This window comes from Bufo bufo, chromosome 2 (genome assembly GCF_905171765.1).
Source record: "Bufo bufo chromosome 2, aBufBuf1.1, whole genome shotgun sequence".
In the NCBI taxonomy this organism is placed as follows: Eukaryota; Metazoa; Chordata; class Amphibia; order Anura; family Bufonidae; genus Bufo; species Bufo bufo.
In genome coordinates, this window is record NC_053390.1 from 641,417,632 (window position 1) to 641,561,810 (window position 144,179).

Sequence of the window (144,179 nt, forward strand, 5' to 3'; positions counted from 1 at the left end):
CTTTGAGCCTAGAATATTGAACCTTTTCACAAAATTCTAATTTTAAGCTGCATTAATGCAATTCCTTTTAATTTGCATTACTGAAATAAATGGACTTTTGCACGATATTCTAACTTTTCGAGTTTCACCTGTATATGGACAGGTTTGGAGAGACAGCCGTTGGCCGAGTGATCATTTGGACAAGAGCTATCTAATGTATATGGCTGACTTTAGAGTCACCTTGCTGGAGGGTTTGTTACCTGTCACCCCCTTCAAAACCACAAGTTCCCCTTGGAAAAATCTCATGCTGTCAAACTAAAGTAAACCATATTAGTATTTTTTTTATAAAAAGAATAGGGGTTCGGCCATACAACATACCAAGTAATATATTCAATATTAGAAATAACACAGAAGGGATATTATGTTATTGTCGAATGGGAATGAATCATTTTGCTTGTGGCAAAATATTCTGTGAGGGCTCATTTATTGCAATTAAAACATGACCTGTGTTGTACACATACTACTCAGTATCTCCAAAATGTTGTAATTAGAGAGAAACTGAAGGTTTGGGAACCTGGCTTGCGTAAACCAAATATCAGGATGTGGTATTTAAAAGCAGCTTTTGTGGCAGCCCAACAGAATAAAAGAAGAATATGATTTTATTTGTGAAATCCCCAAGGGTGACACAATTCAGCCGCTGGTAATTTAGACACTTTTACATGTTCCCACTCATTTTGTAATGTAACTATGATACAACTCTGAGATTTACTGGCTCAGGGGGCATAATTTGCGGACCATAAATGTGTATACACATGACTATATTTCCAGTTTACTTTACCTCTGAGGATTGTCAGCCAAATAGGAGAGAGTATCCCATCAGCTGAAAGTACCGTATTTTTTGCCCCATAAGACGCACTTTTTCCCCCCAAAAGTGGGGGGGAAATGCCCCTGCGTCTTATGGGGTGAATGCTGCCTTTTTACATCGCATGTCTCCCTGGGGAGGGAGGAGGGGCTGGTGTCATGCAAATGCGGTGGGGCTGGTGCGGTCACTGTACTCCGGCCCCACCGCTCACTCACTTCCTTAATGCCTAAACCTTTTATAATAATAGCTTTCATTGAAGTTCCGATCCCCAGCCCCATCTGTACTACTTACTAAATGTCTTGTAGCAGGTAGAGCAGGGTGGGTGGCCGGCCGTAACTCACTGACGTCACATGCCTGCGCCGCCTACTTCATTCATAAAGTAGGCGGCGCAGGCACGTGACGTCTGTGAGTTACGGCCGGCCACCCGCCCTGCTCTGCCTGCTACAGGACATTTAGTAAGTAGTACAGATGGGGCTGGGGATCGGAACTTTAATGAAAGCTATTATTATAAAAGGTTTAGGCAATAAAGCAGTGAGTGAGCGGTGGGGCCGGAGTACAGTGACCGCACCAGCCCCACCGCATTTGCATGACACCGGCCCCTTGGTATATTAGGGCATCTGTGGATGCCACTATTGTGGGGTGGGGGATATGTGGATGGCACTGTTATGGTGGGGGGAGAGATTTGTGGATGGCACTGTTATGGGGGGGTGATCTGTGGATGGCACTGTTATAGGGGGGTGATCTGTGGATGGCACTGTTATGGGGTGGGGAGAGATTTGTGGATGACACTGTTATGGGGGGGTGATCTGTGGATGGCACTGTTATGGGGGGGTGATCTGTGGATGGCACTGTTATGGGGTGGGGGATCTGTGGGTGACACATATATATCAGTGCCATCCACAGATCCACCCCCCATAACAGTGCCATCCACAGATCCCCCTCCATAACAGTGCCATCCACAGATCATCGCCCCATAACAGTGCCATCCACAGATGCCCCCCATAACAGTGCCATCCACAGACCCCCCCCATAACAGTGCCCCCCATAACAGTGCCATTCACAGATCCCCCCCATAACAGTGCCATCCACAGATCCCCCATAGTAGTGTCATGCACAGACCACCATTAGCTCAAAACCCACCAAAAGCACACCTTTTGGTTAAAAAATTTTTTTTTCTTATTTTCCTCCTCAAAAACCTAGGTGCGTCTTATGGGCCGATGCGTCTTATAGGGCGAAAACTATGGTACTTAAAGGGAACCTGTCACCTCTACTATGCTACCCTCACTGAGCGTTTCTAAATGTTCATTGTGTTACCCTAAACATATAAATGACACTTTTAATTTCATTTGCAGGCGAATTCAATAAGTATTATGCATTTGTATACTTCCCGCCTTTTAAGAAAATTAACATAAAAGAGTCATATCTTACTTGTGTGACCAGAGAAGAGTCATATTTTCAAGCTCTGACTCATCTCAGGTTAATTTGCATATGTATCAAATTGGGTTTTTTTACACAATAAAAGCACACAGAGCTATGGGGACTGGGTATTGCGGATGTGCTAGCGGCCATCTAGCAACCCATGTCCTCAGCTCTATATCCAAAATCCAGGTGACAGGTTCTCTTAGTGGTTGTCTGGGATCTAGATATAGGTGACCTGTCCTCAGGTCAAGTGAATGGGAGATGACCTGCAATAACACAGTAACAGAGCTTTCTGCTTCCAGCTCCATCCAGCGTACTCTTCTCCAATGTCAGTGGCAGCTGACAAAAACAGGTGCACACTGCGGTCTTACTAACCCTCGTACTGGTGTAAAATTGAGAGATTAGCCAACATATCCTGCTTGGAGGAGGATATGTTGGCTAATCTCTAAATTTTACACCAGTACGAGGGTTAGTAAGACTGCAGTGTGCACCTGTTTTTGTTTTTGCTATATTATTTTTACTGTTTATTACATCCACACATTAGCTATCCTGTGTAGGATGTCCATTGTGGTACTTGTGGTCCGCTGCAGGCATCCTCCATTGTATGCATTTTTGCTGGGGATTGCCTCCCCTTGTATAGATGCACCACTGCATATGGGGTTGAGCACTTCCTGCTTTCTAATACCACGCCAATCTGTAGTTTGTATATTTAATTTTTTGGAGGTGTATAAACTCCTAGTCTGAATGCGCCTTTATTTCCATCCACAGGCAACATTCTGGTGCATATGTGAGGCCTGGGCTATATCAGCCAGTCTTGGGTGGGGCTCAGAGATCTCTCCCTCCTCCCACTGTAAGCATGGCTGCATGCTGGAGGTAACTGGGAGATTGACTGTGAGTCGGACCTTGCGCTCCTGTAATTTGCCCACTGGCTCCTGGTATTGCCCATACGGCCCAGGTAGGTTTAGCGTTAGGTCCCGAGCTACTTGAGAAACCTTGGAGCGGTGCTCGGGCTCAGACATGTCCTCCAAGCAGGATATGTTGGCTAATCTCTCGATTTTACACCAGTACGAGGGTTAGTAAGGCCGCAGTGTGCACCTGTTTTTGTTTTGGTTATATTATTTTTACTGTTTATTACATCCACACATTTGCTATCCTGTGCAGGATGTCCATTGTGGTACTTGTGGTCCGCTGCAGGCATCCTCCATTGTATGCATTTTTGCGGGGGATTGCTATTAGCAGCGGACCACAAGTGCAGGATCTGATCCCCCTGTATAGATGCACCACTGCATATGGGGTTGAGCACTTCCTGCTTTCTAATACCACGCCAATCTGTAGTTTGAAGTAGTTAATAAGCCAAGATGTCTCTTCAAATTTCCCTCAGTTTTCTAGCTGACTTAGGCACAAGCATCCGGAAATAGGGGTGCAACACTTCTCTTTTACAATGCAACCATGGGTGACATCCAATGTCAGACTAAGTTGCGTACCTTTTTCACAGGTTTCTGTGAAGGAGCCCAGCACCGCCTGCGTCCTCCGAATCTCCTCCTTTCTTCACAGTTAGATTGCCGTAATCTCGCGATGCGCGAGCTCATGCATGCGCAGTTCCTTCCCTGAGGCTGATGCCAGCACAGGATAGAAACACTATACCGGCACTGCGCATCTAACTGTGAAGAAAGGAGGAGATTCGGAGGAAACAGGCGGCGCTGGGCTCCTTCACAGGGGGGCGTGGCTGGGCACCAAGAAGGTTAGTACAGCCCTTTGGGCACCTTACCAGGCTCATTTACATATCTCTAAAATCATTTTTTAAACACAATAAAAGGACACCGCTTTATGGGACAGGTATATTGCGGACATGCTAGCGGCGATCTAGTCGTGCATGTCCGCAGCTCTATGAGCTAAAACGAGGTGACAGAATCCCTTTAAATATCTTTTACTCTTTTTGCCACTTTATTATTTTTTTTTTTTCGTTTTTATTGAATATTTTCCAACAAAATCGCATCACAAATAACATCTGTTCCATTGTAAGTGATCAATAGTTTGCATAGATAGTTACAGATGGCGGTACAATGAGTGTAGTGTTATTTATACAAACACACAAAAAATAACAACTTAACACAAAGTGAGATGTTGCCTTAAAGGGGTTATCCCACTTAGCAGTTTCATACTTACCTGCTGCCACCGCGCGTTCACTTCCTGGATTCTGGCTGGGGGCGGGCTTCATCTTGATTGAAGTCTTCTCCCGGCCGGGCCGCGCGCTGGACTGAACGCGCACGCTGCCGCGCATGCGCAATGTGACTTATTTCTGGCCAGTATAGTACAGAGCCGGCGTGCGCGTTCGCAGCTCTGTACTATTCTGGCCGGGAAGAAGTCACCGTCGCGCATGCGCGGCAGCGTGCGCGTTCAGGACAGCGAGTGGCCCGGCCGGGAGAAAAGAAGAAGTCTTCTGGGCAAGCGCGACCATCGGGATTTTGCGGAAGAGCGGTGGTCGTAACCAGGGGAGACCGAGTCACAACAATGAGGTAAGTGGGGATGAATTTTCTCCTAATCGGTGGGAATTTGTTAATAAAGTATATTTACAAAAATGATCACTGTCAAATCATTAACAGATTTAACAGTGATCATTATGATGGGATAACCCCTTTAAATCTTAGAGGGTGTTCAGATAGTTCTACAATGATAGGTCATATGGTTGACTCGAGGTCTGGGGCATGGACAATAGCCACGACCCCCTTTGGTGGTTAAACTTATCCACTCTATGATCCTTGTATGCCATCACTTTTTCATAAGTACAATTATTGTGAACCCTGGCTAATATTTCGGCTTTAGAAGGGGTATTGGCAGTTTTCCAGTATTTAGTAATTGCTAATTTTGTTGCCAGTAACAGATGAGCAACTTGGGTTCTGTTACTAGTCGGAATGGCTTGGATACCCTTGAAAAAGCGAGCTACATGTACAGTTTTGTTAATAGTGATTCCACAGAATCTGGAAGCTACCTCAAATATGTCTGACCATATTTGCAATACCAGGGGGCATGTCCAGAGGATATGTAGTAAGGTGCCAATGTTTCCACACCCGCGCCAACAGAGATGTGACGTACCGGGATAGATTCTGCTCAGTCTATCAGGGGTATAGTACCACCTCAGGCATGTCTTAATAGCAGCTTCGTATAGAGATGTGCTGTGAAATGTTATGGAAATGAACTTAAATGTTGCCAGCCAATCTGCCTCCGATGTACTCTCCTGTAGTTCTCTATCCCATGCCAGGAGTGGGGTAGTTTTGGAGAAAATGGATTTCGAGCCTAAGGCTTGGTATAGTGGTCTGACGCCCACTTTACGATCAGACCGCACATAATTCAAAGATTTCTTTATGTGGAATTACGTGGTGAGGCGATTTAGATTGCAAAAGGTGCCGAATCTGCAGGTACTTAAAGAAATCTCCTCTGGGCACTATGAATTCTGCTTGGAGTTCACTAAAGGATTTCAAAACATCTTTGTTATAGAGCTGGCTCAGAGTTTTGATGCCTAAGGAGCGCCAGGAGGATAGATCAATGTCAGGTATATGTAATTCAACCAACTGTAATGGAAATACTTCTAGCAAAGAGAAGGATTGATGGATGCATCTCTGGTGGAACAGACGCCAGTGATAAACTGAGGTCTGTAGCACAGTTGGTAAGGGTAGTACTTTGAGCTGGGAGACACTCAAACTGTTTATAAGGAGAGTTTTGAGATGTCTAGTAGGAGCTAATGCAGACTCAATTTGTACCCAGGGAGTATGAACGTCTGAAGTCCACAATTTCTTCAGCACCTGAGTCTGAGTGGCCAGAAAGTAATCCCATAGATCTGGAAGACCAAGTCCTCCTTTGGATTTATCTTTTATGAGAGTACCTGTGGTGATCCGGGGCTTACTCCCTGACCACACAAAGTTGTTGATTAGGCCCTGTGCTTTCTTGAAAAAATGATTGGGGACTATAATGGGGACCATTCTAAAAATAAATAATAGCTTTGGCAAAATTAACATTTGAAAGGTCGCAATGCGGCCTACCCAGGAGATTTCATATTTGCTGTATGAGGCAATGTCTTGTTTAATAACATCTAATAGGGGGAGATAGTTTAGGCGGAATAAACTGGAATAAGTCGGTGGTATAGAAACTCCTAGGTATTTTATACTATCCTGTCTCCAATCAAAAGGAAAATCACGCTTTAGGGAATCTAGTAGGCTGTCTGGTATATTCAGAGGGAGGATTTGATATTTGGACTCATTGACCTTGTAATATGACAAGCGTCTGTATTCTTTAATGAGGGAGAGTGCTGCTGGAAGGGCAATTTGAGGAGACGAAAGTGTCAAAAGCACATCATCTGCATACATAGATATGCAATGTTGAGTTTTCCCAATTTGGATGCCAGAAATGTCAGAGTTAAGTCTAATGGCCTGGGCCAGGGGTTCCATTGCTAGGATAAAGATCAAGGGTGAGAGAGGGCACCCTTGTCGAGTGCCATTTGTTAAAGGGAATGATGGTGACAGAGCTCCATTAATGAACACTCTTGCTGAAGGTTTAGAGTAAAGGGCTCGTATTGCCTTAATAAAAGCCTCTCCAGTTCAGTTGGTCGAACGCCTTCTCTGCAGATTAGAAATAACAATATAAAAAGAACAAGAACCACAGCAAATAGTGGGACTAACATCCCTTTAAAATCAATAAAACATATTTTACCTGTTATTATTTAATATATAAAACCAAGCACACTAAAAACAATAGCCTTAGAAAAAGGAATGATCATAACTAAATAAGAGGTAAAGATAACTCCACTACATACAGTACAGACCAAAAGTTTGGACACACCTTTCTTTATTTTCATGACTATGAAAATTGTAGATTCACACTGAAGGCACTAAAACTATGAATTAACACATGTGGAATTATATACATAACAAACAAGTGTGAAACAACTGAAAATATGTCATATTCTAGGTTCTTCAAAGTAGCCACCTTTTGCTTTGATTACTGCTTTGCACACTCTTGGCATTCTCTTGATGAACTTCAAGAGGTAGTCCCCTGAAATGGTTTTCACTTCACAGGTGTGCCCTGTCAGGTTTAATAAGTGGGATTTCTTGCCTTATAAATGGGGTTGGGACCATCAGTTGCGTTGAGGAAAAGTCAGGTGGATACACAGCTGATAGTCCTACTGAATAGACTGTTAGAATTTGTATTATGGCAAGAAAAAAGCAGCTAAGTAAAGAAAAACGAGTGGCCATCATTACTTTAAGAAATGAAGGTCAGTCAGTCAGCCGAAAAATTGGGATGACCAATTGGGATGATTGGGAATTTGACCATGAAGGAGAGTGATGGGGTGCTGCGCCAGATGACCTGGCCTCCACAGTCACCGGACCTGAACCCAATCGAGATGGTTTGGGGTGAGCTGGACCGCAGAGTGAAGGCAAAAGGGCCAACAAGTGCTAAGCATCTCTGGGAACTCCTTCAAGACTGTTGGAAGACCATTTCAGGGGACTACCTCTTGAAGCTCATCAAGAGAATGCCAAGAGTGTGCAAAGCAGTAATCAAAGCAAAAGGTGGCTACTTTGAAGAACCTAGAATATGACAGTTGTTTCACACTTGTTTGTTATGTATATAATTCCACATGTATTAATTCATAGTTTTGATGCCTTCATAGTCATGAAAATAAAGAAAACTCTTTGAATGAGAAGGTGTGTCCAAACTTTTGGTCTGTACTGTATATGTCATATAAAAATGACAAATTACAAAAATGGTGAAAAACTTAAGTTCTCATTCAAGCCGTATGGAGTAACTGTGTCCAACTTGAAAATCCACCTTACTTCCTTCTGTGTCAACAACCGTTTCCAGTTGCCACCTCTCTTCCCCACCAAAACCCTGTCTATACCCCTTACCTTTAAGTGGGATACAATACTCTCGTGGATTTAAAGTGGCGAGGAATAGTCTTCAGTTTCGTAAGGTCCTTTTCTTCTTTTTCTGCTTCAATTCCTAGGACATGTTCCCTTACCCGTCTCTTCAGTTCTCTAGAGGTTAAACAAACATATAACAACTTACACGGGCAACTGGTTACATACATAACCCCATATGTGTTACACAAAATCGTGTGTGTAATTTGATATGTTACACAGCCAGTTCTATCAGTAAACAATGTTTCTCTCTCGACGTTGGGGCACGCAACACAGTCCCCACAGGGGCGACAGCCCCATTTGGGACCCTTTGATCCAAATGCTCTATTTGGCCAATACCCTCATAATGGCTGTGTACCAGAATGTCCTGCAAATTCCTCTCTCTTCTATAGGTAATAGATGGACCGGGAGGTAAGTGGTTCTTCGAAGTTCTATCCATTAGCAATATACTCCAATGTTTCTGTAAGATACTCGCCACTTCCCTATGAGATGAATTGAAGGTAATGATAAATCTTACCAAATTCCCTTACCTTCTGTTCCTCAGTGGGTGATATTATAACAGTGTATCCCTTTTGGAAGTTTTGGACCGCATGTAACCCTTTCTTAGAGATACATTGGTATACCCTCTGGCCCGGAAGCGGTCACTTAACTCCCTTGCACGTACCTCAAAGGTATCCTCACGGGAGCACAATCTTCGCAATCTGAGGAATTGGCCTGTTGGAATACCCTCAATGAGTTTTTTGGGGTGTGAAGAACTTGCATGGAGCAGGCTGTTTACCGCCGTTGATTTCCGGAAGATGTCAGTATATATGAAACCTCTTTCGTCAACCTGTATAAGGATGTTCAAGAAATCCATGTTATTCCTACCTACTTTGTAGGTCAATTTGATTTTCATATCATTGTTATTCAATAACTCCATGAAGTGGCCCAGCTCTTCCATCGTCCTCTGCCATATCATCAGAACATCGTCGATGTCCCGCCTCCACATATGTACCTTCTCGACATAATTACATGGCTCAGTGAGAAAGATCCTCCTCTCCCATAGCCCCAGAAACAGATTGGTGTAAGCCGGCGCGCACGCCGCCCCCATAGCTGTTCCCTGGGGCTGCAGGTAAAAGAAGTTCTTAAAAGAGAAAAAATTATGGCGCAAAGCGAAATCCAACACATTAAGTATAAAAGTCCCATACTCACTATCGACGTAGGCCATCCTTATGTTGTATTGAAGTATATAACGATTCCACATTGCACGTTACGATGACCATATCTTCCTCCAGTTATAACCCTTCAACCTTCAGTAGAACAGCACCTGTGTCCTTAAAATACGAGGGGAGGCTTTCAATAGATGGTCTCAGGACATAATCAATAAGTTTACAAATCGTCTCACAAAAATTGTTTGTACCTGATACAATGTGGCATCCAGGTGGATTCTTTTCATTTTTGTGGACTTTTGGCAGCATATAGAAAGTCGCTATGGTCGGATTGTCAACTACTAGGCACTTTAGTAACTTTGAAGAAATCACACCTTCATCACAGGCTTTTGTAGGATTCTCAACAGTTCACTCTGAAAGTTCACCAATGGATTATATGTCAACTTCTTATAACACTTCTGATCCTTTAGTTGTCGGAAGACTTCCTTTTCATATAATGATGTGGGCCAGATAACAATAATCCCACCTTTGTCGGAGAGTTTGATAACCACCCCTGACAGCTGACTTAATTCCCTCAGGGTCTTCCGTTGTTTCCTATTCAAATTATCTTTTGTAATTCCTCCAGAGATCTTCCTCATATCTTCTGTTACTAATTTAACAAAGATATCAATATTAGGGTATGGTGTCGTAGGAGGAAATTTCTTGGATCCAGGTATCAGTGTGGATGGTATTCGGCTTACCTCAGTACTTTGTTCCTGCTAATCCAGAAGATCACATAGTATTCTTATTGCAGTGTATTCATCGTCTGTGTGTGTCTCCAAAACCCCTTCATCCTTATGATAAAATGTCTTAAAAATCAGATTACATGCAAATAAGTTTAGGTCTTTGACCGCTGTAAAAAAATCAAACTTATCTTCAGTAACAAAACTCAGATCTAGACTGAGAACATCCAATTGTGTTTGCGTCAATTTTACATCTGATACATTGATTACCTGTAGTTGCTGATTTTGAGCCTCCCCTGTTGAAAATTTATTTTGTTTGTAGATTGATACGGGGTATCCTCCTTTCGTTTTTTACCCAATTGAGTGGAATATGGTCTAACATTACCTTCTTGACTCCCTTCTTCAGTGTCAGTAGACACATATGAGGAATTTGACACACTCCTGGCTCGTGATTCCCTGGGGCCTCGCTTCCATCTGTATAGCCGATTTTTCTCAAAATCATTTAAATCCCTCTGAAATTTCTTGACTTTACGTTCTTTAATCTGTCTTTCCCATATACTACATGAATCATCAATGTCCTTTTTGAAATTTTCAACTTCATTGGCCTCTAATGTCTGATTTAGTTGTACCTCCATAGATGTTATTTCCTTATCTACTTGATCAAGTGTGCTCTCGTTTGCCATTATGAGAAGTTTCATAAAGTTGACTGAGCAGTTGTTACATGTTTCCTCCCACTTAGTATTAAATTGGTCACTTTCTAGACCAAATGACGGGAAGACTTGAATCCTCAACCCCCGAGAGATTAGATTTTTCAAGATGAATTGTTCCATAGAAGTTTTATTCCACCATATACGTAAAGGTTTATGTAGAAGAGATTTCAAAGTACCTTTTAATTCCTTTACATTCCTATTTTCCATACACTGTACATGACTATTACCACCGTTAAAAACTTCTTCAGCCTGTGCTTTCCATGCTGCTTCGCGGGCCCAAAAATCCATCTTTTCTGGATAAACAAACTTATGCAACAAACAAACAACGTCTTTGCAGGTATAATAACTCCAATAAACTATAGGGATCCTAGGAAATTATTGCACTCCGTATTCTAAATACCAATTATAATACATACAGAAAAACATAACGCAGTGCTACACCAATACAAAAGTATATAATCTTTATTAGTTATAAATATTAAAATAGTAAATAGCGGGGGTAAACATACACAGACAGATAGAACACACTGTTAGCAAGTAAATTACTTGTGCACGCTAGCCAAAAAGCTTTGCTATTGTTATCCCAATAGGGCTATATTTCCCTCCTCACTGTGTAGCTGCGTTATCGCAGCAGAACCGCAACATAACTGCCCCACTAGAGTAAACAATAGAACAGAAAATGACGATGATACCGCGCTATATCTATATGTATATATAGACGGTGGCTGCAATAAAAACCTCCCCCACCCTCTAGTTAGAGAACTCCCCACAGGGCTAAGATCAAGCTTAGTTACTTTGTGGGTCGACTGCACATTCCGCGGGGTCCTGAGACTTTCGTGGGGTGTTGTTTAGGTTACTGCAGGCACAGGTCAGAGCGTCCGGTGTTGCGGCTCCTTTGATTCAATGTTGTGGTTTGCGTTCGCACGGAATGGGAGTGAAATGACTACTATGACTACTAGTGATGAGCGGCACGGGTCATATTCGAATTTGCAATATTTTGTGAATATTTTGTAGAATATTCGTGAATTTGAATATTCGTGAATTCGAATATTCGTTATATTCTAAAATTTTTTTTACTCGAAAAATCGGCACGGTAATGATCGAGTAATATGCGAGTTTTCGTAATGCAAATTTTTATTGCGAATTTTTAAATTGCCGAGTAAAAACATGATTCCTCCCTGCTTCTTGCTTGTGGGCCAATGAGTCATAGCACTATATCGAATATATTAGTTTTTTTCGAATAATCGTAATATTCTAAAACAAGAAAATATAGCAATATAGCGAATATTCCAAAAAAACGAATGTAGAGCAATTTAGCTAATATAGTGCTATAATCTTTTTTTTTTAATAGTTATATTTTTTTTCCAATCTGAGCTTCAGATGAGAAAAAAATTACAACTATTAGACAAAGAAGATTATAGCACTATATTAGCTAAATTGCGCTATATTCGTTTTTGTTTTTTTTTATATTCGCTATATTGCTATATATTCTTGTTTTAGAATATTAAGAAGGAAGCACATTATGGGTAATGGATACTTTGTCATTGTTTGAATATTATTGCAGTTTGCACTTTATTGTTGTTTGTTTTGTGAGAACCATCACCCTTTGTGTCTTCCTCTTGTGGATGCCGCCTTTTCCCTGCACTTTCATGTATGTACTATACTTTTTATATTGTGTCAATAAACTGTATTTATATTTATGTGGTCTGGTATTTCTTTATTAAGTTTTTCAGTATAGTTATCTTACCATAGGCATACTTGTTACCTTCTACATGGTATTTACACATGCAATTTTGCATGATATCTGTATACATGAGTAACTGTTATTGTGTATTGTATTGGCTCATATTTATTGAAAGGTACTAAAAATGTTTGTTTCGTCTGGCTAATAGAAGTGATGACCATGAATTCTTCGTATTATTTCATTGCTCCTATTAGCTAAATAGCAAACTCTTTTTTGTGCCATTTTGGCCAGTAGGAGTATTTACCTCTAACTTACATAAGCGTTCATATTCAGCTGGCAGATCAGCTATAAATAAAAGGTCATTTTCTGATTATACATTTTCTTTAAAGGTTCACTGAGTTTTTATAAAACTTTTGACATGTCATAGAGACATATCAAACATTCTGGTCAGTGGGGATCTGAGTCCTGAGACCCCCACCGACCGCTAGAACAAGGAGAGAGAATCGCTTGCATATCGTGCTCTCTCTTCTTGCTGCAGGGGACAAAATCGAGACAGGCCCATGGAGTTTCTATTAACCACTTCCCATCTGGGCCATTTGCCCCTTTCCTGACCAGGCCTAATTTTGCAAATCTGACATATCTCACTTTATGTGGTAATAACTTTGGAACGCCTTTACTTATCCAAGTCATTCAGAGACAGTTTTCTCGTGACACATTGTACTTCATGATAGTCATAAATTTGAGTCAATATATTTCACCTTTATTTATGAAAAAAAAAGAAAAATTAGCAATTTTCTATATTTCAATTTCTCTGCTTTTAAAACAGAAAGTGATACCTCATATAATATTTATTCCTTAACATTCCCCATATGTCTACTTTATGTTGGCATCATTTTGGAAATGTCATTTAATTTTTTTAGGACATTAGAAGGCTTAGAAGTTTAGAAGCAATTCTTCAAATTTTTTATAAAATTGCCAAAACCCACTTTTTAAGGACCAGTTCAGGTCTGAAGTCACTTTGTGGTGCCTACATAGTGGATACCCCCATAAATGACCCCATTGTAGAAACTACACCCCTCAAGTTACTTAAAACCGATTTTACAAACTTTGTTTACCCTTTAGGCGTTCCACAAGAATTAAAGGAAAATGGAGATCAAATTTTTAAATTTCACTTTTTTGGCAGATTTTCAATTTTAATCAAATTTTTTCTTTAACACATCGATGGTTAACAGCCAAACAAAACTCAATATTTATTACCCAGATTCAGCGGTTTACAGAAACACCCCACAAGTGGTCATAAAATGCTGTATGGGCACACGGCAGGGCGCAGAAGAAAAGAAACTCCACAAGGTTTTTAGATGCCATGTCCCATTTGAAGCGCCCCTGATGCACCCTTACAGTAGAAACTCCCAAGAAGTGACCCCATTTTGGAAACTAGGGGATAAGGTGCCAGTTTTATTGGTACTATTTTTGGGTACATATGATTTTTTGATCATTCATTATAACACTTTATGGGGCATGTTTATATTTACAGTGTTCACCTGAGGGGTTCGGTCAAGTGACATTTTTATAGAGCAGATCATTACGGATGTGGCGATACCTAATATGTATACTTTTTCTTATTTATTTAAGTTTTACACAATAATAGCATTTTTGAAACAATGTCCATGTTCTGAGAGCTATAGTTTTTTTTTTGAGAGATTTTCTTATGTAGGGGCTCATTTTTTGCAGGATGAGGTGACGGTTTTATTGGTACCATTTTGTGGGACATACGCCTTTTTGATCACTTGGTGTTGCACTTTTTGTGATGTAAGGTGACAAAAATTGCTTGTTTTGACAGTTTCTTTTTTTTTTTTTTCACGGTGTTCACCCAAGGGCTTAGGTCATGTGATATTTTTATAGAGCTGGTTGTTACGGACGCGGAAATACCTAATATGTAGACTTTTTTTTATTTATTTTACTTTAACACAATAATAGCATTTTTGAAACCCAAAAAATTATGTTTTAATGTGTCCATGTTCTGAGAGCTTTGAGAGATTTTCTTATGTAGGGGGCTCATTTTTTGCGGGATGAGGTGACGGTTTTGTTGGTACCATTTTGTGGGACATATGCCTTTTTGATCACTTAGTGTTGCACTTTTTGTGATGTAAGGTGACAAAAATGGCTTTTTTTAAAAGTTATATACACTGCTCAAAAAAATAAAGGGAACACAAAAATAACACATCCTAGATCTGAATTAATTAAATATTCTTCTGAAATACTTTGTTCTTTACATAGTTGAATGTGCTGACAACAAAATCACACAAAAATAAAAAAATGGAAATCAAATTTTTCAACCCATGGAGATCTGGATTTGGAGTCACACTCAAAATTAAAGTGGAAAAACACACTACAGGCTGATCCAACTTTGATGTAATGTCCTTAAAACAAGTCAAAATGAGGCTCAGTAGTGTGTGTGGCCTCCACGTGCCTGTATGACCTCCCTACAACGCCTGTGCATGCTCCTGATGAGGTGGCGGACGGTCTCCTGAGGGATCTCCTCCCAGACCTGGACTAAAGCATCTGCCAACTCCTGGACAGTCTGTGGTGCAACGTGACGTTGGTGGATAGAGCGAGACATGATGTCCCAGATGTGCTCAATTGGATTCAGGTCTGGAGAACGGGCGGGCCAGTCCATATCATCAATGCCTTCGTCTTGCAGGAACTGCTGACACACTCCAGCCACATGAGGTCTAGCATTGTCTTGCATTAGGAGGAACCCAGGGCCAACCGCACCAGCATATGGTCTCACAAGGGGTCTGAGGATCTCATCTCGGTACCTAATGGCAGTTAGGCTACCTCTGGCGAGTACATGGAGGGCTGTGCGGCCCTCCAAAGAAATGCCACCCCACACCATTACTGACCCAATGCCAAACCGGTCATGCTGGAGGATGTTGCAGGCAGAAGAACGTTCTCCACGGCGTCTCCAGACTCTGTCACGTCTGTCACATGTGCTCAGTGTGAACCTGCTTTCATCTGTGAAGAGCACAGGGCGCCAGTGGCGAATTTGCCAATCTTGGTGTTCTCTGGCAAATGCCAAACGTCCTGCACGGTGTTGGGCTGTAAGCACAACCCCCACCTGTGGACGTCGGGCCCTCATATCACCTTCATGGAGTCTGTTTCTGACCGTTTGAGCAGACACATGCACATTTGTGGCCTGCTGGAGGTCATTTTACAGGGCTCTGGCAGTGCTCCTCCTGTTCCTCCTTGCACGAAGGCGGAGGTAGCGGTCCTGCTGCTGGGTTGTTGCCCTCCTTCGGCCTCCTCCACGTCTCCTGATGTACTGGCCTGTCTCCTGGTAGCGCCTCCATGCTCTGGACACTACGCTGACAGACACAGCAAACCTTCTTGCCACAGCTCGCATTGATGTGCCATCCTGGATAAGCTGCACTACCTGAGCCACTTGTGTGGGTTGTAGACTCCGTCTCATGCTACCACTAGAGTGAAAGCACCGCCAGCATTCAAAAGTGACCAAAACATCAGCCAGGAAGCATAGGAACTGAGAAGTGTCTGTGGTCACCACCTGCAGAACCACTCCTTTATTGGGGGTGTCTTGCTAATTGCCTATAATTTCCACCTGTTGTCTATCCCATTTGCACAACAGCATGTGAAATTGATTGTCACTCAGTGTTGCTTCGTAAGTGGACAGTTTGATTTCACAGAAGTGTGATTGACTTGGAGTTACATTGTGTTGTTTAAGTGTTCCCTTTATTTTTTTGAGCAGTGTATATTATTTTTTTATGGTGTTTATCGGACTGGGTTGATCATGTGATATATTTATAGAGCCGACCGTCACGGACGCGGCAATAGGAAATATGTCTTTTTTATAAAAAAATTTCTATTTTTAAAAATTTTTTTTTTCCTTACTTGGGGAATTATTTTTTTTACATGTGAAACTTTTTTTTTTTTTTTTTTAACACTTTATTTTTTTATTATACACTTTTCGTCCCCCATAAGGTCATACAAGACCTCTGGGGAACATTTACTTCACTTTTTTTTTTTTTGCTATTGATTTCTCCTGTAACTGTGGCTGACATGGTAGCCCCAGTTACAGGAGAAATGCACCCCCCAGAGAGGCTGTACAGCCTCAGTGCAGGGCTGATATAGGTCTCTGAAAGACCTCACACAGCTCCTGCACTCTTCGGTCCCGGCGATCACATGACCGCCGGGCCGGAACAGGAAGCGTATAGCGCTTCCTGCTCTGTATACACAGCGCTCTGTGAGCGCTGTGTATACAGCGATCTGGAAGGCAGGGACACCTGGGCACTGTCCCTGCCTTCTCTAAGGGTTGCCCTGCTGTCACTGACAGCGGGCAACCCGATCAGCAGCTGCACGATTAGCGTGCAGCTGCAGTATCTGAATGGACGTTCAGGAACGTCCATTCAGAAATATAGAACTACCTCCCGGACGTTTTTAGTCTATGGGCGGACGGGAGGTGGTTAAGTTCATCTTGCTTCCTCACAAGCAGTGAGGAGAGAAAATGTGATATGCGAGTGCTTCTTTCTCCTTGTACTAGTGATTGGTGGGGTCTCAGCACTCAGACCCCCACCGATCAAAACTTTTGAACTGTTTCAATGACATCTCAAAACATTTATGGAAACTCAGTGACCCTTTAAGTAACTTGTGGCAGCAACTGAATTTTGCAGGGGTAGGTCGCCATCAGTTTTTTTTCACATGTGGAAACTTCCCTTTATTCCCAATCTTTGGAAAAACTTAGGGTATAACCACATAGCACGACGGGTGTGGTGCGGCTAGAACCGCGTGACCCTGCAAGCTGCACCAGTATTCAAGGAACTCATTAAAAACTGATGGCTTTTCAATGTGCCTTTTTAATGGCTGAATGATAACATACAAAACCGTGGCACCAATAAGAATGCACTGTGAAATAAACAATCAGTTTTTAATTAGTAAGGCCTCTTGCAAATGACCGTATGTATGACGATGACGATTACGTCCATGTGCATTCCGTATTTTGCGGAACGGAACAGCTGGCCCCTAATAGAACAGTACTATCCTTGTCCGATATGCGGACAATAATAAGACAAGTTCTATCTTTTAGCGGAATGGATATACGGAAATACGGAAATGAAATGCACACGGAGTACCTTCTGTTTTTTTGCGGGCCCATTGAAATGAATGATTCCGCATACGGTCCGCAAAAAAAACTGAACGGACACAATAAGAAAATACGTTAGTGTGCAAGAGGCCTAAGGCTACATTCACACAACAGTGAAAAACGGATGTAAATATGTAAAAATATAAAAATTAAAATCACCCCCTGTTCCCAAAATAAAAATACATAAACAATGAAAAAAAAAATCATGGGCCTCGCTGTGCGTGAAAATGCCCGTACTATTAAAATATTAAAATATTTATCCCATACAGCAAATGGCAAAATGGAAAAAAGTCAAAATGACCGATTTGCAGTTTTTTTGGTCCCTTCACCCCCCACAAAAAAAATTAATAAAAAGTGATCAAAAAGTCATATACACCCCAAAATGTTATAAATATAAAAAAACAGATAGCCCAGCAAAAAAAAGGTGCCTAGGAAAGCTCAGTACACATAACTACAAAGAAGTTATACGGTAGGAGTCAGAATAGTGATGAAAAGAAAAAACTAATTTTTTCAAGTTTATAATTTTTTTCAGTATTGAAATGTAAGAAAAACAAAACAAATGTGGTATCACTGTAATCATACTGACCAGGAGAATGAAAGTAACAGGTCAGTTTTACCGCATAGGGAACACAGTAAAACAAAACCCATAAAATTATGGCGGAGTTGCATTTTTTTTCCAATTCCATCCCATTTATAATTTTTTCCAGCTCCCCACTACATCGTATGCAATATTAAATGGTGCCATTAGAAAGTACAACTTTTTCCGCAAAAAACAAGCCCTCATAGGGCTATTTGAATGGACAAATAAAAAAGTTATGGCCCTGGAAAGGCAGGGAAAAACAAAAACGCAAAAATGAAAAACCCTCCAGGGAGAAAGGGTTAAAACAATTCTAAGTTCTTGCAGTTCTCACAAGGGACCAATTCGATAGGAACCTGTTGAAACCATCATACGCACCTTCTGCCCGCCACTCCAGATTTCTGAGTCCCTGGCTCCCTTCAATGGTAAACCAAGTTCTGTAAAATTCTGGAAGAATTGGGTCAGATGCGTCGCTGCAGCCAAAGACTGGTGTCAGTGGTGACATATTCCCAAGCAACAAGTGACCCAGCAGTAATGTGCTGCTTGGGGACACCGCTGAGGCAGTCACTGGCTGAACAAGTGCACTTGACCTGTCTACAGGACGGGGATCAGAAGACTGCTCAGGATTTAGGGAGCCAGAACAGATCCGGAGCAGTAGAGTATGATTTGTCACCAGGCTTCTAGCAAAAGTTTTTTAAAAAAAAGTCTAGAAGGCTGGACAACCCCTTTAATGAGACTCTATCTGACTGCACTGTAAAATGGTGACTTGTAGTGATCCCATAGTTTTCTTTAAATCAGTATGGAGCAGCTCCACAGCAAGCCTAGCGCCGGAGTCTGCTGAATAAGGTGCACTAGCTCAGGAGTCTTCCCAGCTCTCGTCACCTCCAGCCAAACCACCAACACCGGTGGCAGCTTTCTTCCTATACACAGTGACCCAGCATTTTCATCAGAGTCTCTATCACAAGTTTACGCTGCATTAAATAGGGAAGTATAAACTGGTGACAGATTGTCTTTAATACGCTGACACCTCCAGTTCTGTGTAGTCATATTGCTGACATCACAGGCTGAATTGTTAGGAAAGATACCATCTATATATAGATAATACAAGATCCAATAGGTGATGGTTAGTGTTGGGCGCGAATATTTGAATGGCAAATTTTAATCGCGAATATCGCCACTTCAAGAATTTGCGAAGATTTAGAATATAGTGCTATGTACTCGTATTCGCGAATATTCTAGATTTTGTTTTCATTAGTAATCTCCTTTCTTGCTTGTGGGCCAATGAGAAGGCTGCAATGTCTTTGTCAGAGCTTAGCAACATCCCTAGCAACCAATAGGAAAGTTGCCTACCCCTTACTATGTAAGAACCTGACCAGCAGCCATTTTCTGCAGAGAGAGAGAGCAGTGCCATTGCTGTGTCATTACATTAGATAGTTAGTTAGCTCATATATATATAATACAGATAGTTAGTGGGAGATAGTCAGTGTAGGTTAGATAGTGATATAGTGTAGCTGTTGCAGTGAAGGGTGTTAGGTAATGTGATAGGTTCTGCTGTCGATACATACATGCTACAGACATAGTGCTGTGATGTCACAAGTTCACTACAATGCTTAGTGCACCAATCAGTAATATGTAGTCAGACCTGCTAAAATGTGAAGTTTCATGTATTGAGCAAATATATGCGCATCATTAATTGCCAATTTGCACAATCATGAATATATTGGAGCACTCTATCTGCATATAAAGCTATTGTAATGTTTTGTCGTGCCAACCATTTTCTCTAGCCTCAGGAAACTTCTAGCAGCTTGAAAAATGTAGCTATAGTGACCCACGCCTGTATTGGGCGCGCAATACGAGCATATTACATTGCCGATTTTCCTAATCGAGTATTTTGAATATTGCCCCTGCCGCTCATCACTAGTGATGCTCACAGCCTGTATATTCCCCCTCCCTGCACAATGACCTCTGCACAGGTCAAAGAAAACGCCCCGAACACTCCCTGTTAGAGTCCAGTCCTCTGGCCCACGTGGCTGCTGAAATGCAAAACTCTAAACTGTGTTAACACCTGGTCATGCAAAATGGCTGCCCCCATAATCAGAACACATAAAAAAAATCTACAATCAGAAAACAAAAACAGATTCGAAGAAAGTGGTTATTAGAGATGAGCGAATTTCATATTTTCAAATTCCTTCACACTTCGTCTGTTGGTAAAAGGTGAATTGCGTTATGGATTCCGTTACCACGGACCATAACGCAATTCTATGATGGAATGCATAACGCAAGGCCATTAGAGGCATTCCGTTATTCATTCTGTCATAATAGAAGTCTATGGGCTGCAAAACGGATCCGTCCCGTTTCCATTATGCAGGGGAGTCCTCTCGGATCCAGGTCCCACAAATAGATGATTTTTCTGGAGGAAGCCACAGTCAGCCAGGCACTGTTGTAGAAAAATACCAGAAATCGACATGGCCGCCATTAAGACGACTAGCTGTCTATGTTATATAAGGATGTCTTGAGTCTGCCAGAAAACTAAAACAGGAGACCAGACGAAGCGCAATCTAGCGCGAAATGGCCGTCGCCGCTTATCTTTGCTGTGAACACTGCAACCATATGCTCCTGCCCTGATGTTTTAACCGGATGAATAAAGGACTTTTTTTTTAACCAGCATTGGTGAGTGAATGTCTACCCTTGCATTTGTAACAACTAGATTCGTTCGTAGTCCACAATCTGCTCCATTGACATCAAAATAATTTGTCTTTAAAATGAAAGATTCATCTATCAGTATAAGGCCGCATGCACACGACCGTGGTGTGTTTTGCGGTCCGCAAATCGCGGATCTGCAAAACAAGGATTTGCGGAACGGCACGGACAGCCTTTACAGATAACTGCCTATTCTTGTCTGCAAAGCGCGAACAAGAATAGGACAGGTTATATTTGTTTGGGCGGGGCCACGGAATGGAGCAACGGATGCGGACAGCACACGGAGTGCTGTCCGCATCTTTTGCGGCCCCATTGAAGTGAATGGGTCCGCATCCGAGCTGTTTTGGTGCAGACCAAACCAACGGCCGTGTGCATGAGGCCTATCAAATATAAAATTATCCACTCTGCACTATGGTATTCAGTAAGGCTTCATGCACACGACCATATCTATTTTGCGGTCCGTAAACTGTGGATCCGCAAAATACAGACAGCAGGAGTGGGCATGCCTTTAAATTTCAGGGCCACAGCACGGCCACGGGGCGCACACGTTCATGTGCAGGAGGCCTAAGTGAAAAGTAACGTTTTGAAAGGTGCTCTCCGAGGTCTGTTGTGTTTGTCAGGGTTGTTTTGGAGGGTATGCGTCCTCTTTTGGGGGCAGGATTCTCCTAGAAGCTGTGATGGCTAACCTCCAGCTGTGATAAAACTACGACTCCCAGCATGCACCATTCATTTCAGTGGAGGTCTGAGAACAGCCAACCAAGGGGCATCTTGGGAGTCGTGGTTTTACCACAGCTGGAGTGTCCGAGGTTAGCCATCACAGGTAGAGCCTTCGGCACTCGAGCTGTTGTAAAACTACAAATCCCAGCATGCAAACATGCTCTGTTGTTCTTCGAACTCCCATAGAAGTGAATGAAGCATTCTGGGAGCAGTAGTCTCCGAACATCTGGCACAGCGGAGGTTGTCCTACTGGAAAGGTCCTGAAGATGAGAACCTCCACTCCCACCTTCCTAATAAAAGGACCCATAAATTCCTTCAAATCTGCGGGTTCCACCATTTGGAAATCCCTTCTTCCCCATTGACCTGTGAGGGTTTCTTTCACTTGAACCCCTGTGTAATTACATGTATTTCTACTTTACACATGGCTGAACCATTCCTTTTCGGAAAATGGCGGGAATGGTACGTGATGAGAGGCAATGAAGCGTCCCTAGACCCGCAGAGCACAGCAGGTAGTTCACACATAGAGGCTGCTGCGGCTCCTGAGGGAAGGAGGCGGGCCAGGACACTGGGAGGGATGGAGGGACGACGCTGACAGCGAGGGGCGGAGGAGGAGCAGGAGGAGGGGGAAAGAAAAGGGAAAGAGGGAGAAGAAGGAGGAGGGAGAAAGAGATTCACAGTTGGGGAAGAAAAAAAAAATGTGTATCTCCCATAATCTATCCCGTGCGAGGTGTGAAGAGGGGACATAGCGCGGCTCCCCCCCGTCCAGGACAATTGCACGGCCCTTCTTCCATAGAGCAGCCAAGGGGAGAGACCCGTCTACTGTTATTCAGAAGGGGGAAACTTGTGGCCGAAGGAAGAAGACAAGGCGGAAGAGACCGCCCGCCCAGCGACTCCTGTCAGGGAAAGGGGCGCTGGAGAGGAGGGAGGGGAGCGAACGACCCCCGGACCCTGGAAAAATAAGAGCGGGGCTAAAAGTTTTCCTGAAGTTCCCCCGTGTACCGCGGTGAGCGGGGCGGGAGGCTGCCGGAGCCCGGGGCCATCAGGAGGGGACACCCTGAGGAGAGCCAGGATGATGAGCTCCGGAGGAGCGGGCGGCGGCGGGGAGGTGGTGTGCTCCGGCTGGCTCCGGAAATCTCCTCCTGAGAAAAAGTTAAAGCGCTTCGTAAGTATGAAGGAGGGAGTGGGCCTCACTGTGCCGGCTGGAGGCTACCTCTGTTTGCTGGGCTGGAACTACAACTCCCAGCTGTTCAGAGGCTGGGCTGGAACTACAACTCCCAGCTGTTCAGAGGCTGGGCTGGAACTACAACTCCCAGCGTGGCCGGAGGTTCGCAGCAGACGGGAGCTGTACTTCTGTGCACAGTGGCACTGGACCTGGGTGAGGGTGGTGGTTATACAAACTCCTGGCTCGCAGTCCGGTGTGTCTAAACATTGGTGAACTTGTGGGTTATCGAAGAATCGCGTTATGGATTCCGCTACCACGGACCACAACGGCATTTAGAATCCCTAACGCGATTCTTCGATAACCCGAACTTAAAACACAAGTTCGCTCAACACAAATCATTCGTCTACGGTAATCCCAGCGGATAACCGGCCATGTAGGATTGTGCGTGGCCGCGGTATATGTTGACGCCATGTAGAGATGGTGGTTTGCCCTCAGACAAGAGGTCTCGTCCATGGCCAAAGTTGGCTTCCTGTGCTGATTGTTGATTTCACTTTGTGTTGTGTTTGTTTCCAGCTTGTATATTAAAGGGGTTAACCTATGGGGTCCTGTTACCAGTCGCTTTACGTCCATGCAGGACCAGGAGGCGGCTTCGTCCTGTCACGGGCTTCAGTGGTGACAGCAGCTTGAACGGTACCTCGCTGCTGTGACCTAGCGTTCAAGCCACCGAGACCTGTGATTGACTGCAGTTGTCCCAGGACCAAGCGGCTCTCTGGTCCTGGGAGCCCCGCTGGCACCACCGACGGGAGAGGATGCCATGGCTTGTTGGCTCCAAGGCTGGACAACCCCTTTAAAACCGTTTTCTAGCAGAATAGTGTAGCAAGCTGTCTACTCTTTCCAGGGAAAAAAGTTAAACCCGATGAACCCATAACGAGTAAGAAGGGGGCTGATCATGAGGGATCGCTCCGTCATCCATCATGCATGACGCCAGTGTGAACTCAGCCTTACTTCCTTGTGCGTGCGTGTTTATTAGGGTTGGTATGTTATTATGCTGGTATCTATCATTATCATTCCATGATTATAGTACTGTGTATATGTGGCCCAGTTCCCGCTTTGCATTTGGATGTCGTATTTATATTGTGCACCGGTCTCCCACCCAGTGTAGCGTAGTAATTCGGGGGGGGGGGGGGGGGGGGTGGTCAGAGTCATGGACTTGTCAGAGTCATGGAGTCAGGGTATATATCAGTGTAATATATATATATATATATATATATATGGACTTGAAAGGGCACTATGAAAACAGTGCTGCAGACCCCCCCCCCCCCCCCAACCACACTATGAAAACAGTGCTGCAGACCCCCCCCCCCCCCCAACCATGGCCAGACCCGCAGTGGGAATCGCACGTACCTGATCCCTGCTGTTGGGTTCCGGCTCCATCTCTTCCCCTTGCTTGTTGTTGGTCTCCCTGCATGCACATCCAGTTTGACACTGGCTGCAGTGTCACCCATGTGTCACATGACCTAATGACACGACATAGGGATCACGCATCACCTGCAGCGGCCACGTGACCCGCATCAAACTGGATGTTGACGCGGGGAGATCTGAGACCTGCAGTGTCCGAGGGGGAATGATGGAGCCGGAACCCAGCAGCAGGGATCAGGGAAGTATGATTTCCAACAGGGGGGGGGGGGTCCGGTCAGGTCATATTGGTGGAGGGGTCTGCAGAAGAGGTCACCAGGGGTGATTGTGTTTTTCTTTTGACTCCCTCTCAGAATGTCCAATATGTCCAGTGCTGGTGAGATGCTTCTAGCTCTTAATCACTCCACCCACCCTCCCCCCCTCCCCATATACAAGTGGATCTGGACGGCTCTGAGCGTGTGTGACCACTGATGCTGGAAGGATGTTCTGAGAGGAAGTAAAAACACCAGGGGGCGCCATGACACAAGTATGGAACAGCAATATCTGGACACAGCAGCATATTTTTACATGAAAAAAGTTCTGTTTTGTGTGATCTAACAGAGTAAAGTAATAGGGGATGTGACATCAGAACACGACCTATTGTATAAATGTACAATCGTTCGGCGGACCGCTATTGCATGTGTATTGGGGACTTAATAATAGGCACCACTTAGTCCGTACAGAGCATAGAATGAAGGAAAACGCACTCAATTCAGGTAACACAGGATCCCCCATTCACAGTAGGTGATATCACAGCTTATCTACTCCCTCCTGACCCCTGCACAGGGCACACACCATGTCTAGAGAACTCTCCCATAGAAGCCTGTGAGGTCCCCTCCAGACCATTGTGTCTATGGCCCAGGGTGGCTGCTGTAAAGCCAACGCTTGGGCAAGATGGCAGTGCCCATAATCGTGTTCAGGCAATAGAATAAAACAAATCTGCAATCAGAAAATAAAAACATTGTCATGATCTGGTTTTAACCGGCAGAAAAAATGGTAGGTGCCACATTCCCTTTAATTGTGGTCCAGGCTCTGTAATGTGTATTGCACACGTGGTTTTCTGTTGATTGCACAGAGTGCCCCAAATAGAACAGCGAGCCATGTATTGCACATTCCTTTCTAAACTCCAGGCGGGATACATGCCACCTCTGCAGGGGGTGGGGTGCTATCTGTGCCAGTTGTTGTTCCTGCAGGGCGGGCGGGCACAGTGTGTGTAGTGTGCAGTTTCACAACAGTCTGCTCCTGCGAGTAGTCGTCTGAGTGGGAATGCTGGCAGCGAGGTCGGGAGCCTCACGTAAGGCCGGCTGCTGAGAGGGCAGATTCCTGCACACTGGAAAGGCTGACGGTATACTCCAGACATGAATACGTACCTGCACATGGCTTCAGAATAAGCATAATGGGCTCTGATCTTTACATCCCAGAGGAGCACTGCCGGGCCTATAAGACTCCTCGCGCTGACTAGGCACACTCCAAAAGGAGGTACTCTATCCCCCGAATGTTACTATCAGATCGGGAATAACTTGTTTTCTTTTTCAAAGGGGTTATCTGAGAATTTAGAAAAATCCCTCACAGATCCAGCATGGACGCTCTAGCTGTCCCCCTCCATTTCTAGTTAACAGGCTGCCAGTGATAGGGGTTGCCTGAGAGAGAGCAGTGTATTCTGCATTATACAGGAAATTTGCCAGGTACACTCTATTTTCAGTTTTGACAGGGGCGGTCATGTCTGAGCAGCTTGCTCTTCCCCCTTAGGGCCCATTCCCACGTCCACATCTATTTTGCGGTCCGCAAAACACGGACACCGGCCATGTGCGTTCTGCGTTTTGCGGACCGCACATGGCTGGCACTATGATAGAAATGCCTTTTCTTGTCCATGGTTGCGGACAACAATAGGACATGTTCTATTTTTTTTTGCGGGGCACAGAAGTGTGGATGCTGTCCACATCTTTTGCGGCCCCATTGAAAATGAATGGGTCAGCACCCGTTCCGCAAAATTGGACATGTTCTATTTTTATGCGGGGCCGTGGAACGGATATATGGATGCAGACAGTACACTGGTGTGCTTTCCGCTTCTTTTGCAGCCCCATTGAAGTGAATGGGTTGCAGACTGGATGCAGACCAAAAGTACGTTCCTGCGCATGAGCCCTGACAATATCCTAGTAGAATTGGGCTGACATCTCGGCTGCCCTAATTTTTGATTTATATGTGGATTTAGATTATTTCCGAATATGCTCTGTTCACGTGTACTGAATTAGAATACCATAGTAATTGTAACTAAAGATGGAGTACATACTCGGTGTGCTCCTATCTTGTACCAGTTGAGCGCCATTTCCGCGTCTTTGTCTGCAGGAATTATTGGAGCCGCATTGTATGATCCCAAGTAGGAAACCTTATAGGAGACCAGACAGTCTGTTTCCTGGAAGTATGGAGCTGGCCATCTCTGTCTGATATTGGATAGATGTGGTCACAACCACATACTCAAAAAAAATCCCAGATATTGAGTTATTCTTCCCTATGGTGAAAAGTTGAAAACTGTCTTTCGTCTTTGCACGTGTACCATTCCTTGACTGCAGAATTGTTAGGTTTCAAAGTATTACTGCAAAATACCTACAATTTAACATACTGTAAGTTTTTTTTATATAATGTACCCGTTTCCACCCTCTACATTCAGTGATGGAGCAGACATGCCTGGTAGATTTCCTAATCTTTTCCTTCTCTCAGTGCCGGAATAGTAATCTCCTAGTGAAGCAGCCCAGATACCATTCAGTCATTCGGCCCTACTTCTAAATAGAAATATATATATATATATAGCTGTATCGCTCTAGACAGTGGAGAAGAAAATGGGGGCACATTACATACCATAGTGTACATTATTAGTCTTTGTGTAAGGGACTATTTTCTGTGCAGGGGAGGAAGGGGGTTAACAAGGGTCAATGGTCACGTAGAGCAAGCTGCTCTCCATCCACATAAGTAACATTAGAAGAAATGGTGAAAATGACACTGATTGGCTGCTGTTCCGACACTCCCGCTGTTCCTGGTCCCCGCTGCTCCCCACTTCCTGGTCACACTGGAAATGCTGCACAGCCAGTGCCACACTGTTAACTGCTCAGCCGTGGATACACAATCTATACTGTGTAGTTGCTCCACTGATAAGGAAAGGTACGTCAGCACAATATTATTGGAAAAGTGTTTACTAAGAAAATTAAAAACTGGCTAAGCCTCCTGCTTTCTTCAGATGTGCTCAAGAAGAAATTAGTAGTAGAAAGTGTTTTTCAGTCAGTTTACCCGTACAATATATGTGAGCCGCTTAGCCATGTTGTAAGGATGTTCACATTAATGGACTGCAGGACCTCACAATGTCTGTAACTTGATTACTGAGGTTCGAAATCATTTACACACCCTTTCATGTTTTCAGAGATGGCCATAGATGGACACATGTGAAGGATGCATTCAATGTTTTCAGATGTCAGCAGCACAAATCTAGACCCTGCCCGTGATCACGCGTTTTCAACCAGAGCAGGAATGGAAACTGAACGTAAGAAAAGTACAAAGGACAGGCATATCTGGCAATACGCATGGGGAGATTTATGAAACTAAAGTGAAAAAGATACAGCGGCTCACCCCTGCTTCGTATGGATAGGTGCTCACCCTCCGGTCCTACCCTCAGGACCTAGAAAGAGTAGATAAAGTACCGTATATACTCGAGTATAAGCCGACCCGAGTATAAGCCGAGCCCAAAAAAATGGGAAAAATTATTGACTCGAGTATAAGACTAGGGTGGGAAATGCAGCTATAATGCAGAGTGTATGTGTATATAATGCACACACTCTACATTATATACACACATCTGCAAGAGGGTGACTCCCTGTATTTAATGCAGAGTGTGTGCATTATATACACACACACTCTGCATTAAATACAGGGAGCCATCCACAGATCCCCCCCCTAAACAGTGCCATCCACAGATCCCCCCCCCCCCCCTAAACAGTGCCATCCACAGATCCCCCCCTCCCCTAAGCAGTGCCATGATGGCACTGTTTAGGGGAGGGGGTATCTGTGGATGGCACTGTAGGGGGATCTGTGGATGGCACTGCCATCCACAGATCCCCCTACAGTGCCATCCACAGATCCCCCTACAGTGCCATCCACAGATCCCCCTACAGTGCCATCCACAGATCCCCCTACAGTGCCATCCACAGATCCCCCTACAGTGCCATCCACAGATCCCCCTACAGTGCCATCCACAGATCCCCCTCCCCGACGCTCACAGCAGTATTCTTACTTTGTCTTAGCTCCGGTAATACAGGCAGTGCGGGGAGCGGCGCTCACTCACTGACGTCACGCGCCTTCTCCCATTAGGCGGCGCAGGCGCGTGACGTCAGTGAGTGAGCGCCGCCCCCCGCACTGCCTGTATTACCGGAGCTAAGACCTAGACTCGAGTATAAGACGAGGAGGCTTTTTGAGCACAAAAATATGTGCCAAAAAACTCGTCTTATACTCGAGTATATACAGTATATGCAAAAATAAAGGGGCACACTCAAAAGGGAAACACTAAATGGATGATATAATAGTATTTTAATACTTTAAAAACACCCTTAAAATTAATATAAAACATACATAAAAAACGCACATCACACGTATGAAAACGTCGCATGCAACAATCCTACACAATCTCTGCTTGTACGTCAATGCAGCAGCAAAGTTCCAATCCAATGTGGTTATAATAGTAGTGCAAACAATGTCCCAATCAGAGTCTTAATTTAGTACAGTGCTAATATACTAATGGCACTATGTCCGAATGCGGGATTAGAATTACCGATATCAACTATTTATAACACAGGATCCACTATTCACAATAAGTGATGTCACAGCTTATCTACTCCCTCCTGACCTCTGCACGGGTCACGCAACATGCCTAAAAAACTCCCATACAATTAAATGAGGTCCCCTCCTGTTCATTGTGTCTATGGCCTATGTCACTGCTGTAACGCATCCCTCTAAATACTGTTAACAAGAGCTCAGGGAAGATGGCCACCCAAGTAATCATGTTCAGAAAATAGAATGCAAAATCTATAATCAGAAAACGTAAAATAATTGGGGGGAAAAAAATGTCACTATCTGGTTTTAGCTGGCAGAAAAAACTATAGGCGACACATTCCCTTTATACTCTCAGCCAAGCCCTTCAAATACAGATGCAAAATACTGTTTAAGTATGCAAGTGTGAATGAGGCCTTGGATTTATGAAGGGCCCTGTTGTTTTATTCATATATTTCCAGGAGGCATAACAGAGGATCTGTACACTGTAATAAAGATTCTCCAGTTGGTTCATAGCAAGTACAAGCAGTTACTCTCCAGACATCTCAGGGGAGCTAGAGAGATGAGGTAGGGGCTACCATGGTATTATTTTAGGTGTGGGCATTACTGTACTTTCACAGAAATCTCATAGCGGGACTGCTATGGATCTTCTGCCGCTGCAAAAACCAGCCCTTTCAGTGGCATCACTGCCGGGATCAGTCGTTTCACTACTGTTTTTCAACCTTTGTGCAAAAAAAGTTGAAAGCCGCTGGTAAAACCCACAAATTGGGAACCGCATCCGAAGTCGGTTTACACTGTGAGATTTCTCCGTGGTCTGTGGATGATAATTCAGAACATGTCATCCACTTTGCTTGTATGACTTGCATTGCTTTTCATCACAAATTTCCACTGTGAAGAATTGCAGCAGTTGAACAACCAATCATCTGGTGAACGTTCCTTTCGCAGACACGTTTTAACCCATGTTGCAATTGTTCAAACTGCCCATAAACGTTTAATGAAACCGTGGAGTGGACGAAAGATCTTTCATCCATGAACAATCTTCCTTTGAAAGAAATATCTTTCGGCTGATTATTGGATGAAAATATTAAACACGGTCGACTTCTTTTCAGACCAGCAGACGTTCCTTTTGGTAGAATTTATCCATTCTGATCGGCTTTAAGATGGCCATACACATTAGTTGGTTGATGGTTGAGCAGCAGTTGAAGTATCATCTGGTGAACGTTTATTACAGACAGTCATACATATTTTAGTCCATATCGGCCATTGCAGTGGTTCATACTGGCCATACATGATCAACGAAACCGGGCGATGGATGAAAGATCTTTCTGGGAATGTTTTTTTCAAAGAAAGATCTTTCGCCCAACTATCGGATGAGAATATTGAAGCAGCCAACTTCTTTTCAAACGATAATCATTTGTTGCTACATTTCACCTGACGATCATTCATTTTTGTTGAAATCATCCATTTTGATAAACTTTAGAGTAAAGTGTGTGGCCACCTTTAAAAGCCAAGTATAAATGGAAAAAAATGCCTGCCAATAACATTTAGATATTCGTGAGAAGATGCATAGTAAGTATAGTTAGGCCTTTCACCTGAAGAAGGTAGTGTTCACTTTTTAAGCCTGTGTATAACTTTTTAAGCTGTAATATAAAACTGTTTTATAGGAGACAAAGGTCATATTTATGCATAAGCTGGCTAAAGGTAAAATCTAGAAAGTTGTATGGTAAACTTACATATTTCCTATGGAATAGCATTACTTATATTGTAAACTAGCACTTTCATTTAATGTATGTGTGTGTCGTTAAAAGATATCCACAGTGCCGTGGCCTCCACAGCACCCCACCCGCCCCCCTAACGAAGACCTCCACAGCGGACCGCCTCCTTAACAGTGACCCTCCACAGTGTTTTACCCCTTAAAATTAACAGTGACCTCCACAGGGCCCTGCCCCCTTAATGTTGACCTTCACAGAACCCCACCCCCTTAACTGTGACCTCTACAGCACCTGCCCCCTTAATAGTGACTACCCCCCCACATCACACCGTTCTTTTAACTGTGACCTCCACAGCACTCCGCCCCCTTTATCATTGACGTACAACGTTCACCTTAAAGGGGTATTTCAGTAAAGTTAAAGGGTTTCTGTCATGAGAAATAACGTTATGTAGCTGACTGCGATATCAGCAGTACATAACAGTATGCTTTATAACGCCCTGCCTGCCGCCATTCTCTTAAAATAAGACTTTTAAAATATGCTAATGAGCCTATTAGGGCGTTGCTTCAGCACCTAGAGGCTCGGTCTTGGCACCCTTTGCCACGCCCAGGTCCAGTTGATTGACTTTCGAGTTCTCCTCAGTGTCCCGTTTAGTATTCGGCGCAGGCACCGTGAGTGAAGGACGCGCTCCTGCTGCTGGCTTCCTCAACAGTGAATTCCACAGTGACCTTCACAGCAACTGCCCCTTTAATAGTGACCTTCACAGTGCCTGTCTCTTTAACCCTTTCCTGACCAGCGCCGGGTCTTTATAGATGGCGCCCACTCCTGAGTGGAGCCTGCTGTTTCTTATAGGGGACACCCGTGGCTAATGTCCGCAACCTGCAGTAATGCTGATTGCGGACATTTAACCCCTCAGATGCCTGACCACAGCATCAAAGCGCATGAAACATTGGAAGCGCGCGCTTCCAGTGATGCTCCTACACCCTCTTCCAGCGATTGGAGGAGCCGGAGCGTGTGTGCAGCAGCCCCTGTCTTTGTGAATGACAGGAGGCTGCTGCATAGTATTTCCTATGGAGCCCTTGCGTGTAATAGGGCTCCGTAGGAAACTAGCAATTTTCTCATAGACTCCGCTAATGCATTGGGGTCTATGAAACTAGCAATCTAATGATTGCTTGTTATAGTTCCCTATGGGAACTATAAAAAAAAAAAGTGTAAAAAAATTTAAAATAGTTTTCAAAAATTAAAAAACATAAAAATTCTAATCACCCCCTTTCCCCAAACTAAAAATAAAAGAACTAAAAAAAAAAAAAAAAAATACACATCATGGGTGTCGCCATGTGCGAAAACACCCATAGTATAAAAAATATATTTCCCATACGGCAAACAGCAAAACGGAAAAAATCGTTAAAATGGCCGATTTGGCGTTTTTGTTTGCTTCATTTTCTACAAAAAAATTTAATAAAAAGTGATCAAAAAGTCATACACACCCCAGAATGTTATCAGTGAAAAGTTCAGATCGCCCCGCAAAAAATTTGCCCCCACACAGCTCCGTACACATTAATTCCAAAAAAGTTATAGGGGTCAAAATATGGCGATGAAAAAATAGAACCTGATTTCCCCCCCCCCCCTTTTTTTAATTATTTTATCACTATCAAAACGCAAGAAAAACTATGCATATAAGGTATTGCCAGATTCGTACTGACCTATAGAATGAAAGTAATTGGTCAGTTTTATCGAACGTCGTAAATAAAAAAAAACAAAACGTTAAACTGTGGTGGAATTGGTTTTACCTCCGCAGTACCCAGTCTCCTTAACGGTGATTTCCATAATAACCTGCCCCCTTAACAATGAGCTCCAGTCCCTTAAAATGTGACCTCCAAAGCACCCACCCCCTTTACGGTGACCTCTACTGCACCCCTCCCCCCTTAACTCTGACCTCCACAGCACCCTGCCCCTTTAAAGGTGACCTACAGCATTGAAGAAATATGGCTGGGTTGTTATGGAAACCTGGTGTAAAACTGTGTATGTCGAGATTGAAGGACCTGCGAGCTTCTATTGGCTGATAAGGGTCATGTGACCGTATGTGTGGCAGTTGGGGTATGAGTGAAAGACCCGTGAGCGTCTATTGGCTAATGAAGGTCATGTGATGGTGCAATATTTGCATTTTTAGGAATATCTCAGGAATGGTACATCTTAGAGAGCTGAGACCCGTTCTAAAACCTCCCAGTACATCCGATGTACCTTTTATGCCAAATTTGGTGCAGTTCGGTCCAGTCGTTTGGCTGTGAATAAAGAACAGACAGAAATTCATTATATATATATATATATATATATATATATATATATATATATATATATATATATATATATATATATATATATATATATATATATATATATAATGTGTATGAGATCCAATTCCTTTTATTGTCTTTAATTGACAGTATATAAAACCCCACAGAATTAGTATACACTTAAAGGGCTTATCCAAGTTCTCAAACAGCCCCCCCCATGTGCCGGGCCCCTCACAAGTAATATACTTACCTGGGTCGCCTTTCCTGGGCCCCGCCGCTGCTGCTTTTCCCTGTACACAGATAAAAACATCTGGTGTTGGGGGGGAGCAGCCAATGACAGCCGGGGACGAGCCTCCCTAGCATCGTGGGTGACGCTAGGGAGGTTTGTCCCCATCCCCACCTGCCATTGGCTGCCCCCTTCCCGATATCGGATGTTTTCATCCGTGTACAGGGAGAAGCGGCGGTGCTGGGACCAGGAGCAGCATCGGGAGTGGGGTAAGTATATTAAATGTGAGGGGCTTGGCACATGGGGCTGTTTGAGAACTTGGATAACCCCTTTAAGGTCATGTGAGTTACATCAGCCTCTACAACAATGTTGGCTAAGCGTCGCAATCGAAATCATATTAACTCGCACATAAACTGTCTTATACTAAGAATGTCCTTCGTCGCCTATAGCAACCAATCAGAGCTCATATTAAAGACCTGTAGCAAAATAGAAGCTGAGCTGTGATTGGTTACTATATGCAACCTGATGAATATCCAGGCTAACTGCCACAACAGCCAACAGACAATGGATCCTGTAACTGCCACAACAGCCAACAGACAATCTCTCCTGTAGTTTGGCGGTTAGGTTACTAAGTGTATTTTTTGGCAAATAATTGGAAATCGTTGGGTGAAAATTTCCACTCAAAACATAGTCTGACGTTCCCCAAGTCACAGGAGGCGGCTATGCAAAATTTCGTGATTGTAAATGCGACAGTGCGGATTCCTTTAGCGGAGATACACACGCATACATACACAGCTTTATATATTAGATGCCATTTCTCTAAATTATTTATTTTTTACATGGCTCAGTGGCTGACATAAAATCTGGCTCTTATTTAGACCACACACAGGCTGCCATTTCTATCGTTTCTGCCTAAATGTGTTGTGGTTGGATTGGACTGTTAAAGGGAATGTCTCCTGCTTTAAAAAAAAATAATAAAAAAAATAATAAAGAACTTCAGCATTTATTTTTCAATATATTGTTAATTAACCAGCAATATTCTAACAGTGTAATTTCTTTCACCCCAGCTCAGTGGCAGTAACACTTTATAAAGTATTTATATAATACAGATCTTGCTCTCATGTGACAGGAGATCAATCTTCCTTATGTAGCTGATTTCCCGTGAACTGCATCTGCAGATATAATTTTTGTCCTGTGTAAGAGACCAGGCATGCAGAGGTATCGTAGGTGAGTCTGTATAGTAATTAGCTGTAAAGTTTTATAAAAGTCCCTGAGTCACACTATCTAGATTATGTGTATATGCTGTGTGCAGAGAGTCCAGTGTATTTGTTTGAGATGCATCTTCACACTGCTCTCCCCTGCCTCCTGCTTTCAGTAAGAGCTGAGAGTTATAAATCTATCAATCACAAGCAGGAGGCAGGGTAGAGCAGTGTAAAGCTGTCTCTCGTAGAAGTATACTGAGGCTCTGCAGTGTATATTAGGGGGCAGAATTGTTCTACCACTGATCTATCACTCACTAGGGGAGATTTATCAAGACTGGTGTAAAGGAAAACATGCCTAGTTGCCCATTGCAACCAATCAGATTCCATTTTCCAGATTTTCACAAGGAGCTGTGAAAAATGAAATCTGGTTGCTATGGGCAACTAAGACAATTTTCCTTTACACCAGTTTTGATAAATCTCCCCAGTGAGTGATAGAGTGGTGGTAGAACAAGTGCAGTGTGAGACTTCATCCCCTCTATTTCTGAAAAACTAGAGGTAGAATGGGAATTGTAGGCTGCATTAGGGAAAGTCAGACAGGTATTTAACAAGCTGGTCATCTCTACGTTCCCATGCCTGTAGACATGCGTGTACATAAGAGGTTAGATTGTCATCAGTCATACTTGGGTTAATGGCTTCACGTGTTACCATAAGGGTTAATTGCCTGATATTACTGTGATTATTGTAGTTTAACTACCATTTGGTAAAAACAGGTAATTATATTAATTATAGCTAATGCAGGATGTCATTTCTTTGTGGTGTGGTCACTTGATATATAATGTTATGTTTAAGACCAAATCAGACTTTATAAATATGGTTGATATAGAAAAAAAACTAAAAATTTCCAACCCTAAAATTCGGTTAATATCCCTTACGGGGAGTCAACGTGTCCCCCTAAATATATATAATTATATTTTTACATCTTTGTCACCTGGTTCTCCCATACATGCAGTGTTTTGTTTACCATTGATACGTGGCATTTCCAGGCATTGATTCCAACCAAAATTCGCGTCCAGCGCTAGCACCGCCCTCCTTGCTCTCTTAGTCAGGCAAGATCACCTTACAGTGCCGTGTTTTTGTTTGTCTCCACCCCCATTTTTGCCAATTTCTGAGCGCTCATTTCCCGATCACTCTGAGAAGTCTCAGACAAATGTTTCAACTTGCTGCAGCTTTGCCTTAAGACCTGCATGCATGCTATGTAATTGAAACTTGATTTTCTGGTTTGGCTTGCTTTGTGGTAGACCGTCTTGGGCAGGTGATCTGTCATATTCTTCTTAAATGAAAACCTCTTGAGTGCTTTTTCTCGTGGCTACATAAAAACGTAGCTTAGACTTCTGAACAGTGAGAATAGAAAACTCAGTTCGTAGGTCTCTGTTAATAACTTGTGTCGATGTTAAAAATTTGGGATAAGCTTTAGCAATCGGCTGCATCACATATACTGTAGATCTGTTTAGTTTGGCATCTACAGTCAGCCTTGTACTGCAGCATAAATGCCAATTCAACTGGTTGAGGTACTATGGGGAAGGGGGGGGGACCTCCATGGGTAAAGATCCTTTTAAGAGCTGATCAGCCAAACAAACTTACGTACCCAATTATTTCCAGTGTAAACGTGCCCAACAGCCACACGACAAGCGATAAATTGCTCGATCTTTTATGTGGGCATTAAAATCATAATTTGATAGCATCACATATCGTGTAAAGGGGATATGCTTCTGACATTCTGAACTCTTGTGATCTCTTGTGCTATAGGCGACGAAGGACATTCTTAGTATAAGACAGTTTATGTGCGAGTTAATATGATTTCGATTGCGACGCTTAGCCAACATTGTTGTAGAGGCTGATGTAACTCACATGACCTTTTAAAGGGGTTATCCAAGTTCTCAAACAGCCCCATGTGCCAAGCCCCTCACATTTAATATACTTACCCCAACTCCCGATGCTGCTCCTGGTCCCAGCACCGCCGCTTCTCCCTGTACACGGATGAAAACATCCGATATCGGGAAGGGGGCAGCTAATGGCAGGTGGGGTTGGGGACAAACCTCCCTAGCGTCACCCACGATGCTAGGGAGGCTCGTCCCCGGCTGTCATTGGCTGCCCCCCCCCCCCCCCCCCAACACCAGATGTTTTTATCTGTGTACAGGGAAAAGCAGCAGCGGCGGGGCCCAGGAAAGGCGACCCAGGTAAGTATATTACACATGATCCAGCAGCAGGGAGCTTACCATGGCAGCCAGGGCTTCAGCAGCATCCTGGCTGCAATGGTAACGGATCGGAACCCCAGCTGCCACAGCACCACCAGTAGATGAGGAGGGGGGACCCTGAGACCACTGCCCCCAGTGACTATAATATTGCGGGGGGGGTGGTTAGCACTGCGCCACCAATGGCTATAATACTCGGGGGGGTTGGGATGCACTGCGCCACCAATTGCTATAATACTGTGGATGAGGGTGGGGGGACCGCAATTAATATAATACTGAGAAGAATGGGAGTAGGAGAGGAGGGACTGTGGCCACTGTGCCACCAATGAGGGGTTAATTGTGGAGGATCGCAGCGTGCAGTCATAGATGCCGGCTATGGGATATGGCCGGCACCCGCAGCCTACATTTGTATTCAGGCATAAACTTTATTCATTGGTGGCGCAGTGGCCACAGTCCCTCCCCTCCTACTCCTCTCTGTTCTCATTGGTGGCCAGCGGCAGTCGCACACAGTGAGGAGGGAAGGACTCCCTCCTCCTCCACAGTGCCGGCTCAGGATAACATGGTACGCGCTGAGAGCGACGCGCGCCATGTTCTCTGTGATACTAGGCTGCGCAGCCTAGTATCGATTAAATAGCAAATCCCGGTATCAAATTGATACGGGTACAAAAGTATTGATTGGGTATCGATAATTCGATACCCGTTGCAACCCTAGACCCTCCACCGGTCCAGTGTGAACATAACTTTATTCTGCTTTCACTTTCTGGATGCATTGTGAAAATCAGTGCACTGAGTAGTGTTCCTAACCCCCAGAACCACTTCGTAAACTGCTGGGAGTATGGAAGCACTTTTCAGGGAAATTACTATTTATATCTTACATTTTTCAGTGCAAAGCAGTTTTCTCTCAGGAAACATGCAAAGGAAGTGTTTTTTATAGCAGTTGCAGCTCCAGCTAAATTTAGCTATAAGCACTTGATAACAATGGGCCCCCAAGTACTCTGTCCTCTCAACAAAAAGAAAAGTGCTTGGTCTGTCTTCAAGGAGTTGTTGAATGTGGACATTATTATGCCTCGTGCACACGACCATATTTTCCGTCCGGGTCCAATCCGCATTTTTTGCTTATTGCGAGTACTCATTCATTACTATGGGGCCTCGCAAAATGCGGACAGTGCTAAGATGTCATCTGTATGCCGTCTGGATCCATGCGGCCATGCTACAAATTATAGCACGTGTCCTATTTTTGTCCATTTTTCAGGCATTTCTACAACGGAGGCCAAGAAAAGTGTGGGATGCACATGGACCACATCCATATTTTGCAGATCCGTGGTTTGGCGACAGCAAAGAGTATATGGTCGTGTGCAGGAGGCCTTAGTTGTTACTGGCAAGTTTCTCAAACAGGCCTATGTTTTAAAAGCTGTGTTTTCTCTGGGCACCCTGCTGTGTCCATGTGTATGAGATCTATTCGCATGAACAGTCTCTTTAGGCCCTGTTCACGGTTGTATTTGGAATCCGGTAGCCTGATCTGTGTACTGCCGGATCACCGTTGACTATAACGGGATCCGGCAGAGATTAAGCCAGAGAGAGGCCGGATCCCTTTATAGCCGATGGGGATCCAGCAGTACACAGTTGTATCTGGCAACGCCGGACGTGGTGAGCTCCGGTAGCATGATTCTCAGCCAGATCAGGCTACCGAATTCCAAACCAAACTGTGCAGGTGCTTTTAAAAATAATAGGCCATGGTGATTATTTTAGTTAACTCTGAGACCTCTCCTTTCGAAATGCAGCCCTGTAGGAATAGGTGTAAATCATGACATCTCCTCTATGATGTCCTTATGCCTGAATCACACATGGACAGCAGTCTGTGGCCAGCGATTGGCTGCAGTAGTCATAGGTTCCTATATAGATCATTTCACTAGAGAACCTCTAAGAATTCTGAGACCATAACTTGAGGTATACGGTCTCTGAATACTTTTCATAGTTTGTGGTAAACCAATTGCACAGGACAACACAGGGCCTTTAAAAGATATACAATCTAGTAATTGTGGAAATGTCAATGGCTATATGGCAAGCATGACATGTTATGTATGTACACAGAGAACAGTAAATTGTCGAGACCTATTATCATTTCTTAGTACAGTTTAAGAATGCATATAAAAGAAAGAGGTTCATGTTAAGCGCTGTTCACATATATGTTTTTAACAGAACCACCACAGTTTAAGTGTTAAAACGTATCCCTGCTGTGAACTTTGACTCTTAAAGGGGGTTGTCCCATTGCGAAGACTTATCGATTATCCACAGAATAGCAGATACTTGTCTGATCAGCGAGAGTGTGAATAGGGGCTGATCAGACATCGCTAATCAGACATTAGCTTTTGGTGTCTGCTGTGGCGCCCACTCCGCTTTGGACAGAACGCCATCTTTAAAGACCAGGTGGTGACATGTACAGCTGAGGTTGAAGGGAGTCTGTCATCAGGAAATGCAGACGAATGTAATGATGCCTATCAATTTGTGATCTGTTTTAGGCTACATTCACACGAACGTATTTTGTTTCCATGTCCGTTCCATTTTTTTTTTATTTTTTTTTGCGGTTTGGATGCGGACCTATTCATTTCAATGGGTCCGCAAAAAATGCGGACTGCACACTGTGCTGTCCGCATCCGTATGTCCGTTCCGTAGCCCTGCAAAAAATATAGAGCATGTCCTATTTTTGTCTGTTTTGCAGACAAGGATAGGCATTGTTACAGCGGATCCGCAAAATAACATGTCACACGGACGACATCCGTATTTTTTGCGGACCGCAAAATACATATGGTTGTGTGAATGTAGCCTTAGGCCTCTTTCACATGACTGTGTGTGCGTGTGTTGTTGTGTTTTTTTTTTTGTTTTTTTTTTAACAGGCCGTTTTTTGCATTCAGTGTACGGAACTATTAATTTCAATGGTTCCCCGCAAAAAAAAAACGGAATGTACTCCGTATGCATTGTTTCCGTTCAAATATAGAACATGTCCTATTATTGCCCGCAAATCGCGTTCCGTGGCTCAATTCAAGGAAATGGATCCGCAAAAAAAAACGGAACACATACGGAAATACATCTGTATGTCTTCCGTATCCGTTTGTTTTTTGCCAAACCATCTATTGATTATTTTTTTATTCCCAGCCCAATTTTTTTCTATGTAATTACTGTATATGCCATACGGAAAAACAACGGAAGCTAAAAATGGAACACCGGATCCGTGAAAAACGGACCGCAAAATGCTGAAAAAGCCATACGGTTGTGTGAAAGAGGCCTTATTCTGGAGAAAACTACTTTTATTCCACATGGGAGCTGTGGTCCCATCATGGCAGGTACTGCATTTACTGGCTGAAAGAGGAATTGATAAATCTGGCTCCCCTATAAGTGGAAACTAAGGGGGACATTTATCAAAACTGCAACCAATCAGATTTCATCTTTCATTTTTCTTAACCCCTTTGGAAAATGAACAGTGGAATTTGGTTGGCGGTAGGGATGAGCGAAAGGACTTCGGATGAAACAACAGAAGTCGATTCACATAATACTTTGTTTAAATACTGTACAGAGCAGGAGCTCCGTACAGTATTAGAATGTATTGGCTCCTATTCTAATACTTCTAATAATGTATTGGCTCCCTCTCGCGAGACTTTGCATAATAACTTCATAAATCAATTTCTACTGTAAAAAAACATTTCCCGAACTCAGGTTCGGTTCCAAGTGGTACTTGATGTTTCATCCGAAGTCTATTCGCTTATCCCTAGTTGGTGGCTATAGGCTATAAGCGAATTTTCCTTTATAGCCGTAACCCCAGTTCTCATCGGGTTACTGATGTATAATGTACGGTACATAAGGATCCTTTTTGGTTTGCACTTGAAGGTCATTGTGAGCATCTTATTTAGATTTGCAGAAGCAGAAAATGGTTGAGTACAGTAGGTTATAATGGGCCTAGCTGCCAGCATCTGCTTAGTGACCACAGATGTATTTTTCAGGGATTGTGTATATTATTGCCTAACATTAGATGGCTTATTCTAGGTTATTTTGTAATCCTGCAAGTTCTGCATCTAATGGCCGTCACCAGAGCACAGGTATTATATGATGAATAAAGAGCCATAATTGCTTCACATTTACCAAGAGCAAACAATCACCTACTTGTTCCATACAATGAGTAGTGTGTCAAGTATTTAATGTTAGACGGGCGCTTGTGGGAAAAGACAAGGGAAGTGAAAAGGCCGTGGCTAGAGGTCTGCACGTTGGCAAGTTTCTTTATTGCTGCTAGTCATCGTATTTTATAGAAAAGTCGTTTCTCATTGCAATATATGAATGGGGTTGAGTGCGATACCAATCACAGCCGCTATACAATGTACGGCACTGTGCTTGGTAAGCTGCGAGAAGGCTGCGGCACTCACAAGTAGTGCCTGTGCCTTCTTAAATAGCTGATAGGCGGGGGTTCTGGGTGTCAGACCCCCACCAATCAGATACTGATGACCTATCCTGAGGATAGATAATCGGTATCAAAATCTCGGGAAACTCCTTTAGGGCTTGTTCACACGACCGTGCCGGTTTTTCCGGTCTGGCAAAAAAACGGATGCTGCCTGTGTGCCTTCCGCAATTTGCGGAACGGAACAGGAGGCCCATTATAGAAATGCCTATTCTTGTCCGCAAAATGGACAAGAATAGGACAGGACTCAAAATTTTTGCGGGGCCACGGTACAGAGCAATGGATGCGGACAGCACACAGAGTGCTGTCCACATCTTTTGCGGACCCATTGAAATGAATGGTTCTGTATACGGACCGTATGCGGAACACATAAAACGGCCCGTATACGGAACACAAAATACGTTGGTGTGAATGAGCCCTTAAAGGCAAACTGCCCCCAGTGCAACATAAATTAGTGACCGATGCCCTTAGCAGATCGGCGAGGGTACAGCTCCTGGCACTCCTGACAATCAGCTGTTTGAAGAGAAGGCAGTGTTCGTGCAAGTGCTGCTTCCACTTGAAAATTTCCTGTGTGCCGCCTTCTTTGCAGCGGTGGCACAGTGTAAGTACAATCCGTTCATGGTACGAACAATTAATTCAGTAAAATGACATGGAAACAGGAATTTCTTGTAATCTCACATGGATATTCCAGATTGTTGGAAAATGTAAGAGACAGAATGAATGCATATGAGACTGAGAATGGCAGATATGGTGCTGACCCCCCATATAAGTAAGGTACCCTCTCTTCCGTGGTGTCTTATGGATATTTCAGGTCAAATCTTCTAAAATAACAATTCATTATTCTAACCTCTTTTTCTCTTTTAGTAAATTAGACTATTCCCTATAATTTGAAAGGGTTATCCCATCTTAAATGTAAAAAAATAAATAAAAAATAATGAAAATTATACATCATCCAGTACATGACAATCTCTTTCTAAAAAAATAAAAAGCCAGAACCAGTCCTGTACCTCACATAGATCCAGAAATCTCCACATTGCTCTGCTAGATTTATATCCAACTGGCAGTTCATGGGCATGGCCTTTCTGCTGCAGTTCAGGGGGCATGTCTCTTCTGCTCTAGCTGTCACAGCACAAAAGGCAGTGGAAGGCTGGAACAGAGAGGTGGACAGAGAAATGGGGTGGACAGAGAAATAAAAAAAAATAACATGCGGCAGGTGGAGCTGTTCAGATACATTTTAGTGAGCACCTCTGGCTGTACAAAATTTTGAGTTACATGCAATTATAAAAGTTTTCAGATCCAGGTGCTGGTTTGAAAACGGGAATATTTTTCACGTAATGACCCTTTTAATAATTCAGGATAACCGTTTTTATTTCCCAAGGCTACTTTCACACTAGCGTTTTCAATTCCGCTATTGAGATCCGTCATAGGATCTCAATAGCGGAGGAAAACACTTTAGTTTTGTCCCCATTCTTTGTCAATGGTGACAAAACTGAATGAAACAGAATGCACCAAAATGCATTCCGTTCCGTTTGGTTGCACTCCCATCGCAGACAGAATAACGCTGCTGACACAATAGAAAATGGATCCGTCCACCATTGACTTTCAATGGAGTTTAGGACGGATCTGTCTTCGCTATATAAGACATAATACAACCGGATCAGCTCATGATGGATGCATGCGATTGTATTATGGTAACGGAAGCGTTTTTGCAGATCCATGAGGGATCCGCAAAAAATGCTAATGTGAAAGTAGCCTAACGCAGTTGTGCTGTTCTTCAGTTATCCTGCTTAGAAATGTTGAAATGTATGAATAAATTGTGTTGCGTCCTTACACAGACTGACACTGTTCATCAGGCTACACGCACTGTAAAAAACAGACAAGAATAGGAGATGTTATATTTTTTTTTCCGGAGCCGCGGACCGGAAGATCGGGGGCGCACTCTAGAAATGCAGATGCGGAGAGCACACATCCATTTAGTCCCCATAGAGAATGTATGGGTCCGCACGGGGAACGAATGTGGACCTGTTATATGGACATGTGAATAGAGCCTTATTCACATGGCAGTTTTTTTACAGACATAAAAAAATAGAACATGTTCTATCTTGTCCGTTTTTCACTGACTGCCCCCATACAATTGAATAGGTCCGTTTTTAACGTCCGGTTCTAAGAAAGGCATCAGTGAAAAAAAAGTCAGTTAAAAACGGACCGTTTAGGCTACTTTCACACTCGCGTTTTGTGTGGATCCGTTCAGCTAATGCAACCGTCTGTATCCGTTCAGAACGGATCCATTTGTATTACCTTTAACATAACTAAGGCTACTTTCACACTTGTGTTCGGAGCGGATCCGTCTGGTGTCTGCATCCACTATAAGCAATGCGCCGCACAGACCTTTCACTTACCAGTAGGAGGAGCGCCCGGCCAGTCACAGACATCGCAGGTAAGGCTGCTTTCACACTTGCGTTGTCCGGATCAGTCGTGTACTCCATTTGCCGGAAGTGCCCACCGGATCCGTAACACCGCAAGTGAACTGAAAGCATTTGAAGACTGATCCGTCTTCAAAATGCGTTCAGTGTTACTATGGCAGCCAGGACGCTATTAAAGTCCTGGTTGCCATAGTAGTAGTGGGGAGCAGTATACTTACCGTCCGTGCGGCTCCCGGGGCGCTCCAGAATGACGTCGGAGCGCCCCATGCGCATTGGATGACGTCATCCATGCGCGTGGGGCGCCCTGACGTCACTCTGAAGCGCCCCGGGAGCCGCACGGACGGTAAGTATACTGCTCACCCGCTCCCCACTACACTTTACCATGGCAAACAGGACTTTAGCGTCCTGGCAGCCATGGTAACCATTCAGAAAAAGCTAAACGTCGGATCCGGTAATGCGCCGAAACAACGTTTAGCTTAAGGCCAGATCCGGATTAATGCCTTTCAATGGGCATTAATTCTGGATCCAGCCTTGCGGCAAGTGTTCAGGATTTATGGCCGGAGCAAAAAGCGCAGCATGCTGCGGTATTTTCTCCGGCCAAAAAACGTTCCGGTCCTGAACTGAAGACATGATGCATCCTGAACCGATTTCTCTCCATTCAGAATGCATTGGGATAATCCTGATCAGGATTTTTCCGGCATAGAGCCCCGACAACGGAACTCTATGCCGGAAAAGAACAACGCACGTGTGAAAGAGCCCTAAGTATAATGCTTCTAAAATTGCTAAGTAACCATGGCAGCCAGGACTGCAGTAGCGTCTTGGCTGCCATGGTAACTGATCGGAGTCCCAGCGATTAAACTGGGACTCCGATCGGAACTCTCCGCTGCCACCAATGATGGGGGGGTGATTTTAATGAGGGAGGGGGGGCCCGCACTGGCCACCAATGAATATAATACTGGGGAGGGAGGGGGGTCTGCCCCCTGCTGCCTGGCAGCACCTAATCTCTTACAGGGGGCTATGATACGCACAATTAACCCCTCAGGTGCGGCACCTGAGGGGTTAATTGTGCGGATCACAGCCTCCTATAAGAGATCAGGTGCTGCCAGGCAGCAGGGGGCAGTTATGTCCACAGTTCTCAGTATATTCTAACTTGAAGCGTCCCCATCACTATGGGAACGCCTCTGTGTTAGAATATACTGTCGGATCTGAGTTTCACGATCTAACTCAAATCCGATGGTATATTCTAACAGAGGCGTTCCCATGGTGATGGGGATGCTTCAAGTTAAAATATACCATCGGATTGGAGAAAACTCCGATCCGATGGTATATTAACCCCTTCACGCAACATCACGTACATGTACATGGGGGAATGTGGTGCCTCACCGCATCCCCACGTGCATGTACGTGATCGGCTTTCACTGTCAGCGCAGGGAGCGAAGCGCTGAAGCTTCAGGGAAACTGGGGTTGCTAGGCAACCAGAGAAGCCGGCAGGCACTGTATAGGCGCTCTGACCCGCCCGCGATCGCTGTGATTGGTCCCTCTGCAGTAATGGACCAATCACAGCGAATCGGGGCAGGTAAGGGGGGGTTAGGGAGGGACTATGTGCTTCTCCTTCTCTGATCGCCCTAATTCCTGTCAGGGAAGCGATCAGAGAAGGAGATAGTGTGAAAATATTCCCGACCTATGACTAGTATACTCGTCATGGCGCACTGCTACTTAGCGCGCCATGATGAGTATACACGTCATGGCATTTAACTGTCACCATGTCTGCAGACATGGTGACAGCGCTGAGATCCCGGCTGTCACACACAGCCGGGCACCTTGGGTCAATGCCGAGGGGGGTCCTGTGACCCCCCCCCCCCCCCATGTCGGCGATCGCTGCAAACCGCAGGTCAATTCAGACCTGCGGTTTGTAGCTCTTACTAAAGTTTCTGATCCCCGCGGGATCAGAAACTGCAGAATGTCTAAAATAAAGCTTTTTCACCCCCCCTGCACCCCTGAATGATATTATGTGGGCGGGTGGTGCAGGGGGGGTGTCGCAGGCGGTGCGGTAAGGTGCGGCAGGCGGGATCGCGATCCCCCGCCCTCCTCCCCTTGAATAATCGTTGGTAGTAAGTGGTTATACCAGGGTGCCAGCACATTGCTGGCACCCTGGTATAAACGGCTGACATCTGCGATGCGATGTCAGCCGTTTAACCCTTTCCATACAGCGGTCCGTACGGACCGCTGTATGGAAAAGGTTAACAGCGCAGGGAGCTCCCTCCCTCTCCAATCGGGGGGCTGCTGTGCCTTTGCAGCCCCCCGATGGGAGAGGGAGAGAGCCCCCAGAGAGCCCCCCTCAGCCCTGTGCTTACCCTTCCCCGTCTGCGCAGTTCTGACCAGTACTGAGCAGACGGGGAAGGTTCCCATGGCAACAGGACGCCTCTCAGGCGTCCTGCTGTCCATGGTGCTGAACAGATCTATGCTAAAAGCATAGATCTGTTCAGTGTAAGTAAAATACAGTACAGTACAAAATATATTGTTCTGTACTGTATTATACAGACATCAGACCCACTGGATCTTCAAGAACCAAGTGGGTCTGGGTCAAAAAAAAAGTAAAAAAAAGTGAAAAAAGTAAAGTTTCAAAAAAACACATTTATCACTGAATAAAAAAATAAAATAAAAAATACACTACACATATTAGGTATCGCCGCGTCCGTAACGACCTGATCTATAAAACGGTCATGTTACTTTCCCCGCACGGTGAACGCCATAAAAATAAAAACTATGAGGAAATTGAAATTTTGCCCACCTTACTTCCCAATAAAGGTAATAAAAGTGATCAAAAAAGTCGCATGTACGCCAAAAAAGTACCAATCAAACCGTCACCTCATCCCGCAAAAAATGAGCCCTTACATGAGACAATGGCCCAAAAAATAAAAAAACTATGGGTCTCAGACTATGGAGATACAAAAACATGATTTTTTTTTTTTTTTGTTTCAAAAATGATATTATTGTGTAAAACCCTGATAAATTATAAAAAGGTAGACATATTAGGTATTGCCATGTCCGTAAGAACCTGATCTATAAAAATACCACATGACCTAACCCCTCAGGTGAACACTGTAAATTTATTTTTAATAAAAACTGTGTCAAAAAAGCTATTTTTTTGTTACCTTACATCACAAAAAGTGTAATAGCAAGCGATCAAAAAGTCATATGCACCCCAAAATAGTACCAATCTAACCGTCATCTCATCCCGCAAAAATGATACCCAACCTGAGACAATCGCCAAAAAACTGAAAAAACTATGGCTCTCAGACTATGGAGACACTAAAACATGTTTTTTTTTTGTGTCAAAAATATTATTGTGTAAAACCTAAATAAATAAAAAAGTATACATATTAGGTATCGTCACGTCCGTAAGAACCTGCTCTATAAAAATACCTCATGATCTAACCTGTCAGATGAACGTTGTAAATAATAAAAAATAAAAACAGTGCCAAAACAGCTATTTTTTGGCAAATTTTCCATTTTAATTCATTTTTTCCCTTAACAAAGCAAGGGTTAACAGCCAAACAAAACTCAATATTTATTGCCCTGATTCTTTAGTTTATAGAAATGCCCCATATGTGGTCGTAAACTGCTGTATGGCCACACGGCAGGGCGCAGAAGGAAAGGAGCGCCATATGGTTTTTGGAAGGCAGTTTTTGCTGGACTGGTTTTTTGACACCATGTCCCATTTGAAGCCCCCCCGATGCACCCCTAGAGTATAAACTCCAAAAAATGACCCCATTTTGGAAACTACACCCCTCAAGGTATTCAAAACTGATTTTACAAACTTTGTTAACCCTTTAAGTGTTCCACAAGAGTTAATGGCAAATGGAGATGAAATTTCTGAGTTTCTATTTTTTGTTACTTTGCCTCACAAAAAAGTTTAATATAGAGCAACCAAAAATCATATGTACCAACAAAACTGCCACCTTATCCCATAGTTTCCAAAATGGGGCCACTTTTTTGGAGTTTCTAATCTAGGGGTGCATCAGGGGGGCTTCAAATGGGACATGGTGTAAAAAAAAAACAGTCCAGCAAAACCTGCCTTCCAAAAACCGTATGGCATTCCTTTCCTTCTGCGCCCTGCCGTGTGCCCGTACAGCGGTTTACGACCACATATGGGGTGCTTCTGTAAACTACAGAATCAGGGCCATAAATAATGAGTTTTGTTTGGCTGTTAACCCTTGCTTTGTAACTGGAAAAAAAATATTAAAATGGAAAATCTGCCAAAAATGTGAAATTTTGAAATTGTGTCTCTATTTTCCATTAAATCTTGTGCAACACCTAAAGGGTTAACAAAGTTTGTAAAAATCAGTTTTGAATACCTTGAGGGGTGTAGTTTCTTAGATGGGGTCACTTTTATGGAGTTTCTACTCTAGGGGTGCATCAGGGGGTCTTCAAATGGGACATGGTGTAGAGAAAAACAGTCCAGCAAAATTAGCCCTCCAAAAACCAAACGGCGCACCTTTCACTCCACGCCCCGCTGTGTGGCCATACAGTAGTTTACGGCCACATATGGGGTGTTTCTGTGAACAGCAGAGTCAGGGCAATAAAGATACAGTATTGTTTGGCTGTTAACCCTTGCTTTGTTAGTGGAAAAAATGGGTTAAAATTGAAAATTAGGCAAAAAAATGAAATTCTCAAATTTCATCTCCATTTGCCAATAACTCTTGTGCAACACCTAAAGGGTTAATGACGTATGTAAAATCAGTTTTGAATACCTTGAGGGGTGTAGTTTCTTAGATGGTTTCACTTTTAGGGAGTTTCTACTCTAGGGGTGCATCAGGGGGCTTCAAATGGGACATGGTGTAAATAAACCAGTCCATAAAAATCAGCCTTCCAAAAACCAAATAGCGCACCTTACAGTAGTTTACGGCCACATATTGGGTGTTTCTGTAAACGGCAGAGTCAGGGCAATAAAGATACAGTCTTGTTTGGCTGTTAACCCTTGCTTTGTTAGTGGAAAAAATTGGTTAAAATGAAAAATTAGACAACAAAATGAAATTCTCCCATTTGCCAATAACTTAAATTTTTTGTAAATTAGGTATTTTTTTTGTGCAAAAAAAAATTTTTTTTTGACTTCATTTTACCAGTGTCATGAAGTACAATATGTGACGAAAAAACAATCTCAGAATGGCCTGGATAAGTCAAAGCGTTTTAAAGTTATTAGCACTTAAAGTGACACTGGTCAGATTTCCAAAAAATGGCCTGGTCCTTAAGGTGAAAATGAGCCCGGTCCTTAAGGGGTTAATAGGGACTCCTGACTTTACATTGAAAGTCAATGGGGGACAGATCCGTTTGCAATTGCACCATATTGTGTCAACGTCAAACGGATCCGTCCTCATTGACTTGCATTGTAAGTCAGGACGGATCCGTTTGGCTGCGCATGGCCAGGCGGACACCCGAACGCTGCAAGCTGCGTTCGGATGTCCGCCTGCTGAGCGGAACGGAGGCCAACCGGTGCCATACTGATGCATTCTGAGCGGATCCGTACAGCCCCAATGCATTCTGAGTTCGGGGCCGCTTGTCAGAGCCTTCAAACGGAACTCGCAAGCGGAACCCCGAACGCAAATGTGAAAGTAGCCTAAAACGGATCCGTCTTGAACACCATTGAAAGTCATAGGAGGACGGATCAGTTTTCTAGTGTGCCAGATTGTGTCAGTGAAAACGGATCCGTCCCCATTGACTTACATTGTGTGCCAGGACGGATCCGTTTGGCTCAGTTTCATCAGACAGACACCAAAACGCTGCAGGAGACTGAACTGATGCAAACGAATCCGTTTTGGACCGCTTGTGAGAGCCCTGAACGGATCTCACAAACGGAAAGCCAAAACGCCAGTGTGAAAGTAGCCTTATCCGTTTTTACCGGACCTTTTTGTTTCTGTCGTGTGCAGGAAGCCTTAGACTGAATAGCAGAGGAATGGCAAAACGCAGGGTTATAAGAAAAAGTGCTCCAGTTTTATCATCTCATGGGGAAAGTAGTCACTGAACCGGCGAGTCAGAAGAGGTGACGGCTCTGCAAACCTCTTTCCACTCATTGTATAATGCATGCTGGCTGGCTGTTTTTATATATTTTTTTTCTTTTTTCAATAAATAAAAGAAACAATGTTAAGTGCATAGTGAGGGATTTAAGTAACCTTGGCTATTATGCTCCCGCTATTAAATGTGAGTAGAGAAAATAGTGAGGCTGCATTATCTTTCTGCAAGGGAGATGTCTCCTACTCCACCAATCCTCTTACGCCCTGGTAGCCCCATGTGTATTGCTGCATTTGTTTTATTAATATACAGTAGTTGAAGCCACTAACTTTGACCAAGGTCAGTCATCCATTGTGGAGCGCAGCTCCTGCAGCCTGACGTGATGCTGGATCGTAGAGGCACCATGGCAAGCAGGTTTGTCTTTTATGTTCAGTATACAGCATATTCTGGTGTGAAGCTAGTTCATTGCGCAGGCTGTAAGCTTCTTTACACAAGCCTCCACTCTGAGTAAGATACTTCTCTTGCTGGGGTCCATCTTTCTTGAAGTTGTAGAGATACAAGTAAGTGGCAATAGACACAGAGGGTTTTGGTTTAAAAACTTCTGCTCCTTTTGACAAGGGTTGGTCCTGTCTGTTCAGCCCAGATGTGGAATAACAGATCATTTATGGGTTCTTGTGGGGTTTTCTATAATCTGTTGTGAGCAGCGTTGGAAAGGTTGGTCGGGGTATTGTGTCCCCTAGATGTTCCTTGTACTTTTTATAGTGGGATCTGTTTATTCCTGGAAACCCTCAGTCATTTTCAGTGTTGGTAGCTGAAATGTAATGGTTGTTAGCAGGCAATGTATTGTCTCCTAATGAGGTTACCTTTTGTGAGGCATTGTATAGCTTCTGTGCACAAGTCATTGGATAGAAGGCAGCATACATTGTGTTTTCGCTTGTGGTTGATATTCAATGCACTTTATCTTCTTGGCTGATGAGAATCTTTCAACCTTATGCAATTTTAATGAACGTTAAAACCTTTCAAGCATCTGTAATGGCATTAGAGTGCGTCGTGTCAATCATAAAGATGTCTTGCACAGTGGATATATTTGGCAGGAGTAAAAAAGCATTCTGTACTTTTTTTTTTTTTTCCCTTCAGTTTTTCTATGTAGACTTAGGCCCCCTTCACACAGGCGTTCAGGGTGCATTGCGGGAAACCCGCGCGAGTAGGCACTCAATTGCAGTCAGTTTCGTCTGCGATCGCGTTACGATGTTTTTTTGAAAGACTCCCTTTAAACTGTTAAGAAAAAAAAAATAATAATTCCTCTGCCCCTCTTCCTGTTTTAGTTTGAAGTGGCAGAAAGGCTCATTCAGCCAATCATTGCTCTCCGCTTTAGGCCCCCTGCACACGATCAGGATTGCGTGCGGAAAATCCGCACCGTAGGTCATGTCCATTGTATTCTATGAGAATTTGAAATTCTCAATGCACACGATGCAGATTTTTTCAGCGCGGATTTTGACCTGCGGTGCGGATTTTAAAATCCGCGACATGTCAATAAATTTTTTTTTTTCCTGACCGGATTTTCTTCATTCACTTAGTGAAATCCGCATGCGGAAAATCCGCACCAAATCCGCACGCAAATCCGTATGCAAATCCGCACCAATTAATGCGGATTGACCGCACAGATTTGCCTGCGAACACCTGCGGATTTCAGTGCGGATTCTCCGCACATGAATCCTGAACGTTAGCATGTACCCTTAGGGACAGTTTTTTTTATTTTTATTTTTTAAATTTTCCCCTGAAATAAAACTTTTGAGGACCGGTTACCTCTTCTGTCTGTTTTACTAATTAATTATATCCCACATAAAATGAGAGTTCCGGAGCATTTATTCTTACAATTCTGTTGGAAGCAATTGCAGACAAGAATAGGCATTTCTATCATAGTGCTGGCCATGTGCAAATTGCAGAACGCACACAGGCCGGTATCCGTAATTTGCAGACCACAAAACACTACGTCCATCTGAATGAGCCCTTAGGCTATGTTCACATGTCCGTTAAAGGGAACCTGTCATCAACTTTATGCTGACCTCACTGAGGGCAGAATAAAATAGTGACAGAAATGCTGATTTCAGCGGTGGGTCAAATCTACCTGAGAAGAGTCCTGGTTATTCCTAATCTCCTGATCTCTCACCCATCTGCTGATGATTGGCAGTTCTCTCCTAGAGAGAAAGGGAGAAAACTAGGTAGAAGCCTGTCAGTCATCAGCAGGTGGGCAGGAGAGCAGGAATTCATGGATAACCAGGACTCTTCTCAGGTGGCCGGGACTCTTTTCCAGGCCCAGTCTGCAATGATTGTGATGTTGGTTCTCGGCAACCACTTACTTTTACCTTTATAAATGACAGACCGCTGAAATCAACTCATCTGTCTCTACTTTATTCTGCCGTTAGTATGGGCGGCATAAAGTTGATGACCGGTTCCCTTTAAGAAGATCCTGCTGACTGATCTGGTGCAAATGTCGGCTGTCAGCTGGACAAAGAACTGTTGCATGCAACGGTTTTTGTCCAGCCGAAATCCGTCATTTATTCTGAAAAGCTGCTGGATCACCGCTGGACCTCGTTGCCATCAATAGGCACTGAATAGCCTGCCGGATCTCCTAACGGAGATGTGAACAAGGCCTTACCAGGGCTGAAAGTTGCTCGGATTGATAAAACTTTCCTTGATTCTGAAGTCAAAGATATGATTCTGGGGCTTGGCCACACCGATGACTACAGGAGGTGACAAGTATCTGTGACATCTGATGAATAGGATCGATGGTGTATTATAGTGCATCTGAATACTTCTCCATAGACTGTTATCATGGTTATTTTCTTTCTATTCTGGCAGCTGTCCACAAGGAAGGCAATACTGTCTCACTAGTGCTGTAAACAGATTAGTAGATGGCATTGGCTGCATTAGGATGTCTGGGGAGTAAAGTAATGGCTTACCATCAAGGCAGTCCGGTGAAGCGGCACAGTGATTACCTCATCTCATTAGCTGATTGAATCCAGGCTCATACAATTGATATTAACATCAGAACGATATACACACACCGCTGCAAAGTTGTGTGGAAACTTGTGCAAGTGACAAGTAACCCAAGAGTCCCCGGGGCTGTATTCATATTTTTCAGTCTCAGGTTATTCACAACTGATGTTACCAATCTCTGAGATCCATAATTAAAAGTTTATCGAAAAACATGGCTACCTTGTTCCAGAAGCAGCACCACACTGCTCTATGAAGTGAATGTGTCTGGTAGATTGGGTCAGAGCTGCACTATCACTAGTTGTGGTGCTGTTATGGGAAGAGAGCAGCAGCGATTTTCTAGTCACCTGCAACCTGTTTAAAGGGGTGGTGTGACCCCAAGGCCCCTTTCACATGAGCGAGTTTTCCGCGCGGGTGCAATGCGTGACGTGAACGCATCGCACCTGCACTAAATTCTGACCCATTCATTTCAATGTGTCTGTGTACGTGATCGGTTTTTTTCACGGCTCGGTTCTGCGTTGCGAGAAAAAACGCAGCATGTTTTATATTCTGCGTTTTTTTTACACAGCCCTGGCCCCATGGAAGTGAATAGGACTTCAGTGAAAAACTCATTGCAACGCACCCGGAGCCAATCCGTCACACTCGTTTGAAAGAGGCCTAAATGTAACTTGAATATGGCATCAACGTGGATAATTGTCAGTATATCCTGGGAATGTATCCTCGCTTTGGCAATGCTCACCTTGACCTCCATGACCACCCCCAAAATGCCCAGAAGACACTCATAAACGACACACTTTAAGGACTCTTTCACGCAAGTGAGTTTTCTGTCCTGATACGTGTAGTGAACACACAGCATCTGGACTGAATCCTGACCCATTCATTTCAGTAGGTCTGTGCACATCGCTGCGTTCAGGAAAAATCACAGTATGTCCTATATTGTGTGGTTTTTATGCAACCCTGGCTCCATAGAAGAGAATGGTTGCTTGCGTGATAAACTGAATGCATCCAGATGCAGTGTCTTTTTCACTGATGTTTTCTAGGACATATAGGTTGTTCTTCAGTTTTTCTTCACATGTATCAAATATTGATAGCATCTGTGCAGAAAAAAAAAACGCACTGAGCGCAATCGCAGAAAAAAACAGAGGAAAAAAAAAACAACAATTGAACTTGCGTGCTAAACCATTAGTTCTTCCCTGAACAGATCCTGACACAATCCATATCCCTTGTGTTAAAGAGCCCTAAAGTGGCTGTCCAGGATTTTATTTTTTCTTGTAAATGTCACCCTCCCTAACCTGATCTGTGAAGAGGAGCCATACTTATCTGCTTCTTGCAGCTTTGACGTGGTCTTCACCATGTAAACATTCTGCACTAATAGGGTCACGTGCACCACTGCAGCCATTGATTGGCCTCAGACCCAACAGAGATGTGCATCTTGGGGAAACATCACCACTTCAGGCCAGTCATTAGCTGCACCGCTGGGATTAAAGGGGTTGTTATTTTTTTGTTCTTTCTATGTTCCTAACTAGGCAAATGTAACAGCTTTCCAATTAACTCACTTTATCTCCAGTGCCTGGTTTATCAGATTTGACTGAGGGTCACATGACCTGTGATGTCAGCTTCTCTCCCTGCTCTGATAAAGTTCGTTTTGTAAACGAGACAAGATGTCACTGTGCTGGCCACGCCCCCCTTCACTGCCGGCTCTCTCCTAGGATTCTTAACCCCTTCAGCTGCACAGACTGGCTAGCTGCAGCAGTGAGGAGACAATGCTGGGCACAGGAGCTGACAGACTGACAGAGAGAGCATTGCGCAAGAAGGTACGGGGAAGATCCTGTGTGTATTAGCTGTCATTATACAGCTGGGACTTGTAGTTCTACACTTACAAGATGCTGCTGATTCTCCCAGCACTCAGGGCAGTACTTTTGTTCACTCCCTTAGCAGTGTCATTATACAGCTGAGACTTGTAGTCCTACACATACAACATGCTGCAGAGTCTCCCAGCAGGCAGACATGTCAGTCAGGGCAGCTCTTGTATCCACTCCCTTAGCAGTGCAGGGGGAGGGGCAGAGATTGTTTTATTGCCTGTAAACAAAGGGCCAGAAGAGAACCAGGGAAATGAGGAAATAGATTTATTTTTTTTGTTTTGCCTGAAACTTGCTTATCTTAGTTATATATATATTGCTGCCCATCAGATTTTCAGTGCTATATATATATTTTTTCATAACTCGGACAACTCCTTTAAAGCTCTTGCAATCTAGCAGGAGCAGGTCAGGTCCCGGCTGTGAGACACAGCGGGGACCCTGAAGAGAAGACAGGAGCGGTTTATTAACGCTTCTGCTTTTTCCTGTGCCTGGAGGACAGCACTGGGGGAGAGCAGGAAGCGGCAGAGCCGCTTTCTCTATTAGTCTGGGGCAGGAGCAGAGCTTCAAGGTCTAAGTCAGTGTCCTCCAGAGGTCTTTTAACCACCTCCCGACCGCCTAATGCAGTGTTGCGTCCTGCGGACGGCCGGGTTATTCCTCCTGGACGCATCGGCGCGTCCTCTCGCGAGACGCGAGATTTCCTGTGACCGCGCGTACACAGGAGCGCGCGTTCACAGGATCGGGAGGTAAACGAGTAGATCTACTGCCTGCCAGCGGCGATCATTCGCTAGCAGGCTGTAGATGCGATTTTTTTAAAATTTATTTTTTAACCCCAAAAAGGTATATTAGACACTGTTTTGTTAACCGCGTCTAATATACCTGCTACCTGGTCCTCTGGTGGTCCCTTTTGCTTGGATCGACCACCAGAGGACACAGGCAGCTCTGTAAGTAGCACCAAACACCACTACACTACACCCTCCCCCCCCCCCGGTCACTTATTAACCCCCTGATCACCCCATATTAGACTCCCTGATCACCCCCCTGTCATTGACCACCCCCCTGTAAGGCTCCATTCAGACGTCCGTATGTGTTTTGCGGATCAGCAAAACACGGACACCGCAGATCCGCAAAACACGGACACCGGCAATGTGCTTTCCGCATTTTGCGGATCCGCACATTGCCAGAACTATATAGAAAATGTCTTTTCTTGTCCACAATTGCGGACAAGAATAGGACATGTTCTATAGGCTCTACAAAAAACGCAGTGTTCGCCCGATCAGGCCTGATCTTGTGCGCACACTTGCGTTCAGTCCGCCCCACCGCAGTCACAGAAATTTATTTTTCCCTGATCACTGCAAAAACACGGTAAAATCGCTGTGGCGCTATAAAGATCACTTTTGAGGGGCATGGCGAGTTCATAGAAGATATTTTTTTTTGGCACAAGTTAGCGGAAATCGTTTTTTTGTTCTTACAAAGTCTCATATTCCACTAACTTGTGACAAAAAATAAAATCTCACATGAACTCACCATACCCCTCACGGAATCTAAATGCGTAAAGTTTTTTTAGACATTTATATTCCAGACTTCTTCTCGTGCTTTAGGGCCCCTAAAATGCCAAGGCAGTATAAATACCCCACATGTGACCCTATTTTGGAAAGAAGACACCCCAAGGTATTTCGTTAGGGGCATGGCGAGTTCATGTAAAATTTTTATTTTTTGTCACAAGTTAGTGGAATATGAGACTTTGTAAGAGAAAAAAAATAAAAATAAAATCATTTACCGCTAACTTGTGCCAAAAAAAAAATATTCTAGGAACTCTCCATGCCCCTCACGGAATACCTTGGGGTGTCTTCTTTCCAAAATGGGGTCACTTGTGGGGTGCTTATACTGCCCTGGCATTTTAGGGGCCCTAAAGCGTGAGAAGTAGTTTGGAATCCAAATGCGTAAAAAATGCCCCGTGAAGTCCTAAAAGTACTCATTGGAATTTGGGCCCCTTTGCGCACCTAGGCTGCAAAAAAGTGTCACACGTGGTATCGCCGTACTCAGAAGAAGTAGGGCAATGTGTTTTGGGGTGTATTTTTACATATACCCATGCTGGGTGAGAGAAATATCTCTGTAAATGACAACTTTTCCCATTTTTTTTTATACAAAGTTGTCAATTTACAGAGATATTTCTCTCACCCAGCATGGGTATATGTAAAAAGACACCCCAAAACACATTGCCCTACTTCTCCTGAGTACGGCGATACCACATGTGTGGCACTTTTTTGCAGTCTAGGTGCGTAAAGGGGCCGAAAGTCCAACGAGTACCTTTTAGGCTTTACAGGGTTGCTCACAATTTAGCCCCGCCCAAAATGCCAGAACAGTAAACACACCCCACAAATGACCCCATTTCGGAAAGTAGACACCCCAAGGTATTCGCTGAGGGGCATATGGAGTCCATGAAAGATTTAACTTTTTGTCACAGGTTAGCGGAAAGGGAGACTTTGTGAGAAAAAAATAAATAAAAATCTAACTTGTGCCAAAAAAAAAAAAAAACTTCTCTGAACTCGCCATGCCCCTCACGGAATACCTTGGGGTGTCTTCTTTCCAAAATGGGGTCACTTGTGGGGTATTTATACTGCCCTGGCATTTAGGGGACCTAAAGCGTGAGAAGTAGTTTGGAATCCAAATGCGTAAAAAATACCCTGTGAAATCGTAAAGATTCTCATTGGAATTTGGGACCCTTTGCGCACCTAGGCTGCAAAAAAGTTTCACACATGTGGTATCGCCGTACTCCGGAGAAGTAGGGCAATGTGTTTTGGGGTGTCTTTTTACATATACCCATGCTGGGTGAGAGAAATATCTCTGTAAAATGACAACTTTGTATAAAAAAATGGGAAAAGTTGTCTTTTACAGAGATATTTATCTCACCTAGTATGGGTATATGTAAAAATACACCCCAAAACACATTGCCCTACTTCTCCTGAGTACGGCGATACCACATCTGTGACACTTTTTTGCAGCCTAGGAGCGCAAAGGGTCCCAAATTCCAAAGAGTATCTTTATGATTTCACAGGACATTTTTTAAGCATTAGGATTTCAAACTACTACTCACGCTTTAGGTCCCCTAAAATGCCAGGGCAGTATAAATACCCAACAGGTGACCACATTTTGGAAAGAAGACACCCCAAGGTATTCCGTGAGGGGTGTGGTGAGTTCATGTAAAATTTTATTTTTTGTCACAAGTTAGTGGAATATGAGACTTTGTAAGAAAAAAATTAATAAAAAATAAATCATTTTCCGCTAACTTGTGACAAAAAATAAAAACTTCCATGAACTCGCTATGCCAATCAGCGAATACCTTAGGGTGTCTACTTTCCGAAATGGGGTCATTTGTGGGGTATTTATTCTGTCGGGGCATTGTAGAACCTCAGGAAACATGACAGGTGCTCAGAAAGTCAGAGCTGCTTCAAAATGCGGAAATTCACATTTTTGTACCATAGTTTGTAAACGCTATAACTTTTGCGCAAACCAATAAATATACACTTATTGCATTTTTTTTTTTATCAAAGACCTGTAGAACAATAAATTTAGAGAAAAATTTATATAGAAATGTAGTTTTTTTTTTTAAATTTTACAACAGAAAGTGAAAAATTGTCTTTTTTTGCAAATATTTCGGTCAATTTCGATTAATAACAAAAAAAGTAAAAATGTCAGCAGCAATGAAATACCACCAAATGAAAGCTCTATTAGTGAGAAGAAAAGGAGGTAAAATTCATTTGGGTGGTAAGTTGTTTGACCGAGCAATAAACCGTTAAAGTAGTGTAGTGCAGAAGTGTAAAAAGTGGTCTGGTCCATTAAGAGTGTTTAAGCTAGGGGAGCTGAGGTGGTTAATGACGACCTGGGGGACATACATTCATTGGTAATACAATAAAAAGTACAGAAGTGGCAATTAGCTGTGAATCATTATCACCTGTAGATATGTGAAGAAGACAGGACCGAGCGTGGAGTTAGGCGTGCTCAATGGTGGAAGGATAAACTGTTGCGAGTTGCGCCACATGGATACGGCGTCCCGGAACTGCAAGTGCGCATGTCAGTGACGTCACTATGGGTAACTCACGTGATCTCCCAGTGAGACGTCACATGACAATCGGCTGTACACATCGCTATTATGAAAATGAGTATAGAACCAGCATCGTAACAGAAAATACTGAATTAATTCAAGGATGAAACACCCAGGGTATATAGCCAGGTGACGTGCCATCTTGCGATGCACTATCATCGGACATCTACGAGAGCAAAAAGAGGGGGAGGAGACAGCGGCAGCCATCGACCTCCCACTGAGCTCATCATGATTCAACCCCTTAACGGGTGACAATCCTCCACAGTAGTGTTGCAGATACACTGGTAACAAACATGAATATGTATGATGAGCAATAATTCAGGGATAAGCCGCGCACGTCCAGAATGAGCATCTCGCCTTCCTTTGAGCAAAGCCCTTCCAACATAAGGTCCTGAATGTGAGACAATAAAAAAATATATTATCCAAATATATTCATTAAAAACTAAAAGACAGTTTTTTCAACAACATATACACCGGCAGAGACAGAACTGAAGAAAGTCATATGAAAAGCCAGGGTCTATATTCTACGTTTAAGCCCCTAGGTCGAATGGTTTGTAGTTTAAAGATCCATTCAGACTCGCGTTTCTTTAGCATTTTTATGCGATCACCACCAGTCCGCGGTAACGGAACATGATCAAGGATCATAAACTTGAGATCTCCTTCAGCATGATCCATGTCCGCGAAGTGGTGTGAGACCGGCAAGTCCTTGCGTTTTTTCCGTATGGAAAATCGATGTTGATTAAAGCGGGACTTGAAGTCACACGTGGTTTCGCCCACGTATAGTAGTTTACAGGGACACCATAAAACATAAATCACAAAACATGAGTCACAGGTTAAATAAAATTTAAGAGGGTAAGAGATACCAGTTTGTGGGTGAATAAATGCCCGCCCCTTCACCATGTGTGTGTGTGTGTATATATATATATATATATATATATATATATATATATATATATATATATATATATATATATATATACAAATTAAAAAAAAAAATGTTAAAAAATAAATAAAAAATGCAGTTGCTAACAGAAACAGTCACCATAGTGGCTCTGTTCGCTGAAACCTATACATGTTACATATGAAAACGATCGTCACAAAATAGGGAACCCATTGTAATAATTTTTGTGTCAGTTTTAATATTTAAGAAATAAAAAGCTCTAATTAAACAAAATACTTTTAAATAATAATTAGTTGTAAAAAGAAAAATCTAAAAAAAAAAAAACATTCTAATAAAAAAAGTCAAGTAAAAAAAAACCACAAAGTTGCGGTCACTTAACCACAACGTACACAAAATCACAAAAAGTTGCCTGGACATTCAGGCCTTTTTGGGGCCCGGTCATGAAGGGGTTAATGAATTTAGACAGTTTTACTACACTGCCAGAAAATGATCACCTGGAAAACTTTATACCTGGACCATTTCAGTTCGAATTAAGGGTCCATTCAAACGTCCGTAGGTGTTTTGTGGTTCGCAAATTGCGGATCCGCAAAACACGGACATCGGCAATGTGCGTTCCGCATTTCGTGGACAGCACATGGCCGGCACTATAATAGAAAATGCCTTTTCTCGTCCGCGGACAAGAATAGGACATGTTCTATTTTTTTCGGGAACAGAAGTGCGGATCTGGAAATGCGGATGCGGATGGCACATAGAATCCGTTCTGGCCCAGTTGAAAATGAATGGGTCTGCAAAATCCGGAACGGATCCGGGGAAAAATTGCGGACATGTTAATGGACCCTTACTGCTAGTGGTGCTTAGTCTATAGTATCACACAACCATGACACTTGAGGGAAGATTTTTTAGACTGGTGTAAAGAAAAACGGGCTTAGTTAACCAATGAAAGGTGGAATCTGATTAGTTGCTTTGAGCAACTAATCCAGTTTTCCTTTACACCAGTTTGATGAATATGGCCCTGGTGTTGGTTTTTGTGTGACTCTGCGCGATGGTGCTCTCCAGCCCTCCTGCGGCCATTATTAGTACAAAGGCAGAATCTGCACGCTAGTGTTTGCAGGAGAGCTGTCAGGAATACTGCAGAGGCACACAGGACCAACACTACCATGGTTGTTCCGGTCTAGTATATATGGAGGAAACCTTGACCACACACTGTCCACACTACACAATGTGCTCCTCACAGTATCCAGCAGCTCCACTGGTCAGCCAGATCACCAGATCTCTCTACTATTAAGAATGTCCCGGACTGGATGGGGTGACAGGTCTTCCATGCACAGCAGCCAACAACCACCTTGGCTGAGCTACAGGTTCAAGTGGAAAGAACTTGAAAAAACATACCACAGAAGGATATGCAGCATCTGTGTGACAGTCACCATGGCAGTCTGTATCGCAGTAAGGGAGGATGGCACCCAGCATTAATATGACTGCCTCAACATATACCCTGCTGCAGAGCCCAAAGTAAAGGGTGGACCACCTTGGTTGTGTGATCATTGACCGAGCACCACTAGCCGTTTTATATTTTGTCGAGCTCAGCTTAGGCTACTTTCACACTAGCGTTCGGAGCGGATCCGTCTGATGTTTCATCAGACGGATCCGCTCCGATAATGCAGACGTTTGCATCCGTTCAGAACGTATCCGTCTGCATTATTACTTAAAAAATTTTCTAAGTCAGAAAGTAGCCTGAGCGGATCCGTTCAGACTTTACATTGAAAGTCAATGGGGAACGGATCCGCTTGAAGATTGAGCCATATGGTGTCATCTTCAAGCGGATCCGTCCCCATTGACTTCCATTATAAGTCTGGACGGATCCGCTCGCCTCCGCACGGCCAGGCGGACACCCGAACGCTGCAAGCAGCGTTCAGGTGTCCGCTCACTGAGCGGAGCGGAGGCTGATGCATTCTCAGTGGATCCGCCTCCACTGAGAATGCATTAGGGCCAGACGGATGCGTTCGGGGCCGCTCGTGAGCCCCTTCAAACGAAGCGCACGAGCGGACACCCGAACGCTAGTGTGAAAGTAGCCTTAGTCGCATTAAGTTTTCTGGGTGTTCTTTTTACATTTTCTGGTAGTGTATTTCTCATAGTGGTGCCCCTTTCTCTTGAAACTTTTAAAGACTGCAGGTTCAAATAAAAATGCATAATGTCTCCTGCCATGTAAATGGAATTTAGTTTGGCAGACCATGACCGCTTTTAATATTTTCCTGGCATCCTTGACCTGTCTGCTTCATCAGATGCATGTATTTTTCTTTAAATAATTTAGGATATTTTTTCTTAGAACTATGAATGCTGCTGTTCCACATTTATTCCATTTGAAAATGTATGTATAAATTGACAAAAGTATTTGGGGGTAATTTTCAAAGACCAGTGTTTTACGGCAGTGTTTGATTCCCTCCTGTGCTGCTGAATGATGCGCCTAATTTGTGATGAGGCATAAATTGGGTGCACTTTTGGTAGTCTGGGCATCTACAGTCAAAACTAAGTGTGGCATCCGTTTGTATTCAGCCCTCTGTACTCTGATCCCCCAAAATAAAATCCAGTGTGCCCAATTGCCTTCAGAAGTCACCTAATTATTAAATAGAGTCCATCGGTGTGTAATTTAGGCTCCATTCAAAAGTCCGCAATTTAGTTACGCATTTTTCCTATGGGGTAGCACGATGTGCTGCCCGGACACGCAATTGCGGATCCGCACTTCCGGGTCCGCCTTTCCGTCCTGCAAAAAAATAGAACATGTCTTATTCTTGTCCGCAATTGCGGACAAGAACAGGCATATTCTATTAGTGCTTTTCGTGTTTTGCGGCTCCGTGGCCTTTATGGAAGAGTGGCAAGAAAAAAACAATTTTTGAAAGCAAGCCATAAGAAGGCCCATGTGCAGTTTGCCACAAAACATGTAGGGGACACAGCAAACATGTGGAAGAAGGTTCTCTGGTCAGATGAGACCAAAGTTGAACATTTTGGAAAACGCTGTATGTGGTGGAAAATGAACACTGCACATCACCCTGAACACACCAGCAGGGACAGGGAAGCTGTTCAGAGTTGATGGATGGAGCTAAAAACAGGGCAATCCTGGACGACAACCTGGTAGAGGCCGAAAAAGACTTGACTGGGGTGGAGGTTCACCTTCCAGCAGGACAACAACCCTAAACATACAGCCAGAGCTACAATGGAATAGTTTAGATCAAAGCATGTTCATGTGTTAGAATGGCCCAGCCAAAGTTCTAACTTAAATCCCATTGAGAATCTGTGGCAAGATTTGAAAATTACTGTTCAGACGCTCTCCATCCACTCTGACTGAGACATACCCCAAAAGACTGCAACTGCAGTGAAAGGTGGTCCTACAAAGTATTGCTTCAGTGGGGTTGAATACAAATGCGCTCTACACTTTCCAAAACCATGTATCATTTTCGTTTCACTTCCCACATACTTTCTACTTTGTGTTGGTCTATCATATAAAATCCCAAAATATCAAAACTGGTGTAACGAAAAACTGGCTTATTTTCCCATAGCAACCAATCAGATTCCACCTTTCATTTTTCAGAGGTGAAAGGTGGAATCTGATTGGTTGCTCTGGGCAACTAAGCCAGTTTTCCATTGTGCCACTTTTTATAAATCTTCCCCCCCCCCCCATTTTTTTTTGTGTGTCTGTGTGTGTGTATATATTTATATTAGACCTCTCATTTAAAGCCAGTCTGTAAAGCAGACCGTGATGAGGCTCTAGCCTTCCCTGGCAATACACTCACCTCCCAGTCACCTGTTTTTAAAGCAGATTTATTAGGGAGAAGCGCTGGTTTCGCTTTCTTCACCCCTCAGCTGCAAGAGGGAGGCAGCCCCCCACCTCTCATGCATGAAATCATGCTGGATGATTGCAGCCACTGTTATTTCCACTTCCATTGTGTCTGCTTCCTGTTGGTCAAAGGTTATAGGGATGGGGGACTGCATGGAGATGGAAAGCTTACAGGAAAGAAAGCCTCCGCTGCATGTTTAAACTCTCTTCCCTCACAAGCCTGTGCATCATTTTGGTTTTCTGCCGGGAAGACAAAGGTAATTTGCTGTCCCCTCTGTGCTGCCACTTTGCTTTCAGGAGCAGTGTTGACTATGAGGCTGTCTCTGCTGCTGTGTCAAATGCGAGTTTTGGACGAGCATTGCCAATGTCCTGTGGCGTGAATGAAGGCTGCTTTTCTTCTGTCCACTCATTAACTCCCTAGTTGCCGGAGTGGCCGTGGTGCTTTGCCAATGAAGACCTCCACCAGGTTCCTTTTGCTAAGAGTCGAAGCTGTGTCTGCATTACACACCAGGAGCTGATGGTACAGGGGACAATTGAATGGACTCCACCCTTGCTTTGTATTTCTCACTCTGCCGTATTTCAATATTGTGCTGTGTGGTTGGTTTTCTTGTTGTTGTCGTTTTATTGCTCTTTTAGTTGATGATTGCTGTGTGTTTCTTTTGTCAGAGCACATGCTTGTGTGATGGGGCTAGCATGTTGTTGTTGTTTTTTTGAGCAAAGGAATCTGAAAGCCACTGAACTTTTAGTATCGTGACACACATTTATCAGTAGAGTCCGTTGGACTCGGTCTATACAGGTACATATGCACACAGCATCTGACTATCCCATGTGCTTTAGAGCATTACTATATGTGATGAGCTTATTTTTTATGTTTTTATAGCCTAATAGGATAAATTATTAAATCTTGTCTCTAATTTTGTATTTAGTTTAACTATGTAATAAGGCTCTTTAAACAAACTGCAGAACCCCTTTAATTTTTGATCATTAGAATCTCATCGGCGGGGGTCCGACACCCGGGCCCCCTGCCGATCAGCTGTTTGAGAAGGCAGCGGCGCTCCAGCAGCGCCACAGCCTTCTCGCTGTTTACCGCCGGCCCAGTGAAATCACGACTAGTATCAACTGCCCTGGGCAGGGCTAAGCTCCATTCAAGTGAACAGAGCTTAGCCCCGCCCAGGCCAGTTGATACTAGTCGTGACGTCACTGGGACGGCGGTAAACAGCGAGAAGGCCGCGGCGCTACTGGAGCGCCGCTGCCTTCTCAAACAGCTGATCGGCGCGGTTCCTGGGTGTCTGACCCCCGCCAATCAGATGCTGATGATCTATCCAGAGGATAGATTATCAGTTTAAACAAACTGCAGAACCCCTTTAAATAAGTAATTTGGATCGCAGAATCTAGTCGGTCTGTATTGTAACGGCTGTGCGGTTTTGTGGATGTTGCACGTACATTAACAATGAAGACCGAGTAAACGGTGCTGTCCTAATCAATTAATGGAGCCTGCTGTAGATTGAAGCACTTGACGAGGATGTGTCGAAACTGCACCAAGGCCTCAAGCATTTGACGAGAATGTGATTTTTTATTTTTTTTAAATGGATACCTATAAAAAGGTGAAGGTCCTAGAGGAGAGAACTATCGGGAGAATGGGGCTCATCACCTCAATTTTCCAAATATTCTTTTGCTTTTTGCCATTACAGCAAAATGGAGAATTTGGCCCCTCTCCATTAGTCATGGGCACTAGAGAAAAAGTCAAGCAAACGCCTATAGAGGTAGATTTATCAAAACTTGCTTAGTTGCCCATAGCAACCAGATTCCAACTTAAATTTTTGAGAGCTCCTTTGGAAAATGGTAGCTATTGACGACCACCATAGAGTGACCGCTTTTGGGGCTGTATATTGTGCTGCTCTTTGGTATTTGGTTCTGCTGGGATGGTATTTTGCTACTTGTGTTGCCCCGCCTTTTTTTTTTTTTTTCTTCTCCCAGGGCCACTTTAAGTTCCCAGTCCGCCCCTTCATCTGTCCCTCCTATAGGTGTGGGTTCCACCTCTGGGATCCTTACCGATCACATATTTACCCTGTTATGCCATAAGTGTATGAGGTAGAAATGCTGAATGGGCATGGTCACTTACGGAACCAGTTCTTTTCCTCTTTTGCATCTGAAATGCATGCTCCATCACATGTGTTTCTTCTGTCATTGGCATCTTAGCAAAAAGCAAGCAGGTGGTAGGGAGTAGCTCATGACTAGGAGTAGGATCAGACTATACCTATGGTTTGTTTGTAGTTTTGGAGACTTATGGACCTACATAGGGACTGAAGTTTAAAAAACAAACTGAACATATAGGCCCTTGTGGTATCATTTTCTTGGCTCATCCATGTGCTTTCAAACATAGTGTTATTATTATTTTATAATAAGAGTCCTACATTCCTCTGATGTCACTGTATTTAGCCTTGGGAACAGAGGAATACATTATCCCTGACCTACTACCTCTGAATCTCCAACTGTTACATGCTGGAACCTGCAGTTTAACCTCTTAATGACCACAGAGAATAGTGATTGTGGAAGGCAAGGATGTGCGAAGCGCAAGAGGCCTTTGCTGACAATCAGCCAGGAAAAAAACCACCAGCTAAATATTATATTCAGAGTCTGGTTCGGAAATGACATCAAACTGGCTCTGTTGCAAATATGAAGAAACCGTGGCCTCCATAGATCAAGACGGCTGAAACTGTGCATGAAATTCAGCAGTGGATTGCAAGTAGCCCCCAAAAATCAACTCGAAGACTGTCTCAGCAAGTTGGTGTATCAGAAACTGTGTGTCAGCGAATGCTGAAATCTCTTAACCTGAAACCGTACTGACTAACATACTATCGCTGGAGGCGGATAACTTTTTAGTGGGCCACCCTGTATATGTAATCTCAAACAGCAACAAAAAAAATGCAATTTACCGGTATTCATATCAGTAAAAAATAAAGTTATGACACTCCTTAAAGGCTATGTACACCTTCAGAGGCATTTTTTTTAAAATTATTGCATGTTACTCATTTTTATCTGAAAATCATTTTTTCCATTACCCTTTATTAAAAATATTGAGCCGTTCTGTCACAGAGTTAACAGTTTTTCTAGCTGTGTGACGGGTACTTTCACTTTGTGCCAGTCATCTATTAAATCTTATCTCTAAACTACTGAGAGGTCATAAAAGCTTATTTAAGCCACATTCTTATCAGTAAAGATAAGAACTGAGCTATGAGTGTTTAGAAGGTCAAAGAGCAGAGATAAGGAGTCCGTCAGCTCCTGGTCTGATGGTAAAGACAGAAAATCCAAAGGGTGCTACTACAGCATGTCATCGCTGTACATAAAAAAAAAAAAAAGGATGGCAAATTTTTAAGGCTACTTTCACTCACGTTTTGTGCGGATCCGTCATGGACGGATCCGTTCAGATAATACAACCGTCTGCATCCGCTCAGAACTGATCAGTTTGTATTATCTTTAACATAGCCGTCTTGAACACCATTGAAAGTCAATGGAGGATGGATCCGTTTTCTATTGTGCCAGATTGTCAGTGAAAATTCGTTTGGCTCAGTTTCATCAGACTGACCCCAAAATGCTGCAACGCTAAATAGAGACTGAACTGATGCAAACGTATGCATTCTGAGCGGATCCTTTTCCATTTAGAATGCATTAGAATGCAAACTGATCCGTTTTGGATCGCTTGTGAGAGCCCTGAACGGATCTCACAAACGGAAAGCCAAAACGACTCAAAATGAGTACAATGCAATAATAAAAAATGCCCCCAAAGGAGTACATAGCCTTTAAAGGTGTTGTACGGGTTCAGAGCTGAACCTGGACATATCCCCATTTTCACCCAGGCAGCCCCCCTGACTTGAGCATCGGAGCAGTTCATGCTCCAATGCTCTTCTTTGCCCTGCGCTAAATCGCGCAGGGCAAAGGCATTTTCCGGAGTTCCATTGCAGAACCAGGCTCTCCATGGGGCTGCCAGGAAGCCCGGTGACGTCACCGGCACTGTTGGGCAGGCTTTAGCGCTGGCGTAGCTAGTAAACCGGCTAGGGCAGCGCTAAAGCCCGCCCATCAGAGCTGGTAACGTCACCAAACACGCTGCTTCTGCCCGGCAGTGTGTTATGATAAACAAAAGAGCCCGTGCCCTGCGCGATCTAGCGCAGGGCAAGGGAGATGCTAGCCTCAGGGGGGCTGCCTGGGTGAAAATAAGCGTATGTCCAGGTTCAGCTCTGAACCCGGACAACCCCTTTTTAAGCACGGTGAAGCATAAATTCAGAGTTTTTGCCCTGACAAAAACTTGCATGCAACTTTTTTTTTTGTACGTCCAGCATTTGCTCTGGATCTGGCAGATGGATCTCTGAAGCAGAGATGTGAACGAGGCCTTAACAGCAGTAAAATGACCGTGCACAAGGGCACAGATTTTATTGTCGAGATGGAGAGGTTGCTGTATTTATGGATTAAAGAAAAGCGAATGAAGGGAACACTGTTCCTGGAAGCATCTTCTGGGAACTTGCAAAATGCATTTTTGAAGAACTGAAAGCAAAGGCAGAGTGGCGACACTATTGGTACAAGTCGTTGTGAAATGTTTAGAGTCAGCAATGTTTGATTTTAACGCTGCAAGCAAAGTTGTGAGGTGAAGAATTTTGTGCGACATTGTGATGAAGCCAGTTCAAATCACTAAACAGCTGATTCCTTTAAGCTGGAAATTCAGCATCTCATGGATGATGAAGGCGGGCTTCCAAGTTTTTAGTTTAGAAGAAAATACCCAAGTGAAAGTACAGGCTGAAATTAGGGCTGCAAGCCTGGATGGAGGCCTGGCATGACTGGGGCTTGGAGGGAGGGGAGCCTGGGACGTAAGGGGGTTAAGGAGAAGGAATAGTGATGGGAAGGGTGCTAGGGTTGGGGTTTAGGGCTTAAAAGGGGTAGCAAGGGTGGGAAAAGGGGCCATTTTGAATGGACAGCAGTGTGGCAGTAGCCCGTGTCTGAGCTGCTGCAGTACCTCTTGTGACGTTGAGCTTGTCCCATGTTGTTTGATGTGGAAACTATCCTGGCACAGCTCCGTGCGGCAGCGGAGAGTAGAGGATCGGGATGGCTGCAGGCTTCGGTTCAAGGCCTGCGTCCAGGGATGCCGCGCAATCGGCTCTCCACATCAACTGGCCACGGAGGACCAGGCCTCCGGCATGCCTTAGTCCTGAGGTGACCCGAGGGTCGGGTAAGGGGACCCTCCAGCACGCGCCGCAGTGAGTAGCAGGGCATTAGGTGGTCGTGTGATGGGAAAAATCCTGTGGTGAGGCGGGACCCTAGGAGGGGGCTGCGGGATGCCCCCTCCTCAGATGCAGGTGGCGGGAGTCCGGACCTGGATCGGCAGGGGGCCAGGCCGTGGTCCCCTTGCCATGGGGGAGAGAGGGCGGCCCTGTGCTTGGTTACTTACTCGGGCAGCGCGGTGTTGGCTTAGAGGCAGCTCCAGTTGGAAGAAGGGTGGCATCTAGTGTCGAGGCTACAGAATTGCAGGCCTTTGTGTCTCCAATTGTGACAAGGGCGGCATTTAGTGGCGCGGCTGCAGATTTGCAGGCTTTGGAGTCGGTGGAAGCAAGAAGGGGCGCAGGAGGTGCTGAAGATCGGAGGGCGGCTGGAAGAGAGTTCGTCACCAGTCAAGTCCCAATTCCTCAAGTTTCGGCTGGTGGAATCACAGCTTCCACGCAGCCTGGCGAGATGTGTGGGAATTCCCCATTAGCGGTTGCTTGTAGTGAGGGGGGGGCCTCAGGGGTGTCCATTACGGGAGGGTTGGGGGAGTTATCGGGGTTGCGGAATTTGGTGACAGGGTTGGTAGGTATGGGGTCTGTGGCGGGGTCGCCATTGGCTGCGTGGGGGGTGTACAAGGAGCTGGGTTACAGAGTACAAGTGCGGCAGGGGGAACAGGTGGGATGGGGGCTGGGGGACGCTTGGGGCAGCGCAGCATGGATTGGCGGATAAGGAGAGGGAAGGGACTAAAGAGAGAGATGGGGAGGAGCCGTGAGTGGATGATGCGGCTAATAGGGAGGTTTAAGTGTTTTTTAGGGGGCCCCTGGGTGCCCACTTGAAGCACGAGGTTAGGGAGAAAATTTGGAAAAGGGAGTAAGTGGACATATTTTCGCTGCTCCCGCTTGAGCTTTTTAATTTGGATCTGGATAGGTGGGACGATAGGAAGGAGGAGGAGGAAGACAAGCAGCGGTACTGTTTGATTCCGCGGACCTTCTCTAACTGGTTGCAGGCGTTTGTGATCCTGGCCAGTGTTGGGGAGAAAGCGCCGGTCAATTGTTCGGCGCTTTCTGTTACCTGGACGCAATAGGGGAGGCGTACCGAGTGTATGGGGGCATGGGTTGTTGAGGTACAATGAGCAGTTTCGGCAGCGAAAGGCGTTTCGGGCTAGTATGCACTGGGACCATAAGGACATTGGTCTGTGGATAAGGGTGAGGACTCCTTGAAGGGCAGCCCTTTCCGACAGGGCTCCGGGGGTTCTGGGCAATCTGAGCGCTTGGCAGCCTCGCTTAAGCGGTTATGTTTTCTGTTCAACAAGTGAGGATGCAAGTATGGGGACAAGTGCAAATTGAAGCATGAGTGTTCCTCATGCGGTGGGAATCACGGAGCACAGAGGTGCTTCAAATTAGGGATCGACCGATATTGATTTTTTAGGGCCGATAATTTGTGAACTTTCAGGCCAATAGCCGATAATTTATACCGATATTCTGGGAATTTTCATTTTTGAGAAAAAATAAATTTCCTACACAAATCTGCTGAAAATTAATATGTTTATTGTTAATGTGTATTTTTTTTTTGTAAATCTTTTTCATTTATACTTAATATTTTTTTTTTTTTACTAACTTTTAGCCCCCTTAGGGACTAGAACCCTTGTCCTATTCACCCTGATAGAGCTCTATGAGGGTGAATAGGAGCTCACACTGTCCCTGCTGCTCTGTGCTCTGTGCACACAGCAGCATGGAGCTGAACATAGCAGCCAGGGCTTCAATAGCGTCCTGGCTGCCATGGTAACCGATCGGAGCCCCAGGATTACACAGCTGGGGCTCCGATCGGAGGGGAGAGGGGACCCTGTGGCCACTGCCACCAATGATTAATACTGGGGGGGAGGGCTTGGGTGGGGGGGGGGGGCGCACTGCGCCACCAATGTTTTTACGATTGGGATGGGGGTGGGGGGCGCACTGCGCCACCAATGATTAATACTGGGGGCTTGGGGGGGGGGGGGGCACACTGCGCCACCAATGAAGAGAAATCTCTCATTAATTCATATACAGGAGGCGGGAGCTGGCTGCAGAATCACATAGCCGGCTCCCGACCTCTATGAGCGGTAGCTGCGATCCGCGACACCTAAGGGGTTAACTACCGCGGACCGCAGCTACCGCTGATAGAGGTCGGGAGCCGGCTATGTGATTCTGCAGCCAGCTCCCGCCTCCTGTATATGACTTAATGAAAGGCTTATCTTCATTGGTGGAGCGGTGGCCACAGCCCCGCCCCTTCTCTTATCTTATCTCCTCTCATTGGCGGCAGCAGCAGCACAGGGGGAGGGAGACACTGCTTCCTTCTCCCCTGTGCTGCGGAGGGAACACAGAGCGCTGAGAGCAGCGCGTTCTGTGTTCCCAATACGTTATCGGTATATCGGCAAAATAGATGCCGATACCGATTAACGTTCAAAATCCTGAATATCGGCCGATAATATCGGTCAAACCGATAATCGGTCGATCCCTACTTCAAATGGTGAAAAGGAAAAGGTTGGGGTGATACGGCGGGAAAAGGGGCAGACGCCAATCCGGGGTAGCCCAGATGGAGCATTTTCTAAATAGGTACCCTAATGCGGAGGCGGCGGAATTCCTATTAACAGGTTTTAGGGAAGGTTTTCGTATACCGTTTGTGGTGGGGGTCATTATGCAAGGGGGGAAGAATTTGAGGTCAGCGATGGAGCTTCCTGGAGTGGTGATGGAGAAATTGCGGTAAAGAAGTGGAGTTGGGTCTCATGGCAGGGCCCTTTAGGGAATTCCCGATGCAGGATTTGCGGGTGTCATTTTTGGAGACGTTTAACGGGCGGTCTTTGTGGATGGCGGATGGGATGTTGGCAGCAGATTTGGATTTGTTTACGGATGCGGCAGGGGGGGGTCAGGGTTTCGGGCCATATTTGGGCGGTGGTTTGTGTGTGGGAGAGTGGCCGAATAAATAGAAGGAGGAAGGTTTAGTGCCGAATTTGTTGCTGGAGCTCTTGTGGTAGTGGTGTCCATTTGGGGTGAATTTTTTTCGCAACCGGAAGGTGTGTTTTCATTGCGGCAATATTGGGGTGGTTGAGGCCATTAATCGCAATTCAGCTTCATCACAGCCGGTTGTGTGCTTACTTCAGCATTTGATTTTGGGTTGCTTATCCTTGAATGCATGGGTGGTAGCGTCTCATGTCCCTGGGGTTAGTAACTTAATTGCAGATGCTTTGTCTCGTTTCCATTGGCAGCGTTTTCGGGTGTTGGCACTGGAGGTGGAGAAGGAAGGAATGAGCTTTCCCCAGGAGCTGTGGAATCTTCCATTTGGTCGGTTGAAGATCTGGTGAGGGGTTCCTTGTCGGCGGGGACCTGGGTGGCGTTTGCGAAGGCATGGGGCTTTTGGGAGGTCTGGAGGCAGCGTTTTCAAGGAAGTGGGTTGGATGATGGAGCTTTGATGTTGCCTTGGGTGGGGCACTGTAGGGAGGAGGGATGGTCATTTTCCAGATTGAACAAGCTTATGGCAGGGGTGGCTTTTGGTTGTAGGTGCCGAGAGGCAGCGGATGTGACCAAATAGTTTTGGGTTGTGCAGGCCCTAAGGGGTTAGAGGAAGCGTTCATCGGGGGTGGATCAACGTCGACCGGTTTCGTTCGCTTTGTTGGTAGATATGGTGGGACAGCTAGAGTGGATTTGTGTGTCGGCGGGGGAGGTCGGACTGTTTTTAAGCTGGCCTTTTTGCTCGCCTTTTTTTGGGGCATTGAGGATTTGAAATTGATTAGTCCGAGTAAGAGTTGGGTCGGTGGCCTTTGCGGAAAGGATGTGGAGTTATTTGATAGGTCAGAGTTTTGCATCAGGAGGTCAAAGGCGAACCAATTGGGGCGGGGTTGTCGGGTGGTGTTGTATCAGGTGGCAGCGTCGAACGCGTGCCCGGTTCGATGTCTTAGGGAATTTTGGAGAGGGAGAGAGTTTGGGGGGGTTGGACCGTTGTTGGTTCATGAGGATAGGTCATTTCTTTCTCGTTTCCAGTTCATAGCTGTTGTGAGAGCCTGCTTGAAGGGGTTGGATCGGGACCCCTTGTATGGGGGTCATTCTTTTTGGATAGGTGCGGCCACGGAAGTGGCTAGGAGGGCGTTGGGGGAGGAAGTTATTCTGCTCTGGCTGTTGGGAGACTTTTCGGTTCCGGTCATATGTTAGACCTGCGTGGGTATAATTTAGGAGGGGGGGGGGGGGGGGGCACCCCTTCCGGGAGCTTGTGGAGGACATCAAGTTTGACTTGCTGCGGTTGTGGGTGCAGTATCCGCAACTGATGACTGTTTGGTCAGACATGGTGCCATGTAAGCACTGGAGGGACACGAGGTCTGTGGAATGGCTGAATAAAGCGAGGATAAAGGTGAACAAGGCTGTGGGTAGGTTTGTAGCGGGGAATGGTGGAATTGCTGTTCGCCATAGGGAGCTGGAGTTGGGTGAGGGGGCATTTTGGAGAGGTGATGGGGTACACCTGAATGCGGTAGGGATTGATTTCTGGTGTTCAAGTTTGCAGGACAGGATTGATTTGGCGTTACGGGTGTGGCGGGACGCAAGGAGGTGAGGTGTTCACCTTGTGTCGTGGGTGGTTGTGGTGGCTCTGGCGTAGTGGGGAAGGGAGCTAAAGGGGGCTCTGGACGCCCCAGGTATTAGTTTTGGGGTGTGATATGGCAGGTAGCGGCCACCGTTTGTTGCTTTTGGTTACCGTTTTTTGCCTCTGAGCTGGCGTTTATTGGCTAGAGGTAAGTGAACTGAGGGTGGGGCAGTAATAAGTCATTTTACAAGGCTCCAAGGACCCTCCCCGTGCTGTAATTTCTCCTAGGTTCTTGGTACGGTTCTTGGGGCGGGGGCCTTCAGGTGCGAAGGCCTTGGGTTAGTTATATTTATGGTATTTATTGTATTTATGTTATTAATAAAAGGCTGCTGTGGCCAATAAATCCACTTGCTGAGTCTGTCATTCTTGGGTTGGGAATGTGGAGGTTAAGGGGTGAGCGACTGGACAATACGCCGGTCATGTATATCACCAAAGAAGTCAGCCTTCCCGGACAGAAGCCTATAAAAGACCGACTAACCCTTTTTCTGGGTGCTAGTGCAAAAAAGGATTTTAAGCTAAAACCAACGTTGCTTTACCATTCTGAAACTCCTAGAGTTTTCAAACAGAAGAATAGGAAGATCTGGGTGACTAGACATGTGTTTTAATGAATGGACTTCCTTTAAAAGTGCTGCTGCTGTTACAGAGCTCCTGATTATGACCCAGCAGTGGCAGAATCATTGGAGTCCCAATTTTACTTTTATCACAATTAAATTTATTCCTCCAAACACCACACCAACAGGTCATCTCAAACTTTAAGAAGCTATACAACAATGATATTTGCTAAATGCTTTGAAGTGACTGAAGGAGTCAAAAACTTGACACTGAAAGAGTTTTGGAAAATACAATTTATCGCCTTGAACTGTGTGAGGCTAATTGTTAGTGCATGGGATGAAGTTTTCATTTCTGTCTTTATTTATTCTTGGAGATCTTTGTGGCTCTTTGTCGTGTGTGATGCATCTGTTTCTATGGCTCATCAGGAGATGCCCCTTCCAGTTTATGAAGACAAGGTGCTGAGCCGCTTCAAGAAAATAATGCCACGGACAAACTACTTTGGACATTTTTTAAGCCGCGCCAAAAAGCTAAGAACAGATCCTAATGAGGGTCCCATCCTTGTAGAGAAGCTCTTTCTGACTGCTTGTGCTTAATTTGCTTCAATCTTCCCTTTATTTTTTATTTTTTTTATATTCTTGGTTTATTTTTATTGATTAAGTAATTAATAAACAATACAGCATGTCTTACAGGTATCTTCCTTTTTTTTTTTCTTACTTCAAGGGGTTTTCTGGGTTCAGAGCTGAACCTGGACATACCTCAATCGGCAGCCCCCCCCGACTTGAGCATCGGAGCAGTTAATAAATCGCGCAGGGCAAAGGCTTTTTCCGGCGTTCCGGTGACGAACCGGGCTCTCCATGGGGCTGCCAGGAAGCCCGGTGACGTCACCGGCACTGATGGGCGGGCTTAAGCGCTGCCGTAGCTAGTAAAACGGCTTCTACTGCAAGCTATGAATAAATTGCTAGCAGTCTGCAGTTCTGAAGAATTGCTAGCAGTCTGCAGGGTACAGAGGGGAGGTAACCTGTTGGGGGCATGTGCCTGCACAGTCTGAAAATGGCAGCACTGATTGGATAGAGTGAATCTGTACTGGTTACCTCCCCCCCCCCCCTTACTGCAGACTGCTAGCAATTTATTCATAACTTCTAGTAGAAATAATACAGAAATGGCACAACATGGAGCCAAAAGAATAGATGCTCCAGAATTATTACATGGGGAATCCATGAAGCTATTGCAACAGTCATGTCAGGCGAGGTGACTGGTCTTTAAACATACAATGGTCGTCCCACAATGGTGTTGAGGGATTCAAGTGAATGGGCTTGAGCTGCAGTACCAAGCACAGTCGCTATCCAGTGGACGGTGCTGTGCTTGGTGAGCCGCAAGGAGGCCACAGGGGTGCCGGAAGTCGGATCCCTGCCAATTTAATATTGTCCCATCCTGAGGAAGGGTCATCAGTAGCAAACACTCAGAAAACCTCATTAACACAGAATTTCTTGGTGACAGATTCCTCTTAAGACAAATGAGTTGTCTTGATGTCTTATCCCTAAGGGTAGATTCACACAGTTTTCTGAAGGAGGTTTTAAACGACTGATTTTCCTGCATGATTTTCACCCAACGCCAGAAGTGGATTTAAAAAGAAACCAGAAATATAAAATATAAATAGAAAGGACTTCTCTTTACTTCTCTTTACTGATGAATCCACTTTTGGCTTTGGCTGAAAAAAATCTGCAGGGAAACTTGCCTCAAAACCTCCTTCAAAAAAAAAACTGTGTGAACCTACCCGAAGACACAAGCCTTCAGGCCGTATTGCTTTCTGTTCCTTGATATGTATAAGGTTTTCAGTAGCTATGTCTCTCTTGGTCAAACTATTATGCAACAGAAGTCTTGGTAAATATGTGACAAGATGTATCAGTTGAGCTTTTGTAACCATTCACTATAGTTTATATGGGTTTGGATTTTGGGCCCAGTGTACCGGTCCTCAGTGAGTGCAGAATGACCTCTATAGCTGTAGAGGAGGCTTCTTCTTACATTGTGATTATTATAAGGTAACCATAAATTAATCTCTGCCATAGTGTCATCGATGAGCTGTATCTCCTCCAAAGCATCAGCAAACTTGTGTTTGTTGGCGTTTGAAACTTCTAATAAGCAGCATGGTCACTTCCAACTGGAGGAATGAAAGTGACTGGAGAGAACGATTTCAGTCCACTTCAAGCAATTTATCGAGAGAAAATAAACTTTACCTTTAACTAATGTGCAGAAATCCTTATTTTTAGTGCGTTTGGATGTTTACACAGCTCAGCTAAAGTTAGAAGCAACAGCAAAAAAAAAAAACCCCTAGCTAGTGGTGACAATAGTTCAAAAACAGGAAATGTTATCCAAATGTGCATGCGGAACAGATGATGAGGATGGTGGTTACTGGAGTGGAAACTTCCATTCAGCCTGTTTTTTCCTTATTTGTTCACTTCTATATCAGTTTTACTTCCTGGACAACAATTTCCTAAAGTGCCACGGTAATTAACATGCATTTCATTTATTTGCATTTGCCTCGTCAACAATCCCTCCACTCTTGGCTTACTACTCGCGGTTGCTACCTCAAGGTCCTACAAATCATAATCATGTTTTCATTACATAAGTTCCATAAATCATAGTCTTGGCTTACATTACCTGAAATGGGAACATACGCTGATAGATTTACTGGTTTCCAAGTGTATGTATGTTCTGAGATGGGTCATCCAGGGCGAGAGCTGCTCTTATTCTCTCCTGTGGGTAAAAAGCCAGAAAATTGGAGGATGCTTTTAGTATTCTGGAGGTAACGTTCTGTAGACGTATTCAGGTCAATGGGTCATTAGAAACCACGGACTGCAACACAGATGTGGTTTATTTTCCACTGATCCGTAGAATAGAAAATTGATACGATTTTTTTTTTTTTGTGGTTTCGAGAACTGATGAACCACGTGTATATATATATACATAACGGCCTTTGTTTTTAAGTCTGCAGAACTGAAGTGGACTTATAAAGGCCTATGGTGTATGGTTACCTAAAAAAGAAACTGTAAGGGGCATTCAGAGCTGGGCATTTATGACCTGTAAACAGGTTATGCCATAAATGTCTACTAGGTGCAGGTCTCGCTCCTCCAGGCATGAAGGGGTGGAAGCGGTTGCAGAGCTCTCTCCATTCCCTTCAGCAGGACTTTGGATAATAGCTGCATGTACTTACTTGGCCATTTCCAGAGCTCCATAGCCACTTGTCCATTCTCAGCATCTCCGATGTATGCTGTAAATGTCCAGATGGGAAAACCCCATTAGGACTTGGCTTACACACACACTTTGTTTCGTTCTCAGCCGTTGCAGGACAACTTGCATGCTCGTCATTTATTTTTATTTCTTTTCCTGATTATTAGCTTGTGTCAGGACTGCTGGTCCCTGTCTAAATCCAGCTTTTCTAAATGTGCAGTGTAACTTGTTTTCTAAGCAAAGTCATCATTTTCTAGTTTTGCTTTCAGATGTGTTAGTTGTTTTTATTTTATTGTTTTTTTAATTTTAGGTAAAAACTAAACCAGACAGGCAAGATCAGTACTGCAGTCCTGAATATGTTACATCCAAAAATAGAAGCGTCGTAAGAATGCGAGATATTCTTCAGTTACAAAGAGTAATTTATGGGGAGTTTTGTGCAATCTGACAAAAACAGAGGCACTTTTGTACTATGATTAGCATGGGTGCTGATGTCAGTTTGCTTGTCTGGCATCACGCTTTATGCTACTATTAAACTCTTCTTTGTACTAGCAGCCAGAAGACCTTTGTATATCCCCTATTAAAGTGCACAGTTAGTAATTTGCTCCCCCCCCCCCCCCCCCCCATCATTCTCGTCTAATCTGTGCCAGTCCCAATGAGTGACTCATTTATCAAAAGGAACCAACATAAAGAATAGCAGGTGCTTATATACTAAAGTTAGCGGTTTAGTTATGTACAGCGCAAGGCAATTAGACATCTGAGGGAAGCACAACTCTGGAAAGAGTCATTTTGATGAGTAATCCAAACAATTCAAACTTTTTTTAAAAAATTTTCAGTGGGGAGGGGAAATAGAGGATGTAGTGAAAAGGATGACTATTTTGTAACGAGGTGATGTTTGGCCTCTGACACCAATTCAGAACCGCTCTCTGTTGTAAAGTTTGAGTTTCGTGTCACCAAATGAATATAACAGTATTAAAATGTCCAACTGGAATTCACTTTCTGAAGCATTCATGTTTTTGTGCTGTGTATTGGGAAGTATTCATTGTAATACCTCTCCCTCAAATGTAAATTTTCCTCTGGCAAAAGTGAGCTTTGTTCTCACCTTGCAGCTGCAATGTGACCTAAAACCCGTCTCCGTGTGGTTTTATGCCTTGCACCATGGCTGCAGCGCATAAGCTCAGCTTAAAGGGAACCTGTCATCAACTTTATGCTGACCTCAGTCACTGAGGGCAGCATAAATTAGTGACAGAAATGCTGATTTCAGCGGTGTGTCACTCATCAGCTAAAAGTAAGTAACCATTGCAGCCTGGGCCTGGAATAGAGTCAAATCTACCTGAGAAGAGTCCTGGTTATTCCTAATCTCCTGATCTCCCGCCCACCTGCTGACGATTGTCAGTTCTCTCCTAGAGAGAAAGGGAGAAAACTATATAGAAGACTGCCAGTCATCAGCAGGTGGGCAGGAGAACAGGAATTCATGAATAACCAGGACTCTTCTCAGGTGGCCATGACTCTTTTCCAGGCCCAGTCTGCAATGATTGTGATGTTGGTTCTCGGCAACCACTTACTTTTACCTTTATAAATGACAGACCGCTGAAATCAACTCACCTGTCTCTACTTTATGCCGCCCATACTAACAGCAGAATAAAGTGGATGACAGGTTCCCTTTTAAAATATGTTCCAGCCACAAATGATTTTTTTAGCTCCTAAGCCACAGATGCTCCTCAGGTTGCCAGTCACAGATGCTTGCTAGTACCAAGTCCACACCAGGGTTGCCAGCTGTCCTCAAGTTCCTATACAGGTCATGAACATTGGAGACTTTCCCCCCCAGTGTCCTCCAATAACTTGGAGTTTTTACAGGTTTTGATGGTAATAGTCATCATTTGTGAGATTACAGTGGGTGCTCCTGATGTGTTCATATCGGTATGATCCGCAACCTTCAGCACTCCAGCTGCTGTGAAACTACAATTCCCAACATACACACTTACTGCTTTTGTAAATCTCATAGAAGTGAAAGGAGGATTCTGGGAGTTGTAGTTTGAGAACAGTTGGCGTGCCAGAGGTTTCTGAACCCTGACCTATAGGCTTATATAATGTTTATGATTTGTTGAAGGGGTTTTCCAGGCTACAGATATTGATGATCTGTCCTCAGGATAGGTCATACATAACAGATCGGTGAGGGTCCCACACTACACTGTCACCGAAAAGCTATTTAAGGCCGCCGTGCCGCGGGGATACTACACTGTGTAGTTTCCAGTGCTGGCATACCAAAGCTTAGCTCCCATGGGAGCTGAGCTGCAGTACCCTAGCATGGCCACTACACTGTGTATAGAGCTGTCTGCCTCCAGCTCCATACACAGCATATTTTGCTGCACTGACAGCTAATCGTGGGGGTGCCAGATGTTGTACCTCCACAGATCGGGTATTGATGATCTATTCGGACAGATCAATATGTATAGCCCAGACATTACATAGGCCGTCCAGAAAAAAATCTGTTGGCAACTCTGGCTCATACTTACCTCCTGCACCGGCCTGGGCTTCTTTACTAGGGTTGCCCTATGGCTTATGTGGCCCTGGCACTTGTGTTTCTCTTCACTGATATCCTCATGATGGCTGTAGAACAGTTGGGGGTCTAACGTCTAGTTAGTATGTTACAATTTATCCTGATTAGCATTTGTATGTTTTTAACTTTAACTTTACAGGTAAGTTCAGGAAATCTGGGAGTCTTTGCTTACGTCTGAAGTAGCAATGATGGGTGCAAAATACTTTTCTATTCTTTGACCTATGGGAAAAATATTTTATTTGCATCTTTAGCCATGTCTCCTGGTGAGGATGTGTATAGGTGATTTACAACTGTCTTCATTCTCTTGTAGGCATGGAAGCGGAGGTGGTTTGTCCTTCGCAGTGGACGTTTGACAGGCGATCCCGATGTGCTAGAATACTACAAGAATGACCATGCTAAGAAGCCTATTCGTATCATTGACTTGAACCTTTGTGAGCAAGTTGATGCTGGACTGGTTTTCCCCAAAAAAGAATTTGAACATAGTTATATTTTTGATATCAAAACCATCGACCGAATATTTTATTTAGTGGCCGAAAGTGAAGACGAAATGAATCGGTGGGTTCGAAGCATATGTGATATCTGTGGATTTAATCCCACTGAAGAAGGTAAGGATAATGATTATGAATTGAAGCTATTTCTTGATCATCTCCGGGAATGCACACTTTGGAAGGGGAGAACTAGTATAGATGGTGTCTCATGTACTTTGCATCCTATTGTGCTAATAAGATTTCCTACTGCCCCCTTAGATGCCCCGATTGGAAGTGAGGCGGCTTTGCTGCCACTTTTGCCATTGAAATGGCAAGCGGGTATGACGAGATAGATCTGATCAGTGCTCGTTTTAAAGGGGTTGTCCAGGATAGGCCATCACGATCTGATCAGCCGGGGTCCCTCTGATCAACTGTCCTGCAGCTGGAACTACACAGCTCCGACCACTGCACTCCATTCGGCAGCACATCCCCTGTTGACATGTGACAAACAAACAAGTTTTATGCGCACATAAGTTTCAATCTGTCGCGAAATTGGCCACCTTTATTTGGAGCAATGAGCAGGTTAGACCAGGGCTACTCCTAGATTTTTATTTTTTGATGTTGTAGCGCTACAAAATAGATTTTTAGCTATCAGTCTACAGCTGCAGCCTGTAGTAGACTGAGTTGTATGCAATTTTGTTACTGCAGTCGTTGCTTGATTTCTCGAGTTAATGGGGTTTTCTGGGATTTTCGTATTAATGGCCTAACCTCAGGAGTCCAACTCCCAGCACCATCAATCAGCTGTATGAAGAGGCTACGACAGTCCATGAGGGCTAGGTGACGTCACTTTCATCCCTCACATGGCATAGGTATAGCTCAGTCCCATTCAAGTGAATGGGCCGAGCTGCGATACCAAACACAGTCGCTATCCAGTTGACAGCACTACTCTATGCACTACTTGATGATCTGCAGTCTCCTCAAACAGTTGATGGGAGAGGGTCTTGGAATTTGGACCCCTGCAGATCTCATATTGATGACCTATCCTGTTTGAGGAAGGTGCGGCACTCACTGGATCTCTGGTGAGTACCACGGCCATGGCCTTGCAGCTTATCAAGCACAGCTCTGTCCATTGGATATTGGCTGTGCTTGGTATTGCAGCTCAGCCCCAATCACTTGAATGGGACTGAGCTGCATATTGGCTATGTGACCATTGAATGTGAGGTCATAAAACCTAGGAAGAGGCCACAGTGCTCACCGGAGACTGGGAAAGTCCTGTCAATCAAGCTGAGTTGGGCAAGGAAAATCTGGAAGAGAGCTACCCACTGGACAGTTCCCTCCGTGCCCAGATCTTTTTTAAACTTTGAGGCAGATTTATGAAATTGTGTGAAAAAGAAACTTTGTTGCCCTACGCACCCAGTCACTTATCCACTCATTTTATACTTTGTTCTTGAAAAATGAAAGCTGCCCTGTGATTGGTTGTTATGGACAACAGACTATTTTGTTTTGCACTAGATTTGATAAATCTCCTCCATTGTTCTTTGTAATGTGGTAACCTGTTAGTATTTCATGCTACCTATCATAGGAGTTGCTAGGGTCTCAAGGGATTTGGGGCCCAAGCTACAATACGTATGTGTTAAAATTTCGATCGAATTCCCAGCCCCAGTGCTAAAGACATATTTAGATGGACATTACATTCAGTGTTATCACATATACAGGAGAATACAGCACCATACACATATTACATCCAGTGATGTCTCCTCTGATGTAGACGTTTTCCTGCCTCTTCTTCTGCTTTTGTCCCAAACAACACATTATGACTTCTTTCAGCCATGTCTCATCTCTGCAGAGTTTGCCACTCAGACATCTCAGGTTCCTCACTTTTCTATCATCCTCCCCCTTCATGGTGCCCCAACAGTGTTATCCTGCTGCTACCCATAATACTGTGCCTGTTATGTTCCCTACTGCCCTAAAATACTGTACTAAAAAAATAACAGTTCCATACAGAAAGTCCCTCAAAGTGCTCCCAATGGTCCCACCAATAATAATAATTCTATCCATGACTGCCTTCATTGGTAATAGTTCTCCTTGCAGAAATAATGCTCCCTGAGAGTAGACATTTTAGTAGTAGTGCCCTCCATATAATGCTCCCTCTCCTTGCTGCAAAAGATGGAATCGAGACAGGCCCACAGACTTTCTATTGAGCCCATCTCCTGCAGTAAGGAGAGACCTTGCACTATGTGAGCGCCTCTTTTGCCTCGTTCAAGTGATTGGTGAGGGTCCCAGCACTCAGACCCCCTACCGATCAAAACTTTTTTAATGTCACAGTGACGCATCAAAAGTTACACAACATTTGTGCAGGCAGTAAATCCATGTAAGCACAGCCTGAGGAGATCCTTGAGGCCTAGTAGTCAGGGTTTTAGAATCCTTGTAATCCGATTTTTATTTTTTATTTATATTTTCTTTTTCTGGTAAGGCAAACGGAATAAGGCCTCATGCACACGAAAGTGAATAATGGCCTTGTGACTGCCTTCTAAGGCCATTTTTAGCACCAATGAAAGTCTATGGGGCTATTCACATGGCCGTTCTTTTTAAGGCCAGTGAATAGCGTTCGTCCAAAAATAGGACATGTCCTATTTTTGGCAGTTTTCACGGTCAGAAGGACCCATTGAACTCAATGGGACCGTTTTTAACGGCTGATTGACAGAAGTGCACCCGTCTAATGGCCGTTAAAAACGGGTACACTTTACCCAGGCCATTTAGCGGTTAAAAAAAAAAAAAAACTCACCTCATTTACTTGCTCGCAGTGCGGCAGTCTCTTCTCTCTTCATTGAGCAGGACCTGCCGAAGGACATGCGATATGAGTGGTGACGTAACCACGTGGGAGCGCGCAGTGACGTCATCGCGCACCTTTGGCAGGTCCCGTTCTGTGAAGAAAGAAAAGACTGCTGCAGCGCGAGCAAGTGAATAAGGTGAGGTTTTTGTTTTTGGCTGTGCGACACTATGGGGGCATTATTTAAGATGGGGCTGTAAAAAAAAAAAAAAAATTCACACACTATGGGGGACATTATTTTACCAGGGGGCCTACATGGGGGACATTATTAAAGCTGGGGGTGGTAAAAAAAAATTCCTACACTATGGGGGACATTATTTTAGCTGGGGCCTACATGGGGGACATTATTAAGGCTGAGGGCGGTAAAAAAAAATCCTACACTATGGGGGACATTATTTTAGCTTGGGTGTTCTCAGAAGGTTGTTCTCTAAAAATAACTGCCAATCAAATTCATCCATTTTTCATGTCCGTTTTAAACGGACGTGAAAAACTGATGCAAAACGTACACACGGCCAGAAAATTGAAGCACACACTGATGCAAAATGGCCATGAAAAACTGACTGTGTGTCAGTTTTTTTTTTGTTTGTTTTTTCCACGTGTGCGTGTAGCCTAATGGAGGCATTAAGTAGATGTGCGCATTAATCTCTGCTTCATACACATGGTTAACACAGAAAAAAATAAATAAATTTGTGCAGTCTGTATTCTTTGTCACCGCCATTTTTTGACATGTGTGAAGCAAATGGTTAGTGTTGGCAGGATACAATTATCACCATGAAAGTAACAATCTCGCCTTTGTCATATATGCATTTAAAGGGCCAGCACACTGCTAATATGTACTTGAACAGACTGTGTATAACTAGGTTATTCTCTCCACTGCAGGCTGCCAGTCCTCCACCATCCGTGCCAGCCACTGACTTGTTTTAGGAATCTGTACCAGTCTCTCTGGACAGTCACTTGTTTGTATGTGCAATAGACGGTATAAAAAGCTGTCTCTAGGCGGACTCTGGTCCTTTTGTCTTTCGTACATGATTTTTGCGTAGGAAAGCTCCAGCAGGGCGCCGATGCTAAAGACCTGAAACGTCAATTATCATATCGACGTAAGGGGGAGTTCACATCACTGATCCGTCAGAAGAACGGAAATAAAAAACAGGATCCTGGATCCACTGTCAGATGTGCTGTGTTTTTTTTTTTAGTTTTTTTTTAAGTCGGTGGTGGTGGGTGGGGGAGAGAGTCAGGAAATGGCTCAAACTGATGCCAAATGTGCATAACAACCTTCACAGACCAACTGAGAGTGACAAGTCATTCAGAAAATGTTGATATGAAATCTCTGTGTATGGCAAGCCTTAGGCCTAGTTTGCCCAGGGCAGATTTAGTCTAGTTCTCACATGCCTATAATCCAGGACTGGGGCCATAAAAAGAGGCAGAGTCCACTCCTGATCTGGTTTGGAAAAAGCATACATAACGGAGCTCTCCATATCTGCAGTGTAGAGAAGAAGGCCTTGATAAATATGTCATTACAAAGGTAAAGGTAAGCTCTGGATGTGTACAGTTGTAAGGCAAACATCCTTTCTATTGTGGAGAAATGAAAGGCTGCATTCCTGGACCTTTCTCGCTGGCAAAAGCTCCAGCAGCATCCTATTATAACACGCCGCTGTCTAGCTGCTTGTCAGAACATGCTGTCTATGGGAACTTGCTGTTCATAGTTCTTTTTTGTTTGCTTCTGTAGATGTGAAACCTCCCAATGTTCCTGCGCAAGCCCCCATCGAGATTCCTATGACCGCAGGTTTAGAAGTCAACACTCACTCACACCATGGTCAACTCCCCCAGCCCTACCAACTTCTCAACGTACCACCCTTAGAATCTGCGAACAGCCACGAGGACCCTCCAGACTATTTACTGCTAATCAACTGCCAAAGCAAGAAACCAGAGCCATCAAGGTAAATGTTTCTCTCTCTTAAGCATCAGCAGGACAACTGGGATGAGCCGCACATCTGCAATAGGCTTCCATTTCAAGAACATGGCCCCAAGATGAATGGAAAGCAAGCTGTGCATGTGCTGCCATCCCTCCATGGGACTTCAGCTATTTTCAGAATTCCTGTAGCAGTGAATGGAGAGGATGCGTGCGGGGCCCTGTTCTTGTGAGGACCTGCACCTATCAAACATTTATGGCATAACCTATATATATGCCATAAATGTTGAGATGGGAAAACCCCTTTCATTCATACAGATAGATATCGAAGTAGACATTTCTAAAGGTGACAGAGGGGTTCAAATATCTGAAGTAACCTACATGTTTAGGCTGTGCTTGTATTTACGTTGGAGGCTACATCCCTCACAGATTCCATCAAAAATGCTGGCCAAAATAGCGCAGCATGCAGCACTATTTTGTCCGGTAAAATGATAAACCCCAATATAATCAATGTGGTCCACTGGTCGCTGTTCCTTTTGTGATGAATCCGGCACGTGTGACTGAGCAGAACAAAGAAATGAACAGCGCAGTTGTGAGCCTAGCCTTGTTATGCTGACCTGGCCACAGTTTGGCGATTAGGTTTTGTTGATGACCAAAAGATTTGACATTTCTTCTGTTGGTCCATGAAGTCGGAGTTGCTAGAGGTTATAGGTGATAGATATGATGCATGGGAAATGTTCACAGCTGTTCCAGCCTTTATGCTGCCCGTACTCATTAGATGTTGACAGATCCCATCAGATTGTCAGAACCCACAGCAGGGACTCAATTCAAGTAAGTATGGGGTGTAATGTGGGTGTATTTTAGTGTCCATATTATGGCGGAAATTCCTACCTTGACTGTCGGTTTCATGAGTCAAACTTGCAGCATCCTAGGACTATTACAGACACTAATATATGCACACATTAAAGACGCCTAAAGCTGGCCATGCACTTAAGAAAAATATTTGCTGAGCCTGCTAATTTCAGTTGCACCAAACGACCATCTAATGTGTATGGAAGCCTCCTGACCCCCTAACCACAGATGTCAAGGGATATAAATCCATGTCCAACAAGCCTACCTTTATCAGTGCATATCGTGTCAGCATTCTTCCAGCATATTTGTAAGAGGGACTCCTGGTGCACTCCATATGTTAGTGTACTACATGGACAGTCATAGATCTGAATGGCCACCATTTAATACTGCATGGCTCGTTGATGGTAGTGTTCTCCATTATGGGTTGCTAGAAGACAGCAAGTTTTATTCTAGGAATGGGATAGTTGTAAGGGTTCTCCGTGAGGGTATAGTTTTTTTTTCTTTGCTTTTTTTTTCATTTGATTCCCAAAGTTTGTTAAAGGGGTATTCCGATTGTGACATGAGAGGGGATAACTACTAGATCTGTGGGGTCCCACTGTGGAACTCCCCCAATCATGAGACCAGAGACCTTGCACACCTTGTGGCTTCACAAAATGAATGGAGCAGCAGGTCGGACATGTTCACTGCTGATCCGTTTATCTCTACGGGAGTTCTGCAGGCAGCGGAGTATACCTGTTTCCAGAACTCCCATCCAGATGAATGGAGCAGCAGTGCACATGTCTGGCCTGTCACATCCCCAAGGGGTGCGGTATCTTCCCTTCTCATGATCAGTGGGGGTCCAGTTAGGATCTCATGGATCTAATAGTTAGCCTCTATGCTATGGATAGGGGATAACTTGTCACAACTGGAATACCATTAACCTGCACATGGACCACTATATTAGCACCTCATTAAAGGACACAATTATTCACTGAGATCTTTGTGAAAGTTAATACATTATAAACCACTGAAATTCTGGAGACATTGAGAGCTTCATTGTCCTCCCCTTTACACGGGCTTAGGATCAGGGAACAAATGTTTGCAGGAGTGCTTGTTCCCAATAATTGCCCCACTTTAAGGTTCTGTCGGTTGTGGCACATAAAATAATTGCTGGCTGTACATTGTCCTGTGTAAATAGGGATCTGCTGCCAGCAAACAATAAATCTGTGCAGGATCAAATGATCACAGTAACGATCGTTTGTTCCAGTACAGAAGTGCAGCTATCTCCTCGGCTCAGGAAACAGGCAATTATTGGGAATGTGTGGTTGGTTCCTGATACTTGCCTGTGCATTGGCCCTTGTATAAAAGGGCCTTTAGCGTATTCTTCCATTGCTGGTACAGTTACCTCATGGTGTCCATACACTTGCAATAGCTTTTTTACCAAATGCTGGACTATCAGCCAGTCCTACCAAAATGGTGGGTTCGGCTGACAGTATTAGAATGTGATTCATGGCTTTAGTTCCAGATAAGAGGGCCACAGCAATACATATCTTATACAAGAAGAAATTTATGGTGTTCTTTTCATTCCTATGCCATTTTGTTAATAAATCAGACGTGGGTCATCGTCTCTCGCATCAGAGGAGGATTATCTACTTCTTGAAGATTTTGAAAGCAAAAAGATGTCCTGGCAGTGAGTGTGTGGTTCATGTAATGCCAAATGCACTTTGCATGGTATTGTGATTGACTCGCACGAATATTTTGGATTGAAAATTTAACCCTGAACTTTGCAGACATGACATGTCTTACTGTGGATGTGTGTGGTTTTCAGAAATCCGGTTATTGAAATGCATCACCCTTTACGTTTATTACTCACTGTTGCTTCATTGGTCTTTAAGGGCATGCAAATATATAGAGCTATGTTTTATGTTTATCATGTTGGATGTTTTTCTTTTTTTTTTTTTTTATCATTTACATTGGGCATCTAACAATATAATGACATCTAAAGCCAATTAACCTGATAATTTAACCCATCACAAGAAAAATACTAAGAAATAACTTAAATATATAAGAATGGTGCTTATACACTCTGACAAAAAAATAATGCACCAATGACTGCAATGGATCCATGAACCGCCTTTTGTATCATTTGCGGAACTGCCACACAGATGCATTATGGAAAGATAGAACATGTCCTATACTTCACAGGACTCAATGAATAAGTCATCCGTATTTTGCTGTGTCAGTGTATCCTAACTTGTATTTTATTCATTCACATCTCTCCATCCTCCGCTGGTGGTCTTAGTATAAGTGTGTATACAGCGAGAGCTGTCACTCAAACTGACAGGAGGAATGCACAAGGTTCTATCAGTCTGCTCTGTGACATGCCGCTGGAAGGTCAGATTCAGCCTGCATATTCAGTGTGAAATGTTCCCTTTAAGGGCATTTATACACCATTAGAAATATTTGTTATTAAAAGAAATATAACCTTTTATTTCTCCACTATTGTGTATGGTTTTCCAGCTCCTCTGCGATATCTTCATAATGGTCACCATAACCAGGGATGCGCATATGTAACCCTAAAGTATTAATATTTTGATACAACGTAGCATAAAAGGTTATATAGAATAGATGTCATGGACACTAGGTTACCGCTATGTCTAGTAAACACTAGGAAGACCTCGATCCTGTATTCCAGACATTATTAATCTATTTACCATTGTGGACATCAGATTTTAACTAGTGAAGCTGCCCGTACACAAGGCGGTTCACAGCGGCATAGACATACGTGTCACCTCCTATTGGCTATGGCGCTCCTGTAATTTCCAGGTGGGACCCGGCAGTTAGCGGTGATCCGTGTGCGTAGTCCACTGCTGGACCAGATCGTGTACAGGCAGCTGAAATCTGCTTGCACTAACGTGTTGTCTAATTACCTAAAATATATGGCATCTTAATAATAATCCTCATGCGTATTTTTTCTTCTGTGCTGTCTCCTTACTGAATTAGATTAAAAAAAAATCTATTTTATATTAATGAAGCCAGTGATATGCCAGATATTTCTGTGTCTGGGGCAGATTGTGCTCTGACCCACTTTAAAGAGGATCTATCGTTAAATAGAAAACAGACATTCTTCCGCCTGCCCCATAGAAGTTGGTTTTTGTTCCAGGTATAAATTGCCAGCTGTATTTAAAATGCCAGTGTGAATTGCATCTAATTAGTGCTCGTTCTGTCTTTTGTTTTATTTTATTTTTTGTTATCGAAGTAAAGCCATGGCCTAATAGCACTTTGTTCCAGCAATAGATGTTTTTTTTTTATCCTCTGCAAATCCAGTTTATTTGGTATGCAAATGAGCCAGTAAGGTGCCCAGAGGAGCGTCACTCTTGCAAGAAGGAGCCCAGACACGCCCCCTGCTAGTGCCCAAGCCCACCCTCATGCTGGGAGCAGGGAAAAGGGTGTGATGTAGGAGGGGTGGGTGGAAACATTGTGCCTGGGCTCCCTCCTGCAAGAGTGACGCCCCTCTGGGCACCTTACTGGCTCATTTCCATTCCAAATAAACTGGATTTTCAGAGGATAAAAAACATTGATCCGTCATGGCCAAGTTAAAGATAATACAACCAGATCCGTTCATAACGGATGCAGACGTTTGTATTATCAGGTACGGAAGCGTTTTTGCAGAACCCTGCCGGATCCAGCCAAACCGCTAGTGTGAAACTAGCCTAAGTGCTATTAGGCTATGGCTTTACTTCAGTAGCGATTATCCTGGTGACAGATTTCCTTTAAATGAATGACAAGGCACTTTTTAAGTGCCATTGTGGTGTTTTTTTTTTTACTTAACATGCAGTTTTTATTGTGTATGTATGCTATTTTTTATGGCTTTTTTTTTTTTCTACAGTCTTTTTTGGCATATAATTTCATTTATTTTTGCTGGCGTTTAAAAAAATTACAAATTGTGGGATTCAACGTTTAATCTTCGAACAACGTGATTTTTAAAGCGAAAAACTCCACTAAAACACATTGCAATTTCACACTATGGAAGCAAAATGCTCATAAAAATTCCATTGTTTGAGCATGTTGTGTTTTAGGGGTGAAAAAAAAAAAAACATAAACATAATACACTGCATACAAAGCATTTTTATTTAAATATACATTTTATAGTAACAGCCTACGGTGCAAATCAAAAATGCCACATTTAAAAAAAAAAATGCTGTCCCTATAAAACCAGGTTAAGCTCTCCTAAAGTAAGCTTTGTTCACAGGTCTGTTTTGTAAGCGAATATATACTTGTTGGAATCTGAAAATGAAACTGCACGGAATTCATGTTTTCTGCCTATTTTCCCCATTTGGATTTCTGGCAGTGAAATTGAGGGACATACAATCTATGATTAGGAAACTATTGTTCTCAAGTTCACTGATATTTCACATTTGGTGACCCAGATATGGCAGTAGTTAGGACCCTGCAACTTTTCTCAACATACAGTAAGTGAAATGTGGAAAATACACTGAATTGATTCTCCGAAATGTTCTGTGGATCCTAAGGAATAAGGCAGAAGGTTTCTTTTAATTGGACACAGCACATCAGAAATTGGGTTCATACGTACTAACTTGTAATGTCGCTCATCAGTTTTGGATTCAGGATAGTTATGGCGTTCTCCTATTCAGCTCAAAGGCTATGGACACCTTCTGGCAATTTTTTTTTAATATGATTGTATTTTACCTATTTTGTTATCGTTTTTTTTATTTTCAATTTATCTTTTAAATTAAAAATGTTCAGCCTTTTCTGAGATAAGAGGATCAAAAATCATTCTGTTTGGAAGCTGTTGCAGTCTGTCTTATTTGAATCCCGTCATCTGACGGCTCATGTATAGCTCTTATTCTCTGATCTCCTATAGCTCAGTTCTTATCAAATTGATAAGATTATGACTTAAGAGGTCAGGAGACCAGATTCAAAGAAAAACAGTCTATGACAGCTTAGAAACAAACTGATTTTTAACCCTTGCATCTCAGAAACTTTTGAACATTTTTAATAAAGACCAATTTAAAGAACAAGTTTTCAACCAAATTGGGTAAAATGCAATCATAAAAAGTGCCGCCGAAGGTGTCCATAGCCTTTTAAACACTCTTTTGGAGATGATTGTAAATAATTAACTATATCTGTTCCCTGTTTAGATGTCATCCAGAATCTGCGAAATCGGTACCATCTGAAACAGACTGCAATGACAACGTTGCTACTCATAAGAGCTCCTCAGCACACAAGCACACCTTGAATGGATATTTCCAGCAATCTAGTGTATATGACTCTCCATCCCGTGCTGGATCCTGCTCCGACTCTAGTAGTTTGTATAACCTGCCAAGAAGCTATTCCCAAGATGTATTACCAAAAGCAGTGTCTCCTTCTGGTACAGATGTGGATGGGGATCAGAGTGTTTTTAATATGTCCGGAGCATCCCTCTTGGAATCCCAGCTAAGGCATATGTCCGTAAGCTATGACATTCCTCCCAGCTCAGGAAGCACTTATCAGATACCCCGGACTGTACATGAAAACTCTTTAGGGCAGTCTACATCAAAGTTAGAGACTATTGCAGACGTCCCTCCACCAAGACCACCAAAGCCTTATTATTCTTCTGAACGCTCCCCAGCAGAGCACAGTTTAACCCGCACTGCCTCAGAGACTGACAGCAACTACTGTGTCCCTACAGGAGGAATGGCCACATCTCGTAGTAACACGGTTTCTAGTTTAGAATTACATAAATATAGGAAAGGTAAGATTTGTGTGTTTTATTTAAATGAAGAAATGTAACATTTAGTCTGGAACACTGTAAGCTTTGTGTGTGGCTGTGCTTTGAAGCAACATTTATGGCTCAAAAATAGATATAAGGGATACATTTATTTTCTTTCATAACCAGGTATGATACATTTAGGCCCCTTTCACACGAGCGAGTATTCCGCCCGCGGGTGCAACGCGTGATGCGAACGCCTTGCGCCCCCACTGAATCTGGACCCATTCATTTCAATGGGGCTGTGTACATGAGCATTTATTTTTTTTCCACGCATCACTTGTGCGTTGCGTGAAAATCGCAGCGTGTTCTATATTCTGAAGTGAATGGGACTGCTTGAAAATCACATTTGCAAGCAAGTGCGGGTGCGAAGCGTTTTTCACGGATGGTTGCTAAGAGATGTTTGTATACTTTCAGTTTTTTTTGGTTTTGTTTTTTATCACGCGAGTGAAAAATGCATCAATGCGCATTTCACCCACGCGATAAAAACTGAATGCAATCGCAGGCAAAACTGAATGAACTTGCTTGCGAAAACGCACATTTTTAACAGAAAGCATCCGGACCTAATTGGTATCACTCGTCTGCAGGGTGCCTTATGCTTTCTCTACAAATACTGCATCTCAGATACACTAGATGTATGACCGGAAGCCACTCTTCACCAACAGCAATGACAGACTGATGGCCTCTGTCACACTTTTCTAAGCGAGCAAACAATGTCCCGGGTTATAACAGACGATATATCTTTCAACATATCAAGTTTAGAAAAGTCCCCCTGTTCTTACAAAGACAAACTTCATGCATTTAAACTTGGCTCCGTTTTATCACCCATCAGTAATTTAATATTACCATGTTTCTATGAAAGAAAATCACTGCTTGGTTTTTGTCCCGACGCGTGTGCCCTTGTGTCAGACTGCATTTCTTCTTCATAGCAACCAATAGGGGCATTATCTAAAGCATGTCAGTATGTCTTGTGGGGGGGATCTGGGATTTCACCCCCTATATTTTAATATGTAAAAAAATAAGTTGTGGAATTAAAAGGAGAAAAATAATATATATATATATATATATATATATATATATATATATATATATATATATATTAGTGCTCCATCATATACCAGTGTAGAATGCCACCATATGGGAGTTCTTAGATCAGTCGCACCAAGTGTCACACCCCCCCCAATGTCTTGGGTGAATGGTTGTCCCCTGCCCATCACAGAGCCATCAGTGTGAATACCCTATTTTTAGATGCCATTTCCAATACTATATCAATGGACTTTCCCAGTCAACCATCTACACCACTGAGGTTAATAATTTTTCCCTATTTCTTCATATTAAACAATATAACCAATTTCATATATCTGTATTTCTAGATATGAGCTCTCAGGAGTTGTATGATGTCCCACGTCCTTTCCCCAGCGATAGATCCAACTCACTTGAGGGCTTTCATTTTGTAAGTAGCTGCATTCTCCATAGTGGACACCACATGCTGTAAGTATGCTTTAAAGTGTCGTCATTCAATGTTTTACCTTATTCTTTTAGAAAAGCAGAAGCATCTTGACGATGGGAAGTTACTCCACAGAGGAATTAGATGAAAACTATGTTCCTATGAACCCCAATTCTCCTCCTCGGCAGCATTCCAACAGCTGCACAGAACCTATCCAAGAAACCAACTATGTCCCCATGACGCCAGGCACGTTTGATTTCTCCGCATTTGGGATGCAAGTTCCACCTCCAGCTCACATGGGGTTTAGATCCAGTCCGCAGACCCCACCGAGGAGGTCTGTACCCTCCACGGACTGTGAGCCTCCACCTGTGGATAGAAATCTGAAACCTCACAGAAAAGGTAGGTTGGGATTACAGCACGAACTGCTGCTTACTGCCGCCTCTAATGAGCAATATTACCAAATGTTGCTAAAAGTTTAACCTGCTTTCTTAAGAGCAACTAAAGACTGGTGCTGATGGTCTGGTGTGTAAAGGTGCTACTGGAATCTAATGCAGAAAGTCTCAAAACTAACATTTTTGTTGGTCATTTTCTAGTGTGATACAGTTGGGTCCACAGTAACCCCTCATTCTTGTAAAGTACTGTACCCTCACGGGAAGCTGTGTGTTTGTGCTGATATAGCTGACTGTTTAAAGGCATCCTTTTATTTTTTTAGTTTCCTATATGTCATTTTAGCCATACGGGATTGGATCTGTTCCTCTAGAATATAATCAACCACATTCTAGATCTACTATAGTCTATAAATGTCATAAAATAGTAAATGCACAAAATCATAGCTTATTGAAAATGGGATATCGACCGACCCCTTTTAAATTTACAGTCACCCATGCCTGGGTGTAATGCTTTAAGTTGCATCGATAGAGCGGTCAAAAAGAGATCCCCAAAAACAATCATCCTTGTTTGGGTTTCCCTATAGGATCTCTCATTTTATGTGAAATCTTTTGGTTCTTGCAGTTTGACTTTGCTAAAAGTTTATGTAACGTTAACATGATCCAACAGTCTAGAGGAGAGCGAGCCATTGTGTGCCTTCCTCTGTTTGACCCACTGACATGATAAATGAGGAACCACAGGATGAGATAACTGTAACCCATCTGTATATCCTACTAATTCTGTATCTTCCTTCATAAAACTCGTGTGTCTGTCTGCATTGCTCAAGAAAGTTGTTTAAAACACAAGCTGCTCCTTTCTAGAGGTAATCTGGTAACATACTAACGTATATCCCATGTGTATAGGCTATTTGCCTTATCCTAGCTAAACTGGTTAAGGCTTCATGCACACGACCATGTCCGTATTTTGATTCGGAAACCACAGACCCACAAATTATGGATACCTTCCATGTGCATTCCATATTTCTCTCACTCCCATCAAGAGAAAATGACTATTCTGGCCCACAATCTGGACAAGAATAGGACATGTCTGCTATCCACAATTATCCGAATATCGCACCTGTGAGGTGCCGTACATTTCTGTCTTCATTCAGAAATTTCATGACGATGAGGCAGGGTTTTTAGGCAGATTTTTAACTGCATTTTTGTTTTCTGACCCATAGAGTTGCATTGCAACACCGCACTGTAGCCTTTGCTATTAAAATCTGTAGCTACAATTTCCTGTTCCTATGTGGATGCTTTTTGTGTCAGTAACTGAATATAGCCATAGAAACTCTACTGATGGATGAATGATGCTTTGACAATAATTATTTATACTTATTTTAAATAAAAGTGGTGAGATAAGTGATGAAAAGTTAAAGGGGTTGTCTGCTCTGTGTATATTGATGACCTATCCTCAGGAAAAGTCATCAATAGCAGATCGGTGGAGATCCAACACCCGGTACAAGCGTGGCCTTCTCTTCACTGTTTACCTGTTCGCCGTCACAACCGCAGCAGTGAGCAGATGTAATTACAGCTCAGCTGTGCCATTCACTTCAACGGGACAGCTCCTTCCTATTTAAGTGAATACTACAGAGCCATACCCATAGAAGTGAAAGAGACTGCTTAGATGTCGGACCCCGCCAATCTGATATTGATAAGCTATCCTGAGGATAGGTCATCAATATAAATAAAGCGGACAAACAACCACCTGTCAGATTCCCAGATGGCAGGTGTACAAGGAATGTATAATTAGGCCTTCATGCGTTCCTATACATAATCAGTCCCATTAGATGACTTCAGTGGAAATGTGAGATTGCACTCATTCCCTTCCTCCACTCGATCTGTTTTATGCTCATTCTTAGGGCTCATGCACACGACCGTATGACCTCCGAGACATACGGTCTGTGAGCGGGCCATCTGTCCTGGAGCGGCATACATCGTGCGCACAGCATCATAGGTTACTATGATACTGTGTGCATCGGGCCGCCCGCGGGGCTATTGTCCCCGCACTCATATGGTCATATGAGTGCAGGACAGTAGTCCCGCAAGCAGCCCGATGCGCACAGTATCATAGTAACCTATGATGCTTTGTACTCCATTGCGCACGATGTATGCCGCTCCGGGACATATGGCCCGCTCACAGACCGTATGTCTCGGAGGGCATACGGTCGTGTGCTTGAGCCCTTACTCAGATTCGTCTTTTGGATTGAAGCAGCTTGTGTTCTTCACACTGACTTGTCAGAACACGTGTTTTATGGAAGGATAGCGCCCTGCTTATTCTGTTATACCTGCAGTTGTATTGTACTAGTAAAGCTTGCGTGTTACTTCCATGTTCATGTTGTGGTTTAAATTGGGTGAGCGTGCTTTGCTTCCCATTTGCACAACATTATTTTGCTTGCGTGTGAAAAGAAAACTGAAACAATGGGCTTTGTGTATAGACCATGCAGCAGGACTTCTAATCCAGGGCAGTTCTAATATTTAGGGGGGGTTAATACAATCTGTACCATTATGTAAAGGTTTGGTCCTGCTTAATTACACACCGTCTAGTCATAAACCCCATTGTTTAACCTGCTTTGCTGCTGCCTTCATGTCCTACAGTTCCTTTACATACATCAGACTACAGGGAGGATAGAAACCAAATGACTTGAATAGAATATATTTTTAAAAAATTGAAAGGATGTTTTATGCCTTGTTGCTCCATATGCCGACGGTATAGCCGATGTGACAATGTACAATGTGTAGCTACTTTGAAGTATTTGAATTTCAGAAACCAAGTTGATCCATCTGACACAGATAACCCATATCGGTCGGGTTTGTTTGAACACTGTTTAGATATGTGTCCTTTTATTTTCATTTACTGTTTCTAATTCTGTAAGATTTGATTTTGTTTAGAAAATCCAGTTTGCTTTGTACATATGAACAGATTGTCCTGAAGTAAAATAAAACCTATACTCCCCAAGATTGACAGTCGATACTTGATATTTATTTTTTCCTCTGTGCTGTTTTTATCTAGTAATAACGCTATCCCTTTTTGTATATATGAAAGACCACTTGTACCTGGGTAGGTATCTGTATGTGGATGTTGGACCTATGTCTGAATTAAAGGGGTTGTCCGGGATTTTTTTAATTTTTTATTTTTTTTATCTGATCAGTGGGGGTCCGACACCCGGAACCCCCGCCGATCAGCTGTTTGAGAAGGCACAGGCACTACTGTGAGCGCCGCAGCTTTCTCGCAGCCTACCAAGCACAGCGCTGTACATTGTATACCGGCTTTGTTTGGTATTGCAGCTCATTCTCATTCACTTCTAAGGATAGGTCATCAATAAGAAAATCAAATCTCGGAAAAGCTCTTTAAATATTGATGACGTAACCCTAGGATAAGTCATCAATATCAGATAGACTCCCAGCCCCCCCCCAGTGATCAGCTGTTTGCGGCCTGTTCATAGTATACCAAGCAAGGTGCAGTACATTGTATAGTAGTGTTGCTTGGTGTTCGCTTGAATGGTACCTAGGTGAAAATTGACTATGTTGACTCATGGATGTGATGGCCAAGGAAGAGAAAGCAGCACTTGCCTGAGCGCCACAGCCAATTCCAATAGCTGAACGTGGGGTTGTCGGGAGACAAACTACACTGATCAGATATTGTTGACCTATCTATCCTGAGGATGGGCAATAGATATTTAAAAGGGTTTTCTGAGATTTTTATACTGATGACTTATCTTCTGGAAAGGTCATCAGTATCTGATAGGTGGGGGTCTTGCACAGTTTTGAGAAGATACCATCGTTCCTGTGAGCGCCGCTGCCTTCTCATAGCTTACCAAGCACATTGCCGTACACTGTATAGCAGCTGTGCTTGGTATTGAAGCTCGGCCCCATTCACTTGATTGGTGCTGAGCTGCGCCTAGGCCATGCGACTGATGAACGTGTTGTCTCTGGCCTAGGAAAACCTGAGAGAAGGCCGCGGTGCCTGCTCAAACAGCTGATCGATGGGTTCCCGGGTGTCGGACCCTTTCTGATTGGATACTGATGACCTGTCCTGAGGATGTCATTAGTACAAAAATCTCGGAAAACCCGTTCAAGTCCCAAGCAACCCTTTTAAGCAGTGGGGGTAATTATACCTTTCTTAATGATTTTTAGTCCTGGTTCCTACATGTGGGATCGTTATACCTTCTGGAAAGATGTAGTGTTTATAGATCTTCCAGCTTTGGTTCTGTCCACTCCACTGTACTTAGGCTACTTTCACACTAGCGGCAGCATTCTCCGGCAGGCTGTTCTGGCGGGTGAACAGCCTGCCGGATCCGTGCTGCCGCTAGTGCACTGTGCCGCCGGAAGTCAGTGAAACCAGCCTTAGTCAATCTCTATGTATTCCTATGGTGAAAGGAATTGCCACCTTCTAGGATCGTCACATGGGTGAGATGCTAAACGGTTTGAACTGGTAGCAATCCAGATAAAATATATAAGCCTCACAGTTCTGTTTGCTGGCATAATGAAATCAGTCTATTATTACTATATATATATATATATATATATATATATATATATATATATATATACACTGCTCAAAAAAATAAAGGGAACACTTAAACAACACAATGTAACTCCAAGTCAATCACACTTCTGTGAAATCAAACTGTCCACTTAGGAAGCAACACTGAGTCACAATCAATTTCACATGCTGTTGTGCAAATGGGATAGACAACAGGTAAAAATTATAGGCAATTAGCAAGACACCCCCAATAAAGGAGTGGTTCTGCAGGTGGTAACCACAGACCACTTCTCAGTTCCTATGCTTCCTGGCTGATGTTTTGGTCACTTTTGAATGCTGGCGGTGCTTTCACTCTAGTGCTAGCATGAGACGGAGTCTACAACCCACACAAGTGGCTCAGGTAGTGCAGCTTATCCAGAATGGCACATCAATGCGAGCTGTGGCAAGAAGGTTTGCTGTGTCTGTCAGCGTAGTGTCCAGAGCATGGAGGCGCTACCAGGAGACAGGCCAGTACATCAGGAGACGTGGAGGAGGCCGTAGGAGGGCAACAACCCAGCAGCAGGACCGCTACCTCCGCCTTTGTGCAAGGAGGAACAGGAGGAGCACTGCCAGAGCCCTGCAAAATGACCTCCAGCAGGCCACAAATGTGTATGTGTCTGCTCAAACGGTCAGAAACAGACTCCATGAGGGTGATATGAGGGCCCGACGTCCATAGGTGGGGGTTGTGCTTACAGCCCAACACCGTGCAGGACGTTTGGCATTTGCCAGAGAACACCAAGATTGGCAAATTCGCCACTGGCGCCCTGTGCTCTTCACAGATGAAAGCAGGTTCACACTGAGCACATGTGACAGACGTGACAGAGTCTGGAGACGCCGTGGAGAACGTTCTGCTGCCTGCAACATCCTCCAGCATGACCGGTTTGGCATTGGGTCAGTAATGGTGTGGGGTGGCATTTCTTTGGAGGGCCGCACAGCCCTCCATGTGCTCGCCAGAGGTAGCCTGACTGCCATTAGGTACCGAGATGAGATCCTCAGACCCCTTGTGACACCATATGCTGGTGCGGTTGGCCCTGGGTTCCTCCTAATGCAAGACAATGCTAGACCTCATGTGGCTGGAGTGTGTCAGCAGTTCCTGCAAGACGTAGGCATTGATGCTATGGACTGGCCCGCCCGTTCCCCAGACCTGAATCCAATTGAGCGCATCTGGGACATCACGTCTCGCTCTATCCATCAACGTCACGTTGCACCACAGACTGTCCAGGAGTTGGCAGATGCTTTAGTCCAGGTCTGGGAGGAGATCCCTCAGGAGACCGTCCGCCACCTCATCAGGAGCATGCACAGGCGTTGTAGGGAGGTCCTACAGGCACATGGAAGCCACACACACTACTGAGCCACATTTTGACTTGTTTTAAGGACATTACATCAAAGTTGGATCAGCCTGTAGTGTGTTTTTCCACTTTAATTTTGAGTGGGACTCCAAATCCAGACCTCCATGGGTTGAAAAATTTGATCTACATTTTTTAATTTTTGTGTGATTTTGTTGTCAGCACATTCAACTATGTAAAGAACAAAGTATTTCAGAAAAATATTTAATTAATTCAGATCTAGGATGTGTTATTTTTGTGTTCCCTTTATTTTTTGAGCAGTGTGTGTATGTATATGTATGTATGTATGTGTGTGTGTGTGTGTGTGTGTATATATATATATATATATATATATATATATATATATATATATAATTTTTTAGAACATGATGGCTACCACATTGTATATGTAGCCATCTGCTGCAGATTTAGGATACCAATAATACACTAAAACAAGATATTACACCCCCGTATCATCCTACTCTTATTATCAGGACCACCCTTCATAATGTGTTCATATTTCACAAGGGCATCATACACACATGTAGTAATAATACGTTCATATCGTAGAAACATTTCTATGACTTTACAGAATGTCACCACCGGCCCACCCTCATCAGGTCTTAAAGTATGTTAAGATGTGGCAAGTTTTATGCAGAAATTTGTGACTGCTCCATACATCTGAATAGGGTTTGTAAATATCAGTGCTCCTGCTATAGAAACCATCCCATTCAGATGTATGGAACAGACTTTCAGTTTCAGAAATTTCTGCAGCCGATCTGCCACATGTGAACACAACACAAACCTACAAAAATTCAGTGCAAAGTTTCATTCCACCCATTTACAGATCCCACTTACCAGGACAAACACATGAATTACAATCAGGATCTTTCTTTTTGTCATTAAAATAATGATGGCCTAGGATAGGGAGCGCTTCCATTCAAGTGCCAGTGGGAGGGTGACAGTACTGTTTTATGGGATATATGGGTTTATTTAAATGAATAACCATGCCACATATATGAGGACATTTACAGGTTGAGATAGTGGGAAGGGATCGGGAACAAACGTATCATTGCCCTCTTATTAGCTTAGCACCAATCTGCCGAAGCCCACAATGTGCACCAGCACTGCTAGAGAGGGGAGTCCGGTGCTGCTCACTGTCCCCCGTCCTCCATTTCCGCCATATGGTGATTCACAGGTTTCTTTTCTATGTGCAACAGGAAAGAAACCTGTCAATCATCATGTGGAGCGCGGCGCCGGGGAGCAGCATCAGACTCATCTCTCCTACAGCCCTGGCACTTGCTGCATGCCTCGGCAGGTCAGAACTCTTAAAGCACTGACTCCTATCGCAGCAGGGACAGACCACTGAAATCAGCTCATCTGTCGGTACTCCATGCTGCCCTCATTGAGCATATTTCTGCTGACCGGTTCCCTTTAAATTCTGCAACTACCAGGACTGTTTAATTAGTTTGCATGGTATGTGTGTAGGTAGACGTGGCCTCTGAGATCTAATCTTGGGACCAAATTTTTAAAGGGCATCTGTTAGCAGGATTAACCCTATTAAACCATGCATAATGCCTGTTAGAGCTCACCCTGCTAATGAAAAGCCATACCTGTGTTATGCACATTGACTGCTTTGTTCTGGACAATAAATCCTTTTAATCAATATACAAATGAGTATTTAAAGTGTAACTGCTGTTTCATTTTTTGGTATAATGGTATAGTACACCCTGCTGTATAAATGCTTTTATGCTTTATAATTTAATCTTTTTCAGTTTCACCTCATAACACCCAGAAATGTCACTTTCACATTGAGCAGCCCTCTTCTCACAGCGTGTCATGTGCATGGCATCTCCTCTCTGATATAAACAAGAGATGGGAGAGCACTGGGAGGAGGAGCACAGCCCTGTGTGCCTGGGGAGAGCACTGGGAGGAGGAGCACAGCCCTGAGTGCTGGGGAGAGCACTGGGAGGGGGAGGAGGAGCACAGCCCTGAGTGCTGGGGAGAGCACTGGGAGGAGGAGCACAGCCCTGAGTGCTGGGGAGAGCACTGGGAGGAGGAGCACAGCCCTGAGTGCTGGGGAGAGCACTGGAAGGAGGAGCACAGCCCTGAGTGCTGGGGAGAGCACTGGAAGGAGGAGCACAGCCCTGAGTGCTGGGGAGAACACTGGGAGGAGGAGCACAGCCCTGAGTGCTGGGGAGAGCACTGGGAGGAGGAGCACAGCCCTGAGTGCTGGGGAGAGCACTGGGAGGAGGAGCACAGCCCTGAGTGCTGGGGAGAGCACTGGGAGGAGGAGCACAGCCCTGAGTGCTGGGGAGAGCACTGGGAGGAGGAGCACAGCCCTGAGTGCTGGGGAGGGCACTGGGAGGAGGAGCACAGCCCTGAGTGCTGGGGAGAGCACTGGGAGGAGGAGCACAGCCCTGAGTGCTGGGGAGAGCACTGGGAGGAGGAGCACAGCCCTGTGTGCCTGGGGAGAGCACTGGGAGGAGGAGCACAGCCCTGAGTGCTGGGGAGAGCACTGGGAGGGGGAGGAGGAGCACAGCCCTGAGTGCTGGGGAGAGCACTGGGAGGAGGAGCACAGCCCTGAGTGCTGGGGAGAGCACTGGGAGGAGGAGCACAGCCCTGAGTGCTGGGGAGAGCACTGGGAGGAGGAGCACAGCCCTGAGTGCTGGGGAGAGCACTGGGAGGAGGAGCACAGCCCTGAGTGCTGGGGAGAGCACTGGGAGGAGGAGCACAGCCCTGAGTGCTGGGGAGAGCACTGGGAGGAGGAGCACAGCCCTGAGTGCTGGGGAGAGCACTGGGAGGAGGAGCACAGCCCTGAGTGCTGGGGAGGGCACTGGGAGGAGGAGCACAGCCCTGAGTGCTGGGGAGGGCACTGGGAGGAGGAGCACAGCCCTGAGTGCTGGGGAGGGCACTGGGAGGAGGAGCACAGCCCTGAGTGCTGGGGAGGGCACTGGGAGGAGGAGCACAGCCCTGAGTGCTGGGGAGGGCACTGGGAGGAGGAGCACAGCCCTGAGTGCTGGGGAGGGCACTGGGAGGAGGAGCACAGCCCTGAGTGCTGGGGAGGGCACTGGGAGGAGGAGCACAGCCCTGAGTGCTGGGGAGGGCACTGGGAGGAGGAGCACAGCCCTGAGTGCTGGGGAGAGCACTGGGAGGAGGAGCACAGCCCTGAGTGCTTGGGCTCTGGCAGAAAGCGGAGGGCTGCTTTAGATGCCGATTTTTCCTGAATGGTAGCAGCTAAAAACATGCAACTGGTCTTGTTTTGAAAGCTAACAGTCGAACCAACAGAAGAGAAATCACTGTTAGAAATTGAGTTGGGAATAATCGGGGGTAAAGCCTGCTTTTACTTTGACTTTCAGCTGCATTCACTGCATCCCCGTTTCTATCAGTGATATGTTCTCCTGTACTGAACATATTGCTGTCATTCTAGTATTGTCTGAAAGCTTGGAATGTCAGATTTCAAACAATACAAAGCTGGTACCAAACCAGAGATATAAGCAGATAAAGCAGCCCACCCCCTCCCTGTCAGTGTGAAGGAGAATGAGGGAGCAGCTGCAGAGCTGACAGGAAGTGAAAAAAAAAATAGGAAAAATATAGAGAAATGTGCTTACTGATTTCATGTAATGCAGAGCTTGTCTGTCTCTGGTTAGCTGTATGTGAGAGGACATACACTGCTCTGGGGTAGTGGGGGAAGTTATTTGCATTCTGATTGGTCTTGTCTGTCTCTGGTTAGCTGTATGTGTGCGGATACACACTGCTCTGGGGTAGTGGGGGAAGCTATTTGCATTCTGATTGGTCTTGTCTGTCTCTGGTTAGCTGTATGTGAGAGGACATACACTGCTTTGGGGAAGTTATCTGCATTCTGATTGGTCCTGCTAGTTCATGTGAGGCGAGCAAGGGGTTATGGGAAGTGAGGAAAATACAGGATGGCCTCAAGGACATGGTAAACGTCATCACAGGAAATGCTGCAGAGGCCATCTTGGGTAGATGCTGAAATAGAGACACCGAGAAATAGGGCTGCTTAAGGGCTGAATACAGACAGCAGAAAGGTAAAATTAGCTGAAAAATAAAGCTTCATGAATACCTTCACTTCAGCATCACATATGTTAGGAATTTAATTTTTGGTAGTGAAATGGCAGTTACACTTTAAGTTCCCCGAGGGCAGGCCTCAGCCACTGTGCACCCTCGCTTCTTCTGCTAGACCCTCTCTCTCCATAATTAACAGGGCTAGTTTTCTTTATAGAAAGGAGGGGGTGGCAGGAGAAGCAAGGGTGCATTGTGTCTGCCCCCCCCAGCAAGGGTGCTGTGTCTGCAGCTCTCTCCCTGTAACTGTCACAGCTTCTAACAGAACATATGGCTGGTGGCAGTTGAAGATTTAAACTGAGCAAGTTTGACCAGCTCAGTGAAACTGATAAAAAAAAAAGAAAAAAAAAAAAAAAAAGGGAAAGAACAAACAGCAGGTGGCGCTGTACAGATGCATTTTATTGAATAGCTGACTGGCTATACTACATTTTTAAAGACATGCAATTACAAAAGCATTCAGGTCCAGGTGCTGGTTTGAAAACTGTAGAATATGTTTCATGACACAACCCCTTTAACTGCTCATTTATTCATTTTCTCCAGAATGAAGCAACCGATCTGTATATCAAACATATGGCCAGGCCTATCAGGCCTTATGCCTGGTTTAATAGGATTAATCCTGCTGACAGTTGCCCTTAAAGGGAGTCTTTCACCGAATATGACCATTACAGACCACTCAGATCATGTTCTCCATTACTTTCCCCAGATTACCATGGTACCTTTCATATTGCCGTCCATCGCCGATTTGCTCCAAATAAACACTTTTATACCATATGATAATTAGGTTCTGAAGGTGCCCAGGGGCGGCGTTCATGCGGCCGGTGCCCAGGCCCCTGGGCGCTTTGCTTACCAAACCCCTTCTCTTTCACCCCTCTGGCCCACCCTTGTTTAATCTGATTACCTCCTCCTCTCTGTCTGAAATCCTGCGTCCTCTCCACTCCACACATTCCCGGCGCGTGCGCACTGCATTGCCCATTATGGGCAGAGGAACAGGGACTTTCAATGCGCAAGCGCCAGCCTGCGCAACCCGATCCAGCCGGCGGAGGCAATCAGATTAAACAAGGGTGGGCCAGAGGGGTGAAAGAGAAGGGGTTTGGTAAGCAAAGCGCCGAGGGGCCTGGGCACCGGCCGCATGAACACCACCCCTGGGCACCTTCAGAACCTAATTACCATATGGTATAAAAGTGTTTTTTGGAGCAAATCGGCGATGGACGGCAATATGAAAGGTACCATGGTAATCTGGGGAAAGTAATGGAGAACATGATCTGAGTGGTCTGTAATGGTCATATTCGGTGAAAGACTCCCTTTAAAATATATTTCAAAGAGGCAGCACTTTCCGATCTATGTGAGGCTGTATGGATTGTCTTTCACAATGTGATTGTGATCCTATTCCTTTGAATTCTTATTTAATGTGCATTGGTGTAAATGATTAGTGATGCTTCATTTTCACAAATGTATGATTTTATGAAATATTTGCCGAGTGTGCTAAATCTGAGGGAGGTTCCCTGAGTCATACAGTTTTCATCCCGTCACTTAGCTGTAGGTAGTGCTGATTCCACATACATAGCTCTCCTTGTGAATTACATCCTGAATACATCATTTAAATGCTTGAATGCTATTGATTTGTTATAGAAATGCAAATGTACCTGACTTTAGATGATAGCACTGAACAATGGATACTATGGTGACGAGCATTGCATTCGGATTTGCTGTGCTACGCCTCCAAAGAATAGTGGTGTTGACCACTTTCTGGTTATTGTTGACGAATGGATTTGAGCTATATCGGAGTATATGACACTTGCTAGTAAGGCCTTTGTTGACATTTTGCTCCATTTTCTATATTTCATAAGGTATTCCCCTTAAATGGCTTTTCTGAGATGCACACCCCTCCCCCCACCCCAAAAAAGAAAAACTAAAATTCACTCGATCCTTACCTGCGAAAACCCTTGCCATTCCAGCCGTGCCACTCCGGTGCTCACTTCTGGCACTGCACTGGTGACGTGGAGTAGTGGGCATTTCACCTGTATTACTGACCTTAGTTGTGACATTGATACCAGCAAAGCAGCGATGATGCGTTCGACTTCGCCTACGATTGGCTGCAGAGGTTATGTGAAACCGTCACACGTGAGTGTACTGAGCAAAAGCTGCGGAACAGAGGGTATTTCAGCATGTATGTTCGCATCACCTCAGAGGGTCTGAGAAAACACCTTTAATAGGTTGTCTCACTTCAGCAAATGGCATTTAGAATGTAGGCAAAGTTAATACAAGCAATTTACTAATATATTGTGATTTGTTCATATTGCCTGGGTTGATTCATTTTTCCATCACATTATATACTGCTTGTTTCCAGGGTTACGTCCACCCTGCAGTCCAGCAGTGGTGGTCGTGCTTGTACACTATAGGAAAAGACGCCTCTGGTAGCCAGGACCGCAGGAACACACATAGGCATGCCTACGCAGCAGCTCCCAGCCACCACGTATCTGTGCTGCAGGGTGGTCGTAACCATGGAAACGGGCAGTGTATCATGTGATGGAAAAATGAATCCAGGAGGCAATATGGACAATCACAATACATTAGTAAGTGCCTTGTATTAACTTTCTCTACATGATACATTACATTTGCTGAACGAAGACAATCCCTTCAAGGAACAGCCCAATGAGGGTCTTTCCTACCATAGCCTACCCCATGTTGCTTTGTAATTGCAGTGAGCAGAGGCAGTTTTATTTGAGAAATGATAGTGGAAATGCTGGTGGCATTTATTCAATTTGCATCGTAGCAGGGAGGAGAATGGTAGCGGACTACACTGGTTTTCAGTAGAGACCAGTGTAGTCACCTTCTAACTGTAGCTCCTGTCTGAGCCTATTCTGGTGTTACCTAGAAAACCCTACATATTCATTAGGAAGCTAAAGGACTCTGTACACTTCTCTGAAAATATACCTAAAATCAGCTTTTTAATCCAGTTGTATGAAGGCAGCCTGTCATGTTACTAATGCAGCCCATGTTACAGAGCAGGAGGAGTTGCTCATTCTCGGCATAGTAGCCTGGCAGCCTGTCCTATTTAAAAGGGATTGTCCAGCTTTTGGGGATTTTTTTTTTTTTTTTTTTTTTGTCAACCCCCCAGAAAGTCATACTCTCCAGTTCCCGGCCGCTCCGACTCCCTGGCTTCCTCCAGCAGTTTTCCGATCCCAGTTCTGTCTACTTCCAGAAGGATGAGGTCTCTTGTGCTGCAGAAGCTAATGACTGGCCTTAGCAGGGACACGTCCTCAAGCGGTTTGTCATGTGCTGCTTGGAGATCCACCACTACTGAGGCCAGTCATTGGCTGCAGCGGTGCCCATCATCCCGGAAGTTTACAAGAAGGGAGCAGTGCCTCCTAAGTATTGGAAAGGCAGAGGTGTGAATGAATAAATCATAAATTATTCTGAATATTTTCCTATAAGACTATATCAATCTGCTCAGCTCCTCCTGCTCTATAACATGCCCACTGCCGATTGAATCGTATTTTTAAGGTGACAGGTTCCTTTTATTTAAGTGACATGACTGCATTTAGCTGCCGTACAGTAGTACATGATTACGTGATAATATGACTCCTAGGTGAGTATTTGTTCATGCGGTGTTGATGTGGGGTTTGGTAGTGAGGAGAATTGTCTCTTTTCTGAATTCTTTAATTGTGCTGGCTTCAGAAGGCTTCTGGCATGTGGCATTATTTTTCTTTCCAATTTAGTGCTTCCGATTTTAGCATGAAAGCAGATCGGCTGTGAAACTTCTCTGGACAGGGTTGCTTTGCTGATTAGATTAACCCTGCTGTGTCGCCTGGATTCCGCTGCTTTCCATGCAGAACTCCATTTTTGTTCCTCCTTTATTAAGAGAGTCTTCTTTTTGCCAATTAGGTCAAAGCCCTAAAATTTTAAGACCTAAACCTCACGGTTTAGAGCGAACTGATTCACAAACCATAGGTGAATTTCCCCGAAGAACCAAGGGTATGTATTTAGTTTTCCACCATGTCCTGTTTTCAGTTGTATAGCCATGCAGAAATCTGTAGACTATGGTAAGACCCGAGTGCCCTTAACTTGTGGCCAAATAAAGACCTGTTAGTGCCTAGAAATGTACATATTTCGTGTTGCCTGTATAGCCTTATAGTCTTAATGGATAAAAATGTAGACTGTTAACGTGTTAAAGGGGTTGTCTGCGCTACAGATATTGATGATCTATCCTCGGGGCAGGTCATCAATATCAGATCTTCAGGGGTTGACTCCCAGCACCCTGTGGTCCCTTACAGCTTCCTTTCCCATTTACTTGAATGGGACGAACAGCTGTAATTACTCTGCGCCATCGGCGGGGGGTGCTGGGAGTCGGATCCCGCCGATCTGATATTGATGAACTATCCTCAGGACTAGTTATCAATATCTGTAGCTCAGACAGCCCCTTTAAAAGGGATAGAGAAAAAGCTAAACTACTCTGATTTAAAATATTTGGGAAATATCAGCAATTGCTCAACATTTATGATCTAAATTGTTTGTGCTTATAAATTTGTTGTATTCTTGTATGAAATTTTTATATCGAGAAACATTCTCAGGTCATGATGTTTTTATGAATTGAATGATGCCCAGTACACATGCGATAAGCAAAGGGCAGGTTGCAGAGATGGTCTATGGTAGGGGTGCACACCTGTGGCCCACAATTCCATTCTGTGCTGCCCCCACTTAAGCATCTCCTCTCTGTTCAGTAGTCCAGTAAGGAGCTTGCGCAAGTATGTGGCTCTCTCCATTGTAGTCTATGGTGTTGCGAAACACTTACCGTAACTGTTTCCAAAAATCCCCGTAAAGGTCATCTGCAGATTTGCGCCAATAAAACTGGCTGACCTGTTGTATGTGCACTTGGCAGATGAAGGCATCTGTGTTGGTCCTATGTTCATATGTGCCCGCACTGCTGAGAAAAATTATGTTTTAATATATGCTAATTATTATTTTTTAGGAGCAATGGAGGTGTTGCTGTTACGCCTAAAGACTCTGCTGCACCCCCTGCACTTTGATGGACAGGGCCAGCCATAATGATGTTCTGACTGCCTGGTCCTGTCAAAGTGCAGAGGGTGCAGCAGTTGCAGAGAGAGCTGAGCCTCTAGGAGCAACGCCTCCATTGCTCCTAGAGGCGCATTTACATATATTAAAGCTTAATTTTTCTCAGCGATGCAGGCATAAATAAAAATGGGACCAACACAGATGCCTTTAGATGCCAAGCACACATACAACAGGTCAGCCAGTTTCATAGGTACAAATCTGCTGACAGATGCCCTTTAAAAAGTGTCTGCTGCTCTAAAGCTGGGCATAGGCTTTAGATGGCTGTTCCCCCTGTTTCCGCCCTGACCATCCATACGCATGGACACTTGGCTTTGCCGAGTGTACTTGAGTTCTCAATGGGCTGTAAGAAATAAGCTACTTCTAGAAACCTCTGGCGGTGGCTTATCTTCTCTGAGAACCAAAAAGATCAGGTCTGTTGAACTCCAACAGCCCGACTCTTCTTTCCTCTGACATCTGCTGTTTGGGGGAAGTTGGGACACCCTTAGGCCTCTTGAACACGAACGTATGCCCTCCAAGATATACAGTCCCTGGCGGGCCATATGTCCAGGAGCGGCATTGATCGTGCGCACGGGAGTACACAGCATCATAGATTACAATGATGCTGTGCAAGTCGGACTGCCTGCGGGACTCATTAGATCTTATGAGAGCAGGACAATAGTCCCGCGGGAGGCCCGATCAATGCCGCTCCTGAACATATGGCCCGCTCGCAGACCGTATATTTCGGAGGGCAAACATTCGTGTGTAAGAGGCCTTATACAGATTAGATGGATGGCCCAGTCTCACGAAATATGCGGATTCGGCGTGGACTGTGTATGAGCACCTCAAAGCTAGCCATTGACCTGAGCTAAAGGTCAAAACCTTGATCAGTCAGGTTAATTTCATTCAGCCGGTAGTTGCCTATAATCTGAAGCGTACGAAATGATTGGCTGATTTCCAGCTGATCGGACATTGTAAATGAGGTGCATTTTTTCAGATTTTCTCCCCTACAGCAAGCATCTGGTGCTTCTAGAGTCTGTGTGTGGTTTGCAATGCTATCTGCTTAGATCAGTTAGATGGTCTAGATCTGTCCATGGTCCGCTTTAAATGAATCTCATAATGAAACAGTATTTTGTATCCTAAAAATGTATTTGGGTCTTCGTTTTTCTGGCACATGGCTGCAAATCGCCTGTATAGACGGTGCAGCCACCTCTAGAGGGCGCTTACTGTATGCTGTTAGAATGGTGAACGCCTGAGCGCCTCCTATTCGCATGGTGGTAAAAAGTGGATGTTCACTTCAGGCTTGAAATAAGTCACATCAGTTGTCTTTTTGCTTGCCATTAGACAGGACCTCTTTGCAGACCTACTATACCTCTGATGCCTCTTTGTAGAAAAATCTATTTGCATGCTATATTATGCAGGTATTCCCTAGAAGTATTTGAAACACTGCACAGGATGCCCTTTAGTACATATCAGCAGGGATTCCTGGTCCATCCATACATTAGACAGTTATTCCTGTTTGAAAGGAAGGTTTTTCCTTTTGTGTTCTTTTCCAAATCAAGGGCACTAACTAATGTCTGCTGGCGTTGGCCCTTTTCGCCATGTTGATACGTTCCCGAACATAATTCGAAGGGTTGCCCACCTTATCTATTTTTTTCCAAAAGTGCTGAAAACATACTCCCAGGCTATTATTAGATGATCAGATATTTTTTCATTAAAGGAGTTGTCCCATCTCGCCATCCAGCCCTAGTCTGCTGGTTTACGAAAACAGTAGGCCGGCGCTTGCTTTGCTCTGCTGTGTACATAGTTTCCATTCACTACAATGAGAGTGCCAGCAGTTTTCATAAGCCCTGACCTCTTGGGGCCGTCATTTATTCCCCCATAGTGACATGGGTCAACCCCCTTAATGAGCGGCAAGCAACGGTTGAGCGAGTCATTTGCATAAAAAACATTTAATAACATGAAGCAATAATCACTGCTGCTCATTCACCCCTATGCCATTTACACTACTGACGCCTGGCAGATTTCTCATTAGACGAGGGGATGTGCCAGCCACGAACAATAATATTTCAGTCAGGTAGATCTGTCCAATCCACAGAAAGTGAACGATTTATCACCCGTCTTTAATCGTTGCCCGCTATTCCATCTGACAATAATTGCTCAAATCTGAACGGTTATACGAAAATGTAAGCGTTAATTGCTCAGTCTAATAGAAACTTAAATGACTTGCTGCACTTACTTAGTACAGTCTCTTCACTGTCTGCACAGCGCTCCTGTCCAGAACATGGCTGCAGATGGAGGAACCTGTGACCAGACGTCCACCTCAGCAGCCTGTGCCCACATGGGTATGGCACTGTGCATGCGCTATTTTCTAACCCCGTATTAAGTGTTATTCCATTGAAGCTGCTGGTGGACAGGTCTGGTCACGTGCGCCTCCATCAGCGGCCAGGTTCTGGATGGGAGCGCCGTACAGTCAGTGAAGAGACTGTACTGAAACAAGGGGGACATCCAATAAGAGGTCATTTCACATTCATAAGTCGTTTATAGTGCTCTGCGGGAAACACCTTTAGGGGCTGGAAGCATTGCTGGGTCAGTGCTACAAAAGAAAAAAGGCATGCCTATAAGAGTTGGCCAGGGATGGTGGAGAAAAAAAACATGGAGATCCACATGTAGCTAATGGGTTACTTATGGACCGTTCTGTTATTATTTATGACCAGAAATTGTCCCGCCTATTCGCCTAGTTGTTAACGTCAAAACCATTGTCCTGTTCTGTTTTTTCCTTTGTTCAGTAAAGCCAGCGCCGCTAGAAATCAAGCCTCTCCCTGAGTGGGTAGAGTTACCTGTGCGCTCTCCAGTAACCAGAAGCTTTACACGAGAGTGAGTATTTGTTTCCTATATATCATGCTAGATATACATATAATATTTTGTTTTTCTGCCTTTTATTGGTTGGCTAGTAAAAAAATAGCTAGTCTACATAAATGGAGATCAGGAGGGGTGACCTGCAAGGTAAAGTGCTTGTGCAGGCATTTCCACTTCTGTGTTCAATTGCCATAGCGCACCTAATAAAAGAAGAGGCTGCTGAAATTGTGTCGCATACATTACAGCTAGATCATCTGCTCCGTACAGATTAAGGGTACATTCACACGTCCGTAGTGCATTGCAGATCCGCAATACACCCGTCCAGCACCCCCATAGAAATGCCTATTCTTGTTCGCAATTGCGGACAAGAATAGGACATGCTCTGTTTTTTTGCAGAGCTGCAGACCAGAAGATAGGGGGTGCGCTCCGGAAATGCGGATGCGGAGAGCACATAGTGTGCTCTCCGCATCTCTTTTGGCACCATAGAGAATGAATGGGTCCGCACCCGTTCCGGATAATTGCGGAACGGATGCGGACCCATTCTACGGACATGTGAATGGAACCTAAAGAGGAACTGTCCACTCTCCCATTTATTTTACTCACTTATGTAGCTCCATTATGCAGCACTTTACAGACATTATCATTACTCTCTGTCCCCAATGGGGCTCACAATCTAAGTTCTCTATTAGTCTTTGGAGTGTGGGAGGAAACCAGAGCGCCCGGAGGAAACCCACGCAAACCTGGGGAGAACCTACAAACTCCATGCAGATGTTGTCCTCAGATGGACCGGAACCTAGTTCCCCAGCACTGCAAGCCATCAGTACTAACCACTGGTCCTCCGTGCTTCCCTGACCTTTCTATCTTAGGAATGATTAGATTCCCTGTAAAATAACAATTCTGGAGCATCTTTTCTTTGATCTGTACATTGTAACATCCCTCTTTTACCCCTCCTAGAAATGTATGAATAAAATGATAATTGGGGGTTGTATCCGGACACATTCTGACATTGACCAATCAGTGCTGCCAGTCCGAGTGTGTACAGACACATTTCTTTGAAAAGATAAATATGAACAGTCAGTTGTCAACTTATTCATTTGTAATTTCTAGGAAGAATAAAAGAGGATCAGCCCAGCCACATATATACGAAGACAGGTTAGGAGTGGTGACAGGTCATCTTTAAACCCTTGTGGCTGTTCACTTAATATGAAGTATATTTGGTGTAGTCATGGCTCATAGATTGTGTCCTTCAGTTCTTCCAGGTTCCCTATGCCTCCCAGACCAGACTCTGTTCATAGCACAGCTTCAAGCAGTGACTCACAGGACAGTGAAGAAAACTACGTACCGATGAACCCCAATCTATCCACAGACGTACCAGTATGTAAATCCGTTATACATGACGTGTGTCTAACTGGCAGTAGGTTGATGTTTGAATGCATCTTGATGTTTTATGTATTTTACTGCTGGAGTAGTGCTGCCATGGAGAACAGGTAGCTGTAGTCATGGGAAAATAATTAGGATCTGGTAGCAAAGTTAATTAGGATGGTAAGATTGAGGGAGCTGTAGAGGATACAGGGAAATATTAGCACAGTATGGTGGTACCTTTAGCCAGAGACTCAAGCACACCACTAATGTAAAGCCAACCATACGCATTAGATGAAAGTCTGCTCAACTTGCCTATTTTGGGAGGACCAGCTAACTATCTCAAATGTATGGAGTTGTCTTGATGCTCCCCTGACGGCACATGTCAGGGTACAGAAGGGTCTGTCGTGTAAAATCTAAGGAGAATAAGCTGCTGTCAGACACCTCTCCTCTTTGAGGACACATGAGCAGAGGCAAGGCAGGGTGTCAAATTAGTGTTCAGCCTACAGATGTCTGAGGCTAATTTCAGACGTGCGTGTCCCGTTATGGACACTGCTCATTTCATAGGACCACACAGCATTATAATGATTTATAATGCTGTGTGTCTCTGCCCGACCTTGGATCTAAATAACTATACTGACGCCATTATGCGAGTTCAATTCAGTAGATGCAAGGTCAGTCAGAGACGAACAACTTTTAAGATCATTATAATGCTGTGTGGTCCATAGGAAATCACGCTCCCAGACAGTGTGCTTTGTGTAGTGGACACACTTGTCTGAAATTAGCCTAAGATCTAAAACCAGCTTTAGACCTCACCTGCTTATTTTTATGTATGTGAAAGACAACATCTAAAGCAGTAGATGTGTGCTTTTTGTGCATATATGTATATTTCCCCTAGTAACTTATATCATGTACTATATTTAACATTCTAGTGCCTATTTGAGAACAACAGTCTTGATGAAGGCAACAGCCCCATGGTGAAACCAAAGGGTGACAAACAAGTGGAATATCTAGACTTGGATCTGGACTCTGGCAAGTCAACCCCTCCAAGAAAAGTATGTGAAATGACTAATCAGATCAGAAATGGTCCATTCTGACATAGTCTAACTCTGTGTTCCCCAACCTGTGGCTCTCCAGCTGTTGTAAAGCTACCACTCTCATCATGGCCAGGCATGATGGGAATTGTAGCTTGCAACAGCTGGGGAGCCACAGGTTGGAGATCATTGGTCGTACTGTATGTTCACATCTATGTCCTATTGATTAGATGTAAATAATAGCTCTGTATGCAGTACTATTTTATATTTGTATGGTAGCGGGGGTCAGTCTGGGACCGTGGTTATCAACTGCAGTCTGCCTACCTTTTATAAGTATTACCGTTTTGCATGGCATGACTTAAATGATTTATCAATCAGATAAGAGATGAGCGAATTTCTTAAAATTTGTAGGGGGCTGATTTTGCCAAATTTTGGAAAAAATTTGATCCAGACACATCGCTTTTATCCAAATCAAAAGTGCTCCAGTTGCCCCGAAAATTGGTATATAACACTCTCTGGACTTCTAGGACTCCTATTTTTCATATTCTAAAAATAAAGTATAAAATGATTAGAAAAAGAATTGGTTCTAAAAGAAAAAACGCCCCAAATAAAAAATAAAATTCTAGCTGTTAAACGAATGTATAATAATGGTCCTGAAGAGTGAAATTACCCTGAGCCCAAACTAATTAATGAGAATAAGTTCGATGCTATGATGTTTGCGCATCTGATGGTTTCTTTTTTTTCTTTCTAGAAAAAGAGCACTGGGTCTGGGAGCAGCGCGGCAGAAGAGAAGGTGGATTATGTGGTTGTTGACAAGGAAAAAACCCTGGCACTGACAAATACCAGGAAAGCATGGACTGATGAAAGACAGTCTACCGAATCCGAAACCCCAACTAAGAGCGTCAAGTGAATGTTTCTAGAGCCGAGAATCGTATTTCATCCTGACACGCTAGCCAAGTTTTATATGGTGCAACATTATGTCATCTGAAGTCAATGGAACTTTTTAGAAACCTTTCAGATGACTCTGTAAGACAAAGACTGAATTGTGCACTGTGCAGTCTGTATGTAAATACACAATGATGGAGCAAGGACCATGCGTTTGACACATTTAGCCATGTTTTGTAGTATTACTATGTTTTATGCACTTTGTGTGTTTGAAACAATGGTTCTTGTGGCTAACCCTTGTTTTGCCATTAACACTGCTAATGTCTCTATTTCTTCTATTTCATATACTAATATAACTAAAAGCTATATGAAACCGGGTGACAGGCGGATTCTCCCCCCCCCCCCCATGCATTGCAGTGCATAGTAAATGCATAATACAGGCCTTCTATCACTGTCACAACTACAGTTGTCCTATCTTCCGTTTTTATGCTGGTTTTATGTTGACATGAACATTTGCTTGGCAATTATTATTTTTTTGTTATTGCCAGCGTTAAATTTTTTGTTTTGTATAGTTCCAGATTTCTGATGGTATTATTGTCCATACCTGCAGAATCATGTGCTCATTTTCCCCCCCAAAAACTCAGTTTTTATTAGAGATCATGAATGTAAAAAATAAGTTTTATCCGATGTCATTTTATTTTGCCACCTCACAGTAAATGACGAGCTATGGCTCTGTGTAGAAGCCATATATTTAGTGGTAGACAGGATGGGATCATCATGGGAGAGCAGAAAAACCTTTAACGTAATCCTGTTTTTTTTTGTTTTGTGCTTCTTCTTTTTAAAGGAGTTGTTCACATTTGCACAGCACACATCTCTTCGTACAAGTCATGGCCAATATTGATGAGCTGGCACTGACAGCCTACAATTAAAGGAACGTTACAACCAGTAACATCCATGGACAGCTCGCGCTGTGTAACCCCCCTAGAGCTGTATGGAGCAGCAGCCTGCATGCCTGACCACCAGACCCCACCTATTCCCGTGAATAGTTATCAGTGTTACAGTCAATAACACCTTTTCAAGTATCATTGGTGTTATGTACGAAAGTAGTAATTGGGAGCGAAGCTGCATTATTTGGTGGCGGGAATGTTTTTGGCCACCATTTTGAAATCTGCCATATTGAATTCAGCTCAGGTTTGATATATCAGTCTTGGCTAGCATTTAGTCAGAAACACACTGGAAGTTTCCGTTTTGACCCATCTTTTCCTGTTTGAGTTGTGAGGTGAACGTTTCCTAAAGTGCTTCTGTATGTCCACCATTCTGTCGGATGCACACGGTTAAAGGTCTAATCCAGTTTTCTTAAACGCGCTGAAGAACCGCAGGAGATACTTCACAGCACTGTAGGATTTGCCATTTCATATGAACCATATTGCACGATTCCACCACCAAATAAACCCCCCCCCCCCCTCAAATTAATACTTTTAGCCTCACCCTGTGTATGTATATATTTATTCAGTCTCTTCAGAATCTCTTGACTATTCTGATGCCATTTTCTGTTCCGATATTAATATTTGGGGGCCTATGTATACTTGTAATCTGTATCTATAATATGTAAAGCAGCTCTGATTACATTATGGTAGTCTGTCAGTTATGCGGAGCGTTTCTTCCAGTACAGTAATGTATTTTAATTTACATAGTCTATGTCCGTTCGTTTGGTGGAGATTCTGCAGGGTAGGATCTTACACTGAGAAATGGCAAAATAATTGACATGATATGGGCTGTGCTCATCACATTTGGTGTCTGCAGTCAAGTTATTTTTAAGTAGCATTTTTTATGTGGAATACAGAAGGCGGACTTTTAATCAGGTACTTAGACGGCACAGCGGTGCTAATGCAGTGATCAGGTTGCTAGAGTGAAATTGAAGCTTGTAAGATAGTTCTGATACTGTAATGTTCTCTGGAGACAGCTGCCATTAACTTTTCTAGCGCAAGTACTATACTGTGATTTGTGTTCATAAGCCAAGTGTACAATGTTTTAACACCACTGTGCCCTTTGCATTGGTGGTTTTAAATTAACACCTGCTTTGCCTTATATTTAAATTTTTCTATGCAACTTGTTTTTATATAAGCCCACTTATTTACCGGTTTTTAACGTATTATTGAATAATTCCTATCATTTGCTGTGACCAGTTGATGGCCTGGCACGCTTAAAATTAAAGCCGTGCAAGGGCTTCATGATTATCCTTTTAGAGTGTGGTGAGAAATACCATTTTCTAATAAACTTGATCTTTTAAAGGGACACTATCACAAAAAAAATTAACATTTGTGTGGCTTCCGCAGACAGATACAGACCCATTCAACTTGAATGTGTCTATGCTCCATCCGCACCGCAAAAAAAAAATAGAACATGCTCTATTAATTTGCGGTTTGGAGGCACGGAGAGAGCCCACAAAAGCATTCCGTAACCTCCGGATTGCAGACACATTCAAGTAAATGGGTCTGCATACGTGATGCGGGGTGCCCACATATGGCGGGCCGCAATACGGGCATGACCGAGCAATGGTCGTGTGCATGAGCCCTAAATGTAAGATGGCTAGTAAGCGGTCTTGTATTTAGAAGTGGTGGTGGATCCGCCTCCATTTATGGGGAAAATTAAGACTGGTGTCTAAAACGCCAATCTTCATAAATGACCCCCTTAGTTTATATTACATGTATTTCTGAAGACTACCGCCTTTTGTTTGCCAAAGCTTTTCTAACCCTTGTTGATGAGCTGTTATTTCAGGGTGAAGCCACATCTGTCTGTAAATTTTCCTTGCAATGGATGGACTTACCAGAGCACCTCTTTCACAATGACTTTCTGTTCATAGAAGGGGGCCCATAGGCCCTAATAGGGTTTATAGAGTCATTGCTTACACAGGATTCAATAGAGGCTGCAGCCTGGCAAGGGCATTAACATCATCAGCTCTTCTCATGTGAGCCCACATCATCTTTCTTCATTGTGTTTCTTATCTGAAGCAGTGCAACACAACTATCATTCTGTGCACTAGTGATAATGACAGTGCTGACTAAAGCTGGCCAAACAATCCAGTGTCGACCATCTAAGGCAGGCATCCTCAAACTGCTGCCCTCCAGCTGTTGCAAAACTACAACTCCCAGCATGCCTGAACAGCCTACAGGTATCAGCCTACAGCAGGGCATTGTGGGAGTTGTAGTTTTACAACAGCTGGAGGGCCGCAGTTTTAGGATGCCTGATCTAAGGCTACTTTCACACTGGCGTTTTGGCTTTCCGTTTCTGAGATCCGTCATGGGCTATCACAAGCGGTCCAAAACGGATCAGTTTTGCCCTAAAGCAATCTGAATGGAAAAAGATCCGCTCAGAATGCATCAGTTTGCCTCCGATCAGTCTCCATTCCGCTTTGGAGGCTGCCTGCAGCGTTTTGCTGTCCTCTTGATGAAACTGAGCCAAACGGATCTGTCCTGGCACACAATGTAAGTCAATGGAGACGGATCAGTTTTCTATGACACAATAGAAAACGGATCCATCTCCCATTGACTTTCAATGGAGTTCATGAATGATCCGTCTTGGCTATGTTACAGATAATACAAACGGATCAGTTCATGGCGGATGCATGCGGTTGTATTATTGTAACTGATCCGTATTTGCAGATCCATGACTGATCTGCCCAAAACGCCAGTGTGAAAGTAGCCTAATGTGTACACTGGCCTCCTGAAGCTAACATTGGGGATGATGGGGTTTGGGCATGTTTGATTTCAAGCCTGAGCCTCTCGTCCATGGGGCTATAAACCACCGCCAGAGGTTTCTCATAGTGGCTTGCTCCCCTTCACTACATATGCACACTTGACCATATATGATTGGGAGAGAATGCTGTTGCTAGAACCAGTGCACAGGTGACAACTGTCTTGTGTAAGGCCAGTTTTAGTATCAATTACAGCCCTGAATGGTATAAAAGTCATTGGAGTTTGTTAAAAGTGCCTTGCTACATGATGCCCTGCAAAGTGAAAGGTGCATGAGCGATCATTATTATGTTTGATGCCACATGCAGTCATCTCATTGTTTAGGTGATGGGTGGCACATTTACATGGGCCAATTATCAGGTGTAAAAAGGGCCCCTAGGCTGGCCATACGCATTAAATAGCTGTTGGCCAAATGCCATTACCCTTGCCCCCTCTATACACACTTGGCTTGATAGCTATGTTCTCAATAGGGAGAGTGGAGTAAGGGCCCAAATTACGTGAGCCAATACTGTTGGGTCAAATCTGCCCATGTACATAGGCCCTAAACCACTGCCAGACTCTCTGGCCGCAGGTTATTACCAGAGAACAAAAGGATTGGGCACGTTAAAATTTTGTTTCCTGATCCTTATCTCACCCAACATCTGCGATCAAGGGCATGTTAAGCCTCCACCATATATATTAGATGGTCAGACCGGTCTGCCAAAATAACTGTTGGTTAAACACACATCTCTTTTCTAGAGCCAGCCTTTAAAGGGTTGTTCCAGTGTTCAGTACTGATCGCCTGTCCTCAGGATTGACCGTATCTGATCGTTGAGGTTCGCAAGCATCTTGGCCTCCTCGCAGATTAAAAAGCATGGTGCTGTTCACTGAATCGCAGCTGCGCTTTGTATTGCAGCTCAGCCCCATTCACTTGAATGGGACTGAGCTGTGGCTAGCTTATGTGACCGATGAACGTGACATAACTAGCCCAGGAAGTGGCTGTGGTCTCTTTAAACAGCTGGGATGCCAAAAGTCAGACCCCCACTGATAAGATATTGATGACCTATCCTGAGGATAGTATATTATCCTTATAAGGCTGCGTTCACACGAGCGTGTCCGGATTAGTTCCGGATGCGTCCCGGTGTGTTGCGGCAAACCCGCGCGAGTAGGAATGCAATTGCAGTCAGTTTTGACTGCGATTGCGTTCCGATGTTCAGTTTTTATCGTGCGTGTGCAATGTGTTTTGCACGCGCGTGATAAAAAACCGACTGTGGTACCCAGACCCGAACTTCTTCACTGAAGTTCAGGTTTTCTTCACTGAAGTTCAGATTTTCACGCAACCCCATTCACTTCTATGGGGCCTGCGTTGCGTGAAAAACGCAGAATATAGAGCATGCTGCGATTTTCACGCAACGCATAAGTGATGCGTGAAAATCATCGCTCATCTGAACAGCCCCATTGAAATGAATGGGTCCAGATTCAGTGCGGGTGCAATGCGTTCACCTACCGCATTGCACCCACGCGGAAATCTTGCCCGTGTGAACGCAGCCTTAAACTCTTCTCAGACAACCCCTTAAAGGCTGAAGCATGCTAAAATCTGAAAAATGCTATTTTTTCTTTCTTTTTTTCCTTTTTTTTTTGTACAGTTGCAGACATAGGGATGATAAAAAGCGGAATAAATGCGCACGCGTGAACACCGAAAACACTAAAAATAAATTTTTTAATTCAACTCCTACTCAGCTAAAGCAGTACCAATAAAGATCTATTGGTACATGCTGTATATTGAAAAACATGTGCATTAAAAAATGCACATAGAAATAAAACAAAATCCATTAAAATAAACTTGTAAATGCATTTCCAATGTTTTCTTCAATTAAAAAAATACAAAATAATAGGGATCTGTTAGGCTACTTTCACACCTGCGTTAGGTGCGGATCCGTCTGGTATCTGCACAGACGGATCCGCTCCTATAATGCAAACGCTTAGATCCGTTCAGAACAGATCCGTTTGCATTACCATGAACAAAAAAAAAATATATATATATATTTTTATTTTTTTTTATAATTTTTTTTTGTTCGTGATAATGCAAACGGATCCGTTTTGACTTTACATTGAAAGTCAATGGGGGACGGATCTGTTTTAAAATTGAGCCATATTGTGTCAACTTCAAACGGATCCGTCCCCATTGACTTGCATTGTAAGTCTGGACGGATCCGTTTGCCTCCGCACGGTCGGGTGTCCGCCTCCTGAGCGGAACAGAGGCCAAGCGGATCCGCGTCCACTCAGAATGCATTAGGGCTGGGCGGATCCGTTCGGGGCCGCTTGTGAGAGCCTTCAAACGGAGCTCACAAGCGGAGCCCCGACGCTAGTGTGAAAGTAGCCCAAGACAAAGGTATGAATGAGCTTATAGGCCGTAATATAATATTCTCTTTATGACCAGTTTGCAGAATAGCCTATATGGACTCTGTCGGCATGTGTGAAAACTGAATGGTTTCATAATTTATATATGGAAGGATAGAAATGATAAAATATGAAATGTACACTACCAAAAAGCTTTCACTAGAAATCATTTCTTTTTACGATGATAGTGTCCCTTTAAACAGGATTTTCAATTTTTTTTTTTTTTTTTTTTGTGGCCACGTTCTAGCTATATGAAATACGGCATGTAATCCAAAGCTACAAAGACCAATATTATAATTCTGTTCAAAGTGCAAAATACTACTGTTACAGCATGCAAATTCTCTTTGCATGTACTGTAATGACATTCATCAATTGGTCACCAATAAAATGACAATATGGAATGGCATTTACCCTGACTGCAAATGATTCTTGTAAATGTTTAATATACCTGTACCACAACGTAGTATTCACAAATGAATGTGCTTCCTTTGGGCTCGTACACGTGGAAGAGTCTCTGTGCCCATGTTTTGCTCAGTCTGAGTTGTCCTCATCCAGTCATAGAATTGGCCAGAAATGTCTCAAACACTGACTGCACCTCAGGCTGTATGTGCAATGGGAACAGGGGAAGTGTCCATAACTACAAGCTGTAACACGAGCTAATGACCTGGTACTTTGATTTCATATGGAAGAGCGTTAGAAATGTTTATTTTATCCATGTGATTTCCGAATGTGTCTTATTGTTTTAGTGTGTTAAACTGGTACTTACTGTCACTGATGGCAGTGCAGGAGCTAACGAACACGCACCAACATCTACAGAAATAAACCTCTTTTGCTCACTGTATATTTTTCTGCCTCTTGAATCGACTCCTACGGGTCTGAGATTTTGGGGAAGCTGGAGTGCCTATTTAAAAAAAAAAAATAAAGTTGGTGAGTAAATACATGGTAATTTAAAGGGACTGTCACGTTGAACATGGTGTCTGAGCGGTAGGCAGCATGTTATAGAGCAGAAGGAGCTGAGAAGATGGATTATATAGTTTTATGGGAAAAGTATCATTAAAACTCTACATTAAAATTCCTGCTCGTTCTGGGCTTTGAGACAGACCTATCGGTGATTCTTGGCCTTCCTTCTGACTGTATATATAGAAAAAGCTGTCAATTAGGCCTCATGCACACGTCCGTTGTTCGGGTCCGCATCCGAGCCGCAGTTTTTGTGGCTTGGGTGCGGACCCATTCACGTCAATGGGGCCGCAAAAGATGCGGACAGCACTCCGTGTGCTGTCCGCATCCGTTGCTCTGTTCCGTGGCCCCTTAAAAAAAAATATAACCTGTCCTATTCTTGTCCGTTTTGCGGACAAGAATAGGCATTTTTACAATGGGCTGCCTGTTCCGTTCCGCAAATTGCGGAAGCCACACAGGCGGCTTCCGTGTTTTGCGGATCCGCAATTTTCGGACTGCAAAAAACTGAACGGTCGTGTGCATGAGGCCTTAGTGATGAGTGAAGTACTTGAAAATTTGTTTCAGCTGCTTCGCAGAATTTTCAACAAAAAAATTAATTGCTTCCTGATGAATTACTTCGTCACGATGTGCATTTCTTTGTAAGTAGTGGGTGGAATGACTGGGAGCGGCAATCGCGCAGCTAACTGTCATTGTACCCCTCAGATGCTGCGTTCATAGCTGATCGCGGCATCAGACATCAATATTACAGTGTAAAATTTTGAAACCATTAATAAAATCATACATGCCCTCATCCATTTGATCGCGAAGAGCCGCCCCCGCCATCTTGATTGTAGATCTTGATTGTAGATCCAGCGCGAAATCTTACGCGGCCCGCTGTGATGTCATTCGTCACCGCACACAGGATTTCGTGCAGAATCTTCAATCAAGATGGAGGCGGCCGGCTTTTCACGCTCAGATGAGGCAAGTATACACTTTTTGGAGTTGGATTCGCTCAACATACACTGCGTGCAGAATTATTAGGCAAATGAGTATTTTGACCACATCATCCTCTTTATGCATGTTGTCTTACTCCAAGCTGTATAGGCTCGAAAGCCTACTACCAATTAAGCATATTAGGTGATGTGCATCTCTGTAATGAGAAGGGGTGTGGTCTAATGACATCAACACCCTATATTAGGTGTGCATAATTATTAGGCAACTTCCTTTCCTTTGGCAAAATGGGTCAAAAGAAGGACTTGACAGGCTCAGAAAAGTCAAAAATAGTGAGATATCTTGCAGAGGCATGCAGCACTCTTAAAATTGCAAAGCTTCTGAAGCGTGATCATCGAACAATCAAGCGTTTCATTCAAAATAGTCAACAGGGTCGCAAGAAGCGTGTGGAAAAACCAAGGCGCAAAATAACTGCCCATGAACTGAGAAAAGTCAAGCGTGCAGCTGCCAAGATGCCACTTGCCACCAGTTTGGCCATATTTCAGAGCTGCAACATCACTGGAGTGCCCAAAAGCACAAGGTGTGCAATGCTCAGAGACATGGCCAAGGTAAGAAAGGCTGAAAGACGACCACCACTGAACAAGACACACAAGCTGAAACGTCAAGACTGGGCCAAGAAATATCTCAAGACTGATTTTTCTAAGGTTTTATGGACTGATAAAATGAGAGTGAGTCTTGATGGGCCAGATGGATGGGCCCGTGGCTGGATTGGTAAAGGGCAGAGAGCTCCAGTCCGACTCAGACGCCAGCAAGGTGGAGGTGGAGTACTGGTTTGGGCTGATATCATCAAAGATGAGCTTGTGGGGCCTTTTCGGGTTGAGGATGGAGTCAAGCTCAACTCCCAGTCCTACTGCCAGTTTCTGGAAGACACCTTCTTCAAGCAGTGGTACAGGAAGAAGTCTGCATCCTTCAAGAAAAACATGATTTTCATGCAGGACAATGCTCCATCACACGCGTCCAAGTACTCCACAGCGTGGCTGGCAAGAAAGGGTATAAAAGAAGAAAATCTAATGACATGGCCTCCTTGTTCACCTGATCTGAACCCCATTGAGAACCTGTGGTCCATCATCAAATGTGAGATTTAGAAGGAGGGAAAACAGTACACCTCTCTGAACAGTGTCTGGGAGGCTGTGGTTGCTGCTGCACGCAATGTTGATGGTGAACAGATCAAAACACTGACAGAATCCATGGATGGCAGGCTTTTGAGTGTCCTTGCAAAGAAAGGTGGCTATATTGGTCACTGATTTGTTTTTGTTTTGTTTTTGAATGTCAGAAATGTATATTTGTGAATGTTGAGATGTTATATTGGTTTCACTGGTAAAAATAAATAATTGAAATGGGTATATATTTGTTTTTTGTTAAGTTGCCTAATAATTATGCACAGTAATAGTCACCTGCACACACAGATATCCCCCTAAAATAGCTAAAACTGAAAACAAACTAAAAACTACTTCCAAAAATATTCAGCTTTGATATTAATGAGTTTTTTGGGTTCATTGAGAACATGGTTGTTGTTCAATAATAAAATGAATCCTCAAAAATACAACTTGCCTAATAATTCTGCACTCCCTGTACTGCTAGTCACTGATAGGACTGTCTCCTTGTCTTCAAAGCCCAGAATGAGCAGGAATTCAAATAAATGAAACACGTTTTTTTTCTGAATCTTCTCCCATAAAACTATATATTATTCTGTTCAGCTCCTGCTTTATAACACGCTTAAATTATATTTTCAGTGACAAAATAATAGACATGCTGTAGATATAAAAATCTCTGAATTTGGCACAAAGCTTTTCTCAACTATAGGTATTGTGGGGTGGGGGGTGAAAAACTCATTGATGCATTTATGGTACTATAATTTGTTGCACATTTTCTCTGCCAAATATGATCCAGAAGTCTACCACCAATCGGCCACATCTCAAAAAGGAACTAGAACAGCCCAGCACAGGTCAATATTTAAATATATATAAAAAAGAAATGATATGGGTATAGAGCTCCATAATGGCACAGCCGGAGTAAGCGTCATATTCTTGCTTTCAGCTTATTACTAGTCTGTCTGGTCTGGAGGAACACGCCCCAGCATAGGGTCTCAACATTCAGAACTTTACTTAGGTTTTATTTTGTAAGAATTGGTTGGAAATTGGATCTGGAAAGCTTATTTGCATAAATATAGAGAATCCAGTGTGGTCAAGTTTATATGTATCCAGTGTGTAAGACGAGCTGGTCTACTTTACTTTGACATCATTAAAATATGTAAGGTGTGTGCTGCAAACCCTCCGTGTACACAGCACATACTGAAAAGTGATCTCGATTGTGAGAACTCAGTCCTCAGTGTGACCTAGCTGACATAGCAAGGTACTTACAGCGTTTATCCCGTTACAATAACGTATTCCCTATCCATAGGATAGGGGATAAGTGTCTTCAGTGGTAGGGGTCTGACCGCTGGGGCCCCCACAGGTCACTAGAACGGGAGCCCATGTTCCCCTATTTGAATGGAGCAGCTGACAGTCATGCTTGCTGCTGCATCATTCAAATCTATGAGACTGACATAGATAGCTGAGTAATAGCTCTGTTTTAGTGATCAGTACGGGACCCAGTGGTCAGACTCCTCTGACTGTTAGGGGATAAGTTGTTGTAATGGGACAAACCCTTTAATTCTTTTTGCTGCCGGGGGGGGACGACATCTTGCACCTCTGGTAGCGAGGACAACTTTTGCAGTTTTGACATGTACAAATAAAACCTAAATTACAAAATAAAAAAAATTGTATTAGTACCCCATACATTATCTGAAAGTAGACACCTGGCATCTTGATCAAATGCCACTTAGCACATTTTACTGAGACACCTTCATACCATTTTGCGTCAAAATGTAATTTTTCATAAAAACTGTGTGAAAGTTGATATTGGTGGGTGAAAGTGTGACTCAAGCAGAAAGTTATATGTACCACACCTCTTAAAAATAAATGTTTAACGTGCAGAGTTTATACATACAACTTAGGCTTAGGGCTCATGCACACGGCCGTAGCCATTACACCTAAAACTCAAAGCAAAGGTTTACACCTAAAACAATGTAAAAGTAATGTATTAAGGTGTGCAGAGCTCATGTACCACAAGTGCGTACATCAACAAGAGCTTGTGCTTTTAAAAAACAAGCCACGTAAGGCTACTTTCACACTAGCGCTTGATCGGATCCGTTCTGAACGGATCCGATCATATTAATGCAGACGGAGGCTCCGTTCAGTACGGATCCGTCTGCATTAATAACTTAGAAAAATTTCTAAGTGCGAAAGTAGCCTGAGCGGATCCGTTCAGACTTTCAATGTAAAGTCAATGGGGGACGGATCCGCTTGAAGATTGAGCCATATGGTGTCATCTTCAAGCGGATCCGTTCCCATTGACTTACATTGTAAGTCTGGACGGATCCGCACGCCTCCGCACGGCCAGGCGGACACCCGAACGCTGCAAGCAGCGTTCAGCTGTCCGCCTGGCCGTGCGGAGGCGAGCGGAGCGGAGGCTGAACGCCGCCAGACTGATGCAGTCTGAGCGGATCCGCATCCATTCAGACTGCATCAGGGCTGGACGGAAGCGTTCTGCTCCGCTCGTGAGCCCCTTCAAACGGAGCTCACGAGCGGACAGCAGAACGCTAATGTGAAAGTAGCCTAATACGTCGTCCACAAATGCATGAAAAATGTATTCTATACACGGCAAACAGCTGCCATGATACCAAATGCTACATCTGAGAGCGCACAATGTACAGTGTATAAAATTATGACCTAATAATTAATTCAACCACCTTCATGCAACAGTGGCTATATAAAAAGAATTGGGTGAAAATTCAAGTTTTGCAACTAAAATGCGTAGCGGAGTCATTATGATAAATATATTTTTCAAAAAACCTAAGATTTAAAAAGTTAATACATACCATACGTCTATAGTCAATGCTGCTTGTGTTAAAGTAATGCACCAATCAATTTTTGCAAACAAGTATTGGGAATTATATAGGTACCGGTATATGATTTTTCATCCTTTAGGCCTCTTTCACACGGGCGTTGCGAGAACACACGCGATTTTTCCGCGCGAGTGCAAAACATTGTAATGCGTTTTGCGCACTCGTGAGAAAAATCATGCATGTTTGGTACCCAAACCCGAACTTCTTCACAGAAGTTCGGGCTTGGGTTAGGTGTTGTGTAGATGTTATTATTTTCCCTTATAACATGGTTATAAGGGAAAATAATAGCATTCTGAATACAGAATGCTTAGTAGGTGATCAATTGAGGGTTAAAAAAATATATAAAAATTAACTCACCTTCTCCTCTTGTTCGCGTAGTTCCCGGTCTCTTCTTTACTTCTTTAATGATGAGCTGTGGGCTAAAGGACCTTTGGTGATGTCAGATCACATGGTCCATCACCGTGGTGATGGACCATGTGATTGGAGCATGTGATCTGACGTCACCACAGGTCCTAGCTGGTAGTTCATCTTTTAAGAAGTAAAGAAGAGACCGGGAACTACGCGAACAAGAGGAGAAGGTGAGTTAATTTTAATTTTTTGTTAACCCTTAATTGATCACCTACTAAGCATTCTGTATTCAGAATGCTATTATTTTCCCTTATAACCATGTTATAAGGGAAAATAATACAGTGAATAGACTGTCACCTAGCAACCATGCGTGAAAATCGCACCGCATCCGCACTTGCTTGCGGATGCTTGCGATTTTCACGCAACCCCATTCACTTCTATGGGGCCTGCGTTGCGTGAAAAACGCAGAATATAGAGCATGCTGCGATTTTCACGCAATGCACAAGTGATGCGTGAAAATCACCGCTCATGTGAACAGCCCCATAGAAATGAATGGGTCCAGATTCAGTGCGGGTGCAATGCATTCAACTCACGCATCGCATCCGCGCGGAATACTCGCCCGTGTGAAAGGGGCCTTATACAAACTGTAATCCTAATTAAAAATGATAAATTTCAGGCTTCTTTCTGACTGGTATAATATGGGTGCTTTATTACTCCTGTACCATGGATCCACAGTTCATCAGAAAACAAACTAGTGCGCCATTGGTTCTTCTGAACCGTGGGAGTTCAGGGTGTTGACTCCATAATATGGGACCAAAAAATCCTCTGTATTAGGCTACATGCACACGACCGTATGTGTTTTGCGGTCCGCAAAAAAAAAAACGGATGACATCCGCATGCCGTCCGTTTTTTTGGTGGATCCATTGTAACAATGCCTAAAACGGACAATAATTGGACATGTTCTATTTTTTTTGCGAGGCTACGGAACGGACATACTGATGCGGACAGCACACTGTTTTGAATGGGTCCGCATCCTATTCGCTAAAAAAACGGAACGGACACTGAAACAAACAACGTTTGTGTGCATGTAGCCTTATACCCATCTGAAAAGCGTCTGATTACTATTATTTATGGTGACCGTTACCATCTGTCAGAAGTATTAGATATTCCTCTGTAGTCAATCATCACTACTGCAGCATGTAACTGGTATCACTAGAGAAGCAGCCTGTATATTTTACTCAAAAAAATGGATATAGGCAAGATAGAGACAGTGTAAATTGTAAAGTTTATTGATGCTTCTGTGTTTGGTGCAAGATATTTGGTGCCATCATCTGGATTCTGGTAAACACCCAGGTCATGGCGTCAGAAAGCGGCCTAATTAGGCACGGAGGCATGTGTCAGACACAGAGATGCATAGAGGGGTGATTAGATGAATAAGCGCTTATCCTCTCAATCCTTCTTTGTGAAAATCAGAGGGCAAGTATATTCTGATGGGTGAAGGGTATAGATAACATGCACTGAAATACTGCCTCTCTAAAACCAACATTTTAAAACCACAATCTGCTAAATAAATCAATGCCACACAACAGCCAAGTGTGACCAAGTGGATAATACCACTGTGTGTCTAATTATAAATGTATCTAAATAAATGGCAAAGTAGAGAGTAGTCAAAACAACAGTCACCATGATGTAATTTCATATCCGGTAAACCCACCACCATTGATCAGGTAAGATGCATTCATTCACAAAAACCAATCCCAGGCAATGAGTATAAGGGCTTATTCTCATGACTGCATGGTCGCCGTGCCCGTGTTGCGGACTGCAAATAGCGGTCTGCAATGCAAGGGCACCAGCCGTGTGAATCCCGTATTGCGGTGGGCTTCCGTCCCGTGACTCTGCCCCGCAAGAGATAGGCCATGTCCACTATACAAAAGCTCCGGCATCCCATTAACCAAACTCAAGTCAGTCATAAATGGTGACAGGAAAATGTGCTGGTCTTCAAAGGTTTGCCACTGGTGAAGAAACTGAGCACTGAGAAGGGCAACCCCACTTAGGCCTCTTGCACACGAACGAGTGCGCCCCGTGGCCGTGCCGCATCCCGCAAATTGCGGGCCGCAAAGCACAATCACCCACCGTGGGGCAGCCTCAGCAGATCGCGGACCTATTCACTTTAATGGGTCCGCGATCCGGCCGTTCCGCAAAAAGATAGGACATGTTCTATCTTTTTGCGGAACGGAAGTTCGGGAAGAAACCCCACGGAAGCACTCCGCAGTGCTTCCATAGGGTTCTGTTCCGCACCATTCTGCATCTCTGGTTTTGCAGACCCATTGAATGGGTCCGCATCCGTGATGCAGAATGCAATATGGCCACGGAGCGCACATGTTCGTGTGCAATAAGACTTAGTGGGTCCTATAAAACCCTATTCTATATGTTCTGTCCTCCTTATGTGTGAGAGGAGCAAGTTGACAGGCAGCTAAACTCCATCCTAACAATTCATAGACTCAGGAGCAGGGTCCAACTAAGAAACATAGAAACATAGAAAGTGTCGGCAGATAAGAACCATTTGGCCCATCTAGTCTGCCCAATATACTGAATACTATGGATAGCCCCCGGCCCTATCTTATATGAAGGATGGCCTTATGCCTATCCCATGCATGCTTAAACCCCTTCACTGTATTTGCAGCTACCACTTCTGCAGGAAGGCTATTCCATGCATCCACTACTCTCTCAGTAAAGTAATACTTCCTTATATTACTTTTAAACCTTTGCCCCTCTAATTTAAAACTGTGTCCTCTTGTGGTAGTTTTTCTTCTTTTAAATATGCTCTCTTCCTTTACCGAGTTGATTCCCTTTATGTATTTAAAAGTTTCTATCATATCCCCTCTGTCTCTTCTTTCTTCCAAGCTATACATATTAAGGTCCTTTAACCTTTCCTGGTAAGTTTTATCCTGCAATCCATGTACTAGTTTAGTAGCTCTTCTCTGAACTCTCTCTAGAGTATCTATATCCTTCTGGAGATATGGCCTCCAGTACTGCGCACAATACTCCAAGTGAGGTCTCACCAGTGTTCTGTACAGCGGCATAAGCACCTCACTCCTTCTACTGCTTATACCTCTCCCTATACATCCAAGCATTCTGCTGGCATTTCGTGCTGCTTAAATGAAAACTTAAATGATCAGAAAAATAATGTGCTTACTATCATACACCAGCATGGCAATAAGAGGGAAGATGAATAGCTATAGACATATACACAAGGAAGTTGCTAACCTATCTGTGACAAGCATGGTCTCTAACTGATAACTATGGTGTAGACAATAACAGCAGGAGATATGCACAATATGCATTAACATATGAAAATGAAGGGGAATATTCATCAAACTGGTGTAAAGTAGAACTGGCTTAGTTGCCCATAGCAACCAATCAGATTCAACCTTTGATTTTCCAAAGGAGCTATGAAAAATGAAAGGTGGAATCTGATTGGGTGCCATGAGCAACTATGCCAGTTCTACTTTACACCAGTTTAATAAACCTCCCCCTAAATGCTAGATGGTAATCTGGACATCCCAGCGATGCTATCGTAGGCTTGGATGAAGAGGATTACTTCATGGCTCATACATAAGCTCACTTGATGATGTCACCAAGTCATGTGACAGATACAGTGGCTCCCTAGAGACATACAGGGAATTGTATGCTGATTGAACAGAACCACTAGATGGAGCAATTACACCTGGAACACAAAGCATAATATACAGTATATGCCACATAAGAACACTATAAAGTAGAAATAATGCACATACGCATTTCTGCTGGCAATCGAACCAGTGTCATCAGTGGAAAACTTAAATGAGCAGGTTCTTTATTAACTTCTTAAAGGAATGTGTCACCAGAAAATGACCTATTGTTTAAATTAGGTTTTTAAGTTTTACATATTTTTTAACCACACATGTCTTTATTGTAGAACTTTACTCCATTTTAATTCCTGATAAAGAGAAATTTATCAAATGCAAATTAAAATAAGAAATACAATCCTACTATTGAAGAAAGGACTGTAAGGCAGACATCTGCCAGAGAAAATATTACAAATTCTGGCAATCACTGACAACTAAAATACTGTACATCAATGATAGACTCCATAATAATATACTTTTTATTTAGAAGGAAAACAAGAGTTGATGTTGAGGATATGTTACACGCATAAGATCTGGTAAACAGCTTCTTCCATTTAATTCTTTTAACCCCTTAAGGCCAGGAGTTTTTTTTCTTTTTTTGCGTTTTTGTTTTGTGCTCCCTGCCTTCCCAGAGCCATAACTTTTTTATTTGTCTGTTCACATAGCCATATGAGGGCTTGTTTTTGCATATCATGTAGTGGTAAGCGGGAAAAAATTCCAAACGGGGTGAAATTGCAAAAAAAAAGCAATTCCACGACAGTTTTGCAGGTTTTTTTATTTACGACGTTCGATGTGCGATAAAACTGACCAGTTACTTTTATTTTACAGGTCATTACAAATCTGGCGATACCTTATATGTATAGTTTTTCTTGCGTTTTGACAGTGATAAAAAAATTTAAAAGTTGGAAAAAATCTGTTTTATTTTTTTGCTGCCTTATTTTCACCCCTAGAACTTTTTTGCAATTATGTGTACGGAGCTGTATGGGGGCAAATTTTTTGCGTGGCGATCTGAACTTTTAATTTTGCGTGGCGATCTGAACTTTTTTGATCACTTTTTATTTAATTTTTTTGTAGAAAATGAAGCGACCAAAAACGGCGAATCGGCCATTTGGATGCTTTTTTCCGTTTTTCTGTTTGCCGTATGGGGAATATATTTTTATACTATGGGCGTTTTCGTACATTGCGACACCCATGATGTGTATTTTTTTAATTTTTTTTGTTCTTTTATTTTTATTTTGGGAAAAGGGGGGGTGATTTGAATTTTACTTTTTTTTTTTTTTTACACACTTTTTTGTAGTTCCCATAGGGAACTATAACAATCAATCATCTGTTATTATCATAGATTCCAATGCACTTGCATTGAAATCTATGATGATTTTACTAGTTTCCTATGGAGCCCTATTACAGGCAAGGGCTCCATAGGAAATACTATGCAGCAGCCTCCTGTCATTCATAAAGACAGGGGCTGCTGCATAAACGCTCCGGCTCCTCCGATCGCCACACCGGGGAGCCGGAGCGCAACTGAAAGTGCGCACTTTAGGTCTAAGGGAGCTCAGATGCCGTGGTCAGGATTGACCACAGCATCTGAGGGGTTAAATGTCCGCGATCGGCATTACTGTCAGTTGCGGACATTAGCCATGGGTGTCTGCTAGAAGAAGCAGACGGCCACCCACCCGCAGCAGGCAGAAGCGGGCCCCATCTTTAAACACCTGATGTCGCTGGGCGTGAAAGGGTTAAGGTTGTTCACATACATAGAAACATACATATTCAGGTATATGGAGACATACAAGGGATAGTGCTAGTATTAATAAAATAGACAACACAGAGAAAATTAACAGAACGACTGTAAGTTGCTATGAAATTGCTAGCACCTGCTCTTGGTTCTGACTATGGCACTGCCAGCTCATGCATGGTAATTTCCTAAAGTATGGATGTCCCAAGATCACAGGGGAAACCAGATTATAAGTATGTGAGGTTATCCTATGTATATCATAGACATGAAATTCTGAACTGAGTCTAAGACCAAGGCTGACAGAATTGCAAGATACACAACAAACCAAGAGGGCAATAATGGCTTTAATGGCAGTGAATTCCCTCTGTCTGGTCCTGGATATGCTCAGCGTTCCATCCACAAATACTGTCTTTTGGTGATTTAGGAGAATTAACACCATCTTAATGGTCCCAAAGCACATTATGGTGAGTATACAGTAGAGACTGGCAGTGGTACATACCCAGTCAAAAATCTTCAGTCCTAAATCCTTGTCTGTCAGACTTTTACAAAAAGAGCAAACACAAGTTCTCGTGAGGTTCTGGAACAGTGGTCGGTTGGCTGGTATAAATAATATGTAGGGGGAACAAGTTGCAATCAAAATCAACCAAGCCGCTGCTAGAGCCACGTGCACTTGAATATTTGTCAGAACAAAGAGCATTTTGTTTTTTATCTTCAGGAGACGAAACAGGCCAAGAAAGAGTGTAAATGCAATACTCCCTTTTCGTGCAATACATAAAAGTAAAACAGAAATTTTGCAAGGACATGACATAGGATAACAAATCACTTCTTGATCTGGAATGACTATGGTCAAAATCCGGGAAATCAGCTGCATCAAGTTGCTAACACAAAGGTGCGTCATTATAAGTTCCGCAGTTGACATCTTCTTTGAATTGGCGCTTATACAATAGATTAAAAATAAGTTAGTCAAAATTCCTACAGTGGCCAAGAAACAAAAGATGACAAGCATTCTGCTCAATAACCTCAGGATGAATGGTATACAAAAACTGCTCCGTACGGCAGGGGGCTGACCATCGAGGCTTCTTACTACTGCTATTCTCTAAGGACATGAGATAATAAGGTTTGAAGACATGACTTGGCTTGCATGTTGAACACTCTGAAGAGACTTGTAGGTATTTAGCAGCAGAAATAAATTACATGACATAATTTAATGGAATAATAAAAAACAGTAATGTCATAAATTAGAAGACCAATATGCAATATTATACAAACTATAGAATATATTGTGCAGTTATTTTTGATATTACATAGCATGACAAAGATTTGCCATTCCTTTATGTGCTATTTATTTATCTATACATGCCCACAGTAAGGCTGGAGCTATATGGCGGTCTTGGCAGCTACACCCCTCACAGTCGCAGCGTGACTTGCAAGTTGCCACAACCCCAAGCCCACAATTGCAAAAAAATCCAGCAGTGCTGGATTTTATTTAATTTTTTCAATTTTGGGGTTGCAGTCGCAGCAACCTGCGAGTCATACTGCTATCCCCAATTAGTTCAATGGCTGCACTGCTACACAGTGATCTTTGGTCACGACCAAGATTACCATGTAGCCCCCAACCTGAAGCAAGAAAACGCAGCTTGCAAATCCACAGCAATAATTGCATGTAACACATACAGATTTGCCCGCAGATTCCACAGATCTCCAGGTGAGAAGCATATACAGTAGCTCAGCATTGATTGATGGTGACCCTTCTACTTGACAGCTACTGTCCTTATTTGAAGAACTTGGCAATTAAACTGTGCCAAAGTTCCTTACCCAGGGGGATATTCTGATTGCCTGATTGGGATCGGGAAGGAATTTTTTATTCCCCTAAAGTGAGCAAAATTGGCTTCTACCTCACAGGGTTTTTTTGCCTTCCTCTGGATCAACTTGCAGGATAACAGGCCGAACTGGATGGACAAATGTCTTTTTTCGGCCTTATGTACTATGTTACTATGTTATGTTAGATGCTTGCAGGGCCCACAGGTTTTAATGTGACTAGGTCAAACTGTATACTGCCTTCAGTATGCCTTCAGAAAGTATACATTGATAATCTGTAACATTAAGGCTGGGTTTACACATTCAGGTTTTATGATGCAGTTGATTAGAAAATCGGATAAGGCTACTTTCACAAAATTCACACTAGCGTTTTAGTTTTCCGGTATTGAGATCCATCATAGGGGGCTCAATACCGGATAGAAACGCTTCAGTTTTGTCCCCATTCATTGTCAATGGGGACAAAACTGAACAGAACGAAATGGTCCAAAATACATTCCGTTACGTTTAGTTGCGTTCCCATACCGGAGAGCAAACCGCAACATGTTGTAGTTTGCTTTCCGTCCTGGGATACAGAGCAAGACGGATCCGGCATGACCCCCAATGCAAGTCAATGGGGACGGATCCGTTTTCTCTGACACAATCTGTCACAATAGAAAACGGATCCGTCCTCCATTGACTTTCAATGGAGTTCATGACGGATCTGTCTTGGCAATGTTAAAGATAATACAACTGGATCCATTCATAAGGGATGCAGACGGTTGTATTATCAGTAACTGAAGCGTTTTTTGCTGAACCCTGACGGATTTAGCAAAAACGCTAGTGTGAAAGTAGCCTATGACTCGAGTCTTTCCTTTATAGGTGTCCTCAGTGTGATCCATTTCTGACTTTGGCATCAAAAACTGCATTTAAACCATGAAGGTGGAAATCCAGCCTAAAACCATTGACAGATGAAGTGACTAATATTGATTATATTGTAACAATTGTCACCTGTCCAGAAGTTGGAGATATTGGGCAGCAAGTAAAGCACCAAATTGTGATGGCTAGATGACTACGTCACAGTATTTCCAAAACAGCAGGTCTTGTAAGGAATTTGTCGGGGGTAATAATTCAATTAAGAATTATTAATTATGGTCATAAAAATAATTAACCATAAAAAAATTTAATTTATAAAATTTGTCATAAATTCTTAAAATCATGACCTGGTGAATTGTAGACAACCTAATTGATACAATTCACATCTGAGTCCGACTATTTCCTCAGATAAATAAGTTCTTTTTGACGTGAGATGACGTTAATGATAAAATGTAGTTTTGCATTATACAATAATACACAGGTATTATAAAAATATGCAGATTTATTGGTTACAAGATTATAAACATATATAAGTAAATAAACACAATGATACATGCAAATGAATATATATATAGCGTTCATATAAAGCATTACAAGCTTAACAATACATGTGAGTGGAAATAACTTGTCACATTATAACCAAGCTATTATTTGGTTAGGATATCAAAATATGAACATAAGTTATATACATTACTTCTGTTCAGAGAAAACCTCATGATATCAAGATGGGCATGTCTAATCCTAGACATTATATAGAATGCTAAATACATTCTGCCCCCCCTAACCAACTACACATCACATGACTTCAAGATGGGCAAATCCATTCAAGGATATAACTTAGAAGAGATAACTGTATCCTTCCGCCCCATCCTGGACTATTTTTACACATATAACTTTGGTAAGACTATTAAGACAAATAACAGGGATCTAGGATCTTAAATGGAAAGGATTTGACGTCTTTCCTGTGGGAATCCATCACTTAGCTTGGCGAAGAATGTTCTATCAATATCAATATATATATATATATATATATATATATATACATTCACCTAAAGAATTATTAGGAACACTTGTTCTATTTCTCATTAATGCAATTATCTAGTCAACCAATCACATGGCAGTTTCTTCAATGCATTTAGGGGTGTGGTCCTGGTCAAGACAATCTCCTGAACTCCAAACGGAATGTCAGAATGGGAAAGAAAGGTGATTTAAGCAATTTTGAGCATGGCATGGTTGTTGGTGCCAGACGGGCTGGTCTGAGTATTTCACAATCTGCTCAGTTACTGGGATTTTCACGCACAACCATTTCTAGGGTTTACAAAGAATGGTGTGAAAAGGGAAAAACATCCAGTATGCGGCAGTCCTGTGGGCGAAAATGCCTTGTGGATGCTAGAGGTCAGAGGAGAATGGGCCGACTGATTCAAGCTGATAGAAGAGCAACGTTGACTGAAATAACCACTCGTTACAACCGAGGTATGCAGCAAAGCATTTGTGAAGCCACAACACGCACAACCTTGAGGCGGATGGGCTACAACAGCAGAAGACCCCACCGGGTACCACTTATCTCCACTACAAATAGGAAAAAGAGGCTACAATTTGCACAAGCTCACCAAAATTGGACTGTTGAAGACTGGAAAAATGTTGCCTGGTCTGATGAGTCTCGATTTCTGTTGAGACATTCAAATGGTAGAGTCCGAATTTGGCGTAAACAGAATGAGAACATGTATCCATCATGCCTTATTACCACTGTGCAGGCTGGTGGTGGTGGTGTAATGGTGTGGGGGATGTTCTGGGCACACTTTAGGCCCCTTAGTGCCAATTGGGCATCGTTTAAATGCCACGGGCTACCTGAGCATTGTTTCTGACCATGTCCATCCCTTCATGACCACCATGTACCCATCCTCTGATGGCTACTTCCAGCAGGATAATGCACCATGTCACAAAGCTCGAATCATTTCAAATTGGTTTCTTGAATATGACAATGAGTTCACTGTATTAAAATGGCCCCCCACAGTCACCAGATCTCAACCCAATAGAGCATCTTTGGGATGTGGTGGAACGGGAGCTTCGTGCCCTGGATGTGCATCCCTCAAATCTCCATCAACTGCAAGATGCTATCCTATCAATATGGGCCAACATTTCTAAAGAATGCTATCAGCACCTTGTTGAATCAATGCCACGTAGAATTAAGGCAGTTCTGAAGGCAAAAGGGGGTCCAACACCGTATTAGTATGGTGTTCCTAATAATTCTTTAGGTGAGTGTATATATATATATATATATATATATATATAAAAAAGCAATCATTTAATGCTTTGCTAGATTATGAGTCTAGATTCTTCTGCAGGTAGAATGAAGCCTCACAATATCCTAAGACTACATCTCAATATGGAGATGATCAATTAATTTAATTATTTATTTATTCGCCAATCTAGGTGGTATAATTTCACCCACACTATCAAATTAGTCTTAATAAAATGAAATATAATTTTCTGTGTCTCTTACCAAGTCCTAGTAGGAATCTCACTTCTGCTCCTAGGAAAGCTGGGTGGTCCATCATAGCACATCTCACCATGGCTTTCATCTTGATAGCCCTCAACTTCTCCTCTCCTTCCTTCTACCTTCCCCTTCTCTCCCTCTGTGTCTGGCTTATGATCACAAACTTATCAGTTAGGCACACCTTCCTAGTTTGGAACTTTCCAATCATTGTCGGATGGGTGTGTCATGGTCTTACCTTCTTGCTGTTCTCCTTCGTTTGACATGTGCTGGCGGCCATCTTGGTTTCTGGGTTTCTTGTAGCCTCCCACCCTGCGGCTCCTCCTTCCCACTGGGAGGAGCTGGATGCCCAGCTCATATATATATAGGAGGTCTGTGGCTTCAGTTCCTTGCTTGGTCCTCCTGTGTTCACATGCTTCTAGACTGCTGCTGCTTCTGGTTCCTGATCCTGGTTTCGTCCGACTACCCTGCTGGTTCCTGATCCTGGTTTCGTCCGACTACCCTGCTGGTTCCTGATCCTGGCTTCGTCTGACTACCCTTCTGGTTCCTAACCTCTGGCTTCGCAAAGACTCTGCTTCGGTTTCGCCATCCGTTTGGACTTTTGCTTTACAGCTTTATTTTCAATAAAGCCTTCTTATTTTCACTTATCCTTTGTTGTACGTCTGGTTCATGGTTCCGTGACATTAGGACCAAGCCATGAATTCTGACGGTACAGGGCCATCCTCGCTACCCACGCTGGTTGCCAGACTTGATCAGCAGGATCACCTGTTGGGTCGGTTCGCTGTGGCGTTGCAAACCCTGCTTGAACGCACGGCTCATTTCGCTCCCGTTGCCGATGGGTCGGTTGTCGCTCCTGGGCCCGCTCCTACTGCCGCTCCGGTTGTTGCGCCAGAGTCTACCCCGACACCTGTTGTTGCACCTGCGGTGTTTCGGGGTATGACCGGTTCTGCCCCTCTTCCACAGCGCTTTGGGGGAGAGCCAACTCAGTGCCGAGGTTTCCTTAACCAGGTGGGCATTTATTTCGAGTTGCTGCCACATGCCTTTCCCACTGAGAGATCAAAGGTGGGCTTCTTGATCTCGCTGCTCTCGGACAAGGCCTTGGCCTGGGCCAGCCCTTTATGGGAGAACAACAATCCGGTGGTTGCCGAGTTTTCCGGTTTTGTTGCTTCTCTTCGGAAGGTATTCGATGTGCCGGCTCGTGCTGCCTCTGCTGCGAAGCTCCTTATGTCCATCAGACAGGGTTCACGATCCGTAGCTGAATACGCCATTGAGTTTCGTACCCTGGCAGCAGAGGTGGGCTGGAATAATGAGGCTCTGGTCGCTGCTTTCTCTCATGGTCTCTCGGATGCCTTGAAGGATGAGGTTGCAGCTAAGGACCTACCAGTGGAGCTCGAGTCTCTTATTTCTTTCCTGATTTTGATTGACACCAGACTCAGGGAGAGACCTTCCTTTAAGGAGAGCCTGCGGAGGTTTTCTAACAGATTGGCGCCTACGTTTGCTGTCCCACCCGTGCCTCCCTCTCCTCCCGGGGATGACTTGTCTGGGGGTGAACCCATGCAGCTGGGGTTTGCTCGCCTGTCCGAGGGGGAGAGGGTACTCCGGAGACGCGAGGGCCGATGCATGTACTGTGGTCTCGGTGGGCATTTTCGGTTGGCATGTCCGAACCGTCCGGGAAACGCTCGCACCTGAGATCCTGTCGGGGGCAGATCTTGGGTGGAGTCTCCTCGTCCCCGGTTTCCCGTGTTGACAAACCACTGATCACTGTTGTCCTCTCCTGGGTCGGGGGCTCGGTGACGACCCAGGCGTTGGTGGACTCTGGTGCTGGTGGTTTGCTCATTGATAATGTGTTCGCTGCCGCCAATTCCATTCCTCTGCAGGCTCGAGGTTCCCCACTGGCTCTTGAGGCGATAGACGGCAGACCCCTTCTGCCGCCACACGTGACTCATGAGACCCTTCCAGTGGGGATAGCCGTTCACAGAGAGTCGGTCTGCCTCCAGGTTATTTCGTCTCTACACTACTCGGTGGTCTTGGGGTACCCCTGGCTCCGGAAGCATAATCCGACTTTCGATTGGAGATCGGCCGAGATCCTCTCGTGGTCACCGCAGTGTGGGGCTAGTTGCATCCATGGGTCTGTCAAGTTGCTGTGTACTTCCTCGGACTCTCTGTTGCCTCCTGAATACGAGGAGTACCGGGATGTATTCGATAAGGTGCGCGCGGTTGCCCTACCTCCGCACCGCCCATACGATTGTGCCATAGAGTTACAATCTGGTGCCGTTCCTCCTCGTGGCAAAGTCTATCCACTGTCGGTAGCGGAGAATGAGGCCATGGAGGAGTACGTGAGGGAGGCGCTTTCACGCGGACACATTCGCAAATCCTCGTCCCCGGCAGGGGCTGGATTTTTCTTTGTGAAAAAGAAGGGCGGTGAGTTGAGGCCTTGCATCGATTACAGGGGTCTCAATCGCATCACGATCAAGAACGCTTACCCGATACCCTTGATTTCCGAGCTGTTCGATCGCCTTAAAGGGGCCACGGTCTTTACCAAACTCGACCTGAGGGCGGCATATAACCTGGTAAGGATCAAGGCGGGCGATGAGTGGAAGACCGCGTTTAACACCAGGACCGGTCATTATGAATCCTTGGTTATGCCCTTTGGGTTGTGCAATGCGCCCGCAGTCTTTCAGGAATTCATCAACAATGTTTTCCGTGACCTGTTGCAGCAGTGTGTGGTGGTCTATTTGGATGACATCTTGGTATATTCTGAATCCATGGAGGCCCACATTCTGGATGTCAGACGAGTGTTGCAACGGTTACGAGAGAACAAGCTGTTCGGTAAGCTTGAGAAATGCGAATTTCACCGATCCCAGGTAACCTTCTTAGGTTACATCATTTCCACTGAGGGGTTCTCCATGGATCCTGAGAAGGTTTCGGCTGTCTTACAGTGGCCCCAGCCCAGTGGTCTTCGTTCCCTGCAGCGCTTTTTGGGCTTCGCCAATTATTATCGGAAGTTCATCAGGGACTTTTCCATGCTAGCCAAGCCTCTCACGGATCTGACCAGGAAGGGCAGTAATTCCCAGGTCTGGCCGCTCGAGGCCATCCGAGCTTTTGAGGCTCTAAAGTCCGCCTTTGTGTCGGCTCCGATTCTGTCGCATCCCAACCCTGGGTTGCCCTTTGTCCTCGAGGTGGACGCGTCTGAGACAGGAGTAGGCGCCCTTCTGTCTCAGCGTAGAACACCAGAGGGTCCTCTGCTTCCTTGTGGGTTTTACTCCCGGAAACTGTCTTCCGCGGAGTGCAACTATCAGATTGGTGACAGGGAGTTATTGGCCATCGTGCAGGCCCTTAAAGAATGGAGGCACTTGCTCGAGAGTTCGGTGGTTCCGGTCCTCATCCTGACGGACCACAAGAATCTGACCTACCTTTCTGAGGCCAAGAGATTGACACCACGTCAGGCCAGATGGGCTCTGTTCTTGTCACGTTTTAATTACGTGGTCTCCTACCTACCCGGTTCCAAGAACATCAGGGCGGATGCCTTATCACGGCAGTACTCCGAGCTGTCCAGGGAGGAGTCGATTCCGACTTCGGTCATACCTCCGAATCAGATCTTGGCCGCCATTCGCACCAGCCTGACCTCTCCCCTGGGTGAGCAGATTTTGGCGGCTCAATCTGGTGCTCCCTCTGGGAGACCCAACGGCAGATGTTTTGTGCCTGAGGAGTTGCGCACTCGGTTGTTGCGAACCTACCATAACTCCAAGACCGCGGGGCATCCTGGAAAGAATCAGCTGTCCTGGGCTGTTTCACGTCTGTTCTGGTGGCCTTCCCTACGTTCCGACATCGCCGCATATGTAGCGGCATGCTCCGTTTGTGCCCAGAGTAAGTCCCCTCGGCACCTTCCGTTGGGCCTTCTGCAACCCATAGCCACCGGGGAGCGCCCATGGTCACACCTGGGGATGGATTTCATTGTGGACCTCCCTGCATCCCGAGGCCATACGGTCATTCTCATGATTGTGGATCGGTTTTCCAAAATGTGCCACTGTGTTCCTCTCAAGAAGTTACCCTCTGCACAAGAGTTGGCCACGATTTTTGCCAGGAAGGTCTTCCGGTTGCACGGTTTGCCCAAGGAGATTGTGTCGGATCGGGGGAGTCAGTTTGTGTCCAGGTTCTGGCGCGCCTTTTGCTCCCAGTTGGGGATTTATCTCTCCTTCTCCTCGGCCTACCACCCTCAGTCCAATGGGGCCGCAGAACGATCCAATCAGGCCTTGGAGCAATTCCTTCGTTGCTATGTCTCCGATCACCAAGACAATTGGGTTGACCTCCTGCCTTGGGCTGAGTTTGCCAGGAACACGGCGGTGAACTCTTCCTCTGGGACGTCTCCTTTCATGGCCAATTATGGGTTCCAACCTGCCGTGTTACCGGAGGTATTCTCTCCCCAGGATATTCCGGCTGTGGAGGATCACCTTTCCGTCCTACGTGCTTCTTGGGTACTGATCCAGAAGTCCCTTGAGGTCTCTGCGCAGCGCCAGAGACTCCAGACTGATCGCAGACGAGCGCCTGCTCCTTCCTACCAGGTCGGAGACAGTGTATGGTTGTCCACCCGCAACCTCAACCTTCGAGTGCCCACTCCCAAGCTGGCGCCTCGCTTTGTTGGTCCCTTCCGAGTGCTTCGCAGGGTAAACCCGGTAGCCTATGCCCTTGCGCTTCCTCCTGGCATGCGGATCTCCAACGTGTTTCATGTCTCCCTGTTGAAGCCACTGGTGTGTAATCGTTTCACTTCCTCGGTTCCTCGGCCTCGTCCGGTCCTAGTGGGTAATCGTGAGGAGTATGAGGTGAGCAATATCCTGGACTCACGCCTGGTCCGCGGTCGGGTGCAGTTTTTGGTCCATTGGCGTGGTTATGGTCCAGAGGAGCGTTCCTGGGTTCCCTCCGCAGATGTCCATGCTCCTGCCTTGCTCCGAGCCTTCCACGCACGCTTCCCTCAGAAACCGTTCTTTACTCCGCGGAGGAGGGGCCCTTGAGGGGGAGGTACTGTCATGGTCTTACCTTCTTGCTGTTCTCCTTCGTTTGACATGTGCTGGCGGCCATCTTGGTTTCTGGGTTTCTTGTAGCCTCCCACCCTGCGGCTCCTCCTTCCCACTGGGAGGAGCTGGATGCCCAGCTCATATATATAGGAGGTCTGTGGCTTCAGTTCCTTGCTTGGTCCTCCTGTGTTCACATGCTTCTAGACTGCTGCTGCTTCTGGTTCCTGATCCTGGTTTCGTCCGACTACCCTGCTGGTTCCTGATCCTGGTTTCGTCCGACTACCCTGCTGGTTCCTGATCCTGGCTTCGTCTGACTACCCTGCTGGTTCCTGATCCTGGCTTCGTCTGACTACCCTTCTGGTTCCTGACCTCTGGCTTTGCAAAGACTCTGCTTCGGTCTCGCCATCCGTTTGGACTTTTGCTTTACAGCTTTATTTTCAATAAAGCCTTCTTATTTTCACTTATCCCTTGTTGTACGTCTGGTTCATGGTTCCAGTGTTAGTTTTGGAGTACCGCACTCCGTTTGTCGGGTTAGCTGGTGCCTGCAAGGACTTGTTCAGTCACGTACAATTAATAGAGTAATTGCAGCACACAGTTTTGCTTGTTGCTTATCAAATTTCAAATTTTATTCAATTTTTTGTCATCATATGACCAAATTCCAGTGCACGTTAGACAGCTCAATTATATAGTTTAGATAATGACCAGACGTTTCGGCCTTTCATGGCCTTCTTCAGTGGTCTCAAATCTTGCCGTGCTGTCCTTCAGGTGTGTGCGCCGGATGCATCCGGCCGAAACGTCTGGTCATTATCTAAACTATATAATTGAGCTGTCTAACGTGCACTGGAATTTGGTCATATGATGACAAAAAATTGAATAAAATTTGAAATTTGATAAGCAACAAGCAAAACTGTGTGCTGCAATTACTCTATTAATGGTTCATGGTTCCGTGACAGGGTGTGACCATTGATAAAAGATGTGACATCATAACCTTACCCAGAATGCACTTTTGCTACTGTTGTAATGTCACCTACTGGTACCTAGGTGGCACTGCTGTATATGCTATCTGCATCATAGTATAAAGGGTTAACTTATATAAGTCTGAATATACATTTTGACCTTAGAAGCTTTAATTCAAAGCTATAGGGATTAATTCTGACACTTGTAGCAATTAGAGACAGACCTCTAGGCGTCTCTTTAAACGTTTCTCACACTGCTAATTTATGGATCGTAAATGGCATTGTTTTCTCACAGAGATATCAGTACCTCCTGTCACACCAAAGATGTGATTAATTGTTACAAAACACACATCTTCACAGACACTCTTCTAATGAGAAATATATACAATATACTGGATACATGTTGTCTTCGTAACATATAACAATATAATATAAACAAATATATATATATCCTACTGATTGTCTTATGCTAAGGACTAACTAAGGCTCAATAAATGAATACACACATATTATATATTTTGCTTCATTAATAAATGCCTAATTGTATAGGTAATGATCACCAGCTGCATAGAGCTCATCTTTATCTCCCGTCATAAATTTAAAAGTAGACAAGGAGGCCTCTTCTCAGACTGGTAAATTCATGGGAAGGATAACACTGAAGAGTATAAACCTTTGTGTGACCTTAATTTGGCCTACTCAAGACATACAAAATTGCAACTATAGTCGAGCATGGCTCTTAAAGGCAATGAAGATCCATCTTGACAATAATGAATTGGATATGAATGTATTTACCTATGAAAAGGCACAACAAATTCCTGGTATGCAGTACTAGGGATGAGAGAATTTCATATTTTGAAATTCGGGTTCGGGTTGTGGTATAAACTGAATTGCGTTATGGATTCCGTTACCACGGACCATGAGGCATTCCATAAATTATTCCGTCATAATAGAAGTCTATGCTGCGTTATGCAGGAGAGGCCATAGACTTCTATTATGACGGAATAAATAACTGAATGCCTCTAAAAGC

General features: G+C 44.0%; 1 protein-coding gene across 5 annotated transcripts; it reads left to right on the plus strand.

The window, feature by feature from the left end:
- Nucleotides 1-22,229: 22,229 nt before the first annotated feature.
- On the plus strand, nucleotides 22,230-117,070 carry GAB1 (GRB2 associated binding protein 1). 5 transcript variants are annotated; one of them, XM_040418495.1, is made up of 12 exons: nucleotides 22,230-22,744; nucleotides 79,761-80,055; nucleotides 84,474-84,684; nucleotides 87,100-87,177; nucleotides 90,650-91,242; nucleotides 92,631-92,710; nucleotides 92,800-93,103; nucleotides 106,948-107,037; nucleotides 110,901-110,988; nucleotides 112,221-112,344; nucleotides 113,262-113,384; nucleotides 114,115-117,070. In XM_040418495.1, exons 1-12 carry the CDS (start codon nucleotides 22,652-22,654, stop codon nucleotides 114,271-114,273), a joined length of 2,238 nt encoding a protein of 745 aa, XP_040274429.1. In that variant the 5' UTR covers nucleotides 22,230-22,651; the 3' UTR covers nucleotides 114,274-117,070. The 5 variants fall into 5 exon arrangements, with proteins under 5 accessions (XP_040274429.1, XP_040274433.1, XP_040274432.1 ...); XM_040418497.1 differs by lacking the exon at nucleotides 22,230-22,744 and adding an exon at nucleotides 39,938-40,035; XM_040418499.1 differs by lacking the exon at nucleotides 106,948-107,037.
- The last annotated feature ends 27,109 nt before the right edge of the window (nucleotides 117,071-144,179 follow it).

Coding starts and splice junctions, on each gene's coding strand:
- GAB1 (XM_040418495.1), top strand. CDS start 22,652: ATGATGAGCTCCGGAGGAGCGGGCGGCGGCGGGGAGGTGGTGTGCTCC. Junction 91,243..92,630: donor ATTACATAAATATAGGAAAG/GTAAGATTTGTG, acceptor CTGTATTTCTAG/ATATGAGCTCTCAGGAGTTG. Junction 110,989..112,220: donor ACCAGAAGCTTTACACGAGA/GTGAGTATTTGT, acceptor TGTGTCCTTCAG/TTCTTCCAGGTTCCCTATGC.